Genomic DNA, 127,299 nt, shown 5'->3' with positions numbered 1-127,299 from the left:
GGGCGGGGCGGCGCTACCTGGGCGCTAGCGGCTGGGGCCGGGCTGGGGCGCGGGGCGCGCTGTCCGCGCGGATAAACAGCGGGGCCGGGCGCGGGCCGGGGCGAGGGGCGGCGGGGCGAGGGGCCCGGGGCGCCGCGCCGCGAGGCGTCCTTCCCTGCGGGGCTTTGTCAACTCTCCCGGAGCGAGCGCGGAGCGGCCGTGGGCTCCGCCCCGCACAACTTCTGGCCAATCGGCGGGCCCCAGTGCGCCTCTGGCCCCGCCCCTCCCCGAAACTTTTCTCCAATCCGCGCCCGTGCCCGCCAAGCACGCAGCTTAACCCTCGCCGTGCTTCTGCCCTTCTGGCCGGCTACTCCCTGGAGCGCGCCCGGGCTTCCCTGCTTGCCGCGCCCCCCTGCGCTCTGGGAACGCGCGATCCCGCGGCCTCGAGGCCGGCGGGTGGCCCCGAAGCCCACTTCGTACCCGCACCAGCCCAGGCCGCTCGCTCCGAGAGCTGGCCACTACTGCCCAGTCTCGGGTCCTGGCTCTAGCCCGGTGGCCCAGGAGGAAGGGAACTGAACGGCCGAAAACACTGCTGGGCTTGAAGTCCGCCAACCCTGGAGCTTTTGTGCGAGGACCGCTGGGCTGCTCTGGTTTGAGGCAGAGGCGGGTCTCCAGTACTGGAGTCCAAAGAGGACCTGACTTGAGCATCTAGCAATGGCTAGTGACCTTAGGAGGGCAGATAGAGTCCTGCGGCCCACCTGGAGGCTTCATCGCACTGTCGCCTTTGTAATCTCGGGACATGGGTCCCTTTGTCATTGCTACTTTGCAGGTGTCACGCCGAGCCCCTGCGCCCATCAGACAGAAAAAGACTGGTGAGTTACCCGTGCCCATAGGGTGTAAGAGAAACCACCTGACTCCCAGGCCTCGCCCTCTCCCTCCAGCAGCAGCTCTCTGACCCACCCCCTGCATTCTCTCGCCTGAGTGACCCCACTGGCCACCCCACAGCTTCCTGCCTACTCTCATTCACCAGAGCCAAAATTCATCAACACATGAGTCTTTCAAGTTTCCTCAACACAAAACCCATAATTTTTGAGACCCTAGAAACCGGGGAGCTACCCAACAGGTCTTAGGAATACTCCTATGACCACTCCTATGCTCAGCTTCCAAGGACCTGATCCAAACAGCCTCTCTTCCCTGAGCTAAGAACACCCCCCCCCCCCCCCCACACACACACACACTTCCCGGAAGCCTTCCAGAGAAAAATGAAACTGGGGAATCCCTTAGTGTTCCTAGCCCCAAATTCTGTTTTTGGGCCGCTGTGGGCCCCTGGTGGGCAAGTGGTGGTGAGCCTCCCATGCCTTCTGTGCCTCCTCTGCTCCCTGCATGAAGGTTCAGGGACCATCTCACTGCCAATGCTCTGTCTCAGAAGCAGCCCACAGAACCTTTTCTGGGCTACCAGAGGGCTTGGGCTGATAGTGTGGGGGAGGGGGACACAGAAAGCATTCAAAACAGAGTGCCCTTGGCTAGCCTGAGTAGGCCCTGGCTCCACAGAGTTTTGTGAGGAGACGCCATTGAAGCATGAAGAACTCCAACAGGTGTGTTGCTGCCAAAGGCAGGTGTGTGTCAAGGTGGCTCTGAAGTGCGGGGAAGTTAAAAGCATGAAGTGAGCCCAATGGGCAGGAAAAGAATGGGCAGTGGATAGGAGTTCCAGGAAGGTGCAGAGCCCGCAGGTGGGTGAGGCTTGTTCAAAGACGTAGGTGTCAGTGCAGGTGCGTCCTCTGCCTCCCTCCTGCTTCCTGGCCGCTGGGCCCTGATCCCTGGTCACCGCCTCCAATCCTCCGTCACCTTTTCTGTCCCCTGCCGGGGCGACCCTTCCCTGCACCTGTTCCCTGTTGCCCGCCCAGGCCCTCCACGCCTTACCTCTGCCCGGCCCAAGAACATGCTGCCCCCTGGCGGAGGTGACAGGCCCAGCAGCTCCCGAGGGAACTCGGCAGCCCCGCCTTGCCACGTCCTGCCGGAGCCCACAGGGTGCCCACTCCTGCCGTCCGGAAACCGCTGCGCAGCTCTGGAACCTGGCTCGCCGCGCCTCGCTGCGCTTTGGAACCCGAAACCGGGGAGTCTTGAGTGCAAGCCCTGCCCCTTTAAAAGTGAAACCTAGGCGGTTGGCTATTCCGTGTCCAGTCAGCAATCCCACGCCAGAGCATCACGAGTTTGCACGAGTCTCTTTGTCGCATCTGACAGCATAGGTAAGCCCTTCGCCCCACCCCACCCCCGCCACAGGCCCTAATTCTCTCTTTCTATGATCCTCCTTCTCTAAGCCCGTAAGACCAGGCTCTGTGATGGCCTAGAATCATGGCTGAACAAAGTAGAGAGCCAAGCTTACTGTGAAGATGGCCTCTTAGCAGCTGCAGAGGCTGAAAAGTACACATGCCCCCAAAGAGATCAGCAGAGAACTGAGATGTGGTAAGGATTCGATTTGCACTCTCACCTGAAACTATTAACAGTGACAAACGTAGGTGAAAGGCACTGAAGACATGAGGCAGGGCAGCAAAGGACAGACAGCACCCCTGGGCGGCGGCTGCCAACAACTGTCCTGGACACTCCCAGGCAGAGCCCAGGTGAAGTGCAAGCAGAGAGCAAGAGGACAAAATCCACTGAGCTCTGGACACTGGCTCAGCCAGCAAAGAGGGCCTCCAGAAAGGAAAGAGATGGCGAGTGTGGGAAATGTAGGGAGAACAGGAAGCAAACACTTAGGGTCAGTCAGAAACAGTGCCCACAGCCCAAGTCAGACCTAAAAGCTCAAGCGACACTAGCTACAGTATAAAAAAGCTCTCTTCAGTTGAAGTGGGGCAGGATCACCCAGACCAAGTAGTTTTGTCCCCTCCTGATGATGGGTGAAAATGAGAGCAGAGGATCTTCCAGCTTCCAGGTAACCCAGCCACATCCCAGAAGCATGTGCAGAAAGAGAAATACTCAGCATAATTCCAGATGTCCTAACAAACATGAAAAGAACTGAGAAGTTCTAACTCAGTTGGGGAAGATAGGCAGTGACTCAAAACTGACCGACACCAGGCAGCGGAGTGAAGAAGCAGAAACGCCACGCGCTTTCTGTGGCCCTTTCTGTATTTCAGATGCTGCGGGAAGCCAGGACAGTCTGAACGACAGCGTGAGACTCTGTGTCTGGAAGATGGGGACTGCAGGGAAGACTGAGACACTGCTTACAATCACGGAAAACCCTTGTAGCCACAAATCTAATTTCAAGATATGAAATTAAGATGATGGATAATTGCAACAGCAAGGATTATTGGATGTGAATGCAAGAGAACTGTACAAAGAAACATTGGAAGATGGCTGGAGTGACCATATCTCATTAGCACAAACTCTGAAAAGAAAAATGTAAATATAATGTAATTATTTTCTGCTCACTAGGTAACATGATGCCACTTGACGCTCAACTGCAACAGGCTAAGACAGGAAGCAGAGCTTGATGACACTCTGCAGTCCTAACTGCTCCAGTGTCTACAGCAAGAGAATGGCTTAAGCCTCAAAGTTCGGACTGAAGCCTGGACGGTAGAATAAGACTTTTTAAGACCCCATCTTAAAAAGTAAGTTTAGTATAAACTCTCTAAACCATCAGAGAATTTCAACTAACGGAGTAATATAGGCGACAAGGGGGAACAATCATCCCAAAGAAGAAACAACAAATGAAAAAAATAAAAGACAATAAGATAACAGATATACACCTAGTTAATGTAAATATACTAAAAATCTGCAATAAAATGCAGAGAATGTCTAGATTTGGAAGCAAGAGCCCTTTTTTCTCTACAGCTGCGAAAATGGCTTTGCCTTCAAAAAACAACCAGTTCAGAAAATCCAAGGTGATGGCCAAAGGGACACTGAAAAGCACAAGACAGGCTCAGCACCCCTTCTTGACTCCCAGAATGGACTGTCTCCAGACTAGAGACAGAAAGAAACTTCCTGGGCTTGGTACATAAAATGTAAACAAACAAAAAACCAAAACCTATAATCAGCCTCACACATAGTGAAAGACTACTACTTGCCCCTAAAATGAGGAGCTAGATTCCCATGTTCAGTCTTTACTTCTGTTTATTCCTTCACCTGTGGTCCTCACTCCGTGCAGTAATCACAGGGGCTATCCAAGGGAGGTATGCTGGTACACACCTGTGAGCTCTTGCTGAGGCAAGAGGATTAGGAGTGTGAGGTCAACTTGAGCTACATAGTGAGGCCTTATCTCAAAAAAGGAGAAAAGGGAGAGGTTTAGATTGGAGGGGAGAAGTAGAATGTTCCCTGTTTGTAAAGGACATGCCAACTGTGTAGACACTTCTGTGTCCACTATGACTTGTATGTTCTTGGCAAGATAAAAGACCACAATGTAAAGATCCATCACAGCAGGAACTACAAAAAGCTGACTGACACCATGGAATGGGGCACCACCATTTTGGAAATGTTTCACAGGTTCTTGAAGAACTCAGCTTGTATCTGATATATGCTCTGGCCATTATACTCCCAGGCCCACAACCAACAGAAAGGAAGGCCCACAAAAGATATCTGTGTAGATGTTCACAGCAGCTTTATTTCCAACTGAGCCAGGCAGTGTTTGGAAGGGGAATCCATGTGAAGGCCCTGAGAGGGCAAGAGGCTATGAGAGGCCATTGCATGAAACTGATGGTGAAACTGGGTTGCAATGAACACTCCAGAATGTTGGAGATGCTAAGCCACGATGCATCTGTCAAGGACAGTCAGGGATTGGAACCATCCCCAAGAGAGATGTAAGTTGGAGGCAACAAAACTAAAGGAGCTAGGCCATCTAAGCCCTTTAAAACTGAATTCCTAGGCACCAGACACAGAGCTATAGGATTTAGGGTTTTCCTTATTGGACTTCAGTCTTGCTTTCATCCCGTATTTTCCACTGCACCCCCATTCCTCCCCTTTGGAGTGGTAATGTATATTCTATGTCCTTGTGCATTGTGACATACATACCTATGTGTATATAATATAAAACTACCTTTTGATTTTCGGATTATCTTAAATTTCAGAAGAGACTCTGGGTTAACAGCTTAAATGTTAATGACTTTGGGAATTTGGGTTAAATGCATTTTGCATTATAATATGCATGGGGCCCGTGGAACGTGGTGGCTTAAATAAGAAATAAGCTCAGGCATTTGCATACTTGGTCCCCAGTTGGTGGTGCTCTTTGGGGAGGATCAAAAAGAGGTGCAGCCTGCTGGAGTAACTATTCCGCTGTTGGCAGGGTTTTGAGCTTATGCCTTCACCCTGCTTCCTGCTCATTCTTTCTGCTTTGTGCATGTGATTGAAGATGTGATCACTGTTTCCTGCTGCTTTCCTAAGACCATGCCTGCTTCTTACTGTTATGCCTTTCTGTCATAATGAACTTTTATCCTTCTCAAACTATAAGCCAGCACAAACTTTTTCACAGATGCCTTGGTCATGGTTTATTATCATAGCAATAGAGAAGGAAATAGTGCAGTACCCTGAATAAAAATGAGACATGACCACTCCAAGGTATGGTGGAAGAGAGGATTTTATTGTAGATAAGAGAGAGTTCAGCCAGTGGCATCTGGAAGGGTCCAAACTGAACTGGGCCATGAGAGGAGGGTTGGGGGAAGGGAGCAACAGAGGAAGGGAAGAAGAGATATGGCAATCATACCAAGAAAGAAGCCAAGGGCCAAGAGGCCAAGAGAGCACATGGCCAAAATGGCAGGTTTTTATAGGAAAGAGACATTGGGGGAAAGGAAGCAAAGCGAAGCCCCTGGGCTGGAAAGGTTTCAGGTAGCTAGCGTAGTGGAGAGCTGGAAGGAGCCATAGGTACTGAGTGAGCCGTACCCTAGTTTAGATACTGATAGGTGGGAGAATCTTCTCGGGTCTTCCAGTTGGAGATGCCTGGGTTATCCAGACCCAGTGGCCAGGGTACTTCCTAAGATGGTTTTTCTGATCACCTGGCAGTGGTCCGGGCATATGCAAGACTATTCAGTCTCAGGGCCCAACCTCATGTAGCATTTTATCTGGAGGAATTTCTGTTCAGCAATCTGAATACCAAGGCCCCAGGAACAAGGGTTCTGTGGGGTCAGAAAGGACAAATAAATGGGGCCTGATGACACAAAGTTGCTGAAGAAGTGTCTATGACCCAGCTTTAGCCTCAATGAGGAAGGATTTGTGGTGACTAAGATCCTACATCATCCCTCTCCTATACGAGATCAACTAGATTCTCTGGCTAGCGGCTTCAGGAAGGATGCTGACCTGGAGCGGAACCCATCTCAGCAGGGCAGGGCAAGCAGGTATCACTCAGCATGGTAAGTCTAGGCAGAGAGCTGAGGTGGGGGAGACATTCCAGGGGATGTACCCAGAACTGATGCCAGCTTTGAGGAAGATATGCCCGCTCCCCTGAAGGACTGCCACGCCACACTCAGACCTCCCAACAGTCCCAAATCCTGGTGAGTCATCGTCTACATCGGGGGTCCAGTGGGCACTTCTGAGGAGCTTTTCTTGATTCATGATTGACGTGGGAGGGCCTAACACACTGTGGATAGTACCCATCTAGGCAGGTGGGCCTGGCTGGTATAAGCGAGCAAGCTAAGCAAACCATGAGGAGCAAGTCAGAAAGCTGCTTTCCTCAACAGTTCCTACCTTGACTGCCTAAAACATCAAGGGCCTGAGGTCTGTGGTGTGAGACTAAGGATCTAGAGGTTTCAAAAGTAACAATGGGGGACCTGGGCTATACCCTGCCTGCACATGCTGTGGCAAGGATGCTGGCGATACGCCCTTCCTCTGCACACAGGGACACCCGTGAGTGTGCCAACAACATCCAAAGCCCTTTGGAAGCAACCACACCACAGGCAAATGGGATGCTTCAGAGCTCGCTTGTGAACAAGGATATTGTCCAAGCACTTACACAGCAACGTACCTGCAGAGGTCTGTGACACTGAAGGTTCTGGTAAGATAAGGCGCCTTAGCAAGGTGAGGGGTCCTGAGAAATTACCTAGACCACAGACTACAGACTGCAGAGTGCTGCTGGACGTGCAGGCTAAGGAGGTGGGCCCTCAAGATCCCTCACCAGCACAAACCATCAGGATGTTGCTCCAGAGCCTCATATTAATTCCTGACCTGAGCCACTTTATAGACACAGCACGCAGAAAGGGGGCGGCTGGGTCCCAACAGAAGACAGAAGGTGAACTCCCACGGTTGTTGCAGGATATTTGATCCCACTGTGAGCCCCAAGAGTGTGAACTGTGAAAACCTGTTTTTTGTTTGGTGTGGCTCAGCCCTAACACACACCAAGAACTTTAATCCAAGAACTTTCTGTACATAGGAGTAAATAAAGTTAACCGTAGGTTGAGAGGTGGAGCAAGAAACCAATTGACAGGGCGTAAACAGAAAGGAGGGACACTGAGAGAAGGGTATTTAAAACAGTGTGAAGAAGAAGGGCTTTTGTCTTTTTCCTTCTGGAAAGTGAAATGAGTAGGAAGGTCAGCTGGGTGCTTTCTCTACCCCTCTGAGCTAATAGGTTTCACCCCAGCATCCAGCTCTTGAGTATTCATTGGTAAAATCAAACAACTGGGATTTTTTTTTATTGTTGTTTTGTTTTTTTTTTTTAAACACACACACACACACACACACACACACACTGGTTTGAGAATGGGTCTGTGTGGCTGCAGTTCTGTCACCTGAAAAGTAGGTGGCTTACTGGACATTGAGGTTTCGGACTATTTGTCAGAAGACATTTGCTTGTCCTGAAGATCATCCGCCTAGGCCTCGTCCCGGTTTCCAGGACAGAGTGGCAGGTTGAGGGTCTCCCTCTAGACCCTCACTGCAGCGGCTCACTGCAGCCTAGCCATGGCAGCAGCCACTATACCCAAGGGCTGGCTGCCTGACATACCAACCTCCCCGCTGGAAAGTGCTCTTCGTTCCATCAAGAGCAGTCTGCTTTCCCGGAACGGATGCCAGCACACCTCAAGTTTGCCTTGGCGACATCACTCTTCCAAAATTCATGCAACCTGCTGGTCGTACTTAGTGAGCTTGGTGGACGAGAAGTTACATGCCCCAGAGGGCTTAGTAAGACATCCTTCCAAGAGGCGAGAGACAAGCTCTGAAAGGCTCATGGTCCTCTAGGGTGTTGTGGGTGATCTCATGGCAGTGGAAAGTGTAATATTTTATTTAAAATGAGGGGTCAGTGGCAGGCATGGTGGTACACACCTTAATCTTTTTTTGTTTGTTTAGTTGGGTTTTTTTTTAATATTTATTTTTATTTTATGCACATTGCTGTTTTGCCTGCATGTATGTCTGTGTGAGGGTGTTGGATCCTGGAATTACAGACACTTGTGAGCTGCCATGTGGGTGCTGGGAATTGAACCCGGGTCCTCTGGAAGAGCAGCCAGTGGTCTTAACCACTGAGCCATCTCTCCAGTCACCCACCCCCACACACACCTGTAATCGTAGTAGTAGGGAGGGTGGCATAGGAAGGTCAAGATTTCCAGGCCAGCTTAGGGTCCAGAAAGGGATGTTTTTAAAAATCACTACAGAATGTCATTGTATTTCATTCGCTCTGCCCACTTGTAAAAGGCACAAGGCCAGGGAAACTCTGAATTTGAACGTCCCCATGTATGCGCATTCCATTCAGACTCGTTTCCTGGACAGAAGGTAATACCCACTGGGAAGAGCTTGGCAGTAGGCCTAGGTTGCAGCATAGACTTCTGCATGCTGGGCTTCTGTGAACTTCTGGAGAGAGGGGGACTGTGCAGAATGAATTAAGGACATATGTGTCCAGTGGGCCACCTGGAAGGACACACCAGGACTTGTACTGAAAGAGAGAGGGTTCTTCTAATGGCCATATATCACAAGGCGATATATTCAGCCTATTTTGAATATTAACTATACCCCCCCCCAAGGTTTACATGTTAAACAGTTTCCAGGTAATGGTTCTGTTTTGGGAGATTCTAGAAACTTTACAGAGTAGGGCCCAGTTGGACAGAGCAGGTCAGTGAAGAAGCATTTTGCTTCATTCTGTCCTCACTCTGCTTCCTGTTCGCTCTGAGGGAAACAGCCTCTCCCTCTACAAGCTGTCATCATGATGGTCTGCGTGAGTGGACGGGGCTAAGCAAGTACTGCATGATTACTGCAGCCACGTATGGCCCAGCGGTCCTCACCACCACTCAAGCTCACCGCAGACGGTGTGACCCACAGGCTGCTGACCTGAAGGCAGAATACCGGAGTTACAGTGACTGGGCTGTGTAGGCTTCCACCCAGATTTCACAGGAAGACTTGGGAGACCAGGTAATATATGGCAAGGCTGGAATAGTTTTATGTCAATTTGTTACAAACTAGAGTCATCTGGGAAGAAGGAACCTCGGTTGAGAAAAATGCCCCAACAGGATTGACCTATGGGCAAGCCTGTGTTGCATTTTCTTAATTAGTGATTGAGGCGGGAGGGCCCGGGCCATGGTGGGTGGCAGCATCCTTTGACTGGTGATCCAGGGTGTGTAAGAACATAGTCTGAATAAGCAGCATTTCTCCATGGCTTCTGCATTTGTTCCTGCCTCAAGGTTCCTGCCCTGGCTTTCTTCGGTGATAGACTATAATGTGGAAATGTAAGTATAATAAACCCTTTCCTACCCAAGTTGCTTATGCTCTTCATGTTTTATCACAGCAATAGAAATCCCAAGATACCAGCCTAGGAGAAAAGTCATGGTGGGGAACGGGCTGTGAATAGCAGTACCACAGAGACAGACTGTCTAGTACATTAGAGCTCATATCACAATAACACATGCCCCAATGCTGGGAAGGGATCTGCAGGATTTTATGTTTGTCTTGTTGTGTTTTGTTCTTGCTTCACTTAAATTCTTCCTTGCCATTTATTTTCCTTTTGGAATGGAGATGTTTACTCTGTGTAATGTAAGAAGTGCATAATTTTCTTTTTGATATTACAGAAGCTCAAGAAACTGAATTTAGACTGTGTTTGCATGTGGTGTGGTGTGGTGTGGTGTGTGTGTGTGTGTGTGTGTGTGTGTGTGTGTAGATCAAAGGTCAATATTGTGTATCAAGCTCTCTGCTTGATTTTTCTGAAACTGGGTTTCTCACTGAGGCTGGAAGGTGAAGTTTTAGGTCGACTAGACGGTCACTGAGTCTGGCCTGTCTCTGCCCGTCCTGCCCCACTAGGGTTATAGGTGTATACTGCTATGCGCAGCCTTTACATGAGCTAGACATCTGAGCTCAAGTCCTCCTGCCTGCAGAGCAAGCACTTTGACACATTGAGCCATCTTCTCAGTCCCACATTTAAACTTCTGACCAGCTGGAAGGGGAGGAAGGTGGGCAAAGATCACTAAAGCTAGGCCCTGAGTGGTGCTCATCCACAGAGGCCCAAGTCAGAGAAAGATACTTTAAAAGGAACTAGGGGAACAACAAAGGAGCCAATAGGCAATAGACTAGCTAATGGCAGCCTAGCTCATCCTGGCTGACCCCATTCAGCAGTCAGCACAGGCTCACCAGTCACCAGGAGCCAGTGGTTCTCATGAGGCAGGGACATCCAGGTAAGTCACGGGGTCTGAGAAGGGACCTGGCCGGGCCCAGTAGTCCAATGCTCGTACTCGGTAGGAGCCAGAGACCACAGCTGTGTCTGCAGACACAAAAACACGTGTTTCCTTGAGTTCTTAAAACCCCAGGCCCACCCCACACCATACTGTACTGAGGTCCAGCGGTACAATTGCCAAGATCAAGGTTTCAGGTGTTGTACCTGGGCTATACACAAAGAGGTTAAAAGTAGACGGCCTCCTGCTGATCGGAACATATGCTCCCCCCTTCTGGGAGAACTGGATCTCATATGTCCATAGGCACCTGGGGAGGAACAGGTCAGTACTGAAGCTGGGGGCAGATAAACCTGAGGGTCTGGGTGGGTGGGATTGGCTGGATCCACAACCCCATACTCTTCAGACCCCTTCCTGGAATCTGTGGGGCCCCCGAGTGCTCTCAAAATCGTGACAGGCCACAGTGAGGGGCCAGCACTGCAGACTGTCACTGGAGGTGATCTCCATCTCAGACGAAAGTGGTCTGGGAGGTGTGTGCAGTGTGTAGAGAGCACAGACGTGTATGGCAGTGGAGAAGGGGGATGAATGATTACACAGGTAACGACAGAGAGAAGGACAGCCCCACTCACGCACTTGGAGCCCACATGCTCATCTGACCAGACCAGAACCAGCTGCCCACGTGTCAGGGGCAGTGTGCGAAGCCGGCTGACCTGTAAGGAGGAAGTAGCTGTGAAGGGGCGAGCTGGGCAGCCTCAAAGGTGGGGTTGGGGACTGCTACTTGCCTGCCCCGGTGGCTTCGAGGGGCGCGCACACACATGCACCAGCAGGAGTGATGGCAATGGAAGCTTCCGGTGTAGGGTCAGGTGGCCCCCAGCAGGGAAAGGGCGCGGTGCCTCAGCCACTGGGTCCTGGGGACAAGGGAGGGGATGTGGCTGGCCAACCTCCCCATGTGGGACCCCTTCTCCCTCCCTCCCTCCTTGCCCACAAACCTCCACCATGCGCATCTGTCTGAACTGTGCCACAGACGGGAAGACTGGCTGGCCCATGTACAGCCACTCACTGTAGGGGCTGCAGAGCTGATTGTCTAGGCGGCGCACTACGTAGACAAGCCCTGCGAAGCCAGATGTCACGGTTTGCCTCCTGGGCCTGCCGCTGCTGGGCTCCCACCTTCCTTTGGAAGCCCACTCACCCAAGCCAGGCGGCACCCCACGCAGGCGAAGAGTCACGGGGACACTGCGGTTGGGATGTGCGCGGGTGTCATCACTAGCATAGATCAGAACTGTGCTACTCCAGGCCTCGGGGGAGCCGGCAGCATGATGGGTGCTGGCCAGGACACCCACGGTGTGGTTGCTGTCCAACACAGCGCCAGCCTGTGACACCTCAGCCCAGAGTTGCTCTCCATCTACAGGCAGGCAAAGGACTGGCCCTGTTGGCTCCCTCATACCCAGTACCTGGCTTCCTACCCTTAATGCTTGGCTCCCACCATTTGTACTGGGAGATCCTGTCATGTACTTCAACCAACAGAATAGGAGGAGGAAAGGATGTGGAAAGGCGGGAAACAAGCCTAAGAAACTACGCAGCAGTTGGTGGAGGTAAGCGTGTCCCTGCCCAGCATGTACTATATTCCCACGACCCAGGTCCTTCTGTTCTGATCTTCACCCAACCCAGGGCATGCTGGGCCAGCACGGCATTTCCACTCTGACCCAGCACATGCAGAAATGAGGCCATTACTCACCCAGCAGGGCCATCAACCCCATCGCTGTGAGGACTGGCTTGCGCAGTAACTGCACGTGGGGTGGGTGAGTATTGTTGACCTGGAAGCGGGCCGTCAGCGTGCGCTGGGAGAAAGGGTGCGGATGGTAACTCAAGAAGGCATTGTCATTGCTCAGGAGCACATAGCGCATGGAGGAGCTGCCATTCGCAAAGAGCAGGTTCTGGTGCTGCGCAATGACCTGTGGACAGCAGGGCAGCTAGGACCTGTACCACTGGCCACTGAACTGTCCCTGCCCCCACCCCAGGGGAAGACTTCCTCCGGCTGGATGAAGCTAGATGGCAAGGGCCCACCTTCACCACCAGCGCTGCGTAAGTCACATCAGCTCTCCAAGGCTGCGGCAGGGACCAGCCCACCAGGGGGTCTGCCTCATCATTGTAGATAGGGGTGTCCTTGAACTCAGGGAAGAGCTGCTGGATCTGCTCCACAACTGCCACCTCCTGCTCCAAGATGGTGATGGAGCTGCCTGCACCCTGCAGCCAGCACATAACTCAGCACAAAGGAGGTGGCTCAAAGGAGGCTGGGAGGGCCGGGGGTGCCACACACCTTCTTGTGCAGGGAGATGTAATCCAGACGTACGCCCACCTCACCGGTGAAGAAGTTGGTTCCATTGGCACAGTGACCCAGGAGGCTCCAGCACAGTGGTGACCTTGGCAGAGGGTGGAAGGAATCCCCAGGGCCACCCAACCTCAAAGTGGGGCTGGCAGTGCGCAGGCCCTCAGAGCAGGCATCATAGTAATTCAGGAAGCCTAGGGCAAGAGGGTCTTGAGGGTCTAGAGTTGTTGGGCCTCTCTCTCATACAGCCCACCCAACAGGCTCTGAAAAAATGCTGCCCACCTTGTGTGGTCATGGACACGTTGTCAAAGTCATGGTGGTCTGGTTCATTCCAAGTCTCAAAGTTCCACTTGGAAACATGTGTCAGGCCGTACCTACCTGCAGAGTGTCTGCTGTTATACCCTGGGTGAGGAATGATGAGTCGCCTTCCCGGTGTCTCCCAGGGATGGGCCATGAGTGGGTTCCACTTGATAGGGATTATCTGGCTCCAGACAAGTACCCCACCCCCATCAAGTGACTCCCTCACCCATCAGGCATCTCTGCCTAGGGTATATGGATGTCTAGGGCAGAGAAGACCACAAGGTCGCCTGGATGATAAGGGAATAGGACCTCCCCAAGACAGCTCACTTCAGACCCTAGGATTTCCCCCTTCAATGCACCGATATATCTGCTGGCCAAGAGAGAAACCAGGTCCTTCCATTCAAACACCTGCTGCTTGTCCTCGAAGTCTGTGAAGTAGCCAGAAGGGCTGCCCATGAGCTCAAATCCTGAAACACACAAAGGCAGTTGCCCACTGCACATCGCGCCCAGCCCAGCTGGGCTGTACCTCCCCAGTGCCTCAGCCAATGCCGAGATGCCGCCCCCCACCCCGACGCAGAATGGCAGGTGCTGGGAGAAAGCAGGGCCACCGCTCACCCGGGAGGAGTTGGTTCTCCATGAGGAGGTCCAGGAATGCATCCAAGTGGGTGAAGTTGTATAGCAGTCCCTGCCCAGATGACTTCCTGTTAGGGGAAAGGTCAGTACTGGAGAGCAGCAGTATTTTATTTCTCCACACCCTGGTTTGGAACTAGGGCCACATTCAAGCATGTGGGGCCCCCAAGTTCCCAGGGAGATCCAGGCTTCCAGATGGGATTTCCCTTTGAAAAAGACTAGCCCAGTGAAAGTCTGTCACAGATGAGTATGTACAAGTATGTGTACATAGAACCCTACACTAAGCCTTAGAGACACTGAAAACCTGGGACTATGGAAGCTTCTGACACTCAAAGTAGAATGTGAATAAGTATGTGTGTACATGAAACCTTGAAGAAATTCGGGGGCTCAGGTCATTCACCACGCTGAGGTGGAAGGGATAGGCACCTCTTTTAGGAGATACAAGATAGGCGATGAGACATCTTAAAGACAGCTGACATGGGAGCAGAGGTAAGGGACTGAAGCCAGGCAGAACTCGATTAGAAACTCAAACTTCAGATTTGACCCAACAGTTGCCTTCCCTTGATCCATACTGAGAAACAACATGGATGGGCAAGGAAAGAAGATGGAGGGCTTTCTCTGTTCCCCACCGGGCCATTTTCCAGGGAGCTCAGTTTCAGAGAGTGAAAGAGTCATCAGAAAACTTCCTGGACCTTTATTAAAACATCCCAAGTTTGGCAAAGGGGAAATGTCAGAGTGAAGGGGAAGACGATCAGGGAGAGGAAACCACTCTACAGAGGGAACTTCAAAGATCCGCCAAGTGGTGGCATGGGCCAGTGGTGAGAATATCTGGGAAAAAAGCAAGTAAAAAGGCTCTTAAATGGGGGCAGTACAACAGCAGCTAGCTGGCCTGAAGCAGAACAAAGGTACAGAGCTGGGAATGGAGGTTTTGATCACATGAGGATGCAACACTGACTCAGAGCAAAATAGGAGGCCTTACAAGGTATTGATCAAAGCAAAGCCACTATGGTCTTCAAAGATCCTGGTGGTGGCTAGTTGAGGTGAAAGCAGAGACTGCAGTGGGCATGAAGGAAGAATTGCCAGGACAGTGTCTACTGCCAGATCTAAGGGGAGTGCAGGCCGATGTCCAGGGCAATTGCATGGATTTCAGGACACTGATGCATGGAGCTCTCTCTCTCTGGCTTACAATTCTGGGGAAGAGGTAAAGAGCGAGCGGAGGGCTGAATGTGCAGCTGAGGCCACTTGAAGGGTCAGTCCTATGGAGACAAGTTGCCCCAGAAGACACCTACGGCAGCTCGTGTGCCTGGAGTGGGACGGCAGAGACGGCCTCCACTGTGGGCGGTAGAACCGCCTGTACACGCGGCAGCGGCGCATTTCCCTCACTGGACATGCCCACACTGGCTACTGCCCCAGTCCAGGTCCTGCTTCTCCCAGCCTGCCCTCTGTACTTTTGGACTGGAGCCTCTGCCCAGAGCTGCAAAACAGACCTGCTTGGCTCTTTCCCTTCCCACTCAATGGTCAAAACCATCTGCAAATAAATAAAACCTAACAAGCATTTGGATAAAGATTAAATGATGTTCCAAAGTCCCAAGTTGTAGGGGGCAGAAGCTGTGATCAGCTCCCTGTCTTCACACGTAAGGCAGAGTACACACTTCATGGTAGCAAGCCTCAGCAACAGGGCTATCCAAATTCTGGGCCAGTCTTTCACATCAGTGATGTCTCAAGACTGCGACCCTGTATGGTCAGAGTGTCCTCTGACCCCACAGCCTCCTGATGCCAGGCCGTACCTCCTGGGGCCTCTCATGCCCAGGAAACGTAGGGAGCAGTCCTTTGTCCTCACAGTTAGTCCCTTTCTGCTGCCAGGAAGAGTGGTGTTGTTAAGGAATCTTAATCTGGGGAGGGGCGAGTCATCCAGGCGAAGGGTGGGGAAGTCTGCCATTCCTTGCAGGGTGGCCTGAGCCATAGCCCAGCTGGGGCAGGCAGACTAGGCACAGCCCATCCAAGGCCACACAAAGGCCCTTTGACTGCAACCCGCATTGCTCCTGCTAGAGGTGGAGTGCATGCGCCTAGAGGGTGAGGCCACAGCGGCTGGTGAGTGCCGGGGTGAGCGATCCGGGGGCGGGGAGCTAGCGGGGAGGGCGCTGAATGCTGCGGTCCCCGGCGGCAGGCCGCAGCACCGTGGCTGGTGCACGCAGGCTTGGGAGGGGCGAAGAGAACGCGGTCTGTGGACGCCAACTATGTGGGATGCCAAGCGGGAAGGGGGTGGTGCGTGGAGCGCGGAAAGGCTCGGGAGCTCCGGGAGCTCCCCGAGAGCCTGATGAAGCCCTGGGAAGGCGTAGAAATTCTGGTCCTGGAGCCCGACCTGCCCACCATTTTCCACCGTTGCACAGGGTGTGATGTTTTCTGCCCAAATAAATACATTCAAGATTTAAATGGTGGAATCAGAGTTAAAAGAAGGAAATCACTGAGCCGCGTAGGACCAAATAGACCTGTGGGCCTCATAACCCTGACTGTGTGCCCAGCAGCAAGCCAAGGAGCTGCAGCTCATGGTGCACTGGGGTGGGGGAGTGGGCCAGGTCATACCCATTGCCGCACCACCCCGAGTGCGCAGAGCTGTAGAGGCAGAGGAATGAGTGGAGCAGGGCACTTAACGGCAAATCACGGAAGATATGACTTCATCTGCATTTCAATTTGCAGTGGACACTGATCAGGAGGGGGTCTGATGTAAGGCCCAATCCCCCCCACACCTAGGGCAGTGGAGAGACAAGGAACCATTCCTACACTGTTTTCCCTGCTTTGGAGGGAAGGTGAATACTCCCACCCTCTCCTACAGCCCAACTCCTCCATGTCTGCAGGGGCGTTCTTTCCACAACTTCAGCTCTGCCCTTCTCAAAGATGTAGCAACAGTCCATCCCCCAGAGGCCCCGATGTGGGTAACTGGGTAGGTTATCATTTTATGACACCCTCGGTAGCTAGCCCTATCCCAGCCTTTATCTGACACAGGAGGAGCTGCTCTGACTGGCCCCACCACACCCACTGGGTAACTGCTCCTGTAAGCCACCTTTCCCAACTGCTGTACAAACAAGTGGCTCAGGGCTTGTTGTTAAGGAAAGAGGAGGTCCAGCCTTACAGAGGGAGGGCAGAACAAGTGAAGACCCTGGGATCCTAAATAGGTTCTTCCAAGAACAGCAGACTGACTTGGAGCCTCAGAGCAAAGGTGGAGGACTACCTAGCCCACAGGTGGAGGACTACCTTGCCACAGAAAAGCCAGCCCTGCCCAGTCTCACAGCCAGCTTTCCCACTCTGGCCGCTCCACCCATTTATTCCCTAATCACCTATAAGTGGGGTTTTGGCCAGGCCTATGGCTCCCAGGAACTTGGCAAGGCTTGTAGATGTGCCAAAGAAGTGACTAACCTGTGAAATGGAAGGGACTCTGCATTCTTACTATCCCTGACCTGGGGGATTGGAGTCTCAGGTCCCAGCTGGTTCTGTAAGACAACTGTTGATCCTAAGGCCCTTCTCAAGACCCTTAGGAATAGGAGGAAAAAAACATACAGTTTCACTTTGCCCAGTCCCAAGTGCTTGGGCCTGTGGAGACAGCAGAACAGACTAGCTGGGCCTTCCACCCATGATGAAGGGAATACCTCCACAATGAGAGGGCACCCAGAATACAGAAGCCCACAGAAGACAGCAAGGTCCACTACACAAAACTACTACTTATTCTTTAAGCACAATGTGAGAAACTCATTGCTCACTACAAGATGTGAATCTGAGATTCTGACCAGCCTTACAGAACTTCCAGGCAGACCCAAGACACTGATTATTTACGCTAACGTTAAAGGGCCTCTTAGCTTTAGGCTAGCCTGACAAGGAAAGTCCCGTGTCCTGCAGAGGTGCATGGGGACCAAGTGCCTGACCGGAGGAGTGAAAAAGAAGAGGGGCTGGAACAAGGCCAACCCAGGATCCCTGCCTCCAAGGGAAGAGCACACTTATGCTGGTAGTCCTTGGGCTGTGCACAACACAGGCATGTGCTCACACACAACAGTAACCGTGTGCACCGCTGCACACAGGAACATGGAGAGACCGAGCTTCCGCTTTCTCCAGCAAGAACAGGCTCCAGGAACGTGAAGAAAAGATAACCAGCATCTGGGTAGGTGGAGTCAGCTGTCTTTGCCCCCAGAAGCTCAGAGCTAAAGCATTTTCACTCACTCCTCTGGGGCCTCATGCTCAAGCCTCAGCCTCAGCCACTCCTGTCCCTACCTTCTCTTCCTCCTAACAGGACAGAAGCTGTTGCACCCGGCACCCTCCCCTCTGCAGAGGGGAGTTTATCAGAGGCCCACATAACTATAATTATTTGTGAGCCTCTGATTATAGTACAACCTGCCGGATTAGCTCACCGGATTAGCCACTCAGGTAACACTCATTTGACGGGAAAACCCATGACTCAGCTATCTTTAGGGTAAATAATTTAACAGTGAGCCCAGCCATGTATTCCCCACAGGTCAGCCTCAGAGGCGCCTGCTAACCTGCTCTCTGCCTGTCAACAGGAGCCAGGCTCAGCCCACCAGCAAGCTGCAGGCCCCAGACACTGCAAAGCCAACAGAGCCGGCCAGGTGCCCAGGTAAGAACTGCCCCTGTACCCATACAACACCCCAGAAGGTGTGGCTTAGCTGGGCAGGTAGGAACCTAGACTGCCCTTTCTCTGGGACTTGTTCAGGTACAAGCCAAGTGCTACTTATAGTCCTTCCGCCACACACCTGAGCCCCTAGAGACTCGGGGTAAGCCTCGGAGTGTTCGATGACTCTTGTGTATCTTTTGTCTCATAATGTCCCTCACGAGCTAGGATGCCTAATAGGCCACCACCCTACCAGAGCTGCTGTTCCAGTACCCACGCCAGACACAGTGGGCTCCACCAGTCACCACCATGTCCTGGGTTCCACTGAGAACAGAGAGTGTTTGACTAATATTACAAACAAGCACTTTGGAACCTGTACACAGGACCAAGGCCACCACGTGGTCGGCATGGCCTGAGAACTCCTTAGTACTAAGGCAAGGTCAGAAGGGGCCAGGCCAGCCAGGCCAAAGGTGGACATCTGTGGAGCAGTGTGCTTGTTCAATGTTCTTGAGCCTTTAGGAAGAGGCTCAGCACTTGGAGTAAGGGGCACGCTGGTGCCTAGTGAGACACCCTCTAAACTCATGGGGAAGGCTGTCACAGACCAGAAGCCCAGCACACACAATGTGCAAGGCCTTCTGCCAACCTCTAGACCAATGCTGTTCAGAGGATAATAGGCGATGGCTTGCGAGAACTTGTGTGGAAGGGGGTAACTGGCAGAACCCCTTGCCAGACCAGGTGGATGGGAAGTGGCCGGAGCTCAAGCTCAGTAAACATGTATCTGCCTCTATTGTCACTGTGGCTTGGACTATGTGGGCTGGTGGAGGCCTAGCCTAGCCCCTGCCTTGGGTGAGTGACCTTCAGAATGCTTTAGACGGACTTTCACATAGGGGCTGAATTAAGTAGACTACAGAGCGCCGCTGGGCTAAGGCTGGATAGAATGGCTCCTAAAGCATGTTGCTGTCCTAAGCACCTCTCACCACAAAATTAGTATTTTGGACGTCAAGGCCTTATATTAATCCACACAGAAAAACAACCTCTTGACAGGACAGCCTTTGAGGTCTGATGTCTGTTTGAGCGGACACTCACTGTGAGGCGGCTCCTGGGCTCCGAGAGCCTAGACCCCTAACCATGCCCATTCCCCCTTGCAGGTTGGACGAAGAGCCTGGTGTGGCAGGATGGATGCTTCTCCTGAGCCCCACCAGAAGGGTGGGACACTGGTGCTAGTGCGACGGCAGCCCCCTGTGTCCCAGGGCCTGCCGGAAATGCTGACGGCCAGACTGAAGCGGAGCTGCACCTGCAGTGTGCCCTGTGCTCAGGCTCTGGTGCAGGATCTGTTTCCTGCCTTACGCTGGCTGCGCCAGTACCGCCCTAAGGAGCACCTGGCAGGTGATGTGATGTCTGGATTAGTCATTGGCATTATCCTGGTGCCGCAGGCCATAGCCTACTCACTGCTGGCTGGGTTGCAGCCCATCTATAGTCTCTATACTTCCTTCTTTGCCAACCTTATCTACTTTCTCATGGGCACCTCACGCCACGTTAATGTGGGCATCTTCAGCCTGCTGTGTCTCATGGTGGGTCAGGTAGTGGACCGAGAACTCCAATTGGCTGGCTTTGACCCCTCCCACGATTCTCAGGGGCCCAAGAACAATGGTAGCACCCTCAACAACTCAGCTACACTGATGCTTGGGCTACAGGATTGTGGACGGGACTGCTATGCCATTCGAATTGCCACGGCACTCACTCTGATGGTCGGGCTTTATCAGGTAAGGAGTTAGCTGTACAGCAAGCTGGCTAGATGGCTCAGTAGATTAGAGCACCTGAAGGGAAGGCCTGAAAGCATGTGGAGGAAGCATCCTTCAGGCTCAGAGAGAAAACAGCACAGCCAGGACAGAGGTAGAGCCCAGACCTAGGTACAGGAGGGGCTGAAGGCACAGAGTAGAGGGATGTGTGGGACTGGCCTGACCAGCTGCGGTCTGAGGAGGGCCATCGGGCAAATGTGGCCATGGCTAGGGGGAGCTAGACTGCAACCCCAGCAGTCTTTGGCTTCCTGACCCAGGAAGGACCTGGGGCAGCAGTGCATTCCCCTGGTGTTCAACCCCTTGCTCTTTTCTGCTGACCCTGGCTTTTCTCTTCCTCCTGTCTGCTCCATGGCAGTCCGGGAGAGACCTGGTGGCAGAGTCTGTGTATTGCATGTGAGACATGTAAGACAGGGAAGGGGCTGCCTCCTGGGGCCAGCAGCTCTTATTCTGAAACAAAACCAATTTTTGCCTGTGTGAGGGTGTGGGAAGTGAGCATCCACAGACAACGACAACATCCATGTGTTATGTCCCTGTGTCTTCTGGCCCGTTATGCATGTGGAAAACAACAGGAGTCCGTTTGGGGGAGTACTCCCGTGTGGATACAGGCTCTGTGCCGTGGCCTCCACACCCTCTGGTTTATACTGATGCTGGCTCCTGCCTCACAGCCTTCCAAACTAACTGTACTCCATCTACAGGTCCTCATGGGTGTCCTCCGGTTGGGCTTCGTGTCTACCTACCTCTCACAACCACTGCTCGACGGCTTTGCTATGGGAGCCTCCGTGACCATCTTGACATCTCAGGCCAAACACCTGCTGGGCGTGCGGATCCCTCGGCACCAGGGCCCAGGCATGGTGGTCCACACGTGGCTGAGCCTGCTGCAGAGTGTGGGACAGGCCAACGTGTGTGACGTCATCACCAGTGCTGTGTGCCTAGGAGTTCTGCTGGCAGCTAAGGAGCTCTCAGACCGCTACCGGCATTCCCTGAAGGTGCCAGTACCCACAGAGCTCTTAGTCATTGTGGTGGCCACAACTGTGTCCCACTTTGGACAGCTCCATACGCGGTTCAGCTCAAGTGTGGCTGGCAACATTCCCACTGGTTTTGTGGCCCCACAGGTACCGGACCCTAAGATAATGTGGCGTGTGGCCCTGGATGCCATGTCCCTGGCCCTTGTGGGCTCAGCCTTCTCTATTTCCTTGGCAGAAATGTTTGCCCGTAACCATGGCTACTCTGTCCGTGCCAACCAAGAGTTGCTGGCTGTGGGCTGCTGCAATGTGCTGCCTGCTTTCTTCCACTGTTTTGCTACCAGTGCTGCCCTGTCTAAAACCCTGGTGAAGATAGCCACCGGCTGCCAGACCCAGCTGTCCAGCGTGGTCAGTGCTGCTGTGGTGTTGCTGGTGCTGCTGGTGCTGGCTCCGCTCTTTCACGATCTGCAGCGATGTGTGCTAGCCTGTATCATCGTTGTCAGCCTGCGGGGGGCGCTACGCAAGGTGAAGGACCTCCCGCAGCTCTGGCGCCTGAGCCCTGCTGACGCACTGGTCTGGGTGGCCACCGCGGCCACCTGCGTGCTGGTCAGCACCGAGGCTGGACTGCTAGCTGGAGTGTTCTTCTCCCTGCTCAGCCTGGCGGGCCGCACGCAGCGGCCACGGGCTGCCCTTCTTGCTCGCATTGGAGACTCAGCCTTCTACGAGGATGCGGCTGAGTTTGAGGGCCTCCTGCCCCCGCCCGAGGTGCGAGTGTTCCGTTTCACAGGTCCACTCTACTATGCCAACAAGGACTTCTTCCTGCGGTCGCTCTACCGCCTAACAGGGCTGGATGCAGGGCACTCGGCCACCAGAAAGGACCAGGGACCGGAGATGGGTGTCGGAAATCTTGCCGATGGCAAGGATCCGGGTTCAGTGAGCAGCGGGGCTGGGCTGGTGCTGCCCCTGGCGTTTGGGTTCCACACAGTGGTCATTGACTGTGCGCCACTGCTGTTCCTGGATGTGGCTGGCATGGGCACCCTGAAGGACCTGCGCAGAGACTGCAGGGCCCTGGATATCACCCTGCTGCTTGCTTGCTGCAGTCCCTCAGTGAGAGACACGCTGAGGAAGGGGGGCTTCCTTGGAGAAGACCAGGGCGCTGAAGATGAACTACTGTTCCCCAGCGTGCACAGTGCTGTGGAGGCCGCGCAAGCGCGCCGTGAGGAGCTGCTGGCTGTGGATTCTGCCTTTTAGCAGGGCCCACTTCCTCAAGAGCCAAGACCATGCCCACAGCCAGTACTGAGCTCCTTTGTAGGAGTGATATGAAGGATAAAGTCATTAGAGATACACCCTTGGACCACCTATGCCCTGGAGAAGGCAGGGAATTCCAATTAGGAAAGGATTCCAAACATTGTGTGAGTGAGACCCTCTACCTCTGAGACCACTGCTGCCCCCTGGTGCCTACTCAACTCGGGTAGCTGCAGGGCACCAAGGGTTCCTCAGCTGAGGCACTGCAGTTTGATATTCTAGGGGTCGCCCTTCCGAAACAGTCCTGCAAACTGTGTGTCCTCCAAGACGCCAAAAGGACCCTTTCCCACCCCCTGCACCCCCAGGTACCAGGAATGAGCTGCCCTGTTCCAGAGCAGACGGTCCAGTGTGTAACCCCAACCTGACCTCCACACACAACGTCTCTGTACAGCTTATACTAGTGACCAGTGTGGCACATGCACGTCCAAAGCCAGGCACAGCAGACCCAACCCCATTCTGTACCTCTAAGAAAACCTCAGGAGGAAATCACATGTGCTTCCTCCGGGGGCTGCCCCTGGTACAGCCAAGCAGACATTCCCCTCCTCCTCTGCCCTACAGGATCCTCTAACAGGAAGTACACAGCTCCAGCCCTGTGCCCTACCATGATGCTCCCCCACCCAGAGCCCAGCACTGTGCTCCACAGCCGGCCCGACAAAGGCCAAGCAAAGGCCACCCCAGCACCTCTGAAGGTCAGGCTCTGCCCAGCAGCTCCCAGGGCGCCCAGCTTATCACCCACCTGGCTGTGACGAGGTCCAGCAGCCAGTGTACCCGGACCTGTTCAATGCCGCTGTGAGGGACGGCGCCTATGTAGGCAAGGTTCAGTTGCTGGTCCCAGCCAAGGTCGTACTGGTCAGCGTGGTCGTGAGGCAGTGGGGGGCTGGGGACAGGACGAAGAAGTGACATGTTTGCAGGGGCCTGCAGCAGAGTAGACTCCACACGTGCACATGAACATGTATGTTCACGATCATATCACATGATCCTTGCACATGAACAGTGTATGTCTCCGCAGTATATGATAAAGTAGCCTTTCACCAGAATGTTCTACAGTCTTGTCTCCGGGGAGGGACAGGACACTGTACCTTATCCTAATAGGACACCTGCCTGCCACAGAAGAGGATCTGAACATTCCTAGAGAGACTTGGAGGCACTCAGAAACCGGGTCAGGTCTTGGTACTTGGGGAGACTCCCGGGTTCCGCTGAAGTACCGATCATGAACCTATAGCCTGAGTACCATGCTTTTGATCCCCAGGGGCCACTTAGGGAGGCTCTGACACTCCAGGGTCTCATTAAGGTAGGAAACCTCCGCCACACTCCAGAAATGTACTAGCCTGGGAAGAGAGTGGGCCCTGAAGGAATTTGGTCTTCACTTCTGAGTGTCCAGGAACGAAGGGCAGAGCGCCCAAAGGTGTGATGAGAAGAACTCAGAGGATAGAGCAGGGGTGCTCCGGGTCTTGGCAAGAGCATGAGATGGGCCTCACCAGAAGCCGGTGCTCCTCCAGAAGGGCAGCAGAGGCCTGAGAGGGCGGGCCGCGTCCACACGCACCAGGTACGGAGTCTCAGCCTGCGACAGTGGCGCGGCCAGGACCGCAGCTAGAAACGTCAGGGTAGCGAAGGTGGGACACGGGGGGCGCATAGCTAGGGTATCTGGGCGCTCCCGATCGGCAAGCCTTTAGGTGTCGGTCGCAATGGTTCCGTCTCCGGATAGCGCCCCACGTGACCGTGACCACTCACCAGGCTGGGGCAGGATGGAACCCAGAACGCGCCGCCTCTTCCTGGAGAGTTCCGCCCTGGCTGCTGCGTCTCTGGCGCTCGGTGCTTGGAGAACACTGGCCTTGGGTGTCTCAGCGCATCTATTATTCTTGGCGGGGCCCAGAAAAATCTCTTTGGAGGCCTGCAAATGGTCTGAAAAGCAAATCAGGCATTATTGAGTGTCATGAGGGGTGAAGGTGGAGATCTGTACCAGAAGATGGCGCTGCCGGACTGCGCCAAGGATTGGATTTGGCGGCAAAGTCAAGCAGATCTATGCCTTTTCCGAAATGGGCTGCTGCCAGGCGTGGTGGGAGACGCCGCAGAAGCCAAGGGGCCACTTCCAGTGGACAGCCAAAGGTCAATCCTGGATATCTGGAAAGGCAGGGTCAGTAGTGCAAGTCTTTTAAGATTTGAGTTGTGCACACATCCTAAGTAGGATTTGAGCAACAATGGACCAGAATTAACTGGCATCTTGGTAGCACGTGCTTTTAACCTCCGGGGTTCCTTCAACAATAGAAGCAATCAAGTTTCACAACCCCATGAAAAACCCCCTTTTCACACAAGCTTCCCCTGACACCAACAGTAAGTAGGAGCCCTTCCTTAGAACCAACCAGCTAGTATTGACAGTTCCTTAGGTTGGGAACTTTAAATCTTAGATCGTCAGGATAGCTGGTAAAGGGAAGGTTTCTAGGTGAAGAAGTGAAAGCTCTTTTGTCATAACCCCATGCAAGGATCAGAAAGTCAGGCGTCCGTATGGCATTTCTGCGGTGACTGAAACACAAAGTTCGGTGTCCGTATACAGTAGCTGCATACTACCTGGTAGGGTGTCCTGTTCTCTGTGAAGAATAATGTATGGAACCTGTACTTTTGGTCTTGAGTGAGTAAGTTTATTAAGTTTGTGGCAAGCAAAAGTAAAATAGCAAATAGCAGGTAGCGGATAGAAGCAGCAGATTGCTAGAGTTAGCTTGAGGCAAAGCAGAGCAATTCAATCAGGAGTGAGAGAAACCAGTTTGAATCAGTCAGCTTGGAGAGAAGTTTGGGCCAGAAAAGCTGACTTGAGCCAGCCAGCCAGAGTTCAGAAAGAACTAGAAGAGGGTGAGATTATTCAGCAGTACGTCTCAAAGGCTGAAAACATTCTAGGCCTAGATTAGCTTTTATGGAGGCTAGGAGTTTCCAGCACTATGCCTAGGTTAGCAGACAGAGACGGTAAGCCTCCAAGACAAGACTTACTTCAGGCAAATAAAAGATACTTTAACAGTGGCACCTGCTAATAATCCCAGTACTGTGGAGGTGGAGAGGATTCTGGGTTTGCTGGCTAGCTCACCTAGCAGAATTTGAGAGCTCTCATTTGTCTCAAAAAGCAGGCAGAAATTGTGAGATTTGCTGCCTGATGACATGAGCTCAGTCTCTGGAATCGACATGGCAGAAGAAGAGAACGGAAGTTGTCTTCTGACCTCCATGTGTTTGCTATGGCACTCAAGTGCTCCTATACATATATACACAAATAAATAAAACGTTTTTTAAAAACACAAAGATGGAGACCAATTGAAGAAGACACTCATTGTTGATCTCTTATGAATGTGAACACACACACATACAGAAAGAGAGAGAGAGAGAGAGAGAGAGAGAGAGAGAGAGAGAATCAAGCTATCAGATTTTAAAAAAATCACTGTATGGACTGGAGAGATATCTCTTCACTTAAAAGCACTGACTGCTCTTCCAGGGTACCTGGGTTCAAAACCCAGCACCCATGTAGTCGCTTGCAACTATCTGTAAGTCCAGTTCCAGGGGATCCAAAGCCTCTTTTGGCCTCCACAGGCCCTGCACACACCTGGTGCACAGACAGACATGCAGGCAAAATGCCCATACACATAAAATAAAAATAAATCTCAAAAAATAAAAAATAAAAAACACTATAAAGAGCCCATGGTGGTGCGTGTTTGTAATCTTAACACTCGGGAGCCTGGAGCAGGAGAATCACATTTTAAGACAGCCTAGGCTACATAAGAAGACCTTGTCTCAAAAAGTCAAGAACTGGGTATATAGTTGAGAGGTGCAGCTCTTGCCTCGTATGTGCAGGCCGTGTGCAAATTCCCAGCCCTGGAAACAAAATTGTAATGTGAACTGTAAAGACTAAGAGGAAAAAGGCAAAAGGAAGCAGCAAAGTGATCCTGGAAGCAGCCAAGTGGAAGTGACCCGTTGCCTTCAAAAAGCCAAACGATAACGTGAACAGTGACGTTCAGCACAGGTACTGGACCTGAAGGCTGGAAACAAGCTTTCTAAGTCCTGAAAGTAAGCATCTTAGCTTGCTTTCTTTTGCTGTGATAAAGCTGAACAGAAGCGACGTGGAAGGAAAGGGTTTATTTGACCTACACTTCCCAATCACAGTCCACCACTGAAGGGAGTGAAAAGGCAGGAACCTGGGAGCAGGAACTAAAGCAGGAATGGTAATAGAAAGCTGCTACTGGCTTGCTCCACATAGGCACCTGCCCAGGGGTGCCTCACTCACAGTGGTTGGGCCCTCCCACATCAGTCACTAATTAACAGAATGCCCCCACAGACTTGCCTACATACCAATTTGGTGAAGGCCATTTTCCCAATTGAGGGTCCTTCTTCCCAGAAGACCCTAGCTTGTGTTACATTGACAAAAATAAACAAATACATAAATAAACAAACAAATAAATGAATAGCATATAAGCAACTGGTAACTTAAAATTCTAAATTTAGCAAAAAATAAAACAAAAAAAAAAAAACATTTCCAGTTGGGTGTTATAGGCTTTGATTCTCAGACACTCGGGAGGTTGAAGCCAAAGGCTTGCTTGAGCCTAGGAGTGTAAGGCCAGCCTACACAACACAATAAGAAATAGATCTATATGTCACAGATATTTTGAAAAGTAGAGGCTGATTAGAAACATTTTAGAGAAATTGTGAGAACAACCGTTGCCGCCCATTTCTTACCATGGAAATATTTCTTCTTGTTCTTCTTCAAGCAGAAAGACAGCGATCCCCAGACAAATGCAGAGGAGCCAGAAAGAACGAAAAGTAGGGTATAAAAGCTGTGTAAATCTTATGAATTGGGTCTGCAGAAAGCCATGATGGTAGAAGCGTCTTATGGGGACATAAGGACGAATGTGTCCAGGGAGTCAATAGCAGTGCAGGCCCTAAAGGAGGGAGCAAGGCTGACTTCACCGTCAGAGTTTCAGAACAAGCAGTCTTTATTGCATGTAGGGAAGGGGATTTGCATTCTAATTGCATTAGGATCTTGAGATGTGAGATTATCTTAGATTATCCAGTGGGTCTCAGATCTAACAGTATGCTTTCACAGGGAGCTAGCAGAAGATGTGACATAAGAGCAGGCCCAAGGTGTCACCTCCGATCCAGATCCTTGACTACCTGGTGGGCCCCTTAGCATTCATGAAGAGGATGGCCTTGAACTCAGGTCGGCCACAGCAACCCTTATGAAGGAAAACATTTAACTGGGGATGGCTTACAGATCAGAGGTTTTACCATTGCCATCATGGAAGCAAGCATGGTGGCAGTTGAGCAGACCTGGTGATGGAGAGGTAGCTAAGAGTTACATCTGGATCCACGGGCAGCAAGAAGAGCACGTGAGCCACTAGACCCCGCTTCTGAAACCTCAAAGCCCAATCCCCAGTGACACACTTCAACAAGCTCACACCTCCAAATAGTGCCACTCCCTATGAGCCTATGGGGGTCAACCACCACAATCTCTAACTCTGAAAAATTTTCATTTTCATTCAAACCACCACAATCTCTAACTCTGAAAAAATACATACCAAATTTTATAATAAGTAGCTTTATATTTTTTCCATGGGGAGGCAGTCACTTTAAGCTGCTCAGGTCTGGATTGGTTCTACAGTACTGGCCTAGCTATCCTTTTGTGGGGACAAGCTGTCCTTTGACAGCACTAGGTCACTGGATGGCTGGTGCCACCACCCCAGATCCAACCTGTCAGCTCTAAGATAAAAGTGTGTGTGGTTATTTATGTTCACCCATAAACAGGAACATGAAATGACCAGCAGGATGACCCCTGGGCCCTCAGCCAAGGGAAGTGTGATCACTCACACATGGCTGGAGAAGAAACATCATGGCCCCCTACACAGGTTACAGAGAAGGGCTTCTAGCCTTCAGGACTATGAAGGACGGACCTGCTGGGAGGGAGGTCTGGCCTGTAAGACACATATTCACAGGTCCTGACTCTGCAAACTCCCAAAACGTGTTTGTATTATCCAAATCAATATTATCATGTTTTTAAGTCATTCAGGATCATACTAGTCTGAGCATGTAGATTTTTGCTGCTTGTCCCTGCTCATCTGTAGTACCTTTTCTTGCTTCTGTTGGTCATAGAGGAAGTAGCACAGTGTTGTATGCTATTTCCTGTCTCTTAGGCTGCCATATTCTTACAGAAGAAAGAGATGTATCAGCTACGCTCCAGGTGTGAGTGGCAGCACGCCCAGTCCAGCAGAAGCAAGGGTTGCTATCTGTTACTTATTAAACAGGGTATCTGTAAGCAGAGGCACGTAGGAAACAAGGTCAGGTTTCAGTCCAGTGCCACGGGCTAGCAGGCCCTCACTATCCCCTGCGGGCAGTGATGCAGCACTCCTTTCAGCATAGGTAGGGATCCATCCACGAGGCTCTTTAGGACAAGAACTACTGCAGGTAACAAGCACCTGACTTCCCTGAGGTCCCTGCAAAGACACCAAGAGCTTCTGCCAGCCAGTGAGAACAAAAAGCCCAGCAGAAAACAGGAAGATGTCTGAAAATGGCAGTTTAAGGTGGGTGAAGGTCCTCTGCAATCCAAGCAGAGAGCATGGAATGCAGATTTAAGGGTCCACAGTCTGCAGAATGTGCAACCCAGGAGCCTTCCACACAGCTTAGAAGCAGTCGCTCTAATTTCTGTGTAAATATATGTAAAGACAAGTTTATTATTATTATTTAATATTTGAGACAGGGTCTTACTATGTACCTCTCATGTCACCATGTAGACAAGGCTGGCCTTGAAGTTACAGAGATCCCCCTGCTTCTGCCTCTTGAGTGCTGGGATTGAAGACATGTGCCACCCTGCCTGGCAGTCTAGCATTATTTTCTAAAGTGACTTTAATGTGCACTGCTACCTCTTGTGCCACCCCAGCTCTATGAGGATCTGGGCAAGGGCCATGCAGGAGCAAGGACAGCATGTTCATAAAGCGTATTCATTAAAGTAAGTGGTTAGGACCCTGGGCCATTGGCAGCAGAATAACTAGCAGTGGGCACAGTACCTACATGGCGCTACCAGCACTTACTGCACAATTCAGTGTGCACTGTGATTTAAAAAATAAGATTCAGGGAGCTCATTAGCGAAACAATGGGGACTGTCAAAGCGGATACTACAAGGGAGTTCTGCTACAAGGATGTTGAATTGAGGAATCATTCATAAAGCATGCCTTTTCTCTTCCTTGATTGTTCAGCCAGCTGGTTTCACTGGCTGTTTTCCTACTTGGACGCTCTTCTTGAGCTCTACTTACTTGGTCCTGGATTTTCCACAGGCCAGTGACTGCTTCTGGCCGGTTAATCCTTCGGTCTGCGGTCTGTCTGCCTCAGACACTGTATCAGAAGAGCTGCTGCATCCCCAATGCCCTGGGCCTTCCCGGAATGGAGAGAAGTCCTGAAAACGGAAGATCAAGGCTCTCCCAGTGTCCCACGGGTCTTCCCTCTGACATTTGGCCATTCTTGTGTCATTTTCTTTCCTGAGTAAGCAAAGCCCTTCAAGGCAGGCTTTCCTGCTTTCATCTCAAGAGTTTCTGGTTCATCCCAGGCTCTTTCTGCAGGCGTTCTGCCCTGGTGATGTCAGCCTCTCCTGATAGTACTCTTGCCATTGTTTCCATTCCCTAATGCACTTACCCTGCAGGTCCCCACTGTATGGCCACTGGGGATCCGGCTAGAGCACCTTGAACCATCATGCCAGTAGCGTCTCCCCAACTCCAAATCAGGGGAAGCCTACAGAAGCAGGGCCTTTGAGGGCTGCTGGCAATAGGGGAAGCGTGATTCGTAGGTCCAAAGTCACGGGCATTATCTGGACAGCACAAAGCCGTGGCTTCTGTGGATGTCCTTCCATTGCATGCAGGTCCTCAAAACCCTGGAACATGCTGGAAAGTCTTGCCACGGAGTAAAGCAGCTTGTGGGAGCCCGCTGAAGCTCCTAGCTAGTTATGAATGTTCGCATATGGATTCTCCCTTGCTTAGACGAATAAAGGCCTCGTATCCAGTACCCTGAGACCCTATGTGGGAAATCTAGCCCATTCCTTGTTGCCACCGCGCCCCTCAGTCTGGTGCAGAGGCCCCGCCTTCAGCAGGACGGCACCGCCCCTTAGGAGGCCTCGCCAGTCTCCCCAGTCCGGCCCCGCCCACGCGAGCCTGCGCGTTAGGTAGCGCAGTCGGAAGCCCGGAGCGGGCGCTGCCGAGGGCCCTCTTCTCTCCTACACCGCGGACCTGGCTTTAGCGCACAGCTAGAGCTGGGGCGTTTGGGTCGTGGATGGCGGCGGCAGCCGAGCCCGGGGCCCGGACCTGGCCGGGCAGTGGTTCTCCACGTCTCGGAAGCCCGGCCGGCAGCCCTGTGCTGGGCATCTCGGGCCGCGCACGCCCCGGGTCAGGGCCGGAGCGGACCTGGAGAGCTATTGGCCCCGCAGCTCCTGGTCACAGCTTTCGCAAGGTGACACTCACCAAGCCTACCTTCTGCCATCTCTGCTCGGACTTCATCTGGGGGCTGGCTGGCTTCCTGTGCGATGGTGAGAGTCCACCCCGCGTCCTGAGGCCGCTCCCAGGAGCCGTGCCCTCTTCCCCGAACACTGCCCTGACCTTTGAGCCCTGTCCGTTTTGGCAATGGGCTCAGAGACAGTCTCCTGTTTGAGTAGGACCTTCCTATGGAGGTGACGCCTGCATTCAGGGGCAGGAAGAAGGTGTGCCCTGGGTCTGGTCCCTCTTGGCCTGGGATCTCAGGATTTCCTAGTGGGAGTTGGAGGCAGAGTGCAGTGCCGTAGTTGGAATCCAACAGGGCTGCAAGAGGCAAGGTGTGTGTCAAGGCAGTTGCTGGGCCTGGGCATAGAGATATAAAGGTAGGGTTGAGACCTGAGGTAATGGGGCTCTTTCTGGTGTTCCCATGTGAGGCTTCCTAAACGACTGGGACAGCCGGAGTGGGCAAGCAGGGCTGGCCTGACATGGGCCCTGGCCATTCTTGTCCCAAGTGCTACTGCACAGAGGGACTGAACGCTGCTCTGTTCAGGCTCAGCTGTTTGGAGAGCCAGGCCCAGCCTTCTTCACAGATGTGGCATGTCCCAACACAGCTCTCACCCAGCTGCCAAGCCGGCTGGGCAGGGCAGAGGAAAGCACCTCTTCCTCAGCTACCAGGCCGTTTTACGGCTGGCCCTCTTTGTACTCTGACTCTTGTGACGAGGCAGGCCCTGAGACCCAAAGTCCGAATCTGTGAGGAGCATTGTGGTCTTTGACACTGTGTTCTGACCAGGGACTAAAGGTGGGCCCAGTAGAGCAGCATCTGTCCTGTTAAGGAGACAGGTTTGTGCTCTGGGCAGAACCACCAAGGCCAGAGTAGCTCCTCACATAGGTTTGTCTTCTGCTGGTGGGGATGACAAGATTGTCATGGCACCTCAGGGGTCCTAGTGACATAGGAGTGGTCACCTGGTTTTCTCTGTCAGATCAGAAATATTACATTGCCCTACCTGTCCTCTTCCAAAACCAGAGTACCACTGAGATGGAGGCTGTGGTGTCTACACTGACTTAGCCACCCCGGGACCTACAACAGTGGCATAAGCAGGGTTTCAGGTGAAAGTGTGGTCCTCTGACTCACGTTATAGGTGAAAGCCATAGAAAGCAGAGCTTCAAGTCTAAATCTAATCTCTATGCAGGTAAAGGTAGTGGAGGTAGACCTACAGGTCAGAGGCTAGACCTCTAGAACTGAGAGATAATGCAAGTAGGACTTGAAGTCTAAGGACAGACTCTAGGTACCCCTCACAGATATGACCCCTGGGTCTGTGGAGTCAGGAAACCTAAGCAAAATCCTGGTGTATAGCAGCCCAAGAACCTGGTCCTTAGAAGAGGATGCAGAAACCCTTCTAGGCATCACTGTGGGGAATGGGCTGGGACCTCAGCAGATGCCCTCACGGGGTGTGGGCAGAGGCCTCCCATTTGCAGGACCACACAAGGTGCTCTGCACACCACAGACACTGCTTCAGTCTCCAGAGGAGGCAGCCGGTAAGGCCGCGCAAGGTGGTGCAGACTGGGTGCCGGGAAAGGCCCCTCTTAGGTCATTGCCTTCTCATCTGCTTTCTCACCAGCTCTAGCCTCCTTCCAGCAGTTTTTGTTTTCTGGAGCATCCCATGGAAAACTTTTATTTGTTCTCTTCTAGGACTGAGGTGTCTGGGGTCTCAGCAGGAGGGAAGCAGGAGCTAGGGCCCTCTAGATAGGTCTGGCTCCTCAGTCCATCTTGGTAGTCATGTTCCTTTTTCCTATAGCCTTGTCCACAGTATCCCGCCTGTGGAGCCCAGCCCCTCACTCCCTTGTCCTGCCCCTGCCCTGGCTCTGATATGTTGGGCAGGCTTCTAGCCCCTCATGTATCTCCAGGTTTGTTTCACTGCTGAAGCTCTATTTGTGCTGAGGCCTGGAAATAAGGCTCCTCCCCAGCCAGCTGTTTTCTGTATATCCTAAGTGCCTCCCACAGCTGTTTATGTACACTTTACCTTTGGAAACTCAGCTCTCTGCTTCTTGGTTGGCCTCAGAGACAAGGGAGCTCTGGTCAGTGTGAGGGCATGGGCCACTCCCAAGGCAGCAGGACACACTCATCTCCCCCCCCACCCCGTGGTCCCACTGTGGCATCTAGCCCTTGGGTCCTTGAGGATGGTGTTACTGCCTCCTCCATAATGACAGAGATCACTGGAATGATGCCCTGCCACTAAGTGGCACAGGGCTAGGGCGCCATGCTGACTGGCTCAGCTCAAGAACTTCTCACATTGGCTCTGGCTGAGTGGCCTCTTTATAGCGGGCTACTAGCCTGTTATGGAACGCTGATGCCCTATGGTATGTTGGCAAAGGCTGAGTCCTGGGACCGCTCACTTGCTGGGGCGCATATGGAGCTTCTTAGCAAGGTGGGCTGACTCACACAGCTCTCCTCCCTGCAGTCTGCAACTTCATGTCCCATGAGAAGTGCCTGAAGCAGGTGAAGACGCCATGCACAAGCATTGCACCAAGCCTAGTACGGGTGAGTGTGGGGCAGTGAGGGCACATGGCTCTCCTGGGGTCCAGTGCTGACCTCTAGCTGCCCTTTGTGTTGTCAGTGTAGCCACATTATGGTTAGGGAGCAAAGGACAGAGTTCTCACAATTAAAAGAAAGGAGCTGTGGAGGAGCTGAGCACCTCATGTGGATCTCTAGGGAACTGTACTGAGAAAAGTCAGTGTCAGAGGACACATGCTTGCCTGTGGAACACTCTGAATGAGGAAGACAGAGGAACACAGATCAGAGGTCAAGGTAAGCAAGGAGACGTGGCTGCAGACAGGCCGAATGAGGAGCCCTGGAGGCTGGGTACTATGCACTCGCCATGCTCCTCTAGCTACGACACTGGCTAATTTTGTAAGTTATTAACATTGGAAAATGGGGAAAGAACACAGGGGATCTCTGGATTGTTTCTCACAAATGCACATAAACCTTTAGAGGTTGTAATGTAACAGTCTTATGTAAAAGGCCCCAGAGCCTTGGAGTTAGAATAGGTTTTGGCCATAGGGCTCTGGAGAGGGCAGTGAGGCTCCTAGCGGAGTACAGACACTCCCCTTCTGTGAGTAATGAAAAGCAGCATAGCTACACACAGTCCGAACAGTGAGCATGGTGGCCTCACTTCCCAACACCCGCAGTCATGAGGCCAGGTCCCTGGCAGCTCTGCTGATCTGAGCGTGTACTCACCTGCACTAGCGGGTGGGTCCTGCCTGCTAGCGGTGGAGGAGAGGAGACAAGCAGATAGGGGTGTGATGGGATGCCACAGTAGGCAGAAGTGGAAGCTGACAGCTCTTCTCAACACTGACAGCCTTCCCTTATCCCTGATGCTCAGTGGATACTTGATTACTTGGTGTGAGTGCTAAAGGCTGCTGTCATCTCAGGGCGATGCCTGCCAGAGGGAGGCCCTTGTGGACATGTTGAGGCTGTAGCTTTTTAAAATTATCTCAGTGCTTTCTTGTTCATACTTGTGATTAAAAGAAATACTAGTATTATTTCAGATATGCTCAGAGGAGATAAAAAATTAAAGATCATCTTCCATCCTGAATACATACTGCCCTCCTTGTGTGCAGTTTTTCTGTTCTGCTTGTTGAGCGTGCGTTAAGTCTTGGGCTAAGGACTATTCCAGTTAAGACCTGATCCTTCTAATCAGCTTTCACAGGAAGGCAGTTTGCCCTCACATGTTCACAGTCACTGTGATTGCCTCCAAGAGGGCAAATCTGGAGGGTATTGGAAGCTCCTGAATCTAACAAGACAGGCAGGTGCCTGGTAGTGTTGCTGGCCTGTGGGAGTGAGGAATGGGGGTCAGGTAGACTTCTTTACAGAGCCCTTTCTCTGTTCACCTGTTCCACAGTCGCCGGACTAGTCCTAGTCCAGGCCTCACAGTAGTATAGCTGGATTGAGGCAGGCCCTCTCAAGCAGGACTCGAGCTGCAGCCTTCTGAAGGTGGAGGAGGAGGGGTGAGCCCCTCTGTCCACATAGCTACCTGCAGGTGTTGCTGGGCCACTTCCCAGGGCTACCAGGGATAAGGGTGCAGGACAGGCAGACCCAAACGTGAGGACTGCTTTGCCCCTATAGGTCCCTGTAGCTCACTGTTTTGGCTCCCTTGGGCTCTACAAGCGCAAGTTCTGTGTGGTCTGTCGCAAGAGCCTGGAGGTCCCTGCGCTCCGCTGTGAAGGTACCATTGGGCCCTTGAACCCCTTGAAACTGAGCTTCTTACTCAAGAGGCCCAGTCTATACTGCCCTGGGTAGCCCAGCCCTCCTCTACCTGTGATTTGTCAAAGGCATGGATGGTAGGCTCAGGCTGACTTTGGGGGCTCTAACAGTAAGAGCCTACCAGGCAGAAAGCAATCAGTCTAAAAGAAGCTGGGCCAGTAGGCAGGGGTTGGGGTTGGAGCCGGCCCAGGCTCAGAGGTCAGTGAGGAGGGCAGGGGTGTGGCAAGAGGCCCCTAACCTTGCCCGCCCCCCAGTGTGTGAGCTGCACGTTCACCCCGACTGTGTGCCCTTCGCCTGCAGCGACTGCCGTCAGTGCCACCAGGACGGACAGCAGGATTATGTGAGTGTGCAGTGCTGGGGTAGGTTTGGTAGGGGCAGGCTGGCCGAGCCTCTGACTGCCCCCGTCCCCAGGACACGTACCACCACCACTGGCGGGAGGGGAACCTGCCTTCTGGAGCACGCTGTGAGGTCTGTAGGAAGACTTGCGGTTCCTCGGATGTGCTGGCTGGCGTACGCTGCGAGTGGTGTGGTGTGCAGGTGGGCATGGGGATGGCATGAATGGAGCTCAGGGTGGGGGACAAAAGAGAGGTGGAGCCATGAGGTAGGTGGGCTCTGTGACAGGGTATGAGGGTAGAGGAGGAGGGGAGTTCCTGCCCTTCTGAGTTTTCTGGGTTATGGAGTAGCACCTGGCTTTGTGTACCATCTAGGTGGGCACTTAGGCTGGTGGCTGTAGAAATTGGCCAGCTTTCTGCCCAGGGTCCAGACTCCTACCTTTGTCCTTCCAGGCCCACTCAGTGTGCTCCACAACACTCACACCTGAGTGTACATTTGGGCGGCTGCGGTCCATGGTACTGCCTCCTTCATGTGTGCGCCTGTTGTCCCGAAACTTCAACAAGATGCACTGCTTCCGCATCCCTGAGGCCATGGCCCAGGAGCTCGGTGAGGCAGGGAGGTGGGGCTGGGGTGTGCCCTGGCTGGGCCAGGCACTGAGTAGAAGAGCTTTGTCTATCTTGAAGGCGATGGGGATGACGGCCTAGATGGAAGTGCTGCCACAGGCACAGGCCGAGAGGTGCTGACAGCTACAGAGTCCAGTAAGTGTCCCACTTAGCTGCCACTCTGTCCCACTTAGCCCCAGACCCCAAGATTCTCATCTGCTTTCCTCTGGCCTAGCCAAACAGACCCTGAAGATCTTCGATGGCAATGACTCTGTGAGGAAAAATCAGTTTCGTCTGGTTACAGTTTCCCGCCTGGCTCAGAATGAGGAGGTGATGGTAAGAGTAAACCTACACACAGAGGCATGGTACACACTATCATGCCTGGAGCCCTCTGCCTGCCCTCCCTTCATATCTGGCCCCCTTCCCAGCTGACTTCCCCATATCCACCTCCCTTGCCTGGCTCTCCATACCAGGTCCCCTCTTCATGTGGCCCTCCATACTTGGCTCTACCCTCTACAGGAGGCAGCACTTCGGGCCTACTACATCAATGAGGACCCTCAGGACTTCCAGCTGCAGGCACTACCCCTAACCTCACTGTCTGGTAATGCCCAGGCCCTGGGGAAGGCTGGGACCACTGAGGAGGAGGCTGGCAAAGGCTCTGGGCCCCGGGATTTCGTGTCTGAGGCCTGGGTCATCAGGTCTCTGCCTCGTGCTGAGGAGATCCTGAAGATCTACCCTGGCTGGCTCAAGTAAGATGCAAGCACAGGATCTGTTGAGGGAGGGGTGAAGGGAGGACCCAAAGCCCAAACTCTGAGCCTGTTCTCCATAGGGTGGGTGTGGCCTATGTGTCCATCCGTGTGAACTCCCAGAGTACCGCCCAGTCTGTGGTTCAAGAGGTTCTTCCACTGTTTGGACGACAGGTATGTACACTGTCAACTCCCACTGAACTTTGGGGTCACTTACACAAGGGCCAGGCTACCATCCCTCTGACTGTCCTGTGGATATGGGGGTTCTGCCCTAGGCCTGATGTTTCACCCATGTTATGTAGGTTGAGGATCAGGAGAGATTCCAACTGATTGAGGTGCTCATGAGCAGCAGACAAGGTAAGTGTACTGCATTTCTCAGTAGGCTTGGGCCTGCTGCTCTGGGAGGCCTACCAGGACATTGGGACTAGCCCACGCCCTTCTGATCAGTCCCACCTAGATTCACCTGCATCCCACATGCCCCAGAGACTAAGAGCAGCTGTTTGTGGAAGGGAGGAGCTCAGTGCTGACATCCTGTGTCCCTCAATCCTACAGTCCAACGGACAGTGCTGGTGGATGAGGAACTTCTGCTAGACCGACTTTGGGACATCCGACAGGTCAGTGGTGTAAACAATGCTCCCAGGGAACTGCCAGCCCTTAGCCACAGCCTGTGGAAGAATGCCGCCAAGGCTGTCCACTCACCTGTCAGCTCCAGAGGGGCATTTCTTTTCAGATGCCATATCTTCCCCAACCAGCAGCTGATACCCTGGCAGTGTCCTCTATAACATATCGCCTGTTTCTGGCTGGGAGGCCTTGGGTATCAAGAGTACCATAGTCAGTTCCCTGAAGAGCTAAGTGGGGAGTTGGAGGAGCATTGCTGCCCAGCATTCCCCATTCCTATTCTTCCTGCAGACATCTGTGCGTCAGGTGAGCCAGACGCGGTTCTACGTGGCTGAGAGCAGGGCCACGGTCCCACATGTCTCCATGTTCGTGGGTGGCCTGCCACCTGGCCTGTCCCCCCAGGATTACAGCAACCTGCTGCATGAGGCCATGGCCACCAAAGGTGTGACCTTGGGCTCTCCAGGGCCTGGCTAGGAGAGGGTCCTGACTGGGCAGTGGGACTATGGTACTAAGCCTAAGGTCCTCTTGCCTCCTCATGTACCAGCTGAAGCCCAAGCTCAGTTCCCATCCCAGGCCAGTCAACATGGCAGTCACTGCAGGGCTTCTGGTTTCCTTCTCCTCTTTCCTAAAGTATTTAGTCTGTCCTTCTTCTAGAGGAACCCCTGTACATTCAGGAGTCAGGGACCTTGCTTGGGAATAGGGCACTGGCAATTCCCAGGGGAGCTGACCCCAAAGAATGAGTCAGGGCTACTTGGGTGGGCTGTGCTCTGGATATAGATGCCCTTAGGAGGGAGGCTGGCCCCTGACTGGGAGGTCAGGTCCAGCCCTCAGGATGACACTCTGACTGCAACCTATCTGTGCAGCTGCTGTGGTGTCTGTGAGTCACGTCTACTCCTTACAAGGTAAGCCCATATCTGGTGGATGTTCCTGAGTAGGGTAGAAGAGTCTAGCCTTTACTCCCTTCTCTAGATCCACAGGTCTGTACTCATCCCTTAGTTTTGTTGCTTTTGTTACAATGTGGCCGACATTAGATATTTCCCCCATCTTTGTCCTTTCTCTGGGCCTGCATCTTTTAATGGGGAAGGATAGTTTCAGATGTACTTCCATTCTTTCTGGCATGCGAACCCAGGACACTCAGAGACCATGAAGTGCTCATGGTACTGGATTTGGGTGTGAGTATGGTTGGTCAGGGAAACCAGTGGCTGTTTCTGAGTTCGGCCTGCCTGCCATGGGAGGTCTTTGCCGGAAGGGTGGCTACTTTCTGTGGCTGCCTCTTATAGTCAGCTTACATGAGCTGGCTGTGGTCAAAGCTAGGGCTGGGACTGGTAGCCAAGTGTCTGCCTGGGTGCCTGGTTAGGTTAGCAAGGCACATAGGAGAGGTTTTGTGGGTGAGATGTCTTGGGGTTGGATGGCATAGGACAGACCCTGCCCTGAATACCTTTTGGGTGGGGTGACAAGATAAGCCTTCCCTGGATACCTGGGGCCAGAAGACTCAGGACTCCTGACTGAGGGGGTGCACAGGACACCCACCTTGAGCTTTGGCCCACCTGTGGCAGGTGCAGTAATTCTGGATGTCACCTGTTTCGCCGAAGCTGAGCGGTTATACATGCTGGCCAGGGACACAGCAGTGCATGGCCGGCCACTGACTGCACTAGTGCTTCCAGATGTGCTGGTGAGTAGTCGGGACTCTGAGGCCAGCTTAATGCCCCGGGACCATGTCCTCATTGCCAGATGGCTGGTACATGCCACTTTGGTCTATCTTACAACAGTCCAAATGGGACAAGACTGATTGACACCAGAGGTCAGAGTCAGTGCCTGTTCACAGTTTCTGAACAAGTAAGGCACGGTGCTTGGGAGCAAGGCTTCTAACCTACTGGAAATCACCACAGGACACAGCTCCACCCCACTTTAAGGCCAGAGTGTGTTATGACCATGTGCCAACATCCTTCCAGGCCCTGCCCTCTTCAGTATCATGCTGGCCGCAACATTTACCCAGGTAGCTCTGTGCCTAGGGTTATTTCTGGCCAGTAGGTGGAGCTCTGTGACTTCAGCTACCACTCTTACAACCTGGCAGTCCAGAGGTCAGCAGAGGGTAAAGGGATTTCATATGAGGAGTGCCAGCAGGATTTATGTCTAGGCTCAATGAAGTCCCTGCAGGTATCCAAGGCCTGCTTGTACCCCAAGTCCTGATCTTGACTTTGGACTCAATTCTAGGAGGAACACAATTTGAATGGAATCAGTATGTCAGTATGGAGACTATGGCCAGATTAGGCATCGCCTAGAGGTCCCTTCTGCCCCTGCCCACTGGTCCTGCCCTGGAAGTAGCTGTTCTCAATGCTTAAGGATATATGTCAGGGCTCCCTGTATGTTTAACAGGCACTGTCCTCACTAGCTCTGTGGCAGACTTAGGCACGAGGCCATATTCCCTTTTTGTTTTGTGTCAGCTGCTCTGCCTGTCCTTTGGGCACCCCATCCCAAATCTGTCCTTGCCCTAGCCATAGTACAGTCTTTGTGCTGCTGTCCACCCTTATCTGTGCCAGACTTGTCTGCCCTCACTCAACACTACTGTAGAGGCCTAAACCAGCCCAGTGTCTACAAACACAGACACTCCTAGGGTCTGTCTCTTGGCATGTATGGGGAGACTGTTTTGGTTCCCATGACTGGTGATGTGTGGTTATCCCTGTGAACTGAGCCCTCCGCCTGCCCGTGGCAGGTAATACCAGGTAGGATTTGTGGACCATCGTGGGCCTGTGGCTTTATAGGCAAGAAGGTAGAAATGGTCACTCGACATGTCACAGTGGGTATGTCCCTGGCATTTGTGCTTGGAGCTCCAAGCAGCCACAGTGGTGTTCTCATGGGAAGGGATTACTGAGAGGTCAGTAATGGAGTGGAGAGAAGTCTGTGCACTACCTCAGGAGGGACTGCCTATGGCTTAGCAGGCTTGGAAACTGAGGCTGGACACTGCTAAGCATTTCCAGTGTGGGACCTTGACCTTAACATAATTCAGCCCTCCACCTCTCAGCACACGAGACTGCCTCCTGACTGCTGCCCTCTCCTCGTGTTTGTGAACCCCAAGAGTGGGGGACTCAAGGGACGAGAACTGCTCTGCAGTTTCCGGAAGCTGCTAAATCCACACCAGGTCTTTGAGCTGACCAACGGGGGCCCTCTTCCTGGGTGAGTCTGGAGTCTTCCTGCACATGGAAACAGCAACCCCTTCTCTAGCTAGTAGGAACTCCAAATGGGACTGCTGGAATCATTAAGTCCTCTATGTGGCCAGAGATGGACATCTGAAAAGGGAAGGGCTGCCCAGGGCAAGAATGAGTGTCCAGCTCCTGGCCTGAGCAGCCAGGAGGTAGTGGCAGAATGCTGTCTCCCACACAGGTTCCACCTTTTCTCCCAGGTGCCCTGTTTTCGGGTACTGGTGTGTGGTGGAGATGGCACCGTGGGCTGGGTGCTCGCTGCCCTGGAGGAGACAAGGCGCCATCTGGCCTGCCCAGAGCCACCTGTGGCCATCCTGCCCCTGGGTACAGGTGGGCTCAGTCATCAACTTGAAGGATGGGGTCTCAGGGCTGTCCCTACTGTGGGTTTTGCTAAAGGTTTATGGTGGTGTGTGGACTATGCTGTATTTCCTGTTCCCCAGGGAATGACCTTGGCCGGGTCCTCCGCTGGGGGGCAGGCTATAGTGGTGAGGACCCATTTTCCGTGCTGGTGTCTGTGGATGAGGCTGATGCTGTGCTCATGGACCGCTGGACAATCCTGCTAGATGCTCATGAGACTGACAATGCAGAGAACAGTGTGGCAGACATGGAGCCCCCCAAGGTACCCATGTAGCACCTGTTAGAATCTTACATGTGAGCCCTCCCCCCATATGCATCTTTCCTCCCAGTCACCTGAGGCAGAACAGGGGCTTGTTGACTCAAGCCTGTGGGGTTGTGGGGTTCTGCTTTCTCTGGGGGTGCTGTGGCATTTAAGCAGAGAGGACCCTAGGAAAGGGCACTGAAGACAACAGATAGAGTTAGCCATGTCTGGCACAATTCGGGACACTCAAGAGTGGCTGGCCAGCATCCTGGTTATGCCCTGTCTCCAGATTGTTCAGATGAGTAACTACTGTGGCATTGGTATCGATGCGGAGCTCAGCCTAGACTTCCACCAGGCACGTGAAGAGGAGCCTGGCAAATTCACAAGCAGGTACCAGTAAGGCAAGGCTGGGACCCAGGTCACTTACAGCAGCCAGCAGCTTTTACCTGGTAATTGGGGATGCCTACTTCCCTGTGGCAGGTTCCACAACAAGGGCGTGTATGTGCGGGTCGGGCTGCAGAAGATCAGCCACTCTAGAAGCCTACACAAGGAGATCCGGTTACAGGTGGAGCAGCAGGAAGTGGAGCTTCCCAGCATCGAGGGCCTCATCTTCATCAACATCCCCAGGTGCTGGGGCTGGGCTCTCAGAGACTCTGCAGTTTAAGCCAGGTGCTGGGTCTGTGTCTGGTCTGTACCTAACTTTGTATTTTCATCTTTTGGGGGCAGCTGGGGATCAGGGGCTGACCTGTGGGGCTCTGACAACGACTCAAGGTTTGAGAAGCCACGTATAGACGACGGGCTGTTGGAGGTGGTGGGTGTGACAGGTGTCGTGCACATGGTGAGCACTTGGCAGGCTGGTGGGTAGGCCCTGGGGTACTCCTGGGCCTTCACTAGCCAGCTCTGCTTTTCTCCTACCCAGGGCCAAGTACAAGGTGGGCTGCGCTCTGGAATCCGGATTGCTCAGGGCTCCTATTTCCGAGTCACACTCCTCAAGGCTACTCCAGTGCAGGTGGATGGTGAACCCTGGGTTCAGGCCCCAGGGCACATGATCATCTCTGCTACTGCCCCTAAAGTATGTTGACAAGGCTGAGAGCAGAGGTAAAATGGGTCGGGGCCAGGTGGGGTGCTGGTGTATAATAGCTAAAGCCAGGTGGGTCTAAGCTTTGGCTCTCTGGGACTCTGGGTCTCATAAGTCCCTGGTGAGAGCCTCAGAGGGGTAAGAACGAAGACTCTGTTCAGTGGGCTGCAGGCTGCCCACCAGGCAGCTTTACCGGGTCCTTCCTCTTTTGTGGAGCAGAGCCAAGAAGTATTCATTGGCCCTGAATTCCCAGAGCTATCACCTGTGATGTCACTCTGTCCCTCTGACCCTCCATCCTTGCCTTGGAACAGGTTCACATGCTGAGGAAGGCCAAGCAGAAGCCCAGGAAGGCTGGCGCCATCAGGGATACCAAAGTGGACACTCTGCCTGCTTCTGAAGGCAATCCTTAATAGAGGAGACAAGGTGAAGGGTCTCAACCACCCAGCCTTTATGTCTTTGGTTCTGTTCCAAGTCACACATTGGCTGGCCAACAGATGGACTTAGCTATAGCACTGACCATAGCATCTTTATGGGTATTGGGATGTGTCCATCCCTCATTCTCATCCAATGTCACGTGCAAATTTAGGAATGGGTAAAGTAATGGCCTTTGCTCACTCTGCCGTAGTACCAACCTATATGACATGGACATGAGGCTCTGGCTAACCTGTCTTCTGCACAAGACAGGTCCTTATAGGCTAAGTGGAGCTGGTCCTATTAATCACACTCCTTCCTTGGAAATCTCTTGGAACACCTTGGGCACAACACTTCTGGATGCAGGCCATCCAGGTGGGCCCTCTGATCTCATTTTGTCTTCTTTCAAAGCAGCTAACCCTGCTGGGCCCTGGCCTAGCAAAAACAGAATGCTGCCTGTTCCTCTTGCACCCACACTGGATGGGTATGGCATCCTCAAGTCCCCTGGGCTCACCACCAGATAGCAGTTTGAGCTGAAAACATTAGTTCCAAGGTTTCATCTAGCTTGTGGCCCTGAGCTGACAGAGCTATATACCTCTTTGTCTGCTCTGAAGCTAGGTAAATTTAGGTGTTACCCACGTTATCAAAGCTGGAATGTGTGCAGGCCCTGGGTGGGCACCTAGTGCCTGGAAGGGATCAGTGCAGGGCCAGGTGGGGCCCGACTGAGGTGTAGATACATCTGCTCTTGTGGAGTGGCTAGAGCTTCTGTAGACTCGACTTATAGCACTTTATATACATGCTGTTTGCCAGGCTGTAGCCCTTCCTTGTACATGTAGAACTTCTACTCTGGCTCCTACACAAATGGAGGCAGCTCTGGTGGCCAGGCCTTACTGGGGGCATCGGGTTCACAGAATGAGACAAAGCTGTCTCTTCCATGCACCGAAGAATTCACTGTCACACTTCAGAAGAATATGTCCAAAAACGAGCCGTCTAGGTAAGCCTGGTGGTGCATGCCTGCATATTTCTTGGGGGCTAAAGCAAGAAAATAGCAGGTTAAAGGCGTCACTGGGCAATAGAGCTAAGGCCCCTTGCAAACAGTGAAAACAATTAAGGTCCAACCCCAGCCCTTGATGGGGGAGGACCTAGGTGAGAGGTCTCCCATGTTCATCTCCAAAAAAGTCAACAGGTCTAGATCTTTATCATGTTTGTCATCAGTGGGCCTGTGACCACCCAGGGAACCTACCTGCCTAGCAGCTTCGTGGGACCACTGTGGAACCCCTCACCTGCTTTTGCCAAAACTGCACACAGGTGCATCCGACACCCATGTTCTCAGTGTACGTGTTCCTCATGTTTACATCATTTCAATGTCCAAAAGAAATTCTTCTTTGTGGTGTAATTTTTCACTTTTATTTCAGTCTGTAGGAATTGTTTGTAAATTACGGTCAGTGTAGCTTGTCCTCTGTATTTAAGTGAGACTGTCCTTTTGTGGAATGTGTCCTGTGCATTGGTCCTATCTCTGTGTGTAATTTATCACTACCTGAATGTGATGTAATTTATATCTGGGCCAAATACAGCGTGGGCTTTGCTGTCATGTAGCTGCCTCTTGTCTTTGTCCAACAACTGGTATGGAAATGGGCAGGACTAGCAGTCCCACCAGGAAAGCTCTGTACTTCTGAGGATGTGAGCCAGATAGCAGCTTCTCAGCCTGACTTAGCCCAGACTCAATTGCCCAAAGGTTCCAAGAAGGGAGGCCTGTGTGGCCACATGCATGTCAGAGCAAGGAGAAGGGATGGACCTCTGATCCTGGCTGTGTGCTGCTACCTTAAAGAAGACCTCAGTGACAGCCCCAAGTGGCTGGTTCAGGTAAATTCCTCTGGCACTGCTGGGGTCAGGGAGGTAGAAAGAAAAGTAAATGGATAGAAGCAATAAATTGAGTTCCCATGAAACCCCTCACTGCACAATGTAAACACCGTTCATACTCTTGAAACAGATCTTGATGTTCCACAAGTTAAACAATACCCAGGCCAATAAATCCATAGGCCCAGTGCACAACAAACTTCTACTGAGACATCTCCATAGGACCCTTTTCAGTGTGCACCTAGGATGGGCTGGTGTGGCTTTCTTGGCATTATCAGGGACCAGGCAAGAGCTGGGACTGTGCCTCAGGTTCACCCTGGCCTGGTTGAGGATGCTCTGTCCAGAAGTCCCATAGGACTTGAAGGCCTGCCAGGGCAAGGCGCACAAGGAGACGGAGAAGCAGGAAGGCAAAGGGCACTGCAATCTGCATGAGGTGAAAGATGGCTGTGCTGAACCGGCTCAGTAGGCAAGTGGCAGCAAAGGCCAGCAGGCTGGCACTGGGGTACAGAGCAAGCTTGGCAAACATGAAAGCATGCTCCTGCCCATCAAATCGCACAGCTGGCTGCAGTGTTTCTGTCTGATGCAGCAGGGCTGCAGTCCAGATGGCAAACTGGAAGATGCTGGCAAAGAAGATGATAGCACAGCTGACACGCACACGCTCAAGTTCATCACGGGGTTGCCGGGCAAATGCTGAGGTCTGCTGGTAGGCCAGAGGGAGGCCACCCACAAAGGCCAGCGACAGTATGTTGAGTAACCCCATGGTCTGTGTAGTTTTCCGGACATGTAGGAACAGTGAATGGTGGGCAAACCAGAGAAGACCCACTGTGGCGAAGGAGCCGAAGTAGGCCAGGAATTGTGGCCCATATGCACCCAGGGCAGCCACAAGGCTACCACTGAATTTCTCTTGCACATCCTTGGGGTCCGGAACGTTGTCCTCACTGGGAAGTATGAAGAGACGGCATTTGTAATAGCCTCCCAGAGAGAATCAGAGGGGTAGACCAAGCATCATAAAGTAAATTTGAGAATGATTGTGATCTCCAGCACATAAAAATGTTCCCTATGTGCTACTTACATATATTTAGCATACTAAACAGTTACTCAAAATGCAAATTTAACCAGACCTGAATATTCTTTGCCGACCGGTGGCTCTATCTGACAACCAAGAATTGACAAATAGCTCTGGTAGGTGGGCCAGAGCCAGCTCTCTGAGGGTAGGATACCTATTGGAGAGATTCCCCACAGCTATCCTGAATCTTGCAGGCAGTGTTGGAGCACAGAGTCAAGGGATGGGAAACCATCACCTGGACATGAATGACAGGACATGCAAGTACCTACTACTTTTTCCAAATCAACCAGAAGGAGGGACACAGGGTAAGGGCAAGAAAGAGAACCTAAGGGCTGTCACACTGTTGAGACTCCAGCAGAAGGTGACAGCCATCTCTTGGCTAGAATTCCTGCCCTAACTATAGACTTGGCCCTATTCAGCCCTGGCTGCAGAATGGAAGCAAAAGCAGGTTGTTCTGGAATATTCTTTAAATCTAGGGCCCCAGGAAATCAGGTACTGATGAATATTTACTTCTAGCTTATAATAATTCACAAATATAGTAGAAAAACCTATTCAGAAGTATCAGGAGAATCATAGTGTTAGATTCAGAATCTAAAACCAGAGTTGTGACATGTTTAATATGGCTGAGGAACCATAGGCTAGAGGAGGGCACAGGGCTTAAAAAAAAAGGCAAAGGAGACACTTGTGAATAAAAGTGACCGCTTAAACTAGAGTCCAACAGTACCGTGCCAGAGCAAGGCCACATGGAAGAGCCAGTCCTAACAATACAGAGGGGGATAAGGCCTAAGGGTGCTGCCTGAATATTTCTGGGATAGAAAGCACAAGGAGCCTTGGAGAAGTCACTGTCCCTGACACTTGTGCTTTCAGGCTGAGCGGAACTGGAATGAGAGACCTTTGGTGCAGAGGGAGCCTGGGGAGGCTTGTGCTGAGTAAGACCTTTCTGTAGTTTCTAAGGACAAGACTTTCTCAAAGACATACCAACACCTGGAAGATGGGCCAAAGCAGCAGAGTTGGGGTCCTCACCAGATATCCAGGATGAGGAGTGTGGCCACGATGGCATAGACGCCGTCACTGAAAGCTTCCACCCTCTCTTTGCTGAGGGGTGCATGCAGGTCAATACTGAAGGGCTCCACGTTGTGAGCGGGAGACTCTCTGTGGCCTGTGGACATGTCAGGAGAAGAAATTGACCTAGAGGGGGAACTATCAGGCCAGTGTGGCTCTAACTGGCCTCTTATCCATGGGGCCAGGAATATACAGGACAGGAGGGGAAATGTGCAGAGATACTTAAGGGGCAGGAAGCCAAGGGCCCAGCAACCCACTGCCAGATCTGGGCTGAGCCCAGGAGGACAAGCCCTGAGCCATCACACACTGAGGTAGCCTGAAATCTGGTGTAACCTTCCAACATGCTTATGGTAGTGCTGTGCATGGTCACCTACCCATAAACTTGTCTTTGCACCAGGCGGTAGCCTTGCTGAGGTGAGGGAGGAAGATGACAGCCACCATCAGCAGGTAGGACTGCAGGAAGAAATAACACGTCAGGGTGTTTCTGTGGGGGTGGAGGCTGCTCACACCTCAAGTCTGGTCCCACTCTTCTGCCCCAGAGGGATGGACAACAGGAGTAACCAGAGAACTGTCCTTTATGGAAGTGAACTGTGTGTAAGGGCACAATCCCAAAAGGAAGGACTACCAGAGGGGAGATACCAGTCATGTACTTTCTAAGAGTTTGGTATAACACATAATGAATAGCAACAGCTCAATAGCAAAAGGAAAGCATTCCAACCAAGAAATTAATGGCAATGAACTTGTGTGTGAGCTTCACCTGTGTGTGAGCACCCAGTTGAGGTCTGCTTGGCTAGATGCTTCTATACAGTGCTCTGCTCTGTTCCAGTTTATAGTCTCTGAGTCCCCTGGGTCCCACCTACTCAGCTGGTACCTTATCTGCTCACAAGAAGCAGATAACCTGCCAGGACTTTCAGGATGGCATTTGCAGCAATCACAGGCCTTCATCTCTAACTGTTTGAAACCTGGAATGACCCTGAAATGCTTACCAAACATTTATTCATGACTTATTTAATTTTAGTTCAGTAATTATTTTTGTTTGTGTACATGTGTAAAGGTGCTCATGTACTACATGTGCATGTGAAGGTCAGAGGGCAACTTAAAGGAATCGGTTCTCTCCTTTTATCATGTATATTCTGGAGATGAAACTCAGGTAATTAGGTTTGACGGCAAGTACCTTTGCCAGCTGACCATCTCAGCAGACATTGAAAATAACTAGCATTTGTTGTTTTCCATAGTTCTTAGGACGCTTTGATTTATAGTTCAATGCATTTTCATAGTACTTATGTTGATCCTGCTCAAGCCAGCTTCCACAGCCTATTCTGAAAAAATTGTTTCAGCATTGCCTGTTCTTTCTCCTATTAGCGGTACTTCATCTTTTTCAACTGGGCTAAGACTCCCTCAGATTCCCAGCACTCACCAAGGGGAAGAAAAAGAGGGAAAAGACGGCTGCAACAAAACACAGTGCTGGGCCACGGAGGACTACGTGCAGGATGTGTCTCCGGGACAGGGCCCTATATGTAGAGTGCTGGATCTGTGGATTCAACAGATGTGGAAAGTGGAAGGCATACCCCACAATCATTGCCTGTGGTAAAACAAACAAACAAAATAGGCTATAGAACATCATCAACAGGTAAGAGGTAGCACGACCCCCAGTTAACCCTTGAGCCAAGATACACATTTTTAGGGGTCAGGAGCAAGAACATCCCTTCTAGACAGCCTCCTGTGCTGGTATGTTCTGGGAGTGTGGGGTGAAGAAAGCAGTAGAAACTCTCATTCTATTGTGTGACTCTAAGGCCCTGGGTAAGGCCTGGGCCACTTGAGATACAGGTCAGGATACTGGCACTTGGCCTGCATACCCTATGGCAAAAGTACACCCATACCTTGTGTCCCTACCTGCACAGATCCAATGGCAATCACACACATGCAGAACAGGAAGATGCCCAGGGGCACATCAGGGAACGTCACCATTAGAGAAAACTGTCAAAAGAACCCCCCAAAACCCCCCAAAGGCTATCAGACCTAGGTTCTGAGATGGTGTATAATGAGCTTCCCTGTCTCTGTACTGGGCACTGAGCAGAAAACTGGTGTGGGGACAATGGTGTGGGGTTAGAGATGGGCATATTGGGCCCTCCCACAGAGCAATCCTACTCACTGCCTCAGGCCTTTAAAGCCAGTGTCATTAATCTCATGTAAATTCCCCCAGTGCATTACAGCCCTGTATACTTGGACCAATGGCCTGTCTCAGAACTCTAAATGCTTGTTGATCTGCTAGTATGGGTTATGGAGAGAGGCAGGCAGGAACAAAGGGCATCTTGTGTCCTCTGCCTCCAGCAGCCCTACGCTCCTCTCCTCTACTCAGCCTCAAGCATTAGTTCCCTTGAACTCTCTCTCTATTCTAGCCTGCAGCCCGGGGAACCGTGGCCTGCATTTCTGAGGACTGTCACACATAGGCATGCCCAGTGAGGTGTGCAGGGTGATGATCATTACTCACTGTGTAGGGCAGAAGGGTGATGATCATCATACAAGCCTGTAATGAAGGGAGAGGGGGGAAGTCAGTTACCAGAGACTCTGCTGAGAAAGAAGGGGCACTCCAGGAAGGCAGCAATACATCTATAGGAGTTGTGGGGCTAGACCCAAGAAGCCTGTGCCCTGTCCTGGACAGATGGACCCATGGGCCATCTGAGGAGCTTCCAGGAATGGACAGAATCCAGGCTGTGGGAACCTATACCTTCTCCTACCTTTCAGGAGGGCTAAATCATGACTAAGCTAATTTTTTCAAAACAACAATAACTCACCAGGTTGAGCAAGGCAAGTGTATCATCTATTTTCCCAACAACCTGGAACAATCTAAAGTTAGGAAAAAGAGAAGAGGGGTCATCATTCAAATATGGCTCCACAAGATTAAAATTAAAATGTATCTCCCACAGTATTTTCTAGCTAAAATCATTGATGATGTCACTCTTGACCAAATTTAAGATACTACCTAGCGGGACTGATGATAGGTAAAGGTGTTATCAAGCCTGAGGATTTGAGTTTGATCCCTGCACCCACATGAGGGGATGAGAGAACCAAATTCTACAAGTTATCCTCTAATTTTGGTGCACCCACATGTATACACTCACACATTGCACAAAATAAAATGCACTTTGTGAAAAAATGTAGACACTACCTAGTGTATGAAAGTCAGAAAACTCGAAGAAAACATAGCTTAAGTGGGAACACACACACCTTTCTAAACACTCTCCCTTATCTTTGAGAAACAGTCTGTAGAACCCACCTGTACAGTTACAGCTCTTATTGATAGTCTTTTCATACAAAGGCTTGAGAAAGACTTCTGTACAGAGGTAGAGGATTTTTAAGGACTAGCAGGGTGGCTGTGAGCATCATGCCCCATGAGCTTTGTCCAGCCACACTTTCTGGGAATCAGCATCTGGGAATGTGCAGCCAGAGCACTACCATGCAATACATTTGTTTTTCAGACATTATGTCTAAAATCCATTTTGAAGAAAGAAAATCTTTTCTTATTTTTTTCTAAAGATGTCTCATATTGTACCTGTTGGAAGTTATTTAACAGAGATTTTGTATAGAGATACAGTGTAAATAGAAAACAAAATGGAGCACCACCCTTCTTGGAAATATGAGCATAGGCTGCCAAGAATCCTAAAACCTCCTGTCTTGCCTGGGCCCCACAAAAGGACTGCCCCCAACACTAACAGTAACTGCCAGACCACAGCTCAGGCGCCACTCACCCAACTCCAAGCACATGGCCTTCTTTTGGACTGGACTGAGCTAAACTGTCATCCTCACTCTAGGCAACTACCTCTTGCTCATGGCAGTGACACAAGCCCATTTGCGATTAAGTCTTCATTAATAAGCCAAATAGAAGGAGCTGCAACTCTAGAGACAGCGGTTTTGCTGGCTAGTTGCTGGCATTAAGCTCATGTCTACAACTGAGCACCCAAAGCAGGATGCAGAACAGATCTATGAAGTTCCTCACAGACTCCCTAGGCCCCATAACCCACTCTTGCTGTGCTCTTGTGGGCCCCTGCTGAATGAACCATGAAGCTGGTATAGGAAAGGTTGGCTAAATTTGTAGGCCAACTAGCACCCACCAAGCTGTGAGCCTCTTGAACATTCCATAAACAAGGAAGACCAAAAAGATAAGCCTTCCCAGTTCTTAAAACATTTATTACCGCCATCTTTCTGAGAACAAGTGTGTAACATGAAACATTCTGCTGCACTTTTAAATAGCAGTGAACCGAATACATGCCTTTAATCCCACTCAGGAGACAGAGGCAGGAGGATCTCTGAGTTCAAGGTCAGTCTGGTCTATTGTATAGAGTCCTCTATCCCCCTCTCCCCCCCTCTCTCACAAACAAACACAGAGAGAGAGAGACAAAGAAAGACAAAGAGAGAGAGAGAGAGAGAGAGAGAGAGAGAGAGAGAGAAAACAATAAAATGTTTACTAGGATCTGAGTTTTCCCTGCACCCTAGCATTCTCTGAAGAGTATTTCCTTTGAATATGTTAATCTGCAGATAGGAATGTACACCTACATGCCCAACTATGTTTATGGAAGCCTCCTGTCTCCCTGCCTGCCTGACATTCAGTGATCAGGGGCTCATGCAGCTATGGAGCCCTGTGCCCTGGGGTCCTAAAAAGTTCTGTCTTCCTTAGGACAAAACTCAGACATCAGAATGTAATCTGTAGGCTCTGCTTCCATTCAGGGAAGGGTTTATGGTTGCCTTAAGACATAGCCATTAAGCTTGCATTCTTCACTGTCATGTTCTATTCTGGCCTTCCAATGGCTCTAGCAGGTAGATACTTTTCTGCTTCTCCTAACAGACAGGAAAAAGAGGAGGGTGGTGCTATGGAGCCAAGTCTTCTTTGGAGCAAGCCTGACCATGCTGTACTGTCCTGAGAATAATTGTGAGTGACAACCAGAGGCCAGGATGGGAAGAATTAGCTCCCCTGAGACACAACATGTAAACCAAGGAGCCCACAGACACCAGGAACAACACATCTCTGCAGTACTGTAGCAGTCTACATCCTTTGTCTACCTTGAGTGAATCCTGACAACAAGGACTTTGTGTTACATTTTCTGACTTTCATACACTAGGTCTGACTCCCTACCTGGTATGTGCTGTCCAGGCCACAGTTACGATTAGAAATGTCATGAGGTAAACAGCAATCCTAGTTGCTAGAAGTTTCTGTATACTTTTGTCAAACTGCTGTATAAAAAGAACACCGCTATTAGAACAAAGTAACACATGTGACCCAACAGTGGTCATTTCAATGGCAAGACTTTTGACAGTGAAGCATTTAGGAATGTCCCCAGTCTGTGTCTACTCTGAGTCTAACCTCATTTCTACTATACTTCCCAACTCCACCCTCAAAGGTGTTTTTTGAAGGCAGTTTTCCTAAAGCAATAGATTCCCTGAGTGTCACAGAATGACATCATTGCCTCAAGTGGCAAAAAGTCCTGGTTGTCAGCAGGCTTGCTGTCTGGGGAGAGTCTAATCATATCAACAGCCACAGCATAAGTAATAGAAAGGAAAAGGTACATAGTCCTTTTATAAAGTCATTAATTGCTTGCTAAAGCATTCATCTTGGGGTGCAAGTTCCAATATATGAATTTTAGAGGGACACAGACATTTAGGCTATAGTAAGATTAGACCCAGCATAGTCATGGACAAGGACACTTCTGAAAGTCCCCAATGAGAAATTATAAGCAAAATGGGTCTGCCATAGATAAACACTACACAAGGGGTTGTGGCTAGAACAGACTGAAAAGAATCCTCAATCAAGGCAGAACTCTTTCATGAGAAGAGGGGTTTATGCTTTTTAAAAATGCTCAAATGGACTGGTTTTCTGGCTTCATAGGTTCTTTTTGTGCAAGCATTCCTTTGGACTTGAATTTTCATTTCAAAATCATCCTATCAAATGTCCTCACAAATCCTTGACGTGTGTGTGTGTGTGTGTCTCTCTCCTTCCTTCCTCTCTCCAGTACCTCAGGGCATATGCCACTGAGCTATACACTCAAATTTCTTTCCATTTTTGGGGTTTTGTTTTGCTTTTGTTTTTTGAGACAGGGTCTCTCTACATAGCCCTGGCTATCCTGCAATTCACTATGTAGACCAGGCTGGTCTCGAACTCACAGAAATCCACTTACCTTGTCTCCCAATGCTGGGATTAAAGGTGTGCACTACCACACCTGGCCTCCTCTTACTTTTTATTTTGTGACAGGGTTTAAGTTACCCAGGCCTTGAACTTGGAAAGCTCTTGCTTCAACCTCCACAGCAGCTATTGTTTATAGGCAATTTGCCACCAGGCCTGGAAGTTAAGTCCTCTTTTTAAAATACCAAGCAAGCCTGACTTGGATTTCCAGAACCCAAGGTAGAAAGAGAGGACTGATTTCTGAGAGTTATCTTCCGCCCTCCACACACATGCTGTGGCATATGTGCCTACACTTTCACAACAGTCAAGTTTTACAACCTAAAAAACTATAACCTCATGCAGGCTAGGCAAACAACTCTACCATTAAGCCATATCTAGTCTCTATGCTTTTTAATTTTATTTAGGTTTTTTTTGGTGACAGGTTCTCACTATGTAGCCTTGACTAGCCTGGAGCTTACAATGAAGACCAGCCTCTAGCAGGTACTTTCCCATCAGAACAGCTCTGAGTACAGCACAAATGTAGTCTGATGCTCAGCTCTCTGAAAGTTTCATTTTCATCATAACACTAACAGCAGTGCTGTAACCACAGTTGAAAAAAACAAAAACAAAACCTTCCCAAAGATCTTCCTTGCAGCTTGCAGGTATGGCCAGAGCCAGACCTCACGGTTATGGGGCCAGCTGAGTAGAGCTTCAGCCTCCTTCAGGATGCATAGCACTCAAGAGGCTTGTATGCTGACATGCCACTCACATGAAATGAAACCAAGAACGGTACCTCAGTTCTGTCCAAGTCTCAAAGTTGTTTCACAAAAGAACTACATGTAGCTGACTCAAAAAAAAAAAAAAAATTCCATAAAGTTGGATATAAATGGAAATTCTTTCAAAAAAAACTCTTTGTTACCCATACAGGATGGCTTGGTAGAAGTCTGGGGTGGACATGCTTCCCACCCCCTCTCAGTGGAGTATATCACTACTTGTCCACCTATCTAGAAATAAAGCCTCTTTTGGCAGAATCTGTACTTGAGCCCCAAAACCACCACCACCTGCTCTGAGTACATATCTGGCCAGGAAGAAGCACAGATGTCCTGCCCTCTCAATAAATACCCTGCCTTGAGCTTTGCTGCCTGCAGATTTGGAGGTTGGCTCCTCAAGTCCAGGCCACGTTTTCTTACTGGCCCACTGTATAAGCCAAATTGTTCCTGTTACCTGTTCTGGTGAGATCTCTGTGTGAGTCACAGGCAGGATCTAAAGAAACAAAGACAAAATAACCAAGAGATACTTCTTGGGCTGAGGAGATTCAGAGGCAGAGAGTATGTGGTCTCTTGAGCACTGCTGGACCCCCCCCCCCCAGCCCCATGAAAGGCTTGGGCATTTGAGGCTGCTGCAGAAAGAATGGGTGGGTTTAAGGTGGGCCCCACACTGACCATGACAGTCGCGATGATTGACAGCAGTGCATCACTGAAGCCCAGCATGCGGTGGGAGCTCTGGGTCCCTTCCTCGTCTCTCCTTAATAGAGATGAGTCTCCCTCGTCTCTCCTCAATTGAGATGAGTCTCCCTCGGAATCCACCACCTGCTCCTGGGTCTGGGGCCTGGACATGGTGAGGCCACGGAGTTGTCACAGCAGCCTGGAGAGAAGTATAGCTCTGAGCATATCAGAGGTGGCCAACCCTGTGGACTTCAGCCATTTCACTGCAGAGACAAAGGCTAGGTATGGGGACAAAAAGCAAGACACTTCACAAGGTTACCCCTCCAGATTTCTAGCCACAGGCTATGAATGTCAGCATCAGACTCATCAGTGAGCTCTGCGATGGGACTTTACATTCACTGTCTCAGTGGGAAAGCACTGACGATACAGGTTAGATATTCAGCATATCATAATACCAAGAAAGGTCTGAAACCTGACCCCAAGTTTCCCCTCAAAGCTGCTTTGTCAGGCTTGAGTTAGCATATCTCCTGGCTAATGAGGCCAGGACTTCCTCAGCTCACAGCGTCTGGGATGATTTTAAGTTTTTCCAAAAACAATTTTGGGTAGACCAGTGAGATGCCAACAGAAACATTCTCTGAGGAAGAAAGATATTTGTGCCCCAAGAAGCAAAGGAGGAAGTATTGTCCTAAATTCCATCTGCACTGAGAACTGCTCTGCAGCTACAGGAAATGGAAGGGGGACCACTAGAGAGTGTTTTCCAACTTCCCACTTACAGCCGGGGAGAAGTGATAGGAGGTGGCAAGGATGGACAGTAGGCTGAAGCTGTGACTAGGGGTGAGGCAGAGTATATCTGCCCAGGCAGGATACAGAGTGTTCCCGGGAAGCAGGTCCTGAGACTACAAGAGGAAAGCTGGCGCTCTGGGTCGACGGCACGTCAACAATATAAATGTACCCTGCTTTAGGCATGTTTACTGAGACGGGGAAGGACAGCCTCAGGCAGCAGAGGTGAGGAAGGAGGCAGTGAAGGAGAGGACACTATGGAGTCACCAGCACAGTTAGGGAAATGAGGTTGTAAGGCTGTAAGTCAGGAGTAGAAGGCAGTGGTACTCCCTGGGATGATGGGAAGATAAAAGCCAGGATCCTTGGAGAGTGAAGCTTTAAAATGGGTGGTCACAAGCACAAGCCCTTTAGCAGTGTAACAATGTCAATATAGAGCATGACTGGGCTTACTCTGAAGAGGACGCTGCTGACCTAACACCCATATCACATAATCAGAAGCATGTGGGTAACGTGGCATGCTGCCCTAGGAATCAAGCATAGGCTTTCACCAAGGTGATATATTAAAAAAAAGAAGCCAACTAGCAATTTACAGATAGGAAAAAAAAAAAAAAAGAGTTGTAAACAAACACACACACACACATCATTCAGGCTGAATATAGCTCGGTGGGAGATAGCCTACCTTACACATCTGATTCCCTGGGTTCTATCCCCAGCACTGCAAAAGAAATAAAGAAAAGTCAACTTCACTACTAATCAAGGAAACACAACTGAAAGCAGCGACGTAGCAATTAGGATGAACAAATCCCCAGTCAAGAGCTTGCCAAGATACGGGAAGGACACTTGACATAGGGAGCAACAGGGGGCTCCTTTGAACAGGCGATTAACAACAAATCCGGAGGAGCAATGAATACCTTCACAGGGCAGCAGAATCTGAGGGGACATGACTGGATTCTGCACTGAAGCAAGGTTTGTTACAACAAAAAAGTAAAAATATGACTTATTATTAAGGATTAATGTTGTGAGGACACACGCGAATCCAGAGAGATAAAATTAAAACACAATGCTGAGAAGAAAAGAAAAACAGCAGTTACAAAAAGGTAAGTTGTCATCGTCCTTGTTTGTAACAATAAAAATACATATGACAAAAAAACAAAAAACAAAATCAGGTTTATTAGCTCCAGGTTAAACATGTGGTACCTGGATGGCAAGGGCAGGCACAGGTAGCAACATGGCTTTTGTGAAAGCCTGTATGCCAAAGTACTAGAAGCTTAGAAGGTCAGAACACAGACTCAAAACTGAAAGGTATATCCAAAGATGAGACTACATCCCAAAGACTTCTACATCATCTTAGAACCTAGAACAACTCCTGAAGACTATGCTGTAGCAAGTCCTGGAACCTTAGTACAATTGACTCCATGATGGAAATATCATTCAGACCATAAAAGTTAGCATGTAGATAGCACCACCAGCCAAAACTAAAACAAAGACCTAACCTCTCAAAGCCCATAGTACAGGAAAGTCTCTGAATATACTAATGTTGCTTTTAGGCTTCTGTAAACCTGCTTTTGGCTAACTGCTCTTATTACATGAAATATGTCAACCCAGGACACAGTTTTGTGCTTAAAAACCAACCTTGAGAAGGGATTGAGGCTACAATGGGATCCCAAACACCCAGTGTAGTCATTGGCTCCTTATTAAAGACTTTCTATTGGCTTAAAACCATGTCTGAGTAGTCCTCTCTGATGGATACCCTACAACAATGAAAAGTTAAGAAGCACATTTCTTTACATATGTTCTTCCTCCAGTCTGGCCTTTTTATTCCTTCAATAAGGTTTTGTTTTGTTTGTTTTGTTTTGTTTTTTTGCATAGGATCTCACACAGCCCACGGTGACCTTAAAATTCCAGAAGTAGCCACTCCTGATCTTCCTACTTTAGACACCTGAGTGCTGAGCTTACAGGTATGTACCACCATGCCTGGCTTTTCCCCATAGAATTTTAAAGCAAGTTTAGTACAAAACATAGGGCTCCTTTACCCGCCTTCACATTTCATCTGATTGACATCTTGCATTAAGGTGACCTATTTGTTACAATTGGCACAATACTGGCACATCATTAAAAGTCCATAGTTGACATTATAGTTTATTATGTTACACACTGAGAAATGTGTGATAACATATACCCATCTTTTTGACATTAGACAAAATATTTTCACAATCCTAAAAGTCCTCTATGCTTTACCTATTGTGTTCCACTCTCTCATGCCCTCTTCTTCCATAATCCCTAAGCAACCACTGGTCTTTTTTTTTTTTTTTGGAGGTGGGGGAGGGGGTCTTCATGTCTCCAGAATGTCATGTAACTAAAATTATAATACAGACTTTTCAACTTTCTAGCTGAAAGTCATCAGTGGCAAAGTTTAGGAATCCTGACACATAATTATATCATATAAAAATATGCATTTTAGTTATTCCTTTTCAATGTGGTTGCTTTTTATTTCTTTTTCTTGGCTCATCACATTGTTTACTATTTCCAATACAATGCTGAATAGAATGAGACCAACCTTGGCTCACTGATCTCTGGAGTAAAACATACGGTTCTATTATTATGTATGATGACAACTGTAACTTCTTCAAAGATGCCCTCAAAATGTTTCAGTTTATTCCAGTGTGCTTGTTTTCTTGAGATTTTTACAATGATGTATGTGCAATATGTATGAAAGGCCTGTAGATGCCAGCAGAGGGTATCGGATCACCTGAAGCTAGAGGTCAGACAGTTGTGAGCCATTTCTGACACTCTGGAAGGGCAGCCCACACTTAATTGGTTTTTTGTTTTTAAATCAGGAATGGATACAAGGTTTTGTTGAACACTTTTTCTTTATCCACTGAAATCACCTGTTTTATTTTCTTTGTGGGAGGGTGCCAGTTGAGACAGGATCTCTCTATGTAGCCCTAGCTGTCCTGGAACTTGCTATAGATCAGGCTAGCCTCGAACTCACAGAAACCTAACTTCTTCTGCTTCTGAAGTGCTATTATTAAAGGTGTACCTCACTATGCCAGGCTATTTTGTTTCGTTCTTCACTTTTTAGTAAGCATAAATTAATTGGTCAAAATTTTAAATACAAAGTCAACTTTTTATTCCACAGATAAACCTCAGTAGGTTTCGATAAAATTTTCGGAAATGGGCATTTTATTGGCTGAACATTTTCAGTCCCAAAATAAAAAGCCTGAAGCTCTTTGAAAACCATCGTTGGCACTTAAAAAGTTTTGAAATCTCAATTAAGGATGGTCAACTTTTACTGTTAGACTTAATTTGCTAAAACATATTTTAAAGGATTTGTTTTTAATGTATGTTCATGAAATACATTAGCTTGTTGCTTGTAATATAATGCTTTTGTCAAGTTAGGGTACCAAAATAATGCTGTTGGGAATGAACTGAGAAATACTTCAATTTTCTGTATAACTTCATGTAGATTTTTAATGTTTTTAATTGTTTGGTGGATTCCCAGTAGAGCCATGTAAGTCTGAAATCTTTGAGGGATTTTAATCTAGAAAATGAATGTTTTAACAGATACAGAATTGTTTAAGTTACCTATTTCTTCTTAAGTAGACTCAGTTTGTACTTCCAATGAATTTATTTACTTAGACTAAATTGAATTCATTGGGAAAATGCTCATAATAGTATCTGGTTCTTCTTTCAGTAGATATTTCCCTATTTGTGATCTCAGTAAGTTTTGTTTTTCTTACTCAATTTGGTCAGTGACTTCTAAGTTTTACTGGCCTCAAAAAAATCAGCTTTTGTTTCATTGATTATCTGTTGTTTGTTTCACTGCATTTTGCTATTTATATTCCTTCTTTAAACTTTTTTTGGGTTTCATCTTATCTGATTTTTCTAGTTTTTTAAGATGAATACTAAAATCACTGATAAGTGATCTATTTCCTACTAATAACAGCATCCCATAATTCTGAAATTATTTTGAAATAATTCTGTATTTTCATTTTCAACTAGTTCAAAAAAACTTTTTTGATGACTTCTTTGACACATAAAAGGAAGCTAACCATTCAGAACACTTTACACATTGCTACTTTCTAGTTAAATTCATTGTGATCAGATAACATACTTGTTTCATTACCCAGATGTTCCAGGTTAGTAAATATTCTTTACACACTTGAAAAATATGTGTATTCTGTTAATATTATAGGGACTGCTCTATAAATGTTCATTAATTCAAGATCGTTGACAGGGCTATTCAAGTCCTCTACATTCTTGGTGATTTTCTGGGTACTTAAAATTTATTGAGAAAATTATCTCAACAACTTCCAATTTGTCTCTTTGTACTTGTGGTTCCTAGCCTTTCAGTTAACGTATTTTATGGATTTGGCATTAATCCCATGTTTACAGTTATATACCCCTTGTTTTAAGTTGATTTTGTATGTGTGACTCTTGCCTGCATATGCACTATGTGCACCACACGCATGCGCAGTCCCTGCAGAGCTTTAAAGAGGGCACTGGATCCCCTGAAACTGGAATTAAATGGTTGTGAACCGCCATGTGAATGCTGGCACTTGAACCCCTAGCACTCTGCAAGCATTGAATACTCTAAACCAGCCCCTGATACATCCTTTTTATGACTTCATCCCCTCATCATTATAAAATACTTACTCTCTGGCACTATGCTTTACTATGAAATCTACTACAAGAGAATATGTTGGTGGAGTAAGAGCATAGCTTCAGTTTTAGATTTGCACGTGTTCCTAACACGGTGAGAGCAGGAGAAACTGTAAGACGCAAGTATGAGCTAAGATCTTCTCGGAGTCGCATCTACTACAATGCCATAAAAGTGATCTATGCTTATGAAATAATTAGTCTGAGAAGACTCTGCTTTCTAAAGTAATTACATGATTTAGAAATCTCCACTTGTCCTAGGTCATGCCAGCACAGAGTTTATGGCCTCAAATTTTATTATGCATTCTAGTGAAGTTACACATAATTATCATTATGCATTATTCATGAAGTTTCTCATGATGGCTGTTTTAGGTTCCTTGAACACTACCTTAGCCTTGGGATCCCTACTTTTTTCTTGCTTTCAGATTTTTTTTTCTTCTTCTACATAGTGAAATCTGAAGCCACCAAAAAATTCCTTCAACTTCACTCCAGTAAAAACATAAAGTTCCCTGCAACTACAAAAGCCCTATTTCCTCCCCTCTGCCTCTTAGAAGTGTTTCTGCTCATAAACAGTACCCTTTCTATGCAAAACTAAATATCCTATATCGGGATGTGACTCGATGCCCTACTATTCCAAAGGACAATACTCCTCCTACTATACTGGAAGCCCTTACTCCTCCATCCCCGCCCCCATCTGTTTTAGGCTGCCCAAATCTCCCCTCTAAGAACATGTTAACACCACACTGCTCTTTTAGTTCCCACGTTTTTCTCCACAAACCTCCTGAGTTACGCCCAGGTACCATCTCCACTTCATCAGCTCTTTATTCCTCTACTTGTGATCCACAGCTTTTGCATCAGCATTTTTATAAAACTACTGTTCACCTATCTCCTGCCTCACTGTGGCTAACGATCATCTTTCATTTCTTTTCTACTTGACTTTTAAGGGACCCAGTACTCTCCAAAGGTATCTTTAACAGCATGAAATTCTAGGACCGTTAAGATGTTGATTTGGGTTTGAGGATCCACTTTTTGATCCAAAACCACATACTCTATACAAGGGGCTTCAGGAACCACGGAGGTAAGGAGGCGGGCGGGGAACCCCACGACTTCTCACCTTCAGTGGACAGCTCTGGGTGGCTGTCATCACACAGGATTCTGGGTCCGGCACCACAAGTCGACTTTTCTACCCACGTTGTGAAGCTTCTTTCCTTTTAAAGTTACGTTTCTCAGTCTTAATGCTAGCAACTAGTTAATCCTCCCTCAACCCCGTGTGGGCCAAAACATAAAAACGGGTGTCTGTGCTTGTCTGCTAGATACCCTCTTCTCCTAAACCGGGAATTAAAGGAGCCTAGGGTGTGGGCTCCAGGCCTCGCTTTACCTTGAGGCGTCAGGCGCGAGCGGCGGGCTCTGGGACGGTCCGCAGGGCGCGCCCAACGTCCCGTGACCCTCCGGCCACCGAGGCCGGACCCGGGTCAGCGGAAGCAACCTGACGAGGTTAGGGTCAGGCGGCGACTTCCGCGCTTCCTAGGAGCTTGCAGTGCTTAGGGCCGCAGCTTCAGCGCCTGCGCATCCTGCTGTCTCTGCGGAAACACGCGCTTTTCCGCATGCTGCGTCGGGGCGGGACCGCGGCGTCGCGCTTTTACGTCACGGCGCGGGCGGAAGATGGCTGGGTTGTTCGCTCGCAGCAGCTGACCCGGCAGTACGGAGCTGGAGCCTGGCTCCCGCTGCCGCGGAGCGGCCGTCGCCATGTCGTTGCTGCAGTCTGCGCTGGACTTCCTTGCGGGGCCTGGTTCTCTTGGCGGAGCTGCCGGCCGTGACCATAGTGACTTCGTGGGGCAGACGGTGGAGCTGGGCGAGCTGCGTTTGCGGGTGCGGCGGGTCCTGGCCGAGGGTGAGGCGTAAGGCGTCGCCAGGCCGCAGCAGACAGGAGCAGCCTGGCAGGGTCGCTGCTGGGGTGTGGCTCAAGTCAGGGGCGCGAGGGTCACCGCTTAAGGCAGGGGCAGTAAGGAGGATCGTGTCAATTGTATGAGTCAAGTCTGGGCCCGAGAGCGTCACTGCTGAGGTGTGGGTCGTATCAGGGCCGCGGGGAGTCATCTCTCTGGGCCGGGTCAACAGGAATAGTCACCGCTGGGATGTGGATCAGGTCATCGCTGCGGAGGGATACTGCTGGGGTGTGCGTCAGGTCGGAGTAGGGCCTGGCCAGAAAGGGTAAGCACAGGGGGGCTGTGGGTTAAGGCCTCTGGAGGTGATTGCTGTGAATAGGTTGCTTCTGGGTTGAACACTTCCTGGTAGGTAGGTAGTACAAAGGTCATGCTAGCAGGTGGTTGTCCAGTAAAGGAGGCCTGGGACTGGAAGGACCATCTCTGTTCTGAGGCCAAAACAAGGATTTGTCTTGTTCGTATAGAGTACATCTAAAAGATTGAAATGTGGAGTCAGGAGGTAAGTAGTCACTCTGAGGTTATAAGCTGTTTTATTTTGTATCATATCCGGGGTTGCTCTTGCACCCGGGGGACTGTCTTGAGATGGCAGTGCTGTGTTGCTGAGTTCTGGGGAGCTCTGCAGTCTGTAGCAGTCCTCCCTTGCATGGTGAGGTAGAGGATAGCCTTAGTGTTTGCCTCATGTCTTTAATCACTCCGTATGTGAACTCTCATAAGTTACAGGAAGCAGAACCAGTCGATGTAACCTTTAAGAACCTGCTTGATAGGCAATTACTAGCCATATGTCTTGAAGTCAGTCTAGTTTGTAGCTTCCTCATACAGGATATGTAATCATCATGTGTGGAGTCCTGTTCTCCTGTGACCTCTCCCTTTTTTTTTTTTTTTAGATTATTTATTTATTTATTTATTTTGTTTATATGATGGTGTTTTGTCTGCCTGTGTATCTGGGTATCGTCTGTATGTACTGCCTGCTGAGACCACAAGAGGACATTGGATCCCCTGGAACTGGAGTTAGAGATAGTTGTTAACCCCTCTGCGGGTGCTGGGATGCCAATGCTGCCCCTTTCCTCTGCAAGAGCAACAGATGCTCCTCTGAGTCATTTCCTCAGCAACTGCCCTTTTTTTTGCCCATCAGTATCTAGATGGTCGAAAAGTGTGCCAGGTCTCACTAGCTGTGAAGTTTACCTGCTGAACAGTAATGTTCTGGAAAATTGGTTCAGGGAGAAGAGTGGCTTGACCCAGGTCTGAAGTAGCTCTCAGGATTATCTTGTTGGGCATGTCCACGTCATTTGTGTTTAGTGGGAGCAGGAAACTTGTTCAACATTCTTTACTATAGAAAGGCAAAGGTGATGTTTCGGTAGTCATTTTGTCATACATATTCTCCACTGTGGTTATAAATAGATCTGGGTGTGATTTTGGTAAGAAGACTCTGGTGCTTTTTTCTTCATAAATGGGTTTAGTACCACCACTGACAGGCTGATATATGATGTTCTCTTTCATCTATTGGAATAACAAAGATGATGCCAGATTGGTTTGTTCATTCTGAAGATACCAGGCAGTTGCCTTCATTTTTTCAAGAAATTCAACCCTGAACTGGTGGCACAGGCCTATAAATCTGAACTTATTGGGAGTTTGGGGCACAAAAAATTCACCTTCAGGGTCTGCCTGGACTTCAGATAGAATTCAAAGCCAATCTGGGCAGGTTAGTAAGATGCTGTCTCAAAAAGTGAAAATGGCTGGGAATATAGTTCAGTGATATAGCACTTGCTTAACATGTATGAGGCCCTGAGTTCAATCCACAAACCAAGTTGGAAAGAGAGAAAGAGAAGACACAGACTTGGTCTCCTTTCTTATAGAATGTAAAATAAGACATATATTCAGATACTGGAAGAAAAAGGCAGCTTGGTGTGGGGCAGTTCAGTAAATGATATGAATTCCAGGGTAGCTAAGAAGGGGTGAGTAGAGGATAGCTGTATACTGTACCCATCTGGCCAGAGAGCAAGCAGCCATCTTTGGTAGGACGTGGTCCTGATTGACAGGAGAGGAGATTTGTGCAAAGCAGGAAGCTTACCTAAGCCACACAGGACCCAGGATGAAAAACCAGGAAGTGTGGGCAGCCACTGTCTCTGTGCCCTCAGCTCTCTGGCCCAGCCAGGAATAAAAATAACCAGTGCAGTTGTAAGCCATGGTGATCTTCCTTTTACACTTAATGTGGTTGTTTAAGTTTTTGTTTTTTTCTAATTGAGACAGTAAGAAACGTGTAGTAGTTTATATAGATTATTTAAATGAGTTTCCTGAACAGCAACCATAGACCATGAGCCTGAAGTTGTTTTACAAGAATATGAGGCTCTTAACAACTTAAGAATTTTTCAGGTTCTAAAAGATGACCTTATATCATGGGATTTTCCCAGAGGGGCTGCAAAAAATGCTCTAGTCAAATACATTGCTGTGTCTCTAATTAAATGAATAAATATTCTCATTGTAGGCAAATTGCTTCTGTCAATTTATATCAGATTTTGTCACAGAGGAATTTATATTACACCAAGCTTTATTGTCATACAGTTTGTATAGTTTTTACTAATTTGATACTGGAGTGTAAAATATGTTGCTAGGCAGAACTATGAAAGCAGATAGCTTTTAAGAGGGCATGCAGTCTTTAGGAATTAGAATTGAGAAGGATAATGACCAACCATGTTGGAACCAAACCTGGGTCCTCTGCAAGACAAGCGTGCTTTTAAGTGCTGAGCTGTTTCTCCAGCCCCTGAGTTTTGTATCTTGTTTTTGTATCCTCTAGCTTTTCTAAATTAGTTATAGTTTGTTTGTTTCACCCTTCTCTTTCTTGGTGGGGCCATGTCATGGCTAGCATGTGGTCAGAGAATGGCTTGCAGCAGTTACTTCTCTCCTTCGATAATGCACATTCTAGGTATTGAACTCAAGTTGTCAGGCTTAATGGCAAGCTCCTATATCTACTGAGCCATTTTGCAAATCTGGCTTTTTTTCTTCTATTTTCTTATCTTCCCTTTCCCTCTATTCTCTTTTTTCTTTTTCCCTTCTCTCGTCCCTCTCTTTTTCTCACTTTTTTTTTTTTTGAAATTTCACCATATTTACTACATGAAAGATCATAATAATAAGCACATGATAAAAACACATTTACTTCTCTTGTGATTTGGGTGACTTTGCCTTTTCTTTTCCTTGTCTGATTGCATTGGCAAAAGGCCCTTGTATAATATTCAGTACCAGTAATGTGGATATACAGCTTGGCCTTCTTCCTGATCTCATTTTACTGCTAATACTGCTGCTTTTGGTCTTTTATGGACTCTTTATAAGGTTGAGGGAGTTTCTTGCTAGTCCGGATTTGCTGGCAGTTTTAAATTTTATGATGGGACTGTTTATTTAAAGGAAGCATTGGGAAGGCTGAGGTAAAGAATGTAAATTCAGAGCCAACATAGCAGCCCTGTTTTAAAAAGGCAAAACATCCCAAACTTACTAAGAGTTCTTTGATCAATTTTTATGAATGATATTACACTATTTTTTTTTCTCTTTGGATGTCAGGGCAGCACAATCTACTTTTTTTTCCTTTTTTTTTTTCTATTTGCATTAGCTTTCCTTGGTGTTTGATAACCCTAATAGAATTCATCAGTTTTACTTACTTTTCAGGATACTTGCTTTTTATTTTTCAGATTTCCTGTTTCTTGATGTGACTTATACTTCCCCTCCGTATGTCTGAGCAGAAGGGGTAAAGGGCTTTGACATAGAAATTGAGGTGCACTTTTTTGTAGAAAGCAGTACTATCCATGGCCAAAATTTGGTTTGTATTTTACTTAGCAAAGGTATTTCTAAGTCATAGCACTGACTGACTTTTTTTTTTTTTTTCAGGAGGGTTTGCATTTGTTTATGAAGCTCAAGATCTGGGAAGTGGCAGAGAGTATGCATTAAAGGTAATAATTAATGAATCATTTTAGGGGGATATTAGTTTATTGTAAAGATACTTTGAACTATTTTCAAGGATGCATCTCTATTATTCTATGCATTAGTCAGTTTGAGTCTCCTCCATGTTCTCAGGGCTTACTTTATGTTCACAACTCCAGCTTGAGGTTCAGGACTCTCTTGGGAGCTTCCTGTCCTACTGGGGAGCTGGTCAGCTTTGGACTGAGGAGTGGAATGACCCTCTGTGGATTTCATCCATTTTGCTCCAAATTTCAAATTTCAAAATGAGAGACCAGGAATTTGACGAGTTCAGAAGCCACCTACCAAATTTACTTTTAAAATGTCTGTAAATAAGATTAAAGTAATGTGTTGGGGGGGGATCTCTAGACCTTGATGCCTAGGTAGACTGCTCGGATTTTTATCCTGAGACATAGCAGTAGGTCCAGCCCTGCCTAATGGGCAAGCAAGTGGCTCCTCTCTTGGCAAGGGTGAGGCGTAGCCAGTGGACCTTTATAGCAGGATTTGTTTTGTCAGTCCTCATATGTTTGCCCGGTGTATACTCTATCTCCTGGATTGTCTTGTTTTACTCTGATCTACTTTTACTTTTTCTTGGGTCTTTGGAGTATAAAGATCATTCAGTGTTTCTAAGCTTCTGTCAGATCAGATGTTCAAATACAGGTAAATGGTGTACTGTGTAATGCTTGCTGAGACTACGTGTCCCTCAGACATAGTGCCTATATTCTCCAGGATGTTTTGTCTGTTAAGCAGAATTCAATCTCATGTGCTATTCCCTGACAGAGATTACTGTCCAACGAAGAGGAAAAGAACAGAGCCATCATTCAGGAAGTTTGTTTCTTGGTATCCTTTTCCTGGGACTCAGAATTACTGTCATCACTAGATGTGTCAGGCTTGACACAGTTACCGGGAGGCTCCTGTGATAACTTAAAATCAGCCTTTTGCTTTTAACAGACTACCTGTAAGACATTTCTCATGCAAAGGATTTTTCTCTGTTATTGTCGTAGTTGAAGTGGGAGTTTTCTAGGTGTTAGGAAGCCAGTTGCTTCCAGCCTTTAAGGTCTCCATGCCAAACAGACATGGAGGTCTGTTTGGTCATTTATCATAAGGAGAGCCCCGCTTTGCCCCTCTGTTCTTAGTCTCGGACTGCACAGGTGCTGCCGCATCAGCGCCTCGGTGCACGCTGGCGTACTCCTCACCCTGTACATGTGGCACATGACAGGGCTGTTCTTGCCCATTCTCTTCTACCACATGGGGAGGCAGGTAGAATTTGCTTCCCTTTCTTTTTGGGTTCTGTGCTATCTGATAGCCTAATGACTCTCTGAGTATACACACTCACTCCCTACCACTTCCTGTTGTAGAGCCCATATGTGCTGAGGCATAAGGCAATTTGAGTATCTTGATTTTGGTTTCTTAACACTTACGAATGTTTGTTTTTAAGAGCACAGAGTTGTGGACATATTTACTCACATTCTTCTTTAACAAGACATGCAGAAAAAACTTTCTGGCCACCCCAATATTGTCCAGTTCTGCTCTGCAGCATCCATAGGAAAAGAGGAATCGGACACTGGGCAGGCTGAGTTCCTCCTGCTTACGGAGCTCTGTAAAGGTAAAGTGCCTTGAAGTTTAAGTGCTTCCTGACATGTTTGAACAGTTGTTAAATACTCTGAAGATGTTCTAAAAATACTTTGGCTGAAAGAACCAGCCAGCTATCCACTGATCTTTATGTTGTTTGGAATATGCTTTTGTGTGCCCTTCATGGATTGTAGGTTCTTTTTCGTTTGTTTGTATGTTTTGAGAGTGTCTTACTATGTAGATCTGGTTGGCCTGGAACTTGCTATGTAGACCAGACAGAGATATTACCTACCTCTGCCTCCTAAGTGCTGGGATCAAAGGTGTGTGCTACAATGCCTAGCCTTAAGCTGCAGATTCTGAGGGGCAGGGTCTCATCATGTTTTTCTCCTAAAACAGGATGAGCAGGCATGCAATGGAACCTCAGTGTCCTCATATGTGAACTGGAAAAGATCAATACTGGCACATGAGTGTCAAGTCCTAAGGTAGTTGCAGAGAGTGTTTTGTTTTGAGAGGAATGGAGGAAGCCCTTAGTGAGCATGTGGCCTTAGCAAGGTCAAACATAAGAAAGCATCAGGAAGACTCTTTGATCCATTGGCAGGCCAGTGGATAGGGTATACCCTGGGTAGATCTCTAGGGACAGAGTAGATGTGTAGACAACTGGGCAAAGCTTGAGGCAAGCCTCCCTCTTACAGGGTGTCATATTGCATTCCTGTACTTCTAGCAGCGGGGAGTTGAACCCCCACTGGCTATGAAGTGGAATTGACAATTCAAAAGTAGCAAACTCCACCACAGATCTCTGCCGCTATCTGTCAAAATGCTGTCATTCCTAGTATGGTCTGAAGCGTGTGTTTCATATGATGAGGAAAAACTGTGGTATAGGCGGCTGCATGTGTGTTCACCTGAGCAATGAATAGGCCAGGAGGAACCAAGGAGCAGCAGGGGAGAATGAGGCAGGAGCCCATGGAAATAATCTTAACCCTGTTCGAGCCATTTGCCCATGAGCCAGTCCCTACTCAAGCGGTCATGAAAAACTATATTGTGATGGCTGGAGTGGGTGCAGACCAATGGGAGACAGATTAGGACAGAGAAGAAAGCTAGGGACAATGAGTGAATAGATTGGGAAAGGAGCAGAAATGGAATATCTATCTGATAGGGAGAGGTGTAGAGTGAGTGTATAGAAGCCACAAATGAGCCAGTAAGATCCCTCTGCCAAGTGGAAGGGGATAGGGATCTGTGCAGGTTACATGCAAGAGGCCGAATATGCAGTAGACTGTTTCCTCATGGCTGGAAGCCCTGGGATGTACTTGGGCAGGGCATTCTCCTCCAGCTGCCTTCACTTCTATCCTCATGTATCTGCAGGTCCCTACCTAATTCCTGTCAGTCTTACACAGCACCCTGGTCCACCCATTGGCAGTCATCCCACGGTGCAGAGAGAGCAGGAAGCTATGAAATCAGGAGCTGCCTGAGCTAAGGACTGAGGGGAGAGAGGTAGATTAACTACATCCCAATTGACATATATGCAGATAATTTGTTCCCTCAACTTTTTAATTCTAAAGTTTTACATTTATTAAAACCATAAAAGTTTAGTGGATGGATGCATTAGATTTGTCAATTTGTAACATTTTCTCGTAGTTGATTTATCTTTCTTCATGGTCTTGCTTCTCTCTTAAGACAGGCTGCAAACATCAAGATCAGGAAGTGTGTGTGTGTGCGCGCGCGCACGTGTGTGTGTGTGTATGTATGTATGTATGTATGTATGTATGTATGCATGCATGCACTTGTTTTTTTTAAGGCTGGCTCACTCTGGCCAGGGCTGGCCTGGAACTTGAATCAATCAATTTTCCTGTCTTGGCCCCTCAAAGGCTGGGATTGCAGGCCTGTGTCGTTACTCCCTAAAATTATGTTTGCATCTATTGTCTGAGAGCAGGGACCTTTTCTGTTAAGAGTTGCAGACTCAAATTGTACACCTGACTAACCTTGGATTATCCAGGATGTCTCCCTAATAACTCACCCTAGCTCCCAACAAAATCCTTCACGGTTTCCTAAGTTATAGTCAGTCTGAGTTTGAGTCTTGTGACCCTTGTTTTCTGGACAGCTCTGGGCTTTTTCAGTAGAGGGTGGTGTCTGGGAACTGGGTCTAGGTACTCTGGTCCATTTCTTTACAAGCTAGGAAGGTGCCAGCTCTAGTGCTACGGCCACCAGCATAGAACTCTTGGGATGGGGAGAAGCACTGTCCCTGTGCTGGGCAGTGTAAAAGGCCGATTTGTCCAGTCTGCTACATTTTGTCTTCATGGATGCCTGTTGTTCCTCCTATATTCAATTACAAAAGAGCATTATACTCATTGGAAAAGTAAAAGCAGGACTAGCCACTGGTACTGGAAAGTCAGGTAAGGGCTCATTCCAAGGAAGACTAATTCTCCCTTTCTTAGCATTCTTTAGTTGTCTGTAGTTCTTTGTTCAGGGTTGAGCCAGTCTTGAAATTTCCCCCTTCCTTCTTAGCATGTCTATTAGTATTGTTATTGTTTGAATCTTTTTTCGTCAGCCATACTGTTTCAGTTTATGGATGTAGGTTGGCACTTCTAGAAGACACAATCTCCCAGCAAGCTCTTCCCATTCCTTTGAATCACTCTGAAATTATGTGTAAGCAAACAACACTAAATGATTCAATGGGTTGTAGTCACACACACGTCATTGCCATCATCTTAGAGGTCAGGAAATTTAGAGGGAGTAAGGAGTGAATGGAGGGGTAGTAAGGAACAGGCACAGGAGGCATGGAAGGAGAAAAGGAAAGGGGAAAGTATATAATTATATTGTAGTTTAAACTATTAAGGGGAAAAACAAAGGGGTAGAAATAATACAAAATTAGTTAGCCCCTATGAGAGTGAGGTTATCTGTGTATTTTAAACCTTAACTGTACCAAGCATGTATTCATATGGTTGTGTCCCCCTTATCCCTAATAGATGCCTGCTGTGTATAGGACCAACCCATACACACCAACATTCCAGTACTACAGCAGTCCACCTGATAAGCAGGATGTCACTGTAAGGCCGTAGTGGCAATAGCACTTATGCGGTGGCGATGAAGCTGCCATTTATGACCTCCCTCTTTTGTAGTTTATGAGATCAGAAAGCATTTGCATGATGCAAGCCTTGGTATTTGGAAATCCTGGCTTGGAAGATTTGGGCAGTATCTGTGGGAAGCTCAGTTCATTGTCTTTGCTGTTTTCAGGTGGTGGAGGGGTCGAAGGAGTGGACTCAGGTGCTGTTACTGAATAGGGTAGTGTGGGAGGCACAAGGTCCAAGCTGCCACACTTTCTCTTTTGCATATATACTTGTGTGGTATACATATTTATATGTATGTTTGGGTTATGTGCTTGAAGTTGACATCTGGTGTCTCCTCATCACTCTTCTACCTTACATAATTTTAAAGTTATTAAACCCAGAACTCAGCTTGCTCTGGGGATTTCATTTCTACCCATTGTGTACTAGGATTTTTTTTTTTTTTTCCTTTTTGCAGGCTGCCACACCCACACATTTTTTTACTAGAGTTCTAGGGATTCAAACTCTGGTCCTCATGCTTATGTAGCAGACTCTTAATTCACTGAACCAATCCCTCCATTTCATTTTTGGTAATCCAAAATTATTACGATGAGGTGAGCCAGTGTCTTAGTAGGTTTCTATTGATAGGATAAATCACTATGACCAAAAGCAACCTGAGCAGGAAAGGGCACAATCCATCACTGAAGTCAGGGCAGTAACTCAAGGCAGGAACCTCGGGGCAGGGCTAGCTGCAGAAGACACTGAGGAATGTTGCTTGTGGGTTTGCTTTTTATGTAACCCATGACCATCTGCCTAGGGGTGGTACCACCCACAGTGGACTGGACCCTCTTATTAGTTTAAAAACTACTCCCACAGACTTGCCTACAGGCCAAGCTGATGGAGACCATTTTTCAGTTCATATTCCCTAGTTAACTCTGGTTTCTAATAAGTTGACCTAGTTAAACCTAGTTAACTCTGGTTTCTAATAAGTTGACAAAAAACTAACCAGCACAGCTGAGAAACTCATGTTTTGGAGGGTATTTTCAGGGTCTATCTTTGGGAAGACACAGATGAACAACAGTTTGCTTAAAGGTGAACATTTCTCTGCTAGACAGGGCTTGCTGGATTTGGGGTAGAGTTGCCTGGCCCCTGAGAAGTTGGGGAACTCCCCTTCCTATGCCGGTCAGAATTTACTAAAGGCAGCTTTGAAGTGCTAGGTTGGGCCATGAATCTTTTCTTTAAGTTAATCTTTTCTGTTGCATCCATTAGATGCCCTCCATCCATCCATTATCATGAGTAGGTTAAACCTCCATGTGTGCATTGTCACACACACCCACACTAATTTTTTTAGAGATGAAATTAAAATATGTATTAAAAACTTTTATGTATATGCAGATTTCACCTACCCGAATATATGTGCACCACATGTGTGCCTAGTGCCCAAGATGGTTAGAAGAGAAAGGATGTCAGATTCCCTAGAGCTGGAGTTACGGATGCTTGTGAACTACTGTGTGCGTGCTAGAAACCAAACCCAAGTCTTCTGCAAGACCAAGTAGGCCCTTTTAACTGCTGAGCCACCTCTCCAACCACCAAATAAATGTTTAAAGTAATTTTGTGGGTTGTTACAGTGGCATATACATATAATCCTAGCATCCAGGAAGTTAAAGCAGGAGGGGGGGTCAAGGTTTTGAAACTGTAGCTCAAAACAATAATAATTAAAAAAAAATCTCCTAATTCTTACCAAGAAAGAACTATTGAATGGGCCAGTTAACATTATGATCAGTCTGGCATAAAGCGTAGGTGGGCATATCTGCTCCTGCCCCTTGGAGACTGCTCCTGTTTCAGCAGGGACCTTGTTTCTTTGGAGGACCCCTGTTCCTCTGGTTTTGTGTAGATTCCACGAATCAGGTATGGTAGGGGCAAGAAATGGTTTAATTCTGCCGGATTTGAGAGCTAGAATGGAGCTGCCAGCAGGGCATGATGTAGTCTGAACTGGGTAACTGTAGCGTAGGGTCAGGGTTTCTGCTCTGCCTGTGCTGTGCTGTGGACATGAGCCTACAGCTTTTGCTTTGTGATCACTGCCTGTGTACAACTATTAGGACTTTTCCCTGCCTTCAGGGCTTTCTCATATGATTGCTTTTTGCTTCTTGTTTTGTCCCAGGGATGTTCATGCCATCTCCTGCCCCACCCTCTCCAGAGCAGGGGTGGTCCTCATACCCAAAGTTATAAGGATGCCTTTTATTTGCCTTCCTATGGAAGTTGGAAGGATGACTGGAGTGGAACTGATTGGGTATGCATCCCAAATAAGGCCTTAGAGATGCTACTCCTGCCTGGGCTGCCATACACAGAAACAGACCAAACCTATTAAGAAGTAGGGTGTAGCATTCTTAGCCCCAGGGTGACTAAATTCACTTGTCTCCTTTAGGACAGCTGGTGGAGTTTCTCAGGAGAGGTGAATGTAAAGGCCCCCTGTCCTGCGACAGCATTCTGAAGATCTTCTACCAGACATGCAGAGCAGTGCAGCACATGCACAGGCAGAAACCACCCATCATCCACAGGGACCTCAAGGTACCAGCCGGGCTGCATTGCTGTGTCTTCACACACTCTTCTCCTGCCTTGGGATAGCTCCCTACTTGTCTTTGTGCCCCTTGTGCCTGGTCAGAGCCCAGAGCTCTGCTCAGCAATATTATCCTGTCATGCTAAGCTTCTCAGTTGTCTTCCTCACAGAATTGGGGGCATCTAGGTGCAGTTCTGACCTGGGTGGGGAATCGTTTATGTGGAAAGGCTTCTGTTGTGCATCTCTAACTGCAGGTGGAGTAAGTGTACCACAAACTACCTGAGGGCGGTACCTGCCTGTCTGGAATTGCTGTGTGTAGCTTGTGTAGCCTGGCTGAAGAGTGTAGTCATATGAATTTATTTCACTTTTTTCTGTTATTAATGAAGTTGAGTGTTTATAGCTACCAGCACCTTATTCTTAAGTTTCTTTTCATTTTTGCTTTTTTTTTTTCCTCCTATTATGTTGTATTTGCTTATATATTTGGCTCACTGGAATTCCTGGTATATTGAACAAAATCTTTAAGGTTGTATTGCCGTGGCCTATTGTCTTTTTAACCAAAAAAAAAAAAAAAAAAAAACAAAACTGGATTGGTGAGGAAGGCCAGCAGGTGAAAGCATTTTCTACCAAGCCTGATGTCTTAGTTACTTTTCTGTTGCTATGAAGAGACACCATGACCAAGGCAACATATAGAAGAAAGCATTCAGTTGGAAGGGTTGGTTATAGTCTCAGAGGGTGAGTCCATGACCATCATGGTAGGGAGCATAACAGCAGGCAGGCACGGTGCTAAAGCAGCAGCTAAGAGCTTACTTACATCCTGATCCTCAAGTTAGAGGCAGAGGTGGGGGTTGTGGGGAAAGACTAGGAGAAACAGAGGCTTTTGAAACCTCAAAGCCCACCCCCTGATAAATAAGACCACACCCCCTAACCCTTCCTAAAACATTTCTACCCACTAGGGCCAACTAGTCAAATATATGAGCCACTGGGGGCAGTTCTCATTCAAACCACCTCACCTGACAACTTCGAGCTGATTCCTAGGCTTCACGAGGTAGAAGGAGAGAACTGCCACTCAGAAGTTGTTCTCTGACCGCCACAAACATGTTGTAGCATACACCCTTTTAGACAAAATGAACACACACATACATACTTAAGCTTGCAGACAGTGTGATAGAAGTTATTGTTGGTAGTGGTGGTGGGTAGATGTGTGTTAGGAAAAAAGAATATAAAGAGTAAAATTAATGGAGAATCAGTCACTTGCCCAGTGAGGTGTCTGTACAGGTGATGCTTGTAACCTTCTGCTTCAGGAGCTCCAAGGGCCAGCTACTCCTAGTCACTGCTTGCTATGAAACAGGCACATCAGTGTGCTTATATACCTCGTGTGGCATATCTGATGTGTGCAGCAGCCACTGCCTGCTTTCAGTGATCGTGGTCTTAGTTTTGTTGATGCTGTGCATTGTTTTCTGTGTTGGTAGTGTCATTTGAATGTACCTGTGCCTGTGCATTCTTTTGTGCCTGTTTGTTTTGTTTTTGCCCAGTGCTATTATGTTTAGATCCATCCATCTTTCTGTGTAGCCTTATCTCATGGAATATGCATTTTTTATTATATATCTTTCTGCTGTGGACAGCATGGCACATCTGTTTTACCTTTCTTGTTTGTAGCTGACTGTGTTAGCCTGTGTCCTAAGGACAACCCCATCTGGCTTGTCCATGTTGCAGGTGACCTCTGTGGTTAGAGATACATGCATCTAACTCTTGAGTGTTCTAGAGGCACACAAGCTCTGTGATTCTTCCCTTTGCCAGCCTATGATATTACAGACACTTCAATCTTGACAGATCATACTAGTAGATACGGTTTGTTTACATTTTCATTCTGCAGGTTCCTACTTCCCTAAATCGCTGAATTTCACTAGAATTGCTATGACTTTTCAGCATGGTTGATAGACTTTCAGGGAAGAGCCAGACTAGGAATGGCTGGCTGGCTGCTGACCTGTGTTTGGACACTTTACTCTGATGTAGATGATGAAAGCATAGCATACTTAATGTACCTAGAAAGAGGAACAGGATGCCAGTAAAGCTATGGACTGGAATTAGGATTACATGTATTTTTATGACTCATGTATTTAAAATTTGGCTGGGTGTGGTTGTACATGCCTGTAATCTTAGCATTTGGAAAACAGGCAGGTAGATCTCTGTGAGTTCAGGGCTAGCCTAATATACATAGTGAGTTCCTGACCAACCAAGGCTACATGGTAAAACCTTGTTTTTAAAACAAAACAAAACCAACAAAGAACCTACCTCGATCATTTTAAGGAATTCTGCACAGGAAGTCTTTTTCTATCTTTGTTAGATTTATTCCTGAATTTATGATAAATAATGTAGATATAAGTAGCATATTTTATTCTTTTGTCTTCTGACTTTTCTGAAGGTTCATTGTCTCTTATTAAGTTATCTTTTTGCTTGGTGGGTGGTTTTTAACTTCAAAACATTTTATAGTGGCCCCTAGCAACCAGCAGCCTGGACCTTGGTGCAGAGGATTTTTCTGATAAGGAACTGGTCATGACTGATCTTTCTGTTTGTCTTTCTTTGCTGAATTTAGGCTCCATGTGCACACAAAGTTCATAAGACCCGTACTTTGAAATTTTGCAGGTTGAAAACTTACTGCTTAGTAACCAGGGGACCATTAAGCTGTGTGACTTTGGCAGTGCCACAACCATCTCCCATTATCCTGACTACAGCTGGAGTGCTCAGAAGCGAGCAATGGTGGAGGAAGAGGTGAGGCATGCATTTGAGTCTTATGCATGCAACTTCTTAGGAAGTTGCTTCTCAGGTCCTTTCCCTCTTGTACTCTGTGTACACCCTCTGAGTCTTCAGGTACAAGCCTGAGTATGGCTTTATAAGTAAAGATTCCTAACAGATTACCTGGTGTTGTGTCCTGGGAGCATCATTTTCCTCCTGGCTGTACTCTGCTACATTGTGGCCACAGATTTAAACAGAATAGAGAATTCATTTTATCTCATGCTCCTCTTATCAACCTGCCTTTAAATGTCTTCATCCTGCTAACTTCTTTTTTTTTTTTTCTTTTAACTTTAGTTAATATCTGGTGGTGTCACACACTCTAAATAATTTGTTTTTATTTTATGTACATTGGTGTTTTGACTGAATGTATGTCTGTGTGAGGGTGTTGGATCCCCTGGAACAGGAGTTACAGACAGCTGTGAGCTGCCATGTGGGTGGTAGGAATTGAACCTGGGTACTCTAGAAGAACAGCCAGTGCTCTTAACCACTAAACCATCTCTGCAGCCCCATTAAGCTATCTCTCAGCCCCCTTCTAATTTCTTATAATTATTTTTATTGCCTTAAATATGTACAACAAATATTATTTAACATTTTAAGTGAGATTTCAGTAGCATTAAGATTTTTCACATTATTGTAAAGCCATCTTCAGAACTCGTCTGTTGTTCTAAACATAGAAAATTTTTTAAAGTCATTTAGAGGACTAAAGATGAACACTTGCTTAGCCTGAGCAAGGTCCTAAATTCAATCCCTAGTGTAAAAGAATTGTTTCGAAACATTCTTTGTTGTGAGGCCCACAGCTTGGTTAATGTGGCTCCTGTCCCTGCAGAGAGGCTGCATCCTCAAAATGTATACTTAATTCCACAATGGCTGGTGTTTCATAGAATTTACATGAATTGCATGTACAAAGTGGTACAGAGCAGAGGAATGGCCACAGTGCTCAGCAGAGAGGTCCGAAAGTGTAAAGATAGGTGAAGAAAGGTGAGGAGGCCCTCTTGTTGCAGAGGGGCCAAGATTCTGAAAGTTGGCCCTGTATTCTAGCCTGTGAGGTGCTGCAGGTGAAGTGTCAAGGCCAGATTGCCTTTCCCAGGAGGACGCTTGCTTCTAGGGCTACAGCTGTGGAGGAAGAGGCATAGCTCCCTTAACATACTGCCAGCCAGGGACGCTTATGTTCATTGCTTAACATGATGCAGGCCTTATTAAAGACAGGGTTTCTGGGCTGTTTGTTCCCCGCTCCTCTATGTGAGGGGCATTCTCAACGCTGTTAGGAGTATGAAACCCAACAAGAATGCTGGCCAAAGCTTAGGAGGAAAGCCTTGCCCTTGCTAGTCAGTGTTTGTCCCACCTCATAGGCCACTGTGTATGATTGAGTTTTCAGTGTGTCAGGGTTGGCAGCCACCACCACTGTAGGTTGAAACCATTCAGATTAGTGTTTATTTGGATCATCAGTCCAGTCCAGTTTTCTTTTCTGGTGTCCTACCTATCTGTGATGTATGGATGTAGTTCTACGTCTCCTTCATTATGCCTGCTTACTGTGTGTAGATCTCGGCTCGGTCCTCCTAGCTTCTGGTGTCCTGATAAGTCTGCTTCAATAGTAATGACTCTTCTTAATCTGTGATTGCTGTCTGCTACTGACTGTAGTACTGTGCCCATCACTGAAGTGGGAGGCCCAGAACCTGCTCATGTGTTTGTTGTTAATAAGGACTTAGAGCTAGGTGGGATGGCATGCACCTTTAATCCCAGCACTCAGTAAGGCAGGCGGATCAACGTGAGTTCAAGACCAGCCTGGTCTACAAAGCAAGTCCAGGGCAGCCAAGGCTACACAGAGAAACCCTGCCCATAAATAGATAGATAGATAGATAGATAGATAGATAGATAGATAGATAGATAGATAAAGACAGACTTGGATACCATTCTTTTTTCCCCATGGTCACAATTCAGTATGTGTTTATTTTGGGGAAATGTCCCAGATTTACTTCATAAGGCTACACAGAGAAACCCTGTCAATAAATAAATAGATAGATAGATAGATAGATAGATAGATAGATAGATAGATAGATAGATAGATAAAGACAGACAGGCTTGGATATTATTTTTTTAAATAAATAGATAAATAAATAAATAAATGCAGACAGACTTGGACACCATTTTAATAAATAAATAAATAAATAAATAAGTAAATAAGTAAATAAATAAATAAATAGATGCAGACAGACAGGCAGACTTGGATACCATTTTTTTTTTCCCATGGTCACAATTCAGTATGTCTTTATTTTGGGGAAATGTCCCAGATTTATTTCATAAGGCTCTTGGATTCTTTTGACATTACCATCTGGTATGGTTTTAATGTGGTTTGTTTTCTCCAAACTTAGTCAGAGCTTAATCCTCATTGTGAGGTCACCGTAGTGTGGAGTCTTTAACTGTGGTGTTTAGAGATGGGTTCTTTTAGAAAGGGTTAGGGTTAGACAAAGTTAGCAGGATGGAGCCCGGTGTTGGAATTTTGGTGACTTTCTGAAAGAGAGAAACCAGCATACACATGGGCATTACCAATGAGTGGATATTTTGACTTGATTCTTTTATTAATCCGGGGTGGCTATGAGAGATTAAATCTCTGTAAGGAAAATGGTAGTGCAGCATTGTGTGGCCAGATGTATGGCCATAGGTCCCCCAGAGCACAGTGAGAAGAAAAGTCACTACTGCTGGCCTTTAGTGGGGAGCTTAGAAAGTTGTAGGGCCTTGTTAAAATTAAAAATGATGCTTATATGTAACTTACCCTGAAATGTATGCTTTTTTGTTGTTGTTTTGTTTTTTTTTCCCAGATCACAAGGAACACCACACCCATGTATAGAACACCAGAAATTGTAGACCTGTATTCCAACTTCCCCATTGGCGAGAAGCAGGATATCTGGGTGAGGCTGGAGTGGTCAGTTGGGTCATGGGTGGAGTTACAGAGGCCTCTACCCTGTCTGTCTTAGGCCCTCATGTCTCATCAGCTCCCTTCTCTTACTCTTTTCCCTTTCCTTCACCTTTATTTTCTCACTTGTAACTGCTTCTAGCAGAGGTGAACTAACAGCAGTTGGAAGGGGCTGGAGAGATGGCGTAGTGGTTAAGGAAACTTGTTGCTCTTGCCAAGGACCGAGGTTCAATTCCCAGTGCCCACATGCTGGTTGACAATCATCTGAAAACTCCAATTCCAGATGATCTAATGCCCTCTTTGACCTCCAGGAGCACAAGACATGCACATGGTGCACAGACATACATGCAAGCAGAATGTTCATACACAGAAGGTAATAACTCTTTTTAAAAATCACTTGAAAGAAAACAAAAAAAAATTAGTTGGAGTAATAGTATAACTAACTCAGCACAGGCATCAAATTGCAACACAGATAATTTCTGTACTTGTTCTACTTCTGGGGTCTTGAGTTCTAGACCCAGGGATGTCTCTGCGAGGATATGTAAATGCCTTCTCCCGGACTATATCCTCATCTGCCACAGCCATCCACTTTTCCTTCAGACCAATACAGTTGACATAAGAGACCTACATGACCTCAAAAGGTCTGTCCCCATGTGCAGTGAGCAGTCAGTTTCCAAGAGGATGCCCCTGGGCCATTCTTAGGTCAAGTCATTACTGACAAGTTGATGCTGTCTTTGTGCCAGATGTAGTGTCAGGCACCATAAGGTGAGGCTCAGCCTAACATATCCACCTCTTCTGTTCCTTCTGGACGCCAGTAGCAGTCACAGGTCGTTTTGCCTGTGCTTCTAACTGACTGACTATATGCCTAGCTTCCCACAAACTCCTCCTGGGGTTTGATCAGCTTCCTAGAACAGCTCAGAAAACTCAGGTCATCACGTATATGTGTTCATTACTTGACTGTAAAGGATAATATAATGGATACTGATGGAGGCATTCGTCAAGCCTGTAGGAGAGGAGGGGGAGCCTCACTGCTCTACCAAGGGGCGCCATCCTCTAAGATCCTGAATCTGCTCACCTGTCTTAAGAGCTCACATGAATCTTGGAAGTTGCATTTTGTGGAGACTTCATGGTTGATTACAACATTGGTCAGGGGCAGTCAGCTTAACTGTCATTTCATCTGCCCTCCAAGAAGTTGAGGCCTCTGATCCCAATTTTGTCTTGGTCTTTCTGGTGACCTTCCCTTTTTTTTTCCTTTCATAATCCCTCCCCACTCTGAGCACTCAGCCTCTGTTCTCCCTGCATGTTCTTATTCAATCTTTACCCTGTCCCTCACACCCTGCTCCCCATTTCTTTTCCCCATAGGCACTGGGATGCATCCTATACCTGCTATGTTTCCGGCAGCATCCTTTTGAGGATGGAGCAAAACTTCGGATAGTCAATGGGAAATACTCCATTCCTGTGAATGACACTCGTTACACAGTCTTCCATGACCTTATTCGTAAGTTCCTGTTATGAATTTGCTTGATGCAGACACTTGAGATAAACTTTCCTGTTCTTTTTTTAGGTGCTACTCACCAATTGGCTATTCAGTTCCACATTTACCTCCATTTCTGCTGTTCTGACACCATTCTAATGGGGCTTTTCCATGGAGTTGCTCACCTGCTCTTTTGATAAGCTTATGGTTTTCAGAGTGGCTACTTTTGATAGGCTTCTTTAATTTATTTTTTTCTTTTCTTTCTCTTTCTCTCTCTCTCTGAGACAGGGGTTCTCTGTGTAGCCCTGGCTGTCCTGGAACTCACTTTGTAGACCAGGCTGGCCTTGAACTCAGAGATCTGCCTGTCTCTGCCTCCCAAGTGACTTGTTTAATTTCTATGGTCATCATTCTGTCATTCTCTCCTTTGCTTCTGAAGTCAGCACTGTGGGTAAAGTGTGATCTTTGTTCTGTAACCTCTGGAATAGCAGGAGGTGCTGTCCAGCCTAGGCCCAGAGCTGTGGTTGATAATGGGGCTAATTCATGCTACTGTTTTGCCTAAGGTGCCATGCTGAAGGTCAACCCGGAGGAGAGGCTGTGCATTGCAGAAGTGGTCCGACAACTGCAGGAAATTGCAGCAGCCCGGAATGTGAACCCCAAAGCCCCCATTACAGAGGTAAGGACATGAGGCTCCACTGGCCATGCCGAGGCCTTCAAGGCATTAGCCTGAGGCTTCTCCATCTTGTCTGACTGAAGTCACAGACCCTCACAGGCTCGTGGCTGCCATACCAAGCACTCCTATGGGCCCTGGCTCAAGTGGTCTCAAACTCTGGACAAGCTCACCCAGATGAAACAAAGGTTCACTCTATCGTACCATCTTGAAGGTTGTTTTGTTTTATGTTTTGTTGTTGTTGTTTTGTTTTGTTTGTTTTGTTTTCTGGCTTCAGGTGATGATTGTTACTATCTACATCTCATAGTTTCTGGGGTCACATACCCAACCATGGCCCTGTGATTGCATTCTCGGCTCAACACGGGTCCAGTGCACATACTTGCTGGCAGTATTCTGCCTTACAACTGTTGCACTGAAGCACTCTATGCTGTGTACTGAGAAAAGCAGGCAATCCGAGAAAGCATTGTTGCATGTCGTCCAAAAGGCCTTCTTAAAGCAGCTGTAGGTCTAGCCCATACCTTCAGGGCACAAGCAGGTCCTTGGGCATCTTTAAGAGTCTAACATCCATGTCCACTTTGCTATGCCCAGCTCATGGCTCAGGCCAGACTCTACTGTCCAACCTTCTGGTTCATTCCTGAGGTGAGGCCTCTTCTGAATCAATCTGCAGAGATTGGATGTCTAGTTCTTGTTTTGTCAGCTTTCTGTTTGTTGGTTCTTTTACCTCTGGAAGCAAAGCTTCCTAGCGGCAGCTGATATTGGACTAGTTAGGAGGGTGAGTAAAGTTTGTGCCGCTGAAGGGGAAGGGTAGAATACAGAAGAGAGGAAATTTGGAGATACTGGTCTGAGTCCTCATCTGTGGATAGGGATTCTCAGAGAAGTAGTGGATAGAAGAGGTCTGTGATTCCTTTAGGGAAACCTGCTGATAAGACCCTTTCTGTTGGCACTAGGGAGATCCCAAAACTAGGAACAGTTTTAAGAATTCAGGTGCTCTGAAGATTGCAGGTGATAAAGATGGCTTTTGACAAGATTCTTTGGGGATCAGGTTGATAGTAATGGGTCAGAGGGACAAAGAAGATATTTGGAAGTGAGGGTTGCTCTATGGCAGGGATGCCTGGGGCCTTGCCTGTTACCTTTGGGCTTTTGCAGAAGTGTTTGCTGACTGTCTTGGAGACCACTGTCTTGGAAGGTAGAGAGCAGCTTTGTTCTTCATTGAGTGTCAGGAAGAAGTGCTGCTGGCCAGTGAAAACATCAAAAGTTTATGATTGTAGTGCTTTGGAACCTGTGAACACTGTCTCTGTGCTAAACTAGCTCTTTAGACATTATTCACTGTGGGCTGAGTTCGAGGAATAATGCAAACTTGGTCCAAGGAGTTGTTAGAAGAGCCCCACACAGTGCTAGAACCACAGGTGTGGAGGTTCTGAACTGCACACCGAACACATTTGCTCAAGATGGCTGAGTGGGTTGGGAGGAAATGAAACAGGAGGAACAGATTCTGTGTCCATAAAATTTTGTTTATGTCTTGAATAGGTAAGGATGTTATTATTTAAGTGATAATTACTCCCTAGGTTACCCTGAATGTTGTTTTAGAGCTGTGAATGGAATATTTGTTTTATTTCTAGCCCTGCCTGGGCTCCTGGGAATTTATTACCCTTGCATATGGGAGTAAAGCAGATAGAGGTCTACCACTTAGTAAAAACTAAGCTGAGGGCACAATGCTGAGTGCAGGTATAAACTAGCTCTGGCTTTTGTATGAAGCTGATGCCATGCTTTTGAATCTTACAGCTACTGGAGCAGAATGGTGGTTATGGGAACTCAGGACCTTCCCCCGGGGCCCCTGTGAACAGCAGTGGAGGTAAATGCCCTAAACCTACCCACTGGTCTTTCCCCACTCTACTCTTCTGTTATTTACTGGGTACTCAGTATGCATCTTAGCTATCAAAATCCTGTTCCTGGTGGGTTTTTCAGCTGGTAGTTGGCTCTACCATTCTATGGAACTCATGGTTCTTTTGATCTGTGTACTCAGCGTAGAATGCAGGATTTGACAGGGTGTTTTGACTCAAAGCAACCAAGAGAAGGGTTGTCAGGGCAAAATCCAAGGGACACTAGCCTGAACCACCAGTTAGCCCTGTCCCATAGGAGTTATATTAGCACTTCACAAAGTAAGGGTTAACTCAGCTACATTCAGAATATAATGGGATAAGTTTTCCAGGTGTGGCTAACCATAGTCTTTAGCTCTTCTGGAGGTTTTACTGTATCCTCACCATCTGCACAGTTCAAAGCCTGTATAAATGATTCTTCTTAAGGGAAGACCTCCCAGAAATAAGAGTATGAAGGCCAAACCTGCTTTAGACAGGTTAGCGGGTAATACTTTATGGTCACAGGACACTAGAGGAGCCTACTGGGAGCAGAGGAGATGAGGTCATAGGAGGTGGGGGAAAGTGGGAAGGATTGAGGGCTATTTCTACTGGTTTGAGAAAGCCAAGCCACAGTCAGTGGCTTTCCCTCTTATGTGGAATGGCTGCCTTTAGAGTACCAATGAGGGAAAAGAGGACTCTGAAACAGAGATCTGGTCATGGACTGACTGTAGGATGAGCCGTTTCTTAATATCCTTTTTGAGATGTCAAGGGCTAACTTGAGTCCTTCTCTAGATCTTTGTTTCCTAGAGAGGAGGCTCTTGTCTCCTGTGGTTGGCCTCCCCAGTGTCTTGGTATTTCAGGTCCTTACTCTGTCTGCCTGGAGTATGTGGTATAATTGTAGACTATGGAGAGTGGGTTCTGGGTGTCCACTTCTACATCATGCTATGTGGGTTCACTGTTTGTGAAGCTGTTCAGAACCCTACATATGTGTTAGCTCTGCAACCAGAGTCTTAGAGGGCCTCTCTCTCTGTGGTCTCAGAGTCCACTTTTGTGGGCTTCACCTGCACTCACTTTAGAAAGAGAATTGTGTCCTGCAATTACTACTTTGAGACTTTGTCCCACAATTGGTACAGTTCTAGGAGAGGCTGGGTTTGACATGTGTTCATGTAACCCTCTGTGCCTACATTGGCCATTCCTTGTGTCTCTGAAATGGCTGGAAACAACAGGCTAGTACTTGCTATTGGGAAAGAGGGCTCACTGGTAGGTTTGAGGGAATCCGGGGAAGCAATGAGGCTTCTGGAGACATATTCTTGACCTACTGTGGTTCTTTTCTGTAGCTTTGGCTCTGGCAGAGTATGACCAGCACTATGGTGGGTTTCTTGACATCCTACGGGGCGGGACAGAACGGCTCTTCACCAACCTCAAGGATACTTCCTCCAAGGTCATCCAATCTGTGGCTAAGTAAGTGTGAATAAGTGTGAGGGCTGTCCTAGCCTGTTCTTTGCCTGTGTGGAGATTCCTCAAGGCAATGTTAATGTTGTCACTTTCTGTTAGGGTGGGGCCAGATATAGAACCTGGAACCTTGTCTTAGCTTGCATTCTGTTTCTGTGATAAAACACTGACCAAAACCAGTGTAGATAGGAAAAAGCTTATTTCAACTTACAGATTATAGTTCATCATCAAGGGAAGCTAAGATAGGAACTCAAAGCAGGAAACGCTGGGGGTAGGAACTGAAGCAAGCAGAGGCCCTAGAGGGATGCTGCTTACCTTGCTCAGCCAGCTTTCTTATGTAGCTCAGGACCTCCTGCCCACAGGCCAATCTTATAGAGACATTTTCTCAATTGAGCTTTCCTCTTCACAGATAACTCCAGTTAGTGTCAAGTTAGGGAAAAAAAGGAAAAAATAAAAAATAAAAATAAAATAAAAATTAAAAAACCTAACCAACCCGAGCCTGAGGCCCCAGTGCATAGGACCCTATACAGAACTGGCTTTGTGCAGCATCAGCTCAGGATCTCCTTAGCTCTGCCAGTATCTGGCATGATGGTGCTGTTCTTTTTCTTTGGTGTTAAATAAATAAAGCAATTGCAGGGCAAAGTGATACCTTCCAGCATTCCAGCATACTCTCGTTATTAGAAGTCAGTCCCCATGAGACTGGGCCACAGTGGGTGTGAATATCTGCTTAAGAAAGTCAAATCTCCTGGTGTGGTGGCTCACGCCTTTAATCCCAGCACGCAGGGGGGCAGAGGCCAGCCTGTTCTACAACGTGAGTCTAGGACAGCCACGGCTACACAGAGAAACCCTGTCTCAGCAAACCAAAAAGAAAAAGTCACATCATGGCCCAAAAGCCCTGGTGAGTGTCCCAGAACACAGCATGCGTTGAAGGTTATTCCATCAGCTTTCTGGTGGGAATTGTGGCTGAGATGTGGACATTCTCGGTTCTTGTCATTATGGATGCTCCTGATGCCCCAGGATGGCTGCTGCTGTAGTAAGCACCTTTGGATCACAGTGCTTGTAGTCTGTAAACACCTATAGCTTATGAAACATCCTGTCCTTTCTCTGTTGGTGATTGTTTTATGTTCGTAGCCTGAGTAGTTGTATGTCTGCCTGTGCCAGGCAGGGAGTGCACATGAGTGCTGCATTTTGGAGATGCAGAAGTGTGAGCATGTGTGAGCATGTGCCTTTTGCCAGGAAGGTGTGCTTACACCGCTAGGCATGCCCACACTTTTGACACTGTGCCATGAACTCTGACTTCATTAGGCTTCTTTGAAAGAACTGGTAGAATACAGATTGCATATTTATATGTGGGGTTTATTAGATTGATTTATAGGCTGTAATCTGGATATGCCAATGAAAACTGTCTTGTGACAGAAAGGCCAAGAACCCAATAGTTGTTTAGTCCACATTGCAAGAAGTCGAATGAAGCAGTCACTCCAGTATCACCACTTGGTTCACTTGGCTCTGCCTGCCTTTCTGAGTCTAGACTCAGGCATAACTTTTCCTTTCCTGCGCCAGATGTTTTCCAGAGCTTTCTTAAGTCCTTTGGGCTTCTTCACTTTCCGTAAAGCTCTGCTCCCCACCATGTGACTGCTCATTTGCCATGCTGCTAACCTTCATGCTGCATTCAAGTGGCATGGCCCTCTTTCTTGCAACTGTGGTTCTATAATAAATTTTAAAACAACAACTCATGATGTTTTAAGTAAGTTTATAATTTTGCTCACAATTTTCTTTGGCTACATATAACAGGATGGGTTACAAAGTAGACATAGCTGATAATAGTTACACAAACTCCTGTGTTTATTAAATTGATTTACAAGTAGCAGTAAATACTTTCATTTTATTATTATTATTATTATTATTATTATTATTATTATTATTATTATTATTATATCAGTGAAAATGTTCAGGTGTAGTGACAGGTGGCAAAGGTGACCTCTTCAGGCTCTCTTGGTTACCTGAGGCTGCTTGATGTCTTAGAAGCCAAGGTCTGGACCACTCTTGTCTGTGTTGGGTCAAATCTAATGTGTATATCCTCGAACCTCTGCCCAGAGCTGAACTGTCAGCGTCCCTGGACTTTCCCTAAACAGGCTAGAGGTTAGGGAATAGCGTGTGTGGAGCCCTAAATGATACCCAGTACCCACTGTGTTAAGTGTCTTGTATGTGCTTTCCTGTACCTGACCTGATGCTGGGACAACCTGAAGGGACAGCTAGGATATTTTTTGTGTCATCATCTGCTGCATATTTGTACCCTTCACTCTGTTTACCTTTGTAGCCTTGATTGGTTTGAAACTCACTGTGTAGACCAGGCTGACCTTGAATTCACAGAGATCAGAAATCTGCCTGTGTCTGCCTCCGGGGTGCTGGGATTAAAAACATTTACCTTTGATGCCTGTTATCTTGGTTACTATTGGGTTATTAATTGTTTTTGTGAAGAAACAGATTGGAACTAGTTAGTGCTGATCTGTGGCCCATCTGTTTAAGGGCCTTTCCCCACAGAAATTTAAGCACCGGATAAAGCTTTACTTTAGTGCATACTGTTTGTTGTCTCAGGGAGCCCTTAATACCGTAAGTTGACCTGTCTTAAATAGGTTCAAATGACATTTTTAAATGTTAAGATTGCCATAATCAGATTTTATATCAGTGAGTTCATAGTGTATATCTGTTCTTTTTTCCACCTGGCTTTCTGTGTTGACCCTATGTTGATTCTGCTGATACAAAGTGTGCATACCTCAGCTCTGTCTCTCACTTTCCTGTCAGACTTCACTGTCCAGCTATAGTGTGGTACTCAAAGTAATTCTGCAACGTTTACCTCCCTTTCTCCTCCTTTCCAAGGTAACTTGGCTGTTCTGGCAAAAGTTTTATTTTTTTTTTATTTTTTATTTTTTTGAGAGGAATTATAGAATAAGTTTGTTGAGTTCTTGTGGTTAGGTTTGATCTGTATTTTTGTCAGTTTTGTGGACCAATTTAGGGAATTGGTTTCTAACAGTTTTTTGGTGGCCATGAGCAGTAATGTATCTTGGCCATTTGGGGTATCTTTTTTTCCCTCCAGCCCTGTCTGCTGTCTCCATGCAGGCCTTTATAGGGCACAGGATGTGCTCTCTCATGTTACCAACCACTGTTCCCATCCAACCCCCTGGGGCAGTGGGATCAATGAATGATGTCTTCGAAAGGCACCCTTGCCTTTGTTTTTGTCTGTCAGGATCAGTTCTCAATGTTTTGGCCGTTGAGAACACTTCAGTAAGCAGAAGATTGCTAAAGCTCTTCCTTGGGCTACTCTCCCACTTTCAGGTGTTTTATGCCCTTCTCATCTTTTGTCAGCTTATACAGCAGAGTTATATAGAGACGTTTTGCACGCACATTACTCAGGATACAGCCTGAAGCAGGGTTACCTCAGTGTTCTAGGACTCAGGCTCCACTTAAAGTTCTTATAGCTGCCAAGTGTTTTCTGTACTAATTGAGTGTTCTTTTCCTTCCAGCTATGCAAAGGGTGATCTGGACATATCTTACATCACCTCCAGAATTGCAGGTATGTCTAGTTGGATGATACACATCAATAGGAGACTTAGATAAGGGACCCGTGGAGGTAGCCATGGTGCCTCTTTAGCCTCTTTGGGAGCCATGGATCCATCTGAGGTGTGGCCTGGAGCACCACAGTATGTGGGTGATGGGTAGGTGGCTTACTGTCGATCATATTTCCTGGCCAATAAAAAATAAAAATAAAATAAAAAAAGAGCCAGTGTCAGCCCAGCTTTTGGCATGATTGGACTCTGAGGGTAGAGAGGGAGTAATGGTAGGACCGTGCACATTTAAAGTAGACAACATTGGCAAAATACAATCAGAAAAGCTGATTGTGTTCTTAATAGAACATGATGTGTATCAGGTTACCTGGAAAGCTCTCCCAGACATCTGTGGTTGACTTCGTGAGGTTTCCCATGTTGTAGTTAGCCCACATCCCATTACACAGGCTGGGAAACTTTTAAGAGGATGAGAACAGCCTGAGTTTGTTTGGCCAGTTACCTGGCTGGGAGGTGAGTGAGTATAGCCCAAGACAGTAATCCCCTAGCAGCTAACTTGGGCCTACTTTGTTTCAGTGATGTCATTCCCAGCAGAAGGTGTGGAGTCAGCAATCAAAAACAACATAGAGGATGTGCGATTGTTTCTGGATGCCAAGCATCTAGGGCACTATGCTGTCTACAACCTGTCTCCAAGGATATACCGGGCTTCTAAGTTCCACAACCGGGTAAGTGACCTTGAACTATTCTTTTATGATTTGAGGCATTTTCCCACTTAAGTGCAGTTTTACGTGATGAATCTGCACTAGCCTGATGTGGAGAAGGCCAGTCAGCTGCAGGGAGCTGACCGTAGCAGCTGCCAGAGAGGCTAGAGCTAGAGTATGGTCAGAGCTGGAGATAGGCCAAACAGAGTTTGAAGGAAACCAACACACACACACACACACACACACACACACAGAGACAAACACACACGCACACAGACACACACTAGGGTGTCTTCCTCATCTTTACTGTTCCTGGCCTCCAGGACTATTCAGTCATATAATCCACTTGCTAACATTGGACACAGGATTTTTCACATATGTAAACTGACCCAATGCACAGGAAAAGGTAGATCTTTTTGCAGCATCAGTGAATCAGTGTTAGGACACAAGACAGTCATAGCCAAGAGGGATATTATATGAGAACCCCAGCTGAGGAAGACTCTCAGAGAGCCAGGCCACCACATTTGTGGAACCGCTCAAAAAGGACAATTCTGGGGAGCTAGTGAGATGGGTCAGCAGATAAAAGTGCCTGTTGTCAAGCCTGACAACTGAGTTCAGTCTCTCGGACCCACATAGTGGAAGGAGAAAAATCAACTCTTATTAGTTGCCCTCTGACCTCCATGTACATATGCTCTGTGGCGCTTGGATATATGCTTGTACCCAGGCATACACACAAATGTTGAAAGAAAATTGTTTTAAGAAAAGGAGAGTGTAGACAGAGACAAATTAACCCTGTGGCTATGCCAGCCAGGTTCACTGGGGCTGGTGTGGAAATTTAGCTGAATGGACTTTCTCCCCACAGGTCTCTGAGTGTGGCTGGGCAGCAAGGCGAGCACCACATCTCCACAGTTTGTACACTCTATGCAGGAACATGCATGCCTGGCTCCGGGAAGACCACAGGAACGTCTGTGTTGTACACTGCATGGTGAGTTGTGTTGACTGCATAGGTTGTCTGGTCCCGGGTACTATGGGGAACAGTGACCAGAGGAAGACCTCTATGCTTGGAGCTTTGGGCTTGATGGACAGAGACTCCCTGGTGGTTCCTACCTCTATGGAACAAGAAGCACACCTAAGGGCTCTTTTTGGTGCTCCAAGCAACACATCGAGCATCTGGGAGAGGGCTGTGCACCTTGAAAGTGAGTTTTTGCCTCAATTTTTTGCTAACCACAGAATGAGGGAGAAAGATTTGGACACCTTGTATGGGGTGTGACAACCATTTGGAAGCACACTCGGTGCTCAGTCCTGCTGCGCTTGCAATTGTGTTTTGGTTTTTTTGGGACAAGGTCTCTCTGTATACTCCTGCCTGTTCTGAAACTCACTATGTAAACCAGCTCTAACACGAGATTCACCTGCCTCTGCTTTCCAAGTGATGGAGTTAAAGGCATGTGCTACCATATCTGGCACAACTGTTAATAAATATTGCGACAAGAACAGTGGTAAAATGAACTTGGTAATGCTGACCTGTAATCTCAGCTACTTGGGAAGCTGAGGCAGAAGGATCACAAGGTAAAGGCCAGCCTAAACAACTTAATAAGACCCTGACTTAAAATCAGTGAAATGAGTATTGGGAATAAGCACTTACTCAGCATATAAGAGTGCTTAGAGGCTGGAGAGATGACTCGGCGGTTAAGAGCACTGGCTGCTCTTCAGAGGTCTCGAGTTCAATTCCCAGCAACCACATGGTGGCTCACAATCAGCTATAAGGAGATTTGCCCTCTTCCAATGGTGAGGCAGAACGCTGCCTACAGATAGATAGATAGATAGATAGATAGATAGATAGATAGATAGATAGATAGATAGATAAAAGGGTGCTTAGGTTCAGTTCCCAGAATACTGCCTATAGACAGACAGACAGATAAATAAATGAATGCTTAGGTTCAGTTCCCAGTAACACAAGTGAAGAAAAAGACAATGATATCCAGTCTCAGGAAAGGATTAAACATGGTAAGGCCAGCCTGTATACTTTTGCTATTGACTCTTACTTTATTCTGGATTCTGAATTCTTACTGCACAAAGCGTATTTATATATGTTCCTAAATGTATCCTAAGTAAGCCCAGCATTAGGTCCTCCCCTTAGCCACATAGACAGTTAGGAGGTTTATTGGAACTGTTGTGAGCCCTGATCCTTTTGGTGCATGGGCCTATGTGCAAAGGAAATCTCTTCATTCTAGGATGGGAGAGCTGCATCTGCTGTGGCAGTCTGTGCATTCCTGTGTTTCTGCCGTCTCTTCAGCACTGCAGAGGCTGCAGTGTACATGTTCAGCATGAAGCGCTGCCCACCAGGCATTTGGCCATCCCACAAAAGGTACCAGGTGATCCTTGCCGGGGACAGTGATGCCTATAGCTCTTTTGTTCCTGAAGAGCCTTCACTGTGGTGGACCTGCAGGCAGGTACTCTGGTTTGTCAGAGGCCAAGATAGTATCACTGTGATTTCTACCTCAGTCCCAAACTTGTGTCCGCTGGTACCCAGCAAGTATAGGCCATAGTTGACATTCACCTAGAACTCTGAAGCTGTGATGACTTCGCCCTTGTGCTGGCAGCCTCCTGTTGAGTGCCTGGGTAACAGATCTTCTAGTAAATGTATGAACTTGGTGTGGCCATGTGTTCTGTGGGACCCAGCCTTGTGAGGACTTGGGGGTTATTTGGGAATGTATTGTGAACCTTCACACCTTCAAATGTGAAGTGTTAACCCTGCTTCCTCTGAGGTCACAAAAAAATGCATATAAGACTCGCTCAGGCATTCCTATTGCCATAAAGTAGGTCATTCACTTGCAGTGTAAAGGAATCAGTTCCTTCCCCCCCCCCCCCCAACATAGAGACCCACTCTGAAGCTGAGCCTGGCCTAGAACTCACTATGTAGGCCAGACTGGTCTTAAACTTATGCCAATTCAAACTTATGCCAATTCTCTGTCTGAGCTTCCCTAGTGCTGAAATTATAGACATAAGCTGTTGTGTCTGGTTAAGAAGCAAATTATCAAGCTCTGCCTAGCTCTGCCCCCTTGTTCATTCTCTATGGGACTACTGCACTTGCTAGCTGTGTCCACTCATGTTTAGTACTCACCACTCCCCAAAAGTAAGAGTTTCGTTTTGAAGTCCAGGTCTGGAGACACTGCCTATCATAAATGCCCTCTGTCTTAATGTGTGTTTGGAAGGACATAGACCAGCCTTCTTTCTGAGAAAGTGGGTGGGTGCAGCATGAAACAGAAACCCAACTGGGATGCTGTAATGAAGCGCAGGTCCGGGCAGTAAGGGTTCCTGTATTTTGGCAGTGGCAGGGAAACTGTGCCTGCCATGCACAGTTAACCTGGGAATGGGACCCACCTTAGTTGCTCACTGCCTGATAGGCAGAGCATCATGACAGCAGTGTGCTTCTCAGGCCATGTGAGGAGAATAGCTATACATCTGTGTCCCCATTTTAGCCTCTGCTAGTAGTAGCTGGAAGGGTTTCACCATGTTGAGCTCTTTGCCATTTGTGCTTTCTTTTCCCACATGCTGAGGCTGCTAGGCAGGAGATGTGGGCAGCAGAGCTGCTGAAAGTGGGTGGAGCATAAAACAGGACAGAGTCTTTGGGGATTCTACTGGGAACCCTGGGGCCCCCTTAGAGGCACAATGACATAGTGCCACACCTGTCCTAACGCTTAGTGAGACAACTTCACACCTATGCCCTTTTCAAAACTCTTGTAAACTGGGGCCCTCATGCCATCAACTTGTCCTATATCTAAAGAGCACTTGCTGTCAGGACAGATTTGGCTGGATACCACATGAGAAGACCCAGAATACTGTGGTGGGCATGGGTAAAGCCTTGGGGTGTTGTAACAGAGTGTCTATACCTTAATGTCTGTTCTCCACAGTATCCAGAAAGCAAGGAGAGGAAAGCATATTAAGTGTCTGGCCTGTTTTCTCTTGAGAGAAATAAATAGAACCAAAGAGCATATTGGAATTCAAAAGGAAATTTAAAATAGCTGATGAGTCTACCAAAGACCCTAGCAAGGAAAGCAGACGAGATTGAGATGGGTGTGTGTGTGTTGTATTGGGGTCGGGGTTATTTTCATTAGTAGTAGTGTAAGAATCTCAGACTTGGGCAGACTCTGCCCAGCAGAGGAGTAAACCAGTGATCTGAAAGACAAATTACCAGGTGTTGCTTATCTGAAAACTAACAAAAGACCAGAAACTCAAAATTTTGTTGCAAATAGCCAAGCAAATCTCAGGAAGGGAAAGTGTAGAATGAAACACCGAATACATGAGCATCTTCAGGATTCACAGCAGCTACAGCCAAAGGCCCAGGAGTCTCTGAAGACACAAGAAGAAAGAAAGAAAGAAAGAAAGAAAGAAAGAAAGAAAGAAAGAAAGAAAGAAAGAAAGAAAGGAAGGAAGGAAGGAAGGAAGGAAGGAAGGAAGGAAGGAAGGAAGGAAGGAAGGAAGGAAGGAAGGAAGGAAGGAGAGAAAGAGAGAGAGAGAAAGGGAAAGGATGTAGAGATAGAAAGAGATACAGGTGGATAGAGATATAGATATAGATATGAAATACGTCTTTGCATCTCATCTTACTTCGTCCTGAATATTCTGAACACAGAGACTCTGAGCCAGAGAGAAGAAAGCCACTTGCAAGAAAGGAAACCATGAATAAGACTGTCAGAAAACCTTATCATCAGTAAAGAATTTCCTTCCTCCCTTTTTTATTTATTTGTTTGTTTGGGGGGCAGGATCTCTCTACCTAGCTTTGGCTTGTCCTGGAACCACATATAGACTAAGTTGGCCTTGAATTCACAGAGATCTCATGCACTCCTTTTTTTTCCCCTTCCTCCTTTTTTTGAGACATAGTCTCTCTAAGTAACCTTGGCTGGCCTGGAATTTGCTAAATAGACCAGGCTGTCGTCAGACTCTTAGAGATACTTCTGCCTCTGCCCCTGCCTGTAGGGAGTTCCTTAAAACTTATACCTCCTTTCTAACCCCCTAACTCCAGGTGAAAAAGAAGGTTGTAAGAAGGGGAAGTAGTCCTCTTTATTTCTTCCTCCTGAGTAGAGTCGTAGGATTCTTTTGGGAGCAATACCAATATCCATCATCAGGAAATCCAGAAGTCCAAGTAACCAGCAAGCCAGCAAACCAGCAAGTAGTCCTTCTCCATCTCCTCCAAACCACTGCTGCTTTTTTCTTCTGGGCTATCATATTTATACCCCTCAAAATTCTCAGAATTCAACTAATTCCAGGTGGCAAAGACCACGCTCCACAAGACAATTAACAGGTGTGGACAAACTGAAATCCCATTTGGGATTGTAACAAAAACATGTTTACATATCATAAACCAAAACCTCCACAGCATCTGCCTCCTCCTCCACCTCTGCCTCAGGGCTAGAGTTAAAGGCATGCTCTATTATGTAAGGCCTGAAGATTGTTTTAAGTACACCGATTAGGGGGCTGGAGAGGTGGCTCAGAGTTTAAGAACATTGGCTGCTCTTCCAGAGATCCTGAGTTCAATTCCCAGCAACCACATGATAGCTCACAACTGTCTATAATGTTATCTTGTGCCCTCTTCTGTACATGCACACAAAACATTGTATTCATAATAAATAATACCTGAGTAGTATTCCATTATGTAAATGTACCACATTTTCTTTATCTATTCTTCAGTTGAGGGACATCTATACTGTTTCCAGCTGGCTATTATGAATAAAGCTGCTATGAACATAGTTGAGCAAATGTCACTGTGGTATGGTGGAGCATCTTTTGGGTATATGCCCAGGAGTGGTGTAGCTGGGCTTTGAGATAGGACTATTCCCAATTTTCTGAGAAACTGTCATGTTGGTTTTGAGTTGTTTTTTTGTTTGTTTGTTTTTCAAGACAAGGTTTCTGTGTGTAGCTGTGGCTATCCTGGATCTCGCTCTATAGACCAGGCTGGCCTCGACTCAGAAATCCACCTGCCTCTGCCTCCTGGGTGCCAGGATTAAAGGCAAGCACCTCCACCACCTGGCTTGGAAACTACCAAATTGATTTCCAGAGTGGTTGTACAAGTTTTCACTCCCACCAGCAGTAGAGGTGCTTGCTCTACATCCTATCAGCATGTGCTGTCATTTGAGTTACTGATCTTGGCCATTCTGACAGGTGTGAGGTGGAATCTCATAGTTGTTTGGATTTTCATTTCCCTGATGACTGAGGGTGCTGAGTCACCGAGTAGAGTTGTTGAGTTTCCATGAGTTTGTAGACTTTCTGATGCTTCAGCTGTTGTTGAGGTCTAGCTTTATTCCATGGTGATAAGATACAAGGGGTTATTTCAGCTTTCTTGTATCTGTTGAGGATTGCTTTGTGACTATATGGTCAATTTTGGAGAATATTCTGTGAGGTGCTGAAAAGAAGGTATATTCTTTCTATGTTTAGATGGAATGTTCTTTAGATATCTGTTTGGTCCATTTGATTAATAAGCTCTGTTCCATTATTTCTCTGTTTAGTTTCTATCTGGTGAGAGTGGGGTGTTGAAGTCTCCCACTATTAATGGGGTTTGATGTGTGATGTATGATTTCAACATTAGTAATGCTTTTATGAATGAGGTTGACCTTGTATTTGGGGCATAGATGTTCAGAATTGAGATGTTACCTTCATGGATTTTTTTCTTTGGTGAGTATGAAGTGTTCTTCCCCATTTATTTGAATTAATTTTGGTGAAAGTCTAATTTATTAGATATTAGAATGGCTACTCTGTCTTGCTTCTTGGGTTTGTTTGCTTGGAAAACCTTTTTCCAGCCCTTTACTCTATGGTAATGTCTATCTTTATTGCTAAGGTGTATTTTTTGTTTGCAGCAGAAGTTTGGATCCTATTTTCGCATCCATTCTATTAGCCTGTGTCTTTTTATTGGGGAATTGAGTCCATTGATCTTGAGAGATATTAGTGACCAACAATTGTTAATTCCTATTATTTTTATGTTGGGGGGGGGCTTCTCTTTTGGCTTTGTTGGTGCCGGGTTATTTATTTCCTGTGTTTTCTTGGAAGTAATTAACCTCCTTGGGTTGGAGTTTTCCTTCTAGTATCTTCTATAGGACTGGATGTATGCATAAATATTGTTTAAATTTGCTTTGTCATGGAATATCTTGTTTTGCTGGGTATAGTAGTCTGGGCTGACATCTGTGGTCTCTTAAAGTCTGGAAGACATCTGCCCAGGCCCTTCTGGCTTTTAGAGTCTCTGTTGAGAAGTCAGATGTAATTCTGATAGGTCTGCCTTTATATGTTACTTGGTCATTTTCCTTTGCAGGTTTTAATATTCTTTGCTCTGTACATTTAGTGTTTTGATTATTATGTGCTGGACAGGTATTTGTTTTCTGATCCAATCTGTTTGGTGTTTTGTAAGCTTCTTGTATGTTTATGGCCATCTCTTTAGGTTGGGGAAATTTTCCTCTATGATTTTGTTGAAAATATTTTCTGTGCCTTTGAGCTAGAAATCTTCTTCTTCTGTTCCTGTTGTTCTTAGGTTTGGTCTTCTCATAGTGTCCCAGATTTTTTGGATGTTTTGTGTCAGGAACTTCTCAGATTTAACATTTTCTTTTATCAATGTATTGATTTCTTCTGTCATATCTTCTCCCACTAAGATTTTCTCTTCCATATCTTGTATTCTGTTGTGATGCTTGTTCTATTTCCATTTTCAGTTCTTGTGCAGTTTTATTCATTTCCTCCACCCTTTTGATTGTATTTTCTTATATTTAGGGGACGCATTCATTTCCTCTTTAAAGGCGTCTGTCATCTCTATAAGGTTATATTTCAGATCATTGTCTTACACTTCAGCTGTGTTAGGATATCAAAGCCCAGCTTTGGTATCACATTGCCCTTATAAGCACATTGTGTTCTTATGCTGGCCTTTAGCCGTCTGGTTGTCCCTCCTGTTGGCTAGATGTTCCTGGTGTGGCCAGGACTCCTCAGGAAGACAGGCAGGAAGGAGCCATGGGCCCGGTGATGGAACTCGGGGGACAGAGCACAGCCCACCTCTGCTAGCTGTGCCCCCTAGTATCAGTTTCTTTGCAGAACTAAAACAAACCTTCTAAGGGAGATTTATGACATTAAATACTTACATTTGAGAGGGAAAGTCTGATGCATCTGTCCCCAGAGGACACATCAATACTTGGGTGACAAGTGCACGTCTACCGTAGGTACATTGAATATGTATGTGATATGGTGGCAGAGGAGCCCATCACGCCTCATAGCAAGCCAATGCTGGTGAAATCTGTCGTCATGACCCCTGTGCCACTGTTCAGCAAGCAGAGGAACGGCTGTCGACCATTCTGTGAGGTCTATGTTGGGGAGGAGCGTGTAACCACCACATCCCAGGAATATGACAGGATGAAGTAAGTACATATTTAGGATGTCTTGCCTCTTGTTGTTTTGAGTCCTCTTGGAAACCTCTGAAGCAGAAGCTGCCTGTGTTCTGATTGACCCATGCTGGGTACAAATGATTACATGTTGGGTTGAGGGTGAAAAAAGGGAGTGTATGCACTTAGGAGGCAGAGACAGGTATAGATCTCTGAGTTCAAGGCCAATCTGTTCTACAGAGCAAGTTTCAGGACAGCTAGGTCTACATCAAACCCTGTCTCAAAAAAAAAGAGTGGCTTCTTAGAATAACTGGGTATACAAACAGCTAGAGAAGATGTGGATTCAAGTGTTTTGTAGCATCTTAGAACTCTTAGTTTATATTTAACTTACATGAGCCAACTTTTCAATGTGTTCCAGGGAATTTAAAATTGAAGATGGCAAGGCTATCATCCCCCTGGGCATAACAGTTCAAGGGGATGTGCTCATCATCATTTACCATGCCCGGTCCACTTTAGGAGGGAGGCTGCAGGCCAAGGTGAGTGTTGCTGGAGCTGCTTACTGTGTGATTTGGCCTCTGAATTGACCTTACTACCCAGTGAGCTGTAACTATTGTTCTGTAATTATACATGTTTGGGCCAGTCCTCAGTGTTCTCAGTGTCAGAGAGGATTGAAAGGTCCAGAATTTCCCTTATGAGCATAAGCTATAGTCTCCATGAAGAGCTGTTGTGTTTAGTCTAGGTACTTCTAATGCCTCAGCCCAAGCTGCTCTGCCATCTATGCAGGTATCTTCTCCACTCTCACCAAGCATTTGGCAGGGAGGACGAGCTTCCAGATAGTGTTACCCTACCTGTCCTGTACCTACTGTGTGTGAGAAGAACAGATGAGTTGGACCCTATCTAGCAGCTTATATTCTTGGGAAAGAACTCTGATCCAGGATTAGTATGCACTCTCAATGGGTCTCTTGCTGGTCTTCTTGTAGATGGCGTCCATGAAAATGTTCCAGATCCAGTTCCACACTGGGTTCGTGCCTCGAAACGCAACCACTGTGAAATTTGCAAAGTATGTTGGTGTTGCACTGTGCTGCTGTTGGAGAGGGACAGGTACCCAGAACAACTAGCTAAACACATGCATATGGGTCAGTCAAAAAAAAGAAAAAAGAAAAAAAGAAAGGCTACAAGTAAGAGGCGTGCCACATGATGCTGACTGTAAAACTGGACCTAGGCCCTGGGCCTGCTTGTCTGTTCTGCTCCTCACACTTTACAAATGGCCCAGGAAGCTTCTTCCACTTTGTACCTGATGCCTTTGGACTGACCTTATGCATTTCTTTTAGAATTTAGCCAGTTAAATCTAGATGTGGCATAACCAGTGAGTTGGCAAAGCTTACATTTTGATTCTTTGCTTTGTTCACAGGGCTCTGTTGGGTACTAAGTTGGGAGATAATGTGCTGGTTCTACCTTCTAGAAGCTTGGTCTGCTTTTACAAATATATGAACAAATACTACTGATGAGTATCTCTAGGCTAACAGAGGACTTGTGAACTACTGCTGTGTGTATATGTTGGGTTGTAGCAACATGCTCCAGCATGTGGTGAGCAGCTAGCATCATTTACCACTTCAACATTGTTGGCTTATCATATAAGCATCAATATAAATTTTCAGATTCAGGTGTGTGGGTCTTGCTGGTGGACTCTCCTCTCCATCAGACACACTTAACAGTCCTGGGCAGAAAGGAAATGAGTGTTCCAGGAGTAAGAAAGAGTTCCCAGGACCTATGGCCCCCGCCATGCTGTGTTCTTGTTCTTTGCACTTCCAAGGGCCTGCACAGGTCACCCCTCCAGAAGACCATGTAGGTGTATATGGTGTTTGCTAATCTCTTGCACTCGTCTCTCTTTGACATGGGTGCCTCTCTCTTCATTTGTCTGAGACAAGGTCTCTTATTCTGTAGCTTCTTAGGTTCATACCAGCTGTGTAACCCAGGCATGATCCTCCTGCCTCAGTCTCGCAAGTGCCTCACTCATTTTCTTGCAAACAGTTTCTGTAGTTTTCAACCACAGTGGAGGCATAGTCAGTTATTTGTTTGTTTGTTTGTTTGTTTGTTTGTTTGTTTGTTTGTTAAGATCAAATTACTGGAGACCAAGAAAATGTAGGTGAAAAGATCTATCTATATGATTCAGGTATTAGTTAATGGAATAAGAACTTTTAATAGTTCTGATTAACATTGCTATGGTTTAAATATCTCTACCAAAATTCATGCTAGAATTTAATCCCCACTAAGAGTTATTAAGAGGGTGAAGACTTCATCTGACTCTGGTGTGTCTGGGTTTCACTTTTGGAAAGCTATTAAATTTAATTGAGGTCATAAAGGTAGAACCCTGTGTGTTGGGATTGTAGTTTTATATAAGAGGAAGAGGCCTGGGCTAGGACACACTGCCTGGCCATCTGGTGCCCTTTGCTAAGTAGAGACTCTACACAGCTGCTGCCAGTCAGGAAGCCCTAACCAGGTACATCCACCAGTCTCAGACCTCTTAGCCTTCAGAACCACAAAAAGCGTAAGACCTTTTCTCTCTAAATCAGTTATGATGTTATTACAGCAACAGAAAATGGATCAAGACAACATATTCAGGAAATCAAAGGGAGACCAGCAAGATGGCTCTGAAAATAAAGGTGCCTTGTCACCAAGCCTGATGACTTGAGTTTGATTGCAGGGACCCATAGGGTGGAAGGAGAGAATCAGCTCCTGCAAGTTGTCCTTTGACATCCGAATTCAGGCTGTAACTCTTGTGTCGCATACACACGTCTATGCAAAATAAATACATTAAAATATAGTGAATATTTTTTTTAAAAAATCAGAGGGGAAGGAGGAGGATTTCAACAGATCTAGAATGTGGAAACAAGAAAGATGTGAATTCTAAAACTGAAAACACAGCTGACATGAAGAGTTTGGGAAATGTGCTGGCAGATCTGGCATAGTGAATTGTAAAGAATGTATTCTTCAGACTGAGCACAGAGGAGATGAAGGAAGGCAGGACCTAAAAAGAGATAAATGCCAGGTCTGAAGTCAAAGAACAACAGATTCAGCTCCTGGAAGAGCAGCAGACATCTGAGCCATTGAGGTGTCAGGTCTCTGCATACCATACAGCGCTTTCTAATAACAGGAAGAGAAATTCTTGTCTCAGAACATAGTTAAATTGCTGAGAGCCAGACAATAACAAGCACCTAGTAGAGAGATGTCATGATTGTCATAGCGCAAAGTTAACATCTATCAGTGCTCTGAAGGGCCAGAGGCCAGAAGTCGGTGCAGTGTCTTAGGAGTAATGGAAGAAAAGTAGGATGATTCTGTATCTAGGTGAAGTGTTCTTACGTGGTGTGATTAACTTAGCAGATGTGTTCAGGGAAACAGAATGGGACATGTTATTACCAAAGGACAGGCAGAACAAACTAGAAGGAAGCCAGTACTAGCTATAAGACATGAGGAAAATTGGTTTCGTTAGTTTAAATTTAGTTGGTTTAGTTTAGTTGGTTAAAATCATGCATATTGACTACCTAAAACATCAGAAATCATGTATTATCATGGGTTTTAAGATTTGTTTGGAGCTGGGCATGGTGCACAAGTTTAGGCCCAGTACTGGCTAGGCAGAGGTAGGCAGATTTCTGTGTGTTTGTGGCCATCTTGATCTACATAGTGAGTTTAGAACTGCATAGAGAGGCCCTGTCTTTAAAAAAAATTTTTTAAAAGAAGAAGAAAGAAAGAAAAAGATGTGTTTGTAATAATGGTGCTACATGACAGTAGCACCAATGAAATGTTCCCTTATTATCCTCTGAGGCCTGGAAGTCAGCAATGGGATAACTGCAGGTCAAGGGAGGATGTTATAATTCCACAGAGAGCAATAAAGAGCTTTATAAAGATAGAGTAGAAGAAAGATGGAACACAGGATGTAATTAATCTAGGTAGAGTCACAATGGAGAAATGTAGAAACAGAACCAAAGGAGATGGAAAGCAGACAAGCAGCACTGAAGCAGGTTCATTGCCAGTGTCAGCCTGATTCCAGATATACAAAATATGCCACATGAAAGATAATGCAATCAGGCTTGTTAAACAAACAACCCAATTAAAAAAAAATTCAAATGTGTATAGTTCACAAGAGTCATGTTTTAGAAATATATATGTAAAGACTAAAGAAGCTAAAAGTGGTGGAAGCTACCCCACAAATCTAAGCTAAAGCTCTAGCCCTATCAGTGACAACTAATACAACCAAGGTGAGATGCTTCGAGACTAAGCAGTGTGGTGTGCGGAAGGGCTGGTGAGGCAGCAGAAGACCATTTGTGTGTCTGTGGGCACCCAACAATAGAACAGATAAACTATACTTGATGTCATTTTTTTTTTTGTCAAGCAGAACAAGTAAATAAATCATTATATAGATCATAAAACAATGAATTAAGTTTTTAAAACTTTAGTAACTAAAAAAACTTATTTCTCTTTTTGGAAGTATCCAGTGTGTGGTACTGTTGTTTTCGTTGGAGACACTTGAGATCACGGAAATATGCCTTACTTGAGTGGCCTGGCTCCATAAGCCTGCAGTAAGGCAAGAGCATGGTCAAGAGAAGCATACAGACATGTGCAGCAGGACTGCTCTGAGCTGAGCTGGAGCTGTAGAAAAGAATTGGAAACACACCATCACATGAGCCTGAGTGGGTCAGTCTCTCGGGATAGACACACAGTAGACCGGAGGCATTCTGTGATTGACTGAGGGTCCCGGGGGTTTCGGTGCACTGTACCACAGTCATGACACAAGTCAGAATTTTGTTTACAAGGTACTATATGTGTGAGAATCCCCTTCACTTCCCGTTGGAGTCTAGACATACCAGCATCTAACCTCCAGGGCCTGTGAAGCCCTGTGTCTTGAAACCCAGCTCTTAGCCCTCTGCTCACACACCCTCATTGTGCCCTCACTGCCCTGCTGGCTAGGCTGGGCAGTCTCAGTCACTTGGGCAAGTCAGCAAGAAATGAGCTGTTCCCAGAACTGTCATCAACGTGTCTTAGAGGCTGAGCCTGCCAAGTGTACAGAACACTCCGTGGGCCCTCCTGCCTTATTCCTCCTTCCTCACTGATGGCAAGTTTCAGCCTTTCCTCCCTGTAGCCATCAGCTACATGTAAGCCTAGTAGCATGTAGCTCTGAGTTATGTCCCAATTGTAAGATACATATGGAGGGAGAACCCCTGTCACAGAGCCTGTGTTCTGCCCTGTGTTCTGCAATGTGCAGAGGGTTGCATCCCAGGCAAGAAATAGCAAACTAAGGGTATAAAACATTGTAGAGTAATCTGCATGCTTATTTTATAATACTAAGAAACAAAATTAGCCATTGCTTTGCCACTCTGCTCTTCCCAGCTTTCCTTACACAGTGGTATTGATAACTACAGCGTCACACACATTCAGAGAGTCCCATGGGACCAGGAGTATGTGGCCTCCCTCCGCACCCAGGAGACTCCTGAAAATGGGTCACCATTGCTGTGTGTGTTTCTTAGATTTTGTTGGCAGTGATGTTATGGTTAGGTACAAAACTTAGTACAGAGATGTTAGGTTAGAAAACCAGGATATGTTTGTGACTCTGGGTGTCTAGAATGTAGGATTTCTTGGAGCAGTATGGAGCTACTTACCACTTAGTAAAAACAGTTTGTAACATGAGTAAAGTTGATGCCTGCAAGGAGGCCTAGCCCAGCTTTCCATGCTCCTGTGGTGTTTGAAGAGCCTGTGACCACCCCTCTTCCGGCTCCTTCCCGGTCCCTATTCTCACAGCCCGGTTGACTCCCTAGGCCTTCAGCAAGTCTTGTTTCTAGCTTCTTATAGCTGAATCCAAGAAGTCTTAGACTTCTAATAATAGTTGGAATTTTTGCCGACGTGTACATATTTTTATAAAAATCTATTTAAGATTTCCGAGTACCCGACTTAAATCAATCAGGTATCTTCAGTATGTGTCTATCTGGAGGTGAGGAGTGGAATCTAGGGCCTCTGGTCAGAGCTCCAGGTCTGCTGCGTGGCGCCTGCCTTTCGGTCTTTCTGGATTTAGGAGTCATGTTATGGCAGCTGTCCTATGGTCACTCTGAGCATCTGGCCACCCATAGACTTAGGGAACACAGAAGTCTAGCTCAGTACTCTACCACGTTCACAGCCAGGGAAACTGCCCTGACACTGGGGAAGCTGAGCAATAACCCTGGGTGTACCCTCCCTGCTGTAAGTACTCCTGACCCACAGGTAGGGACGGTTATGTGCCTACTGCCTCACCAACAATCTTTTACCCTTTCTGTGGGTGCTGAAGGACATTTGAAACACCCTGGCCATACTCACTCATTTCCTCTTGGTACCTGTAGGTATGACCTGGACGCTTGTGACATTCAGGAGAAGTACCCAGATCTGTTCCAGGTGAACCTGGAGGTGGAGGTGGAGCCTAGAGACAGGCCCAGCCGAGAAACTCCACCTTGGGAGAATACCAGCCTAAGGGGGTTGAACCCCAAGATCCTCTTTTCCAGCAGGGAAGAACAGCAGGACATTCTGTCTAAGTTTGGTAAGATGTGCTCTGACTCTCCGTGCTCAAGACTCGTTTCTAATCTAGGAAAGATTTTCAGGAACAGAGTTCTGCCTAAAGTTGGGCATTACCTTTCCCCCTGGCTTAAGCACCCCAACCTACTTTGTGCTCACTAGAGGACACTCACTGTTGTATAAAGATGCAGCTATGGTGCCAGGGAAAGGAGGCACATGACGCTGTGATCCTGAGGCCCTGTGCTTATAAGCCACACAAACATGTGGCCCATGTGACATAGAACCAGCAGGGAAGCCTGTTCTCCTGCTGTGTAAAAACAACCTCTAGAACAGTGGTTCCCAACCTGTGGGTCATGACCCCTTTGGCAAACCTGTCTCCAAAAATATTTTCATTAAGATTCATAACAGTAGCAAAATTACAGTTATGAAGTGGTAACAAAAGTAATTTTATGTTTGGGGTCACCACAACATGAGGAACTGTATTAAAGGGTCGCAGCATTAGGAGGGTTGAGAACCATTGCTTTGCAGTGAGGTACTGTTGCTCTTGAGTACATGAGCCCTGGATCTACTTTCAGGGTTAACATGAAACTGTGGCTGGGAAGGATTTCCTCCAGGGTTAGGTTTGTACCATAAGCTGACTCAGATCGTATGCTCTGGACATGGCAGTTTAAATGCCACATTGAGGGTAGAACAATTTACTTAAGACCTGCAGGTTTTGTCAGCGACTCTCCACTTGGCCTAGGAGTGTCCTCTATTTATGTCAGCCTAGGTCTTATAAAAAGTGGAGTGCCTTAGCAGGTTGGGATTGATTGCCTGCTGCCTCTGTGGTCTGGATCTGTACATTTTGCTTTTTTAGTCTGCAGACAATTAGGTATTTTAAAAAGGCTGTGTGTGTGTGTGTGTGTGTGTTATGTTCTATGAGTATGCTTTGTGTTTATGGGTGTGGCACCGCATCTGAGTAGAAGGATGGTGGGAATCTACTTGCAGGCAGACCTTATTGTTCTCAAGGAACTGGTGCAGGTGTCCCTATGGCCTACCCTGCTCTGTTGCTCTGCTGTGCCTTGCCCTGTATTGTGCCTGGCACAGGTGGCCTCATGCCAGCCTTTTCCTGGCAGGGAAGCCGGAGCTACCCCGGCAGCCGGGCTCCACAGCTCAGTATGATGCTGAGGCAGGGTCTCCGGAGGCTGAGATCACAGAGTCGGACTCACCGCAGAGCAGCAGCACGGACACCAACCACTTTCTCCACACGCTGGATTGGCAGGGTAGGCATAGGGCACAGCTGATGCTTCATTCTTTCGTGGGACCCAGTGTGTCATATGGCCCTGAACTCTCTGTCACCACTAATTTCTGGCATCATTACCACACAGTTGCAACATTCTGCAAGGGCCGTGTGCTGAGTTCAGGTACTTAGGGTGAACTTCATGGGTTCAAACAAAGCTGAGGTCTCTTAGAGTGGCTGCAGACCCTACTACACAGTGGCCTGTCTAGGAAGAAATTATGTCAGTGGGGATCAAACCCAAGGCCTCATGCATGTCAGACAAATCCTCCGCACCTAAGCCACACATTTAGCTCTGTTGTTTGGCATACAAACTAAGAACAGTTTATATATTCTTTGAAGTAGACACACACACATGTGTATGCCCACAAAGCCTGGGGTACCAGTTTCATTTCCTTACTAACTTAAAGTCATTTGCTGTCCAAGTTCCTGCACACAGTTTCATTAAGAGGACCAGGGGCTCTTAAGGAGCAGAGCAGGGGCCTCAGGAGAGGGATAAATGAACTATGGTAGGGAGTTACTTTGTTTCTTACTGCCTCCAGTTTCTACTGGGCATCTTAGTCCTTTCCTCATGTCTCATAGCCTGGTTATTTCAGCTAAACACCTATGATCTTCACCTTGAACTTGCCTCCCTAGCTTATATCCCAGGATATGCCACTCCTATTTAATAATTTCCAAAAAAGTGCTAGAGTATGTCTCCTGCTAGGCTGTGGTTTACCAAGTGTTTTCCAGAGTGATGGAGAGGCTCTTTGAGGCTGGGCTGAGGGAGGGACTGGAGAAAAATCTTAGAACCTTCTTTGACTTCTTTGCTGTTGGATAGAGGCCAGCATTATGGCTCCATGGTGGTCTGTGAAGGTCAAGCCTCAAGACATGTGCTCTGAGGCCCAAGATGGTCCACTACAGTGGGTATGAGGATCCTAGTGTTGGCTGTATGCTTGCAAACTGGGCCCTGTTTGTTCTGCTACAATTACCCCAGCATGTGGGTCAGTTAACCAAAAGTTTTCTTTCCACAGAGGAAAAAGAACCAGAGACTGGTACAGATAATACCTCTCCTAAGGAGAGTCAGTCTGTCCTGATTGCAAACAGAGACGGAAGTGAAGTGTCAGATGAAGAAGAGGCTTCATTCCCCAGTGAGGAGAGGGAGCCAGGGGCTGGAGAAGATACACCAAGGCTGGCAGCTGGGACCAGACAGCAAGACTTAATGTTTGATGTGGGCATGTTGGCTCCCCCACAGGAGCCTGTACAGCCAGAAGAGGGTGTTGATCTCTTGGGGCTGCACTCTGAGGCAGACTCAGAGCCTGCTGCCCCCTTGCAGGCCTGTGGGGTCCCATCCAACAACACTGACCTGTTGAGCTGCTTTCTTGTACCATCTGATGCTGCCCAAGTGGGGCCTCCTGGTGACCTGCTTGGTGGTGAGGCTCCTCTACTGCTGGCAAGCCCAGTTCCTCTTCTGGGGGTGCAGAGCACCCTACAAGGAAAAGTCCCTGACACTGGTATGCGTTTCAGTTATGCAGAAAATTGGCTTCATAGTAATGAATAAGGTTTAACCATTCCTGTCATGTAAGAAAAGGATCACACTGACATCTGAAGGGAGGGAACTGCCTTCTGGAGAACCCATGCAATCAGTTCCTACTGGTCTCAGCTCACAAGCCAGGACCTCCCATCTCTGGCTTCATGGGACAGTCCTAAACTGTGGGATATTAGGAGGTCCATGTGTCCCTGGGTGGGCTGCTGGATGATCTGAGCTTATGTTGCTGGGGAAAGTGGAAGCCTGAGAACAGGGCAACAGAGCTCCCAAGGTGTAGGCGAAGGTATAATGCGTGTCCCTGTCCTGCCTTTGTCTCCTAGTGGACCCATTTGACCAGTTTCTGCTGTCATCCAACTCGGACACCCAGCCCTGCTCCAAGCCTGATCTCTTTGGAGACTTTCTTAACTCTGACTCTGTAGCTTCCTCAGCTCCCTTTCCATCCACCCACAGTGCCCCACCCCCATCCTGCAGCACTACTTTTCTGCACCTGGGTGAGTATGGCCATGATGATACTACAGAGAAGCCACAGGATTATGCTTAGAAGTGCCTAGGAGCACCTACTTCCTGCAGGCCTCTGCAGATAGAGGTCGAGAATGGAACAGGGGCTGTAAAGACCTTCTGTCTATTGCAACTCTGGTGCACTGGGCCTAACTTCTAGCTCTTGGTGACTTTCCCAAAGTCTAGGGCGTCTCAAGGCCCAGCAGAACACAGTGGTCTTTTTCTCATCTCCTTGAGCTGTCACTTCAAACCTGGGACAGGTTCCACTGCTGTTTACCGGCCCTGCTAGTGGACATCTCTCTGGCTCTGAGACTGTGGCCGTGACTAGCACAGCCTACTTCTGCCAGAAGCTTCTAGCAGAGAAAGAATCAGGAAGTGGGAATGATGAGTTAGATAACAGAAGATCTAGCTTTATGAAGAGGCAACAGGATGGCTAATGGCTGGTCAGCACATGTTGGAGCAACAGGCATGGCCCATTTAAGCAGAAATTGCCATGTCTTGGAGAGAAAGCTTGGTTCTTTTTCCTAGCTGAAAGCACATGGTCTAGGGTATGCTCTGGAGGACAGCTGACTGCCCCAAATGGCTTGTGGGTAGAAAATAAGACATATGGCTGTACCATGCTGGAGTGGGCACATAACCAGCAGAGGACACAAGAACTAGCCCTAGACTCCAGGGAGTTCCTGAATCTGCCTGTGAGTCCCTCACCTGTTGTAAATAAAAGAAATGAGTGTTGGGCTATATAATATTTATTATTAGCCCTAAGATTATCACAGTGGTGTTATTTAACCCATTATCGACACAGATACCCGTTAGATTTATAATTGCCTTATTTACTTTGAACCAGGCAAATAATCCTACCTACGCTGTCTGAGTCACCTCACCACCCATCTCCTGGCTCCCATCCAATGCCGTCCTCCTTAATCCTTCTGTCTTCCATCCATAATCTTATAAATATTTTTGCTTTTATTCTTCATCTGGGCCTTTTCATGCCATTATTGGAGTCCTTCCTCCCGGCCGTACGTGGTTTCTTCTCCAAGCTAACCCATTGTGGCATCCTCCTTCCTCTCCTTCTCTTCATCTGTCAGTTTCCTGTGATCCTTACGATTCTTCATCCTCACAATCCAGGAACTTTAGCCACGCCTGCCCCATTCTGCCCTGCCCAGATATAGGTCTGTATCTTATTATTTGTGATAGCAGTATAAATAATACCACCATGATAATCTTAGGGCTAATAATAAGTATTATATGGCCCAACACTAATTTCTTTTATTTACAACACTTATCCATCGTGGGCTCAGTATGGAAGGTTTAGGGAAAGGCAGAAAGACTCTGAGTGCCCTTTCAGAAAGGCAGCATATAAGCATTGTCGCCACTGCCTGTGAAGATGTTGCCTGTTGCTCTCTGTTGGTCACCTTTGTGGCTGTGTGCTACATACATCCTCAGGACCATCAGGAAAGAGGCCAGATGCTAATGGCCGAGCCCAGCCAGTTTTGACCATCAACCCTGTGAGTTCAGAGTATCAGCTACCAGGTGTCTGAGCTGTCTCAACCGCTTAGCCACGCTGGTCCCTTGGGCTATATGCTGAGGCCAGGAGATTGCCTCTTGCTTATGCCTGGGAATGGGAGAGGTTCCCAAGCATCATGTGGAGTGGGAAGGCACATACACAAAACCTAAGCCCTGCCTTTTTTTCTGGCTCCTTCCAGGAGATCTACCAGCAGAGCCCAGCAAGGTGATAGCTTCATCCAGCCACCCAGATCTTCTAGGAGGATGGGATACCTGGGCTGACACTGCTGTGCCTGAGCCAGCCTCTATTCCAGTACCAGAAGGTATGACCACCAGCCTCACTGTTAGCCAGTATCTCAAGATTGTACCAACTGTGACCATGAAGTTTCCCCATGCCCTTTTGAAAAGAGGACGAGACAGGGCTTGCTTACAGGTTCCTTTGTGTTCTAGTCAGCTTTAATGGATGGTGACTACAGATTTCTCTGTTGTTTGCTCGATGGGAGCACAGAAACTCTGTAAGTGCTTCAGCAGTATCTGCTCCTCCTATTCCTCATGCTGTTCCTTTTTCATGAAGGCAAATACGTATTGGAACACAATTCCTTGCCTGTGTGTAAACAGTTGCCCTATTTGTTTGCCCACATTGTACCTTCATGTTTTTCTGTATTTTCTGTGTCCTCTGAAGGACCCTTAGAAAGGCTGTGTACCATGGCTACTGGAACATGCCCTGTTGATGATATGGATTACAAGGAGTAGTTCATATTTGTGAACATCCATCTGACCCTTTTGTGTACCTATAGTTTTCTCTTACTGACACAACAATATTCTGGTCCAAACAGTCCTGTTTGCAGAGTCTTTGACATACATCCCCTCTCTGAGATACAAATGTATCACAATGCATTTGTAGAAGTAAGAGGACAGTTAGGACTCAGGTCTCTCCTGTCATGTGAATTTCAGGCATCAAATGCCAGTCATTAGGATTGGCAACAAGTGTCTTTACTTGCTGAGCCACTTGCTAGCCATTGATTATAGGTACTTTCAGTTTGCATTTCTTCATTACAAGTGAGGTTGTAATGTATTATTTTATATGCTTTTGGTTGCAGATTTTTTGTTTTTGTTTTATGCGGGTTATTTCATGTTCTTTATTAAACTCTTTTCACATTTGGAATTTCTTTTTCTTTTTAAATTTTTAGAAAATAAATTAATTATTCTTTACATTCTGACTGAAGTTTTCTCTTCCCTCCTCTCCTCCATTTCTCTTCAAAAAAGGGCAGGTCTCCCATGAATATTATAACCAGCCATGGCATATCAAGTTACAGTAAGACTAGGTACCTCCTCTTCCATTAAGGCTGAATGAGGTAACCCCTTAGGAGAAAAGCGTCCCAAAAGCAGGCAGCAGAGTCAGAGACAGCCTCTGCTTCAACTGTTTGAGCCGCATAAGAAGACCAAGTTAGAAAACTGTAACGTTATGTGCAGAAGGCCTACGTCAGTCTAATGTGGGCTCACTGGTTGGTGGTCCGATCTCTGTGAGGCCCTGTGAGCCCAGGGTAGTTGGTTCTGTGGGTCTTCTGAGAGTGTCCTTGACCCCTCTGGCTCCCACAGTTCTCTCTTCCCTTCTTCCCATAAGATTCCCCCAAGTGCCACCTCATGTTTGGCTTTGGGTCCCACCTCTGCTGCTAGGGGAAGCCTCTCTGATGACAGCTGGAGTAGGCACTAGTCTATGAGTATAGCAAAATACATTAGAAATGTGTTTGTTTTTTGTTTTTTTTTTTTTTTTTTTCTTTTTTATGCCAGTCATGTTTGGTTCTATCCTAGGTCTCCGGACTATTCAGCCTCTGGGTCCTGGCCCTCCAGGCAGTGATAGGGGTGGGCTCCCTCTCATGGTATGGGTCTCAAACTGGACCAGTCATTGGTTGGATATTCCCACAATTTCTGTACCACCTTTACTCCAGCATGTCTTTCAGGCAGGACAAATTGTAGGTCAAAGGTTTTGTGTCTTGGTTGGTGTCCCAATCCCTCCACTGGAAGGGAGGGGCTTATTCAGGTTCTGCATCCCCATTGTTAGGAGTCTGAACTAGGGTCATCATCATAGATTCCTGAGAATTACCATTGCACTAGGTTTTTAGCTTGTCCCAGGAATGCCCCCTGAGTCCAGTTGTCTCTCCCATTCTTCATTCTTCTACCCCTGATCCTTCCTGTTCCCATCCACACCCCCATCCCGACACCACCACTACCACCACCACCCCTGCCCCCACCACACTCCATCCCAGTTCACCCAGGATGTCTATTCTGTTTCCCCTTCACAGTGAGATTCATGCAGTGAGATTCATGCATCTACCCCCAACCCCCTTGAGTCCTCCTTGTTACTTAGTTTCTCTGGGTCTGTGGATTATAGCATGGGTATCCTTTACTCTGTGGCTAATAGCCACTTACAAGTGAGAACATACCATGAGTGTCTTTCTGTGTCTGTCACCTCACTCAGAATGATCTTTTCTAGTTGCATCCATTTGCCTGCAAATTTCATGATGTCATTGTTTTTAACAGCTGAGAAATACTCTATTGTGTAAATATACCACATTTTTTTTTTATCCATTCTTCAGTTGTGAGACAACTAGGTTGTTTCCAGTTCCTTGCCATTACAAGTAAAGTTGCTATGAACATAGTTGAGCAAGTGTTTTTGTGGTATGGTAGAGCATCCTTTGGGTATCTGCCCTAGAATGTTATAGCTGGGTCTTGAGGTAGATTGATTCCCAGTTTTCTGAGAAACTGCCATATTGGTTTCCAAAGTGGCTGTACAAGTTTACACTCCTACCAGCAATGGAGGAGTGTTCCCTTTGCTCCACATCCTCACTAGCTTGAGCTGTCACTTGTGTTTGTCATCTTAGCCATTCTGACAGGTATAAGATGGAATCTCAGAGTCATTTTGATTTGCATTTCCCTGATGGCTAAGGCTGTTGAACATTTCTTTAAGTGCCTCTTGGCCATTAGAGAGTCCTCTGTTAAGGATTCTCTGTTTCAATTAGTACTCCATTTTTTAATTGTGTTACTGGTTTGTTGATGTCTAGTTTCTTGAGTTCTTTATATATTTTGGATATTAGCCCTCTGTCAGATGTGGGATTGGTGAAGAACTTTTCCCATTCTGTAGGCTGCCATTTTGTCCTATGACAGTATCCTTTGCCTTACAGAGCTTCTGGGCTTCTCTAGGATGAAGCCTACTTGAGCATAGTGGATGATCTTTTTGATATGTTCTTGGATTCAGTTTGTGAGTATTTTATTGTGTGTTTTTGCATCAGTGTTCATGTGGGAAATTGGTCTACAGTTCTCTTTGTTGAGTCTTTGTGTGGTTTAGGTATCAGGGTAATGATGGCCTCATAAAATGAATTTGGCAATGTTTCTTATGTGTCTATTTTGTGAAATAATTTGAGTATTGCTATCTGTTCTTCTTTGAGAGTCTGATAGAATTCTGTTCTAAAACCATCTGATCCTGGGCTTTTCTTGCTTGGGAGACTTTTAATGACTGCTTCTATTTCCTTAGGGGTTATAGGTCTATTTAAATTGTTTATCCAGTCTTGATTTAACTTTAGTAAGTGGCATCTCTTGATGAAATTATCTATTTCTTTTAAATTTTCCAATTTTGTGAAGTATAGGTTTTTGAAGTATGAACTCATGATTCTTTGGATTTTCTTGTGTATCTGTCATGTCCCCCTTTTTTGTTGATTTGGATATTCTTTCTTTGTCCTTTAGTTAGTTTGGATAAGGGCTTGTCTGTTTGTTGACTTTATTAAAGAACCAACTCTTTGTCTAATTGATTCTTTCTATTTCCTTTGTTTCTATTTTATTGATTTCACTCAGAGTTTGGTTATTTCCCACTCAGTCTACTCTTTGGTATGTTTGCTCCTTTTTGTTCTAGAGCTTTCAGGTATGCTATTAAGTTTTAGTATAGATCTCTCATTTCTTTATGAAGGCACTTAGTCTATGAACTTTCCTCTTAGCACGACTTTCATTGTGTCCCGTAAGTTTGGGTTTGTTGTGCCTTCATTTAATCTCTTTATTTCTTCCTTGATCCAGTGGTCATTCAGTAGAGGGTTGTTCAGTTTTCATGAGGTAGTAGGCTTTCTGTTCTTGTATCTGTTGTCACTTGCTTTATGACTGAGTATATGATCAGTTTTGGAGAATACCCCATGAGGTGCTGAGAAAAGGTATGTTCTTTTGTGGTTGGGTAAAATGTTCTTTAGATATGTTAGGTCCACTTAATTCATACCTGCAGTTAGTTTCATTATTTCTCTGTTTAGTTTCTGTCTGGATGACTGTCCATTGGTGAGAGTGGGGTGTTGAAGTCTCCCACTATTAATATGTGGGGTTCACTGTGTGATTTAAGGTTTAGTAATGTTTCTTTTACAAATGTGGGTACCCTTGCATTTGGGGCATAGATGTTCAGAATTGAGAAGTCATCTGGGTGGATTTTTGCTTTGATGTATGAAGCGTCCTTCTCTATCTCTTGATTAATTTTGGTTTGAAGTCTGTTTTGTTAGGTATTAAAATGGCTACACCAGCTTCTTTCTTAGGTCCACTTGCTTGGAAAATCTTTTTTCAACCCTTTATTCTGAGATAATGTTTATCTTTGATGTTGAGGTATGTTTCTTGTATGCTGTAGAAGGATCAATCCTGTTTTCACATCCCTTCTGTTAGTCTGTCTTTTTATTGGGGGATGAGTCCATTGATATTGAAAGATATCAGTGACCAATGATTGTTAATTCCAGGTGGTGGTGGTGGTGGGATTTGTTTGTTTGTTTGTTTTGTTTTGTTTTGGTGTGTGTGTGTGTGTGTGTGTGTTTCTTTGTTTTTGCTGGTCTAAGATTATTTGCTGGGTTTTCATGTGTGTAATTAACCTCCTTGGGTTGGAGTTTTCTTTCTAGTACCTTCTATAGGGCTGGATTTGTAGATAAATATTGTGTAAATTTAACTTTGTCATGGAATATCTGCGATAATTGAAAGTTTTGCTAGGTATAGTAAGCTGGGCTGGCATCTGTAGTCTCTGCAAGACATATGTCCAGGCGCTTCTGGCTTTTAGAGTCTCTGTTGAAAAGTCAGATGTAATCTGATAGGTCTGCCTATATGTTACTCAGAGTTTCTCTGTGTAGCCTTGGCTGTCCTGGACTTGCATTGTAGACCAGGCTGGCCTCGTACTCGCAGAGATCCACCTGCCTCTGCCTCCTGAGTGCTGGGATTAAAGGCATGCACCACCATGCCCAGCTGATTTGGGGGGGGGGGGGTGGAGGCTTTGAGCTAGGAATCCTGTCCTTCTTTTATTCCTATTATTTTTAGGCTTGCTCTTTTCTTAGTTTACTGGATCTTCTGGATGTTTTATATCAGGAACTTTTTAGATTTAACATTTTCTTTGACCAATGTATAAAGTTCTTCTATCGTATCTTCAACACCTAAGCTAGGTCCCAGGGACTGTGATGCATAGTGATTGCATCAGGTTTGGCAGTAAGTGCCGTTACCGTGTTGCCTTCTGGCCAGCTTTTTAAACTATTATTATTATTAATTTGCATATTTGTGTATGCGTATGGATTTATATCCTCTGTGGTACCCGGGCATGCCATGGCACACATTTGGCAGTCAGAGAACAACTTTTTGGAGATTTTTTCCACCTTTTTGAGGCAGGACCTCTCATTTCTGTTGCAACAGCTGGCTTGCAATCTTCTGTGTAACTCTCCTGCCTCTACACTACATGTCATCAAGTACCAGGATTACAGATGAACACATTCATATTTAGATGTTTCACATGTATTCCAGGGATCAGCCTCAGCTCTGATACATAGCAAGCACTTTCACCTGCTGATCCATCTCACCGGCTTAATAGTTTTGTTTTGTTTGTTTTATAATTTTTTAATTTTTATTTATTATTATCATTTATTATAAGTTATTCAATTTATATCCTGGCAATGGCCCCCTCCCTCGTCTTCTTCTAAACCCACCCTCCCTCCCTCTCCTTCCCCTATGCCTCTCCCCTAGTCCACTGATAGGGGAGGTCCTCTTCCCCTTCTATTTGACCCTAGCCTATCAGGTCTCATCAGGACTGGCTGCATTGTCTTCCTCTGTGGCCTGATAAGGCTGCATCTCCCCAGGGGGAGGTGATCAGAGAACCTGTCAGTGAGTTCATGCTAAAGAAAACCATTGCTCCCCTTATTAGGGAACCCACTTGCAGACTGAGTCTATTGGCTTACATCTGAGCCTGGGTTTTATGTCCTCTCTATGCATTGTCCTTGGTTGGGGTATCAGTCTCTGCAGGGGCTTCAGGGCTCAGGTTTGTTGTTTTTTTGTTTTGTTTTTGTTTTTTTGCCTGTTAGTCTCCTTTTGGAAGTTCTGTCCCTCCAGGTCTTTCTATCTCCCCCTTGTTTCATAAGACTCCCTGCACTCTGCCCACTGTTTAGCTATGAGTCTCAGCCTCTGCTTTGATAACTCAATCAGTAGACTTTCAGAGGCCGTCTGTGGTAGGCTCCTGTCCTATTCCCTGTCTTCTCCTGCTTCCAATGTCTATCGCATTTGTCCTTCTGAATGAGAATTGGGCATCTTCTCTAGGGTTTACCTTGTTGTTTAGCTTCTTTAGAAGTATAGATTTTAGTATGTTTATTCTATATGATATGGCTAGTATCCACTTATGAGTGAGTATATACCATGTGTCTTTCTGCTTCTGGGTTACCTCACTTAGGATGATCTTTTTTAGTTCCCACCATTTGCTTGCAAATTTCCTTGTTTTTAATACCTAAGTAGTATTCCATTGTGTAAATCTACCAGTTTCTGTACCCATTCCTCCGTTGAGGGACATCTAGTTTGTTTCCAGCTTCTAGCTGTTACAAATAGAGCTGCTATGAACATGGTTGAGCAAATATCCTTGGTTTATAGTTGAGTATATTTTGGATATATGCCTAGGAGTGGTATCTCTGATTAGTTCTGGCTGTCCTGGAACTCACTATGTAGACCAAGCTTACCTCAAACTTAACAGAAACATGCCTGCTTTTTATATATGGATATGTCAGTTTGTTTTGTTTTGTTTTGTTTTTTTTTTAAGATTATTTTATTTGTGTCTGCAAATGTTATTACATGGGTGCTGGAATCTGAACTTGGATCCTTTTGATTTAGCACCAAACACTCTTAACCACTAAGCCATCTCTCCATCTCCATAGCCATCATTTTTTAATGACTGCATAATATTTTGAGTAGTTGTACAATAATTATTTTAAGATTTTATGCCTAGAATAGTCTCAAATTTACATTACTGTATCATGAAGGACAGTTGTATTTTAGAGAGATTATAGCAAGTGGTATTACGAAGTAAGAACAATGAAGACATTTTCTGGTTCTTGGTACCAAGTGTTCACTGATTTCCCAGAGGAGCAATGTGGATGCGAGAGCTAGCCACTCTGCCAGATTTTCTATGTGTCCCTCCCATTGTCCTTAAAGATATTACCAAGCCTTGAGTGGAACCTTTGGTACTTAAAGGGAGGACCAGGAACTTTGAAAAACTATATTTTATTCTGTGCTGTACAAGTCTAATAGCCTTTCTCCTTTTTCCAGGTCCCCTCTTCTCTTCTGCCAGTCACCCAGCCCCTCCGGGTCCCCATCCAAGCCAAACCAAGTCTCAGCGCCTAGACCCATTTGCTGATCTTAGTGATCTCAGCTCTAGCCTCCAAGGTAATATTTATATAATATAACTGAAGTCTTAAAGAAACCAAAACTTAAAATTGCATGAAAATTACATATGGTAGAAGAAAAAAATAAAATTGTTCCTGTTTGCAGGTTGCACAATTGCCTATCAGATCAGAGAAAACATACAAGGCTTAGAACTGTAAAGTCACATACCTAAGAGCAACAAACAGCAGTCTGTTGCAATTAGTTTTACTAGGAACAGCTCAAGGAGACCAAAACTAAAAACAGTACTGTGTATAGTTGATTTTTGCAAAAACACTTTCAGACCAGTCAGGGATAGAGGCTTATGCCTGTAACCCCAGCACTCAGAAAGCTGGGGTAGGAGAATCAGGAGTTCAGACTTTGGCTATGTGAGACCCTTCTCAAAATAGTAACAAAAGAACCTTTAACTATGAACATAGGGAAACATGTAGTGCCAATATAGTAGAACCACAGCACAGACATGGCAGTTGGAATTGTCAGAGAGACACTAAGTGTTTTTAGGTCACAGGACTGCCCCTTTGCTTTGTGTTGATGGATCTGTAGGTCTAATGTTTTTTTTTTTTACCAAAATCTAACAAAGATTTTTGTATAATAGCCAAGTTCAGTGTCACATTTATTTGGGAAAGCAGACAGACTAGAATGATTGGGGCTTCTTGTAATTGAGTTATATAGAGGCTCTACCCTGCCTTTGAGGTATACTCTCTGGCCACAGAAACCAAGACTATGGTGTGTTAGCAAATGCCAAGCACTGATAATACATGGATTAGAAGAGAGGGCCCAGCTGTGCACCCAGAAGAGGGAGACAAAACTGGAACCCCTGGATTTGCACAGGCAAGAAATAGAGTTTTAGTTACACACTGAGCCTCAGTCTCAGGTGGAATGTAAGGCAGAGCAGCTCTACTAGCAGAAGAAAGCACAGATCTGAGACCTTCAACTGTGGAAAGACCAAGCAAAATGTGGGAAGAAAACATTTTCAAAAACAGTTTTAACAAGAACTCTATTCTAGAATATATAACTGTAGAGAGAAAACAAAAGATAATGATAAGGGTGAAGGTTCCATCAGCAGTAATTCTGGTGTGCCAATAAGTGCAAGAGACAATGCTGAATCATCAGCTGCTGGAAGATTTGGGCAGCAGCCATACCAAGGATCTTAGAAACTGGGTTTCTTTGTTTGGTTGGTTCGGTTTGGTTTTCTTATGTTTTTGTTTTTCGAGGCAGGGTTCCTCTGTATAACCCTCGCTGTCCTGGAACTCACTCTGTAGACCAGGCTGGCCTCGAAATCACAGAGGTCCACCTGCCTCACAAGTGCTGGGATGAAGGTTGTGCACCACCGCCCAGCTTGGGTTTCCCATACATACACAACTTACAGGAATGTGAAATGATCCAGCCACTCATGGTCTGTTTCCTACAGAAGTAAACATGCAGACACCATAGGACCCCAGAGTTTATCCCAGAGAAATGAGCTTATATGTCTACAAAAATCCATAAGTAAGTACTCAAGCAAATGTGCAGAGAAGAGCTGTTTGTAATAGCCAATGGAATAAACTCGAAATAAATGTAGTTCTGTGGATGAAGGTTAAGCAAACAGCAGTCCCTTTCATACTGTGAAATATTCCTTGGCAATAAAAAGAATCAGCTGATCATATCACATTTACAGTCAGAATACATAGAGATGAATGCATGCATGCTAATACTTAGCTTACTTTCTCCTTTCCATTCAGTCCAGGACCCCCTGCCCAAGGAATGATCTCACCCACAATTAAGATGTATCTTCCCACAGCAATTAATACCATTAAGATAATCCCTCACGCCAGGCATGGTGGTATACGCCTTTAATCCCAGCACTTGGGAGGCAGAGACAGGTGGATCTTTGAGTTCGAGCCAGCCTGGTCTACAGAGAGAGTTCTAAGAGAGCCAGGAATACACAGAGAAACCCTGTTTTGGTGGGGGTGGGGGGGTGGAGATAATCTCCCACAGGCATACCCAGAAGTCATCTCCTGGGTAATTGAGATATTAACAAGGGAACAGCACCAACCATCACAGGGAACTTCATGACTGGGGACATTGTGTGAAGGTGCTTTAGACTTCTTAACATGAGTCTTGTAACTTCTATGATTTCAGTCATTTAACAGAAAGTTAAAGAATCAGCTACACATTTAAGGAGCTTTGTGAGGCAGAATCCACACAAGACAGCCCCCTGGACCATTCAGCAGATGGGGATACCAGGCCTCTGTAGATGTTCATGTAGGGTACCCTGTCATCTAACCGCAACACTGGTGTATCCCTGGCTACTCAGGACCCTGGTACTTACTAATTAGGTACAACAGATCAATTAAGTAACAGTGGTTTGTCCCAGCAACACAGTATTCTCAGTCCCAGAAGAAGCAACTCATCATTTGGCTAAGTGGCTTACAAATGTCTTGTGGTGTCTTCCCAGGCCTGCCTGCTGGACTTCCTGCAGGGGCCTTTGTTGGCACATCAGCCCCCACTTCCAAAAGTAGCAGCTCCTGGCAGACAAGCCGTCCCACAGCCCCTGGAACCTCATGGACCCCCCAGGCCAAGCCAGTCCCCAGAGCCTCCGAACAACTAAGGTCTCACTTTAGTGTGATTGGGGCTCGAGAAGAAAGGGGCGTCCGTGTGCCCAGCTTTGGTAAGTTAAGTCTGCCGTCTGCATGCCTCTTATTCGTCCCCTCAGAGCCAGCCAAGACAGCTGTATTTATGTTGCTCACTGACACTGCGCCAAGAAAGCAGATTTGGATTTGTATGCTGCTGTCTTCAGGCATCTCTGTAGGCCTGGCCCCTCTCCTCCAATTCTCAATGGCCTTTAACAGATGGCACTGAGGCCATGTTTTTCTTCTTTTCTATCCAGGTATCAGAACCGTTAATACCCAGGGAGCAAAGCAAAAGCAGGCAGAGTGTCTATAAAAAGTATCTATTTTTTTTCCCAGCCCAAAAGCCAAAAGTCTCAGAGAACGATTTTGAAGATCTGCTGCCTAATCAAGGCTTCTCCAAGTCTGACAAGAAGGGGCCAAAGACCATGGCAGAGATGCGGAAACAGGAACTTGCCAGAGACACAGACCCATTCAAATTAAAGGTAGGTACCCCCAGGGCACAGGCCACACTATGAAGGCCAATGTCTCCAGCCAGAGACCTGGACCTGGCACCTGGAGGCCCTGGGTAGGGCAGAATTGAGCCCCCATGTAGCCAGACTTCTAGACAACATGATACTGAGTGTTTGCATCTCATAGTGCTGCTCATGGGCACTGGACATCCGTGAAGCATGCAGGCACCATACAGGGCTTCTGGTACTCTGGACATGCTTGACCTTGGCCTTGAACTGGTAAGAGGGCATAGCTCAGACTTGTGCCCATCAAAACCAAAGTTTCATCTGACTGGTGAGAACAGTAGTTTGTTTAGGTTTTTATACTGACGTGGGGCCCTCACCGTGGAGTAAGAAGGAGTCAGCATAGCACAATGAACAGAATGTTCCACTGTAGATCTGTAGGTTTATGTGGTAGTCAGTTCTTTAGGGCACAGTGTAGCCATTCTCTTACCTAAAAGGTTGCCAGAGTCCCAGTTGTCCTCTTTGAACCCTGTGCCTGGATCAGGAGGCTAACTTGAGAGATTAGGGGTTTGTACCCGGCTAAGAGGGGTTTCAGCTCCGACCATAGTACCTTCTGTCCACAAACTGCTGTAGGTCGGCCCACCTGCTCTGTGCGGTCTGAGGTGAGCCCTGTGCTGGAACTGAGAGGGCTTGGTTGGGGACCTTCTGGCGCTAGGAGTAGATGGGGAAGGGAGTAGGACCATGGCTGTCCTGTTCTCCTAGAGGGATAAGCAAAGAGGTACCAAACCATGTTCTTAAGGGCCTCCACAGAATCTTGCTCCGGGCCTGTGGATGGTCTTTTCCTTGAGGACCAGAACCATTGAAATGATGCACTCACCCTCTCCAGTATCTGACCATCTCTCAGTACTTCCTTTGCTGCTTACCTTGATTTCCCCAGCCCACCCTCTTCACAGTAAGGAGGGAGGTCTAAAAATAGCTCCTTCCTGAGGTTCTGTGCACACTGTTGTCTGCAGCTTTTGGACTGGATTGAAGGCAAGGAGAGGAACATTCGTGCACTGCTGTCCACCCTGCACACAGTGTTGTGGGATGGGGAGAGCCGGTGGACACCTGTGAGTATGGCTGACCTGGTGACTCCCGAGCAGGTGAAGAAGCAGTACCGCCGTGCAGTGCTGGTAGTGCATCCTGATAAGGTGAGGGTGGTAGGCCAGGGCCAGGGTGGTAGGCCTTGGGCTTGTGGCTGGGTTGTCTCTGCCTGTCATCCTCGAGGGGCCTTCTGTCTGCTGGCTGTATCACACAATAGGAGCTGAGTAGTCAGGCTGGCTCTTACCCCATTTCCCACAGGCCACAGGGCAGTCATATGAACAGTATGCCAAGATGATCTTCATGGAACTGAATGATGCATGGTCTGAGTTTGAAAACCAGGGCTCACGGCCCCTCTTCTGAGGCCTGTGAATGCTTATGGCTGCAGGAGCTGCTCATGAAGCCTGAATGCTGCTGGCTTGACTGAGGCACAAATGGGACCATAGCAGGTGTGGTAGGTGACATGGCTCTAGGGGCCTGGACCATGTACTCCCAGCCATCCCTGCGTTCATCATGGACAAACACCATTCCATGGCTGGGAGAGAAAGCATTCCTCAGATCTGATATTTGTTGTTTTGTTTTTCTTTTTCTTGTCCCAGAGGAAAAGTGTTGATTTCTATTCCTTCCACAGCTGTCACAGTTTGTGATTTACTTGGTGTCTGGTGGCTGTCACCTCTTGGATGGCACATGTCTCTAGCACTGCTCTCATGTCACTTCTTCAAATATGGGGTGCACCTACACCCTGCTCCAATCAGTTTGCCAATCATCTGTACATAATTAAACTATTTTCTGATGGCTGGTGCAGTCTCTGGCTTGTAAAGCTCTTCTTACCTGGTACCTGGTAATCTGTTCTTCAGTTTTTTAACCATGATGGATTGTAGGATCTTAAGATGACCTAGAAATGGCAGCAAAGACCACTGTGGCCAGCGTCGATACCATCTTCACTGAGCACTTTGCTAAAGGAAAATACTGGAAACAGATCAGAAAGGAGCCTGTTCCACAGCATTGGGTCTCTTTCAGAGCCTGGAATCTTACTCCACCTTCAGAAATGCTTCATCTTAGCTCATAACGAGAGTTCTTAGAGGGGTGTCAGGACACTTCCACCTACCAGGGGCTGCAGAGTTGGGTCATGTTACTCTCAGACACTTGTTCTACTGGCTGGATCTCATTTAGCCTCAAAGGACTCTAGTGAAATTTCAAGCCAGTGGCCCAGACCTAAAAATCACTGACAGAAGAAATACTGGGGTGAGTGTGAACACAAAGTCATGCTTTCATCACTGTGTAGGCAAGAGACAGCCATGGAGCAGGTGGCTTGACGTTGCCCATTGAGCTGACCATCCATGGTCAGAGAACAGTTTGGGGTAAGGAACACTGCTTCAGAACAATCCAGCAGGTGGGCAGACAGCCATGGCTGCAGTACTACTTATTGGAGACTCAATAAAAAAGGCAACAAGACCTGTAGACCCCAGCATTTGGGTCTGAAACATAAAAATATGTATTGATTATGACAACACTGACAAAACCGGGATGTCCTGGGTTTATCTTAAGTTAATGTCAAAATCAGACACATTCCTGGGGCAAGGGTCTGGTTGTAAAGTGCCCTGATGGTCTGCTCTGTTGGTAATTCTCTGGGGAGCTGTGCCGGGAAAGCCAACCAGGTTCACATGGGGGTCATGGCACACCTCCCCATGCCCGCCGTCATGTGAAAGTGGACCCATACAGATACAGAGCTCAGATTCCATTCTGCCTTCAAGACTAAGGTTCCTCTGCCCTTGGATCTAAGGAGGGTTACAACAAGAACTCTGAGTTATTATTCAGAGAATTCAAAGCATAATTTCTTCACATGTCTCCATCATAGGTAGATAGACTTCACCATAGAGCTTTTGGGCTGCAGTCCATAAATGGTGACTTGATTTCAGCCAGACATGACTAATTCCTCTTTCTCGATGAATTAGGTCTGTAAGTAGCATTTGTCTGCAGGGGCCCAAGGAATCTTAGTGGCAGACCACCTGCCACTTCCCTGTGTGACCTCTCTCCAGCATGTAAGTCACCAAATCCATATGATGCCGAATGAAACCCAGACAGATGCAAGTCCTGTAGGGCCTGGCAGCCTTTGATTGTAGTAGATGTGCGTGTAAGAACTTACCTGTGGGTCCCAACGGCACTTCGTTAGGCACAGTTGTTTTCAGTACCTTTGGCCTGAAGCTTCAGACCCATTAGCTGCTAAACTTGCTGATGGTTCTTGACTTGCGGAGATGAGGGTTTGCATTTGGCTGAGCTAACCAAGCAAGAGCAGACAGGAGATGTTAAGGTAGCCTCAGGGTAGTGTGGGCAGTAGGGTCTAATCCACATCAGGATGGAGGCCTGAGAAGGGGACATTTTCTACCAGTCTAATGACTGGGAACTTTGGATGGTTTGGCCCAGGAGGCCAGCAGATCATACCCTCACTGAACAGGAACTGGAGAGCAGACTTCATGAATAAACATGTGTGGTAAAGTACATATATGTTATGGGAGTTGTGCTTTGTTGCCATGAGCTGTTCCATTTCAGGTCTATCCTATCAGTTCATTCAGTTTGTGGGTCTGCTGCAGAGGAAGATGTGATTCTTTTAGCTAGAGTCACTGCTGGCAGGACCATGGGAGCAATATTCTAGACTTGTTGGGAATCCTAGGCACCACCACCAGAGAGGATGCCAAGTGGACCCAGCTCCAGACTTGGGAAGCTAGAAGTTTGCCACTGCTGCCCAGAACACTGTGATGGCCTTGGTTCCATTTCCACATCAACTGGTGATCAAAGCCCCAATTTGGCAGACCTGAGCCTCCCTCCTTGCCACTCACCCTAGCCCAATGCAGGCCCAGAGTTTGTGTTGGGGGGAGGGGATACTACCCACCCTGCTCCACAGGTGATGCTTGACACTAACCACCACCCCTCTAATCTGGCCCTGAAAGCGGCAAGCCCCATTCTGTCACTCCACTGTTTAATGACTCCCATTTGCTGGGTTGCGGCTATTTTTAGTGTCTAGCTCTTTTAAAAAATAATGAGTAGCCTGAATAGGTGCAGAGATTATTCACATCAAAACTGCTCAGGATTCCCAACGAAGGCCTAATAGAGATCAAGCAGGCAGCATGGAGCTCCTTTATCGTGTTGGGGGAATGTCCAGACATGGGCCCAAGTATTCAGTCCTATCCCAGCCAGGTGGGCTCAGTCGGAGGGTCCAGTGGGTAGGAAACCGCTTCCACTGATGGGGAAAATAGACTCTGGGGTTCTTGGAATCATGAAGAGGTCAGATTACTGTTGGGAACCTTGCTGGTGCCCCCTTTGACACGGTGTGCCAGGCCTGTGTCCATCGGCCTTCCTCCTCCATTTCCCCTGGTGTCTCTAGCTCCTACTCTGCCAACACAGTGTGGAGTTTTCCCAGACCTTCCTTACCCTAGGCCTAAATGTTGGATCCCAAATCCTTGCCACAGTTTATTGATTTTAGTACCTCCCACACACACCTTGGGGGTTCAGATACCCCACTATACTTGGCCTCTCCCTTGGAAGTCCTCATCTAGTGCATGAGCCACAGTTGTAACTAAGGGGCAGTAGGTTACCTGCCCGGACTCCCAGAGGTTTTGGAGGGTGTGGTCATTGCAGAATGAGGAAGGGAACAGAAGAGAGATCCTGACTACAAAACAAAGTTCCACCCAAGAAAACTGGCACCCAAAAGGAATTGGGGCTCATGCCTGAGTTTTGAAAGCACCTGCATGTGAAACCCAAACACTATGGTCTTGGAGTACTCCAGAATGGTGTGATCCACCTGATTTCCAGCCAAGAGCTGTCTTTGCTTTGTAAGTAGATAGGCCTTTCTATCAAGGTCCTAGCACATGGCCAGTGCTTCCTCTTCACAAACACCCTCGTAGGTGACAATCCCCCATATTTTGAGAGAACTGCCTTTAGGATGCCTAGGGTGCCTGTTTTTGTGACTGGCCTCAAGGCAAGAAGGATGAACAGAGAACCCACCTAAAAAGAAGTAGGTTGGATAGCTAGCTGCACCTAGTGGCAAGGTCTCTGAGAGTAGCCTGGAATGTGGGGTCAAGCAAAAGCCCCAAGGGTGGGCTAGAGTATGTCCAGATGATCTGCTAATGGAGTAAAGAATGATTGAGGTTGGCCCCCACAAAGACCCAGTGGCCTTTTACATGGTACTCTCAGCCTCTTTGGGCTTGATACGTCTTAAACTCCCACACTAATACACAGCCCGGTGGAGCTCACAGTTCTGTTACCAGCACTAAAGGTAGTCATGTTCCGGCAGATTGGCGAGTAGCTGTGGATGGGGTCTTGAACCACAAATGCTCTGGTTGGTGGTCTGTCACCTCCTTCAGCAGCACTTAAGGGTCAGGGCCGAGGGAGCCCTCAGTTCGTGACAAGAGGGAGTTTCTGATGTTAAGTATAGTCTTGGTGTGTTCAGCCCTCACAGCATCCCTGCTGGGAGTCAAGGAACCCACCTCCCTGGGCATGGCCACTGCAGGGCCCTGCCCAGAACTGAGGGCTACCAGAAACATCACTGAGGTCTTACCAAGTGTAAGAGGAGCAAGTCAAGTTGTCCACGTGTTAACCATAAGGGGACTCGGGTTCACATAGGGCTACCACTGATCCTCAGACCTTTGATTGAGTGGCACGGATGTGATAATGGGTTCCAGGTAGGAATGTCCCCCATGCCCGGTTACCAGGGCAGAGGAGCTAGGCTTCTGTCTGGACCCACCTGATGAGTGCCAGTTCTACGGAGTACCAAGCTCTATGCGGATCCCTTTTCTGGGCTTAACATAAACATTCCTTTATTCACTTAAAATTGCCTGAGCCCCTCATTGGAATTTTGACCTTGATCCTACATGCAAAGCCCAACAGAGACTATGGAGTGAAAGAAAGCATGTTCTGGGAGCAACAGATGTGGTAGCCTGGGGTGCTAGTCCTCATTCCAAAGATGCTGAGCCTTACTTTGCACAGCACATAGACTAAAAAAAAAAACTAAAGAAAGAATGTAAACTGGTACAACCACTTTGGAAGTCTATCTGGTGCTTTCTCAGACAATTAGGAATAGTGCTTCCTCAAGACCCAGCTATACCACTGCTGGGTATATACCCAAAATTTGCTCAAGTACACAACAGGGATATTTGCTCAACCATGTTTATATCAGCTTTATTTGTAATAGCCAGAACCTGGAAACAACCCAGATGTCCATCAGCGGAGGAATGGATACAGAAATTGTGGTATTTTTACACAATGGAAATACTACTCAGCAATCAAAAAGGAGGAAATCATGAAATTTGCAGGCAAATGGTGGGATCTAGAAAAGATCATTCTGAGTGAAATATCTCAGAAGCAGAAAGACAAACACAGTACATACTCGCTTATATAGACCTATAAAATATGATAAACATAATGAAATCTATACACCTAAAAAAGATAATCAAGAGAGCAGACATGGGGTAAGATGATCAATTCTCATTTAGAAAGACAGATGGGATGTGCATTGAATGTATGACAGGAGTCTACCGCAGAAGGCATCTGAAAGACTCTACCTAGCAGTGTTTCAAAGCAGATACTAAGACTCATAAACCTTTGGCAGAGTACAGGGAATCATATGAAAGAAGGGGAATTAGTATGATGGGAAAAGGATAGGAGCGCTACAAGGACCAAATATATCTGGGCACAGGGTCTTCTGAGACTGACATTCAACCAAGGACCATCTATGGATATAACCTAGAACCTCTGCTTGGATGTAGCCCATGGTAGCTCAGTAACCAATTGGTTACCCATAGTAAGGGGAACAAGGACTATTTCTAACAGGAACTCAATGACTGGCTCTTTGGCCTCCCCATCCCCCAAGGGAGGAGCAGTCCTGTTAGGCCACAGAGGAGGACTTTGCAGCCAGTCCTGGAGATACCTGATAAAACAGGGTCAGATGAATGGGGAGGAGGTCCCCCCCTATCAGTGGACTTGGAAAGGGGCAGGGAGGAGATGAGGGAGGGAAGGTGGGATTGGGAGGGAATGAGGAAGCAGGATACAGCTGGGATACAGAGTTGATAAAATGTAACTAATAAGGAAAAAATGAAATAAAAATATCTAAAAAGTAAGAAAAAGAAAGTGGGTAGAAAGGGAACAGAGTCCTCAGGGATAACATGGAAAAAAGACAGTGCTCCTGGGCTATAGAATTAAGGCCTCCTTATCACCTAAGGATTGATTGGCAATCAAAGGAGACAAGGCCCAGGTTATGTGAGACTTCATCCCTGTGGGTCCACTCTTAAGGGTTGTTATCACATACACAAGAATCATCTTGTGATTCAAGGACACAGTGTGACAAGTGTTGCCAAAACCCTGTGTGCACACTGTAGGGCCTACTCCACAGATACGGGTGGAGTTAGGGAATCCAAGCCCAAGCCACATCCTGACCCAGATGGCCTCCCTAGGGTGCAAAGACCCCCCCCAAAAAAAAGCATGGGGGCTTTATTTCTATGGCAAAACCCTGGTATTCTGGTATTTGGGAGGAAAATGGGGACACCACACCCACCCATACTGCGGCTTAGTGGTATGTTGATCCAGCCGATCCACATTTAATCAAAACTGAGCTCTGTACACCTGCTACAGTGACCACACCCTGGGTCCTCCCAGATTTCCTGAACCAAGGGAGAGAGCAAAGACAGGTCGCTAGAATATGCTGTAGGTAGCATGCCCTCATGCAACTGATCCTTAATCATGTCCCCCACTGCCACAGTCTTGTGTAGACACTAGGTATGTTGTAAGAAAGATCACAGCCAAGTCTTCACTTGCAGATTCCAAGGAATGAAGGAGTTAACTACTTTCCAGTCCACTCAAGAGCAGCAAAATAGCCCTCTGTGGGATGCTGAGCAGCAGGCAGTTATGACAGATCTGTATGTAGGATTTGGAACCTGCAAACTCTGGCAGAAAAACTGGCCACTGGAAGCTAAACAGCTCACAGAGTATACAAACCTCAATATGTGGATTAAAATGAAAGATTTTTTTTTAAGGCAGTATCTGGCTATATAGCCCAGCCTGGCCTGGAACCAGTGATCCTCCTGCCTTGTTCTCCCATGTGCCACAGTATTATGCCTGTCTTAAAAGTTTTTTGTTTTGGTTTGCTTTTATTGCTAAGGTTAAAACAATACTAATACATACATGATAAAGTTTATGACATACAAGGAAGTAAAATGTTGCAAGTATCTCATGCAGAGCAAGGAACATATGAAGGTCAACAGAGATGAGCAAAAGCTATATAAACTCCAGTGAAGCCCTTGGAAAGAAAAAAAGATATCACAAAAGTAGAATCCTGTAAGATCAACCAATCAAAAAGCTCAGTGTGGTGGTACACACTTTTAAGCCCAGGACTAAGAAGGTAGAGATCTCTGTGAGTTGAAACTGGTCTACATAATGAATTCCAGAACAGCCAGAGCTATGTAGAGGGACTCTGACTGCAAAAAAAAAAAAAAAAAAAAAAAAAAA

General features: G+C 47.2%; 5 protein-coding genes across 19 annotated transcripts; 3 read left to right on the top strand and 2 right to left on the bottom strand.

Annotated features, from left to right (window-relative positions):
* Positions 1-5,524: 5,524 nt before the first annotated feature.
* On the bottom strand, positions 5,525-24,374 carry Idua (alpha-L-iduronidase). Of its 5 annotated transcripts, none has more exons than XM_055611652.1 (15): positions 23,951-24,197; positions 23,209-23,349; positions 13,777-13,862; positions 13,521-13,628; positions 13,144-13,239; positions 12,853-13,055; positions 12,600-12,779; positions 12,271-12,487; positions 11,725-11,937; positions 11,525-11,646; positions 11,318-11,443; positions 11,169-11,245; positions 10,745-10,845; positions 10,498-10,627; positions 5,525-6,077 (listed from the first exon to the last, which is right to left on the bottom strand). In XM_055611652.1, the coding sequence occupies exons 1-14, from the start codon at positions 24,103-24,105 to the stop codon at positions 10,521-10,523; spliced, it is 1,932 nt and encodes a 643-aa protein (XP_055467627.1). In that variant the 5' UTR covers positions 24,106-24,197; the 3' UTR covers positions 5,525-6,077; positions 10,498-10,520. The 5 variants fall into 5 exon arrangements, with proteins under 5 accessions (XP_055467627.1, XP_055467628.1, XP_055467626.1 ...); XM_055611653.1 differs by lacking the exon at positions 5,525-6,077 and adding an exon at positions 24,204-24,374 and having other exon boundaries at positions 9,293-10,627; positions 23,951-24,062; XM_055611651.1 differs by lacking the exon at positions 5,525-6,077 and adding an exon at positions 9,293-9,587.
* On the top strand, positions 15,805-23,509 carry Slc26a1 (solute carrier family 26 member 1). 4 transcript variants are annotated; one of them, XM_055611648.1, is made up of 5 exons: positions 15,827-15,882; positions 17,862-17,941; positions 18,339-18,412; positions 19,555-20,169; positions 20,901-23,509. In XM_055611648.1, exons 4-5 carry the CDS (start codon positions 19,582-19,584, stop codon positions 22,416-22,418), a joined length of 2,106 nt encoding a protein of 701 aa, XP_055467623.1. In that variant the 5' UTR covers positions 15,827-15,882; positions 17,862-17,941; positions 18,339-18,412; positions 19,555-19,581; the 3' UTR covers positions 22,419-23,509. The 4 variants fall into 4 exon arrangements, with proteins under 4 accessions (XP_055467622.1, XP_055467623.1, XP_055467621.1 ...); XM_055611646.1 differs by having other exon boundaries at positions 17,862-18,204; XM_055611647.1 differs by lacking the exon at positions 17,862-17,941 and having other exon boundaries at positions 15,805-15,882.
* Positions 24,375-28,871: 4,497 nt separating the features above from the next.
* On the top strand, positions 28,872-44,387 carry Dgkq (diacylglycerol kinase theta). Of its 3 annotated transcripts, none has more exons than XM_055611644.1 (23): positions 28,872-29,017; positions 33,409-33,488; positions 35,073-35,172; positions 35,465-35,550; positions 35,622-35,747; positions 35,996-36,149; positions 36,227-36,301; positions 36,381-36,481; positions 36,665-36,894; positions 36,975-37,065; positions 37,194-37,248; positions 37,444-37,505; positions 37,801-37,951; positions 38,373-38,411; positions 39,066-39,181; positions 40,517-40,683; positions 40,891-41,039; positions 41,150-41,328; positions 41,597-41,697; positions 41,788-41,934; positions 42,034-42,145; positions 42,227-42,379; positions 42,697-44,387. In XM_055611644.1, exons 2-23 carry the CDS (start codon positions 33,420-33,422, stop codon positions 42,793-42,795), a joined length of 2,562 nt encoding a protein of 853 aa, XP_055467619.1. In that variant the 5' UTR covers positions 28,872-29,017; positions 33,409-33,419; the 3' UTR covers positions 42,796-44,387. The 3 variants fall into 3 exon arrangements, with proteins under 3 accessions (XP_055467619.1, XP_055467617.1, XP_055467618.1); XM_055611642.1 differs by lacking the exon at positions 28,872-29,017 and adding an exon at positions 30,279-31,005; XM_055611643.1 differs by lacking the exon at positions 28,872-29,017 and adding an exon at positions 30,583-31,005 and having other exon boundaries at positions 40,532-40,683.
* A 385-nt stretch (positions 44,388-44,772) lies between these two features.
* Tmem175 (transmembrane protein 175) lies at positions 44,773-61,415 on the bottom strand. Of its 4 annotated transcripts, none has more exons than XM_055611655.1 (13): positions 61,198-61,415; positions 60,934-61,027; positions 55,840-55,875; positions 54,378-54,579; positions 54,160-54,198; positions 51,913-52,010; positions 49,577-49,628; positions 49,273-49,308; positions 48,675-48,758; positions 48,199-48,363; positions 47,156-47,234; positions 46,743-46,878; positions 44,773-45,591 (listed from the first exon to the last, which is right to left on the bottom strand). In XM_055611655.1, exons 4-13 carry the CDS (start codon positions 54,549-54,551, stop codon positions 44,928-44,930), a joined length of 1,527 nt encoding a protein of 508 aa, XP_055467630.1. In that variant the 5' UTR covers positions 54,552-54,579; positions 55,840-55,875; positions 60,934-61,027; positions 61,198-61,415; the 3' UTR covers positions 44,773-44,927. The 4 variants fall into 4 exon arrangements, with proteins under 4 accessions (XP_055467630.1, XP_055467632.1, XP_055467631.1 ...); XM_055611657.1 differs by having other exon boundaries at positions 51,913-52,007; XM_055611656.1 differs by lacking the exon at positions 60,934-61,027.
* Positions 61,416-61,471: 56 nt separating this feature from the next.
* On the top strand, positions 61,472-120,595 carry Gak (cyclin G associated kinase). 3 transcript variants are annotated; one of them, XM_055611639.1, is made up of 28 exons: positions 61,472-61,710; positions 65,633-65,694; positions 66,482-66,541; positions 67,193-67,307; positions 72,737-72,879; positions 75,512-75,637; positions 78,478-78,567; positions 79,935-80,070; positions 80,607-80,719; positions 82,496-82,565; positions 83,907-84,030; positions 87,543-87,592; positions 88,158-88,306; positions 89,145-89,267; positions 90,514-90,647; positions 96,469-96,663; positions 97,046-97,163; positions 97,608-97,687; positions 102,993-103,186; positions 104,277-104,423; positions 105,451-105,930; positions 106,286-106,456; positions 108,167-108,289; positions 115,545-115,661; positions 118,096-118,308; positions 118,607-118,752; positions 119,736-119,912; positions 120,064-120,595. In XM_055611639.1, the coding sequence occupies exons 1-28, from the start codon at positions 61,566-61,568 to the stop codon at positions 120,163-120,165; spliced, it is 3,903 nt and encodes a 1,300-aa protein (XP_055467614.1). In that variant the 5' UTR covers positions 61,472-61,565; the 3' UTR covers positions 120,166-120,595. The 3 variants fall into 3 exon arrangements, with proteins under 3 accessions (XP_055467614.1, XP_055467615.1, XP_055467616.1); XM_055611640.1 differs by lacking the exon at positions 104,277-104,423; XM_055611641.1 differs by lacking the exon at positions 106,286-106,456.
* Positions 120,596-127,299: the final 6,704 nt, after the last annotated feature.

Source organism: Psammomys obesus, unplaced genomic scaffold (genome assembly GCF_907164565.1).
Source record: "Psammomys obesus unplaced genomic scaffold, mPsaObe1.curated_primary_1811, whole genome shotgun sequence".
Taxonomy (NCBI): domain Eukaryota; kingdom Metazoa; phylum Chordata; class Mammalia; order Rodentia; family Muridae; genus Psammomys; species Psammomys obesus.
This window is presented reverse-complemented; position numbering and strand designations above follow the sequence as displayed.

What these genes read in the sequence shown, in the direction of transcription:
- Slc26a1 (XM_055611646.1), top strand. Translation starts at nt 18,015, where the DNA reads ATGCTCAAGCCTCAGCCTCAGCCACTCCTGTCCCTACCTTCTCTTCCT. An exon ending in TCACCGGATTAGCCACTCAG is followed by an intron (nt 18,205 to 18,338) that starts GTAACACTCATT and finishes GCCTGTCAACAG; the next exon opens with GAGCCAGGCTCAGCCCACCA. An exon ending in TGATGGTCGGGCTTTATCAG is followed by an intron (nt 20,170 to 20,900) that starts GTAAGGAGTTAG and finishes CTCCATCTACAG; the next exon opens with GTCCTCATGGGTGTCCTCCG.
- Gak (XM_055611639.1), top strand. Translation starts at nt 61,566, where the DNA reads ATGTCGTTGCTGCAGTCTGCGCTGGACTTCCTTGCGGGGCCTGGTTCT. An exon ending in CCAAAGCCCCCATTACAGAG is followed by an intron (nt 80,720 to 82,495) that starts GTAAGGACATGA and finishes TGAATCTTACAG; the next exon opens with CTACTGGAGCAGAATGGTGG. An exon ending in AGGAAAAGTCCCTGACACTG is followed by an intron (nt 105,931 to 106,285) that starts GTATGCGTTTCA and finishes TTTGTCTCCTAG; the next exon opens with TGGACCCATTTGACCAGTTT.
- Idua (XM_055611652.1), bottom strand. Translation starts at nt 24,105, where the DNA reads ATGCGCCCCCCGTGTCCCACCTTCGCTACCCTGACGTTTCTAGCTGCG. An exon ending in CTGGACCTCGTCACAGCCAG is followed by an intron (nt 13,863 to 23,208) that starts GTGGGTGATAAG and finishes TTCCCCTAACAG; the next exon opens with GAAGTCATCTGGGCAGGGAC. An exon ending in CTTGGCCAGCAGATATATCG is followed by an intron (nt 13,240 to 13,520) that starts GTGCATTGAAGG and finishes GACACTCTGCAG; the next exon opens with GTAGGTACGGCCTGACACAT.
- Dgkq (XM_055611642.1), top strand. Translation starts at nt 30,753, where the DNA reads ATGGCGGCGGCAGCCGAGCCCGGGGCCCGGACCTGGCCGGGCAGTGGT. An exon ending in CCTGGCAAATTCACAAGCAG is followed by an intron (nt 41,698 to 41,787) that starts GTACCAGTAAGG and finishes TCCCTGTGGCAG; the next exon opens with GTTCCACAACAAGGGCGTGT. An exon ending in TGACAGGTGTCGTGCACATG is followed by an intron (nt 42,146 to 42,226) that starts GTGAGCACTTGG and finishes TCTCCTACCCAG; the next exon opens with GGCCAAGTACAAGGTGGGCT.
- Tmem175 (XM_055611655.1), bottom strand. Translation starts at nt 54,551, where the DNA reads ATGTCCAGGCCCCAGACCCAGGAGCAGGTGGTGGATTCCGAGGGAGAC. An exon ending in CAGAGATCTCACCAGAACAG is followed by an intron (nt 52,011 to 54,159) that starts GTAACAGGAACA and finishes CTTTTTATACAG; the next exon opens with CAGTTTGACAAAAGTATACA. An exon ending in GTGCAAAGACAAGTTTATGG is followed by an intron (nt 46,879 to 47,155) that starts GTAGGTGACCAT and finishes ACATGTCCACAG; the next exon opens with GCCACAGAGAGTCTCCCGCT.